A 121,015-nucleotide genomic window follows, 5' to 3' on the forward strand; every position below is an offset into this window, starting at 1 on the left:
GGTCTATAGAAGCAATACAAAGCAAACATGCTACAGTCCCAGTCCACTGGCCAGATCCAGGTCCCATGCCCCTGCCTTAACTGCTGGGAAAGTGTCTAGTCCTGTGGGCTCCTGTCATGACAAGCAGGTTCTAATAGTTCCAGGAAGGAAGGAAGAAAAAAGATGCCAAGCAAGCAAGAATAGTGTCTACAACATGCATGAATAAATCAACAAAGGACAGAACTTGTGAGTGATCCTTGAAACTGTCTTCTCTCTCCCTCCTTCATCGGCAATAGACTTCCAAAGGCTATTATTAATTTTGTCTCCTAAAGGGCTTTCAGATCTGTTCACTTTCCTCAACTGTTAGATCCTCACCCAGGCTACAATCTGCATCTATCACATCTAGCCCTTGCTGGGCTGCAAAGTACAGACACTGGTGTCCTGGCATCCAGCTCCTTTCTCCTCCATGCTGCTAACATGACCTCTCCAAAAATGATCATAACCCACCCACCTCCCCCCCCCCCCAGCTTCTAACTCTTCTGTTGTTTCTGTGGCCCCCAGGAAAATGTCCAAAGACTGGTGTGGTATGGGCCCAGCCCACTTCTGCGTCATCCCTCTCCACTGTTCTCCTTCAGATTCTGCCTCCTACCTGCACTGGCCTTCCAGTTCCTAAACACACTCTGCTTTGTCTCCCCATGGCACCTCTTCCTAGGCTGATCCCTTCTCCAACACCTCTCTGGGCTACTTGCCTCCCATCCGTGGCATGTGCCACCCTTCCCACCTGGGTCAGGTTTCTATGCTAAATTGCTTTATCAGCTAGGAATTTCATTCATCCCTAAGCAACAAAGACCCTCTCCCCCAAATAGTGGCTTAAACAAGATGGCTGGGGGGATCATCTTATGGGGAGCAGGGAATCTTTCCTCTCATGAAACAAGCAGCCCAGGACAGGCGGTGGGAGCACTACTATGTATGCTGGTGCAGAGCCCTGTTCCTCAGGTTTATTGTTTTTTTTTTAATGTTTGTTTATTTATGTATTTTTGAGAGAGAGTGCAAGCCAGTGGAGGGGCAGAGAGAGAAGGAGAGAGAGAATCTCAAGTAGGCTCCATGCCATTAGCACAGAGCCTGATGCGGGGCTCATACTCATGAGATCATGACCTGAGCCGAAACCAAGAGTCGGACGCTTAGCCTACCGAGCCACCCAGGTGCCCCTTTCCTCATGTTTATTAAAGGGCTTCCTGGAGCTCTGGCCATCACAACACCTACCCCCTTTAGAGAAAATTCCCAGAAGTCCTACCCAAGAACTTTTACTCTACCTTATTGCCCCCAAATTAATTAACAGCCACACCCGTCTTCAGGAGAGTCTAGGGAAAATAAAATTCCAGCCAGGCCTGCTATCCCCTCTAACTAAGGATTCAATGAGTAAAGAGAAGGGGAGGAGTACCTGGGTGGCTCAGTGGGTTAAGTGTCAGACCGGCTCAGGTCATGATCTCCCTGTGCTGTTCGTGAGCTCGAGCCCCGCATTGGCCTCTGTGCTAACATCTCAGACCCTGGAGCCTGCCTCGGATTCTGTGTCTCCCTCTTGTGCCTCTCCCCTGCTTCCACTATGCCTCTCTCTCTCTCTGTCTCTTTCTGTCTCTCTCTCTAAAATAAACATTTAAAAAGAGAGAGAGAGAGAGAGAGAGAAGGAGACTGGGTATTGAAGAGGCAATCAACAGCTGCTGCTACATAGGCTTTCACAGAACGGTCTCCTTTCCTTTCATACCACTTCGCTGAGTTGGAAGTTATACATTGGTTCGTTTGAGCCCGGGGGCCCCACAATGACAACTGAGACTCCTTCGCCATATTCCTTCCTTCTTTTCTCTGAAGATGTTTAAAAACAAAGAAACAAACAAACAAAGTAGAAGACAAAAGTGTCCATCTTCCCATGGGCAGTTCCCTTACAAATTTCAATTTTCATCCCCTTAAATTCTCTAATGAAGGATGTGGCTTGACCCAAATACAGCTACCTCTGAGGTTCTGGGCTTATTTAGCCAACTATCAATAAACAATGCAGTTTCTCCAGGCAGTCAGTGGCCACTGAATTCTAAGCAGTAATTCCATAGTTCCTGGTCTCAAGAAACTTAGATTCTAGGGGTGCCTGGGTGGCTCAGATGGTTAAGCATCCGACTTTGGCTCAGGTCATGATCTCACAGCTCATGAGTTCAAGCCCCAAATGGGCTCTGTCCTAATAGCTCAGAGCCTAGAGCCTGCTTCAGATTCTGTGTCTCTCTCTCTCTCTCTCTCTCTCTCTGTCCCTCCCCTGCTCACGCTCTGTCTCTATTTCTCAAAATAAATAAACATGAAAAAAAATTTTTTTGAAGAAACTTAGGTTCTATTACAGCTCACAGGATGTGTATCTGAAACAAATGACCGGCAGACGGAGGTGCTGACCTGACCTTTGTCCAGAGAGGGGAGCCCCTGCCTTCTTTGCCCTTCATGGTACCCTCACTTTCAAGCAGGAATCACTGGAGAACACTGTAGTCAGAATCCAATGATCAGTGTTTCCTGTTTTCAACTGAAATGCAAAGTTCAGGGTTTCTGACATAGTTCTTCCTTATTAATCTCATTATTGTTCAATAATTTTTTATAAGTCAGTATTTATTAACTGCCTACATAAATTAATTAATAGCACATACGTAATAATGGCCTGTGGAAGAACGTGTTGCAAATAACTCAATGAAGATTGCTATAATTATCATTTATTTGGTATGTACTATGTTCCGGGCACTTTGCATGCATTATCTTTAATCCTCACAACAAACATGCATGGAAAGTATTTAAAGAGGGAATCATTTGCCCAAAGGCACACAGCTTTTTAAGCAGTGGAGATAGGATCTAACTCAGTCCCGGCTGACTCCTAAGTCTTTGGTCTTCCACTACCATGCTGCCTTTCAACTTTGCAGAAATGCACTTGTCCATGTAAACGTAGGTCAGCCCTGTCCTTTCTACTCCAGAAGTCTACCGAAATGTGCAGTTTGCTTTTCGGTGCAGCTTATGGTCCCCTTTTCTGGGCCAGTAAACAAGCAACTATTTAGCTTGGGTGGGATGGGATGTGGAAGGGATTCCCCCTTCCGCAAATGAATAAGAAGCAGGCAGTGGGCATTCAGAATATTTTCACCAGAAAGGTATCCTGAGTAGTAGAACTGCTTAAAAGAAACAGACCTAGATAAAAGGGATTTCTCAACCCCTTTACAGATGATGCTCTGTTAGCACTCCCTAACACAGAGGACAGAGCCCAATCTTTCATGTGACAGATTGTTTAGACAATGCCTCGCCTCTCTGGTGGAAAGGGTCCTGGGGTTAAATTTCCTATAAGGATTCTCCCACCATTTTCTACCCCTTGCCTCACTGGAGCTCCCACAGATTGGTGCCAGTAGGGAATCAGGGATGCACAGAAGGGGAGGGAGGGTGGGAGATGGAGACAGGAGAGGTGCAAGATCCCACTCCAAACTTAATGCAGAGTTATCCATCAACTTCTGTCGTTTCTGAGTCCAGGTGGTTTACAAAACACTTCCCCCTAGTATACACTGGGCTGCCTTAAATAGCTCCTGCTTCTTTAAGAAGGGGGCATTGTTCTTGTTAACTTAATTTTTCCCCCAGTGAAGACACACCTAAAAACTGACCTGTGGGAAATGGGGTTGCTTCCCAGGTGAATTCAACACCCAAGAAGTATGGATGCTTTCTCTTAATATCCTTAAGGCATTCTTTCTCTTCCCCCCTACACTGTTTATGTGCATTTATCTACTATAAGCATGGGGTGGGGGGTGTGAGTGTCAAGCAACCTACTGGAATGAGTGCCACTGATTCAAAAAATAAAAGGGTGAAGAAGGTAGACAAGAACAGCAGATTCTGGCTAAAATGAACAACACAGGAAACAACAGGTGTTGGCAAGGATGCAGGGAATTGGGAACAGTTTTGCACTGTTGGTGGGGACACAGAATGGTGCAGCCACTCTGGAAAACAGTATGGAGGTTCCTCAAAAAATTAAAAATAGAACTACCCTAGGACCCAGCAATTACATTGCTAGGTATTTATCCAAAGGATACAAAAGTGCTGATTCAAAGGGGCACATGCACCCCAATGTTTATAGCCGTGCTATCAACAATAGCCAACTTATGGAAAGATCCCAAATGGATAAAGATGTGGTATGTATATGCATACACACACACACACACACACACACACACACTGGAATGTTACTCGGTGATCAAAAAGAATGAAATCTTGCCATTTGCAACGATGTGGATGGAACTGGAGTGTATTATGCTGAGCGAAATACATCAGTCACAGAAAGACAAATATCATATGACTTCACTCATATGTGGAATTTAAAAAACAAAACAGAAGAACATAGGGGAATGGAAGGAAAAATAAGATAAAAAGAGAGAGGGAGGCAAACTCAAGAGACTCTTAAATACAGAGAACAAACTGAGGGTTCCAGGAGGGGAAGTGGGTGGGGGGATGGGCTGGATGGGTGATGGCAATTAAGGAGGGCACTTGTTAGGATGAACATTGGTTGCTGTAAGTAAGTGACGAATCATCAACTTCTATTCCTGAAACCAAGTACACTGTATGTTAACTAACTTGGATTTAAATACGTTAAAAAAAAAAAAAAAAAAGAAAAGCAGATTGTAAGTCATTTCACAATGCTCTATATATCCCAGTAAAGCCTAGGACCAGTTAGGGAATTTCTTAGGGAAAAAATGTACTTCTCTTTTCCCCTGTACTCGTTCATGAGGGATGGAAGATGGAGAGGACCTGCATGGGTGGCAACTAAGACAGAGAGCCATGCAATGAAGCATAGGGGCCCCTCTTGTAAATTCTGCCTGCTCACGCCAAGGTTCCAAGTAACTGGTCAACCCTAAGTCAGAAGATGGGCATCTCACTTGATCTGAGGGTAAATACTCCCCTATGCCCTTAACAGAGGCCTCTCATCCATCCTTACCCCACTCCTTACAAAATAAATGTGTGCTTAGGGAATGCAAATCCATTTTAATATGACCTTAGAGAAAGTGGCTGAAGGTAGGTCCATTGCCTACCTCCACCTGGAAAAAGCCAAAACATGCATAAAAATTCTGAAGTTTTTAATATCCCTGTATCCCCTGATGAGGGACGTTAGTGCATCTCAACTGACTGGTGAACTTTGGGAAACTAGAGCATTTGGCATATGTATATTTCAAGGAATTGAGTTGTAAACCTTTTTGTGCAGTGTGACCTTGTCTCCCCTAGCCTCTCTTGGCTCTGGGTAGCCATGGGTGTGGGCAACTGAGAGTCGGTGGTGGAGGCCATGCTGGGTTCTCCTCCTGTGGGCCGGCTGGCCAGCTGAGCTCCTGCGGTGGGTGGGGAAGCCAGCCAGGCCTGAGGTTCAGTCAGACATCTTTCATGAATTTACTTTCCACAGGAGCTTGAGCTGGCAGAACCCAAAAAGCATTTTGTCCCCAGCATGTTCCCCCTTGATTTTCATACCTTTCTGGATTTCAAGGGCAACAGAATTCAAGGGTGTCTGATTTGTTGAAAATAGCTCAGCAAAGTCTGGTTTGTGAGAGCTGTTTGATAACTAAGATTTCTTTCTTTTCCTCTTGGTCTTCTGAGTCCATCTACCCCAAACCCCAACCCTGGCTGGAAGCTGGAGAGGCACAACCCAAATTATAGAGGGAACTGGAGCATGGTGCAGAAGTGGATTTAATCCTTCAAAGTACTCCATGACTCTCATCCCTAATTCACAGACAAGAACACGGAAACTCAGATAGGGATACGACTCCATGAGTCTCATCCCTAATTCACAGACAAGAACACGGAAACTCAAATAGGGATACGACAGTTTGTAAATAAGCAAAGAGAACTTTGAAAAGGACTGCCTGAGTCCAGAGACTTTCTTTTCCACTGTACCACACCATGTCCCTGGGGAGCAGACTACTCAGTCCCAAGAATGCCCACCAATAGTTTTTGCTTCGGTTGGCTTTGTCTCTGTTTCCTCATTCTGAAGCCCTCCACCAGCAGGAATCTAGAAGGGTCATCTAACAGTTCTCCAGCAAAATAGAGAACTATACTCCATTTATACTATACTATTTATATTATACTCATTTACACTATACTATTGACACTGAAAGCTTGCCACGTCCTTAGCCACTGATCCTGGTGGCTTGGGGAGGAAGTGCTATACATGCAGCGTACAACAGGACCACGAACATTTGATTGGGCCCAAGAAGGCTGGTTCTAATTCTGTGTCTGCCACTCAGGGGCCATGTCATGTCAGGCCTTAGGTTTCCCATCGGTCAACCAAGAAGATGGGACTGCTGATCTTCAAGACTCCTTCCTACTCTGACAATCTGCAAGGCTGAGTCAATACAAACATCTTGGTGCCGGAAGGCTACACTGCCCCTGAGGGCATCCAAAGACGCGACTGGAGCACAGGGGCTGTAACTGTAGCCACAGGGATTCAGATTAGAGAGAAGGGCTGCCTGACAGGCTGTGAAACACAGAAACACTTAGGAAGAGTTTACAGAATTCTTTCCCAGAAAATATAAACCCATCACCCTCGCTAGGGTTAGCGTCTCTAATAAGACAACAAAAAACTTGAGGACTTGTTCATTTGGAAAGGCACAGCTGAGAATAGACATAAGTCTAGTGAAGGGAGGCAGGGTAGATGCATACTTCTGGTTGGAGAAATCAAACCTGACCTGTCTCCTGCACAGAGTTGCCAGCATCAAAGCAAGATAGCATTCTGAAAGCATTTTTCTTGATGTTTATTTATTTTTGAGAGCAAGAGAGACAGAGCACAAGCAAGGGAGGGGCAGAGAGAGAGGAACACACAGAGTCTGAAGCAGGCTCCAGTCTCTGAGCTGTCAGCACAGAGCCTGATGTGGGGCTCGAACCCACGGACTGGGAGATCATGACCTGAGCCGAAGTCGGATGCTTAACCGACTGAGCCATCCAGGCACTCCATCTGAAAGCATTTTGTCTGCTGTTTGGTGCCAAAGCAAGGACAAGGGATTTGTATTTTGTACAGGAGCTAGGGGTTCTCTCTCGAGGCCCTCGAGGATAAACAAAGGCAGGACTGGAAGCCCCCACCTGACAAGAGTACAGGCTGAGAAGTATAATAGACTCCAAACAAAGCTGGAAGATAATTCATGAATATTGAAGGTTTGAAGTTAACATCAAGCATCCCACTGTGGCTTAACACAACCAAAAACTTATCATCACCGTCTCCATCATCATCTGTCACTCTCTCTATATGCATTTTGCACATTTGTCCTCCGATCCTCACTACACCTTACAGGAACAGTTCAGGGAGTTATTACCCCATTCTACAGATGACAACACTGAGATTCAAAGGGGTTCCATGAATGACCCAGGGTCATACAACCAACAAGCATCACAGCTCTTCTTCCAGCTCCAGGTGGAGGCCAATGTCCTTTCTATGAGTCTTAGGTTCTCTTCTGTGAGTACTTTCTTCCTTCATGAATTCATTCTTTCAGCAGATATTTAGTAAGCATCTTTGAAACACAGGAAGCAGTTAACTGGAGTGAATTTTTTTTTCCAATCTCACTGTGAGATTACAACATCATGCTCTAAAACCCTCTGCTCTAAAACCACCCACTGTCATCTCCCTGTCTTAAATACTTCTTCCCATGCCAACAAGGTCTTAAGGATTTGGCCCACCTCTCTGATCTCATCTCTTGCCTCTTTGCATCTCTCTCTCTCTGTGATCTAAGTACAATAATATTTCAAGTCCCTAATGACACCAACCAAGCTGATCCTGTCTCAGAGCCCTTGAACATGCCATTTCTCTGTACACACACATCTGTACTGTCCTCAGATTTCAGGCCTAAGCTTAAATGTCCTGTTCTCAGGGAGGATTTTCCTGACCAGCCTACCACATCGTCAATACACACAGGCCCTCTTATCACCAGACTCTATTTTCTTTATGGCACTATCAGGATCTACAATTTTCTTATTTATTTTTACTTTTTTTTGTTGTCTTTCTCCCCTCCACCCACCCTCAGGAATGCAAATTCCAGGAGTGGGGGCCTTCTCTGTCTTTTTCACCAAAGTAGCCTCCTATCCTATGTTTTACACATAGAAAGCACTCAGGAAATATTTATTGAATAAAGTCATGAATTACTGGTCCAAATATTTACTACATGGCAGTCAATTGCACTGTGTAGTCCATGCAGCTATAAGTGAAAAAGCAAAAACCGTCTTTAGGTTCCACTGAAGTCTAATCACCTGCAAGGAAAAAATTTCAACAGCAATAGTCAGATTCACACACAGCTGAAACCTAGATTAGAATACTTCATTCATCTTTTGTTTTGTTTGTTTGCATGCAGCCTCAGTTTATGAACACAGTGTCTTCAGCTTCCAGGCTTACCTTGGAGCCTCCAGTCTCTGAGAAATGCCGAATGTGAGAAAAGTATCAATAAACTGTGGGCAGTGGACAGCAACCTCTTCTGAGCAGCCATGAAATTAAAAAAAAAAAAATGCTGACAGGTCACAGAGGGGGCTGTGTGTCCAGCCTGAGCTCAGACTTCCACCCTAGACTCAGAACCAGACCTACAAGGAATAAATCTGGCAACTCTCAGCCTGAATTTCTTTCAGTAGGTTTCTTCTTCCCAGTTGGCACCTTTCCCTCATTACTCCCCACTCTTATTCCCCTCTTCTCCTCTCCCCTGCTCTTCTGAAAGGAGCTGAAAAACTCATTCACATTAAGGTATAAAGGACTGATAACCTCCTGCAGACTAAGAAAGAAGAAAGCCACACCAAGGAATAAAGCTACAGTGGAATTCAAAGCATCTACAACAGCTGGTCAGGAGTGTTCTCCTGGCTCCTTCTTGCTCCAACTCGGCTGTCTTAGAAGAAAGACCTCACAGTCCACCCAGTCATGCTGATAAACATGGAGATCCTGAATCTACAGGTAAAAGAGCCCTCTTGCGAGGTGAAGAACAGTAGATAGTCACATGGCCTGAAGATAAATCTGGCGGGAATCTCCAAAAAATGACTCGGCCTTGTTTACATCCACCATTGTGAGAAATTTCCATTGGCAGGTGTATCTTAAAGGCATTTGGCTGCAGCACTATTAACTCTTATCTTTTCCCAGTAATATGGGATGTAATCACAGAGATGAGTATGGGTTTAAGAAACTTTAAGAAATATAATTGCTCATTTACAATGCACTTCTTTATAGCTGCAGGCATGGGGATAGGACCAACACCAGCTTCCTTGCTAAGGTTTGAATTATGTAGTATTAATAGGACTCTGAGAACAGTGTAATAAATACAGCTTCCAGGGGTGCCTGGGTGGCTCAGTCAGTTAAGCGTCCAGCTTCAGCTCAGGTCATATTCTCATGGGTTTGTGCATTCAAGCCCCATGTTGGGCTCTGTGCTACCTCAGAGCCTGGAGCCTACTTTGGACTCTGTGTCTCCCCCTCTCTCTGTCCCTCCACCACTTGCACTCTGTCTTTCTTTCTCTCTCTTTCAAAAATAAACATTAAAAAAATTAAAAATAAAAAAGAAGTGAATGTGCAAACTAAGTTTTCAGTCATTTGCTTGAGTTTTCAGTCTTTTGGGTCAGGCTACATTATATTCATTTCTTCAAACAAATATATACTGAACAGATACTAAGTGGGTGACAATACTGTTGGAGGGGGCAGAGATACAGGAGCAAACAGCATGGCCCAACAGCCTTGTATTCAAAGAGGTTACATTCTAGCTGAGGAGAGGTGGAGAATAAACAAGTAAGGAAAGTGTAGACAATGTCAGATAGTGGAAAGTGCTGTGGAATAAAATAAAGCAGCAGGTAGAATGTGGAATGTAAGGTTGGGGGTTGTAATTTTAAGTAGTCTGCTCGGAGGAAGCCTCACAGAGAAGGGGTTTGAGTATGTGATGGAGGTTGAGATGGGGAGCAAAGCAGGTAAATATCTGGGGACAGCTCATTGCAGGCAACAAGGACAAAGGTTTGAAGGCGGGATGTGTCACTTTTCTCAGTTAATTACAAAAACAAATTAATTTTATGAAAAATATCAGTCTTATATGTTGTTTGGTATAGTAAATGCCGGAATAAGAGAAAAAACACTTTAATCTTTTGAGAGAGAATCAGTATAACCCTGGATAACAGTTTGTCCTGCTAGGTGCTGGAAATGCTTTCTATCTTGATCCAGATGGGATTCAAAGCTTAAAGTCACCTGCTATAAACTTAGATTTGTGCACTTCACTCTATGAAGTTATACCTCATTTTTAAAAAGTTAGTTTGTATTTATTTATTTATTTATCTAAAGTTTATTTATTTATTTTGAGAGAGACAGAGAAAGCATGAGCAGGGGAGGGACAGAGAGAGAGGGAGAGAGAGAGAATCCCAACTACTGTCCTCACAGAGCCTGACATAGTACTTGAACTTGTGAACTATGAGATCATAATCTGAGCCGAAACCAAGAGACGGCCACTCAACCAACTGAGTCACTCAGGTGCCCCTAAAAGTTTTTTGTTTTTTGTTTTTGTTTTTTTTTTTAAGAAGCCTTAGTTTTCACTTCTGGCCTCTGACGTTCCATATTTACAAGCTGTGTAATATCAAAATTTTTTGTACACATTTCTTGGTTCCTTCTTTGCCAGCTCTGCTCAAGTCCACAAGAGTCACTCAGAAAAACAAAAGCTTAAAAAGAACAGGGTTCAAGTCTTTGCCATATGACCTTGGGAGAGGTGATTATTTTCTCTGGGTCTGAGTTTTTAGGAGATGAAATAGGGCGGATAGTGATGGTATCCACCTTACAGAGTTACTGGAAGCCCAACAGAAGGTAAAGTGTGTGGAAGTTTTTGTTTTTAACAGGGTAGGAAAAAATATTGCCACCCCAAAACATGTATCTTTGGCATGTGGATTATTTTAGGTTAATTATTTTTAATAAACAGAAGACTCAGGAAGACACTTTGACCTTCCTTCCCCCTAACTTCCCCAAAAAATTCAGTTAGAGGACCTCCTCTAACTAAAGAGAAGGGAAGCTATCACCACAGAGAACTACAATATCTTATGATCTAGGTGTGGCAAACAAGAATTTAGCAAAGTCTATTTGTTAAAATTCCTCTATGGGTCCCATTGCTTCTGTAGGGTCCAGCGAACATTTGTTTACCAAACGGCCTTTTTCATCTTCTTATGAATTGTCTTCCTTCCCTTGTGAAGTCCCAGACTCCTACCTCCTTCTCCTTAGTTCTTGATGGCCTATAAGCCTTAACTGTCCGACTGCCTGTGAGCCCCAGACTCTTATGGAGCCCTAGTTTGTCTGTAATTAAATTTAATTTTCTCCTGTAATGTCTCGTGTCAATTTAATTCTTAGACCAGCCCAAAGAATCTCGAAGACAAGAGGACAACTTTTTCTTCCAAACAGCAGCAAGACCACAGAAATCTTACTTACCATTGTAATTACGCATGTAACCCATGCTTTAGTGGAGTGCCCACCAGGTCACTGCTGTGGTCAGTGATTACCTGGGCTATTTGCTCTTGTGCTTGTCACCCTCTGCTGGGCACTGAGTAGTGCATGGTACAACAGGTCCTCAGCCATGTGGCCTTCTACAGTGAGGGGGCAAAATGAGTCCTGTTACTTTGGGGTAAATACTCTGTTGAGAACTGATGGGGTTTTGAGGTGATGGTGGGGTTCAGAAAAAAGAATTATTGAAGACATCTTTTGCAAAACGGTAACTTTATTAAAGCACAGGCACAGGACCCGTGGGCATAAAAAGCAGCACTGGGGTTGTGCAGAGTGGCTGGTTATATACTATGAAGTAGAGGGAGGTAAAGTCAAGAGGACGTTTCTTAAAGGGATTTTCATACGCTAAAGACTCACAGATTACTGAAGTCCTAGCTATTGTCAAACTAAGGTTTTCCCCTCTAGCAAAGCATTGACATTAAGACAGTAGGGAGTGCCTGGAGAAAAGTTATACTCTGTTTTTGCCTCAAGTATTTGTCCATGGGCTGCAGGTTATAAGGAAATTTAATTTTACCTGCCATTTTCTTCTTGCCTTTGTTCCCCATATCTCTATGGAGGGGAAGGTGATGTTAGGGCTCCATGAAACTGAGTCTACAAGTTTCTGTATATTAGGCAATTGAGAAGATCACCTTTTTCTTGTAATTTACTCAGATATTTGTAAACTGATGGAGACTCATGTCCTGTATAACTGGGATCTCTATCAGTTAACCATTTGTTTCCTTTCTTTTCCTTTGTTCTTGGGCAGCCAGGAGTGCCTGAGGAATATCACACATATTCCACCTGGTGGGAAGAGGTGTGTGCTAGCTTGTACTTTGCCTTCAGCCTGCCTTATGCTCCCTCATCAGAAGGACCAAACTGACTTATTTAGGGTTTAATTAGTGGCCCTTCCTGTTATCACCACCTCAACCCTGCTGGACTCAGATATGAGTTCCTGGGGGCAGGGACATCAGTGTGAGAGCCGGTAAAGTTAATTCATATGTCTGGACTCACAAAATGGAGGCCACCCTAGGGGCCTGGCCCAGGTCACAAGCCTAAACCCAAGTCAGCCTGTCCTTTGGGGAAACACCTATCAAAGGGAATGGAACATACTCCAGTCACAACCCTTCAGCTCAACTTTAGCTAGCTCATCTTACCCTGGAAAATAGGACCTATTAGCTGATTCTGCCATTTCTGCCTATAGAACCTCTTCTCGGGTTCTATAAAACTCAGACTTGTCCCAGATGCCTCGGGAAGTGTCCCCTGTCTGTGAGGCACTATTACCTTCCACCCCAATCATGGAATATTTTCCCTTGCATAAAGGACATCAGACTCACCACTAAATTGATTTCGTTTTGTCATTAGGCAGAGGTGAAGGTCCTGCTGCACTGAGAAACGCACCTCCCCTCAGTGGGTAGGCCCTGCCACTAGATCACACTTGTTTCCCCTAATTCTGTTACTGTGAGTTTTCTGACAATGGACTGCTGACTAGGAAGCAATAATGGGGAGCATTTTCAGTAGAGAATTTAAAAACAGTAATGAAACTGAAGTCAGTCGACGTAACATGTGCCTGCAGTTCAAAAGAAAGTTATTGAGAAAATGCTCCCGGCCCCCACCAAACCTCATATTGGTCTCAGTTCTAATTAGTTGCTATGATTACTGCTGAGTTTATGCACACAGACACACACTTACATGATCCAAATTAACCCATTTTTAGTGAACACTGTATTCTATATGGCAGTTAATTTCCGAAACTCCCAGTTATACAATCCTGTTGCCCTGACCCACCCTACCCCTGAGGACTCAGCCACAGGACTGTTTCCAAGGGTATGTTTGCAAGGGCAGAATGGCTCAGAGTTGTTGGAACTCTCCTCCAGACACACGTCATATCTTTGCTCCATGTGGTATCATATCTTCTCACATTTAAACCATTTATTTGAAATAAACGGTGTGATACGTCTATATTTTGGTCTTTGTCCACAGTTGCTGGCTCAGCTCCCCAAACACTTGGAATTTCTGGAGCAGATAAGAGCAATGGGAGCATCTTTTGTTATAATATTTGGTCTTTTGTCCTCAGTTCCTGAAATCACTTCAGAGCCATAAAGGTGAAATGGGTGTCTTGTTATTCATAACAAGCACCTTTCCACTACAACTGGGTTTATGTTAATGAGGTAACTTTTGGAAACCCTCAAGGCTGGGGGCTGGTTGCCAGGGAAACCAACCAGGCTTTGAGGGTTGGAATTTTCCTTCCCACTGCTTCCTCCTATACCTCTGGGGAGTGAGGCTGGAGGTTGAAGCAATCACCAATGACCAAAGATTTAATCAATCATGCCTATGTAATAGCGCCTACACAAAAAACAAAAAAAGGAGAGTTTCAGAGGTTTTCCAAGCTGGTGAACCAGAATGCATCCATGAGCTGGGAGAATGGCACTTCCCAAACTCTACTGGCACAGAAGCTCCAGTGTTAAAGATCCTTCTGGACCTCACCCAGTATATTTCTTTATCCAGCTGTAGATTCATATCCTTTAACATCCCTGGCCATAAACCAGTATCTAGTAAGAAAACTGGTGTCCTGGGTTCTGTGCTCCTCTAGCAAATTAATCAAACCCAAGGAGGGGGGGTCGTAGGTACCTCTGTTTTATAGCCAGTTGGTTAGAAGCACAGGTATAATCTGAACCTGAGATTGGCATCCAAAGTGGGGTAAGTACTGTCAGGCTGAGTTCTTATTCATGGAACCTCTACTATCTCCAGACAGTGTTAGAATTGAGCTAAATTTGTGGGACACCCAGTCAGTGCCCACTGAGAACTGGAGAATTGCTTGATGGCACTGAATAAAACCCCACACACTGGAAAAAGTAACAGAGCAGTGAGTGTAGAGGCAGCAAGGATTTAGAATCTTATTTGTGTTTAAATTCTAAAACAGTGGAACACAGTGTGAACTGCGAGGTATAGTATTTTGGTAACAGTTCATTTCGGACCATGAACAAAGTAAGTTACTAAACAAAGTACTTTATTACTGTTTATCTTTTTAAAATTATTTTAAAACTGGAGAACTAATCAAGAAAATGAGTATTATGGGAAATAATTTTGAGGAATAGAGGGAGGGAGTGTACAAAAAATGATCTATTCCAGGGGCGCCTGGGTGGCACAGTCGGTTAAGCGTCCGACTTCAGCCAGGTCACGATCTCGCGGTCCGTGAGTTCGAGCCCCTCGTCAGGCTCTGGGCTGATGGCTCAGAGCCTGGAGCCTGTTTCCGATTCTGTGTCTCCCTCTCTCTCTGCCCCTCCCCCATTCATGCTCTGTCTCTCTCTGTCCCAAAAATAAATAAACGTTGAAAAAAAAAATGATCTATTCCAAATGTCAAATACACTAGGCACAGAGCACCTGGGTGGTTCAGTTGGTTGAGCGTCTGACTCTTGGTCTCAGCTTAGGTCATGATCTTAGAGTCATCAGTTTGAGCTCCACATTGGGCTCTGCACTGGGTGCAAAGCCAACTTAAAAAGAAAATACACCAAGCACACCAAATACTGAATTCTAATGGTGGACAAATTTGTTCTCAAGCTGTGTGCTTTCCTACATTATTGTTATTGTTACTGTTATTTGAAGATTTATTTTTAAGTAATCTCTACACCCAACATGGAGCTCAAACTCACAACTCCGACATCAAGAGTCCCATGCTCTACCAACTGAGTCAGCCAGGCGCCCTTCTCCTACATTATTATTGCTACCTTTCTAGGATAGTTTCAGATAGAACCTAGAATGCAAGAGAGTGATGTAGATGAACTACAAGATCTCTGTAGTTATTCATTCACTAAAAAAAAAAAAAAAAAAAAAACCACTTACTGGGCACCTTTATGGCATGCTTGGCATGCTCAGATCACTGCACTTGACCCTAAAGAAGGTTACAGAGCTGAGGAAACTAAGATTTCCCTTTTAATTCCAAAACTGACAAAAATAGCAACAGATCAAGGTTAAATATCTTAGTCTTTAAATGGCTACAATTATGGTATCATTTCAAAAATGCACCTATTAAAAAAGGCGATTTATAGGAGGAAAGCACACACTTATAAGATAGTAGTTGATAAACAGAAAGCCCGTTTATGTTATTATATATTTATAAGATGAGTCCTAACCTGCTGTTGAGAGACCAGTAATTGTAGAAAAACTCCCTCATAATGGTGAGCAACGCAAGCTCCAACACCATCCAGACATTTAGAGAGCCTCTTGACATGTCTCTGGAACATGTTGTAAAGTGCATTTTCCTGATTTATTTAATAAAAGCAATTCTTGCTCATTATTCCTCTTATTATCATTGGTAATAATAATAACAGGGTGTTTGAACATGTTACTTTAGCTCTGGGATTGGCCAGAAGGGAAGCTTATATCCTACTGTTTATTACTCATCTAATAGTGGGGACCTATAAACCAACAAGGGTGTGCACGGGATGGAGAGGAGACTCTGCCTTAGGGGATGGGGGAAGGGTGACTCGTGCCACAGGTGTATCTGCAGGGGGAAGAGCTCCTCATATCTGTGTCTTTCCCCCACAATACAATGTTCAGAAGATGCTGGTCCGGTCCCTCTCTCAGACCGTGCTTGAAGGATGTCAAACATCACAGGTGGAAATGCTCCAAAATTGATGTGGTCTTTGCTTTTGTACCCATCTCTGCCATTGTGAAGATGTGAGCCCACATTCTTTCTGTGACATGCAGGCACCATGGTGGCCTCCTTCATTAGACCTTTGAAGACACTGCTTAACAGAAACAGCCACAACATACAGGAAGACAGAGTCTCTCACTTTGGACACTGATCTAGAAAAGGCAAGGGTGACAAAAACCATCAGACCTTGAAGCCAACTGCCTCTGTAAGTGCATGGGTGGAAAGTTTCTCTCTGCTTTAAAAATAATAACTAGCAATTTCACACTGTGCCGGAGTCTACAAGAGGCTTAGCCTCATGTCATCTTACCTGTCACAGGCCTGACTTCCTGTAGAACATAGGTTCAATCCTCCTTGTCCTGGACACAAAGGAGCTGCAGGTCAACTGGGGACACCAGGAAAAGGAGGTTCCAGCATTGATCTGGGTCTGACGTTCTGCTCCTCCATTTACTGGAGGTGGGAACTGAAGTATTTGCTCAAATATTCTGAGCCCCATTTTCCTCATCTGTATGATATAAGCCGTAATATCAAACATACTAGCCTGTTACGAGGGTGAGGCAAAACCATATGTCCAACAGCTAGCACTCAATCAATGTCCTTCTCATTACGGTCCAGCCCAAGGTGGGCTGTGGCACTCAGCGGTCTTCCCCGTTGCTTAAAGGCTTGAGAGAGTCTCCTTTCCAAATTCTAGTAAAGGTCCGAATAAGGAAAGTGAATTGGATATTTTCATTTGTTTCCTCCCAAGGAACTTAAAGATAAATCTGATCAAGATATTACCTCACTGGTGTTTAAAGGCAAAGTATAGGGGCACCTGGGTGGCGCAGTCGGTTAAGCGTCCGACTTCAGCCAGGTCACGATCTCGCGGTCCGTGATTTCGAGCCCCGCGTCAGGCTCTGGGCTGATGGCTCAGAGCCTGGAGCCTGTTTCCGATTCTGTGTCTCCCTCTCTCTCTGCCCCTCCCCCGTTCATGCTCTGTCTCTCTCTGTCCCAAAAATAAATAAACGTTGAAAAAAAATTAAAAAAAATATATAAAGGCAAAGTATAATAACTTTCATGATTTAGATAGAGAAACTGAGGATTGGAGAAATTAGGGAATTGCTCACAAGTATGTAATAAGCTGGAATTTTTACTCTGAGAGTACCAGAGCTGGGTTTGTTTGTTTCTTTGTTTGTTTTCCCCCTAAGGGTCCTTCCACTATTATCAGGTTGGTGAACAAGGACATTCTTTCTACAGTGTGAGTAAAATGAATTAGAACCAATATTGGTAAACAGAACTCTTTACAGTTTACAAATCATTTTCAGAAAAATATCTCCCTAATTTTATAACCTAAAATTCCAAAAGTAATACTTTCAAGATAAGTATTACTATTATCATTTACAAATGAAACTGAAATTCTAAGATGTTCCTTGACCTGTCCTAAGTCATGGAGTTCAAATAAGTAGAGCCCAGATCAGTGTGACTCCAAACATGGTTCCACCATTATGGATTATACACTATTCTTGCACATGTAATGTGAAAATTGTGAGTATTCTGTTTAAAGTATAGTTCCCTGCCCTCACATTCCTCACCACCTGGCACCTTTATCTTTTCTCTTAGTCCAAGAGGCTTCCAACTTTCAAATTCTTGCTCCACTGTTCAGCTTGCCTTGATTCATACCTTCCTTTCAGATCTCAGGGTATCCTGATTCTTCACCTCTCCTGTGTGCTTTCCAAGAGCATGCTGCGAGGCATGAGCTTGTCAGTTCCTACTTTATCTTCTGACTTTAAAACTCAGTCCTCCATGAGAGATAATCCAGGGTTTGTGGGTCTTGAAGTTTATGCAATTTGCGGAGGGGGGGGGCCCTCTATAGACAAAAAAAAACAAAATTAGGTACAGAGCCTTGGAAGAAGCCCTTCTAGGTGAGGGGACCTAAAACCCATGCTTCCAAGATTCATAGTAGATTGGCTGACTCTGCCTCTCTCCCCATGTAAGATACAACTCTAGTTGGGCTACCCATTAAGTCTGCCTGGGGCCAGAGGCCAAGCTTGCAGGCTTACCCACTTAACTCCCACAGCACAGTCAAGAAGGTGTGATGGCTTCCATTTTATAATTCTATTCTTTTCTAATTTATTATTTTCCAGTCAAAGTTTGAGTTTCTTGAACTCAAGGAGCCTGCTTTCTATTTCTCGGTAGGACCCCTCACTGACCTCAGCATAATCTTGAGCTCAGAAATGTTTTTGGAATGAATGGATGTTTGAAAAGATGGGTGAATAGAGTAAATGTTCAATAAGTACTTTTTGAATTTATAGCAGAAAATGTAATGATTTTAATAATTACCACTTATTGAGTATCTATTATAATCCAGTTACTCTTCTTATGTTATCTCTCATCATAGCAATCCTGCAGGGTGGGAGTTATGATCTCTAATTTATAGCTGAAGAGACTGAGGTTCTTCATGATTAAGTCACTTGCCCAATCTTAGACAGTAAGTGGCAGAGCCAGAACCCATCACTCTAAAGCCCAAGTTCTTACCACCTCACTCAACACCTTTGAAGTCAGAACCAGTATACTTCGATCAGGTGAACAGAGTCCAGCCAGGCTGGGCACCTGCTCATCGTGTCTGCTTCACCTGTGAATGAGGAAGTGAAGGCAAGTCCCTTCCCGCTTTAGCAGGCTTTGTCTTCTGCTTCCCCTGTTCCCCCTGGACATTGGACATCTTCCCAGTAACATATTAGTCCCATGAATTTGAACAGTGGGCAAAAATTCTCTCAATGTGTCCTCAGTAGGAAGTAAAATTATAAACGTTAGCTTGGCGAACAAAATAACTATGCCAAGGAGACCAGAGTTCTGGGGACCACACTGGTGAACGTTGCCTGGGCCCCAGCAGAGGCGGGGAGGCAAGCGAGATAGTCTGGTGCTTTTGCCTTCTGCCCCAGACCGTTCTGCAGATAAACTAGCAGAAAGATGCCCTTTGTGGTAAGACTCTGTGATCATAGGGGAATTGTGAGGATGAATGCCAGATTCCCACCAAGTGCTGGTAATGAGGAGATCTCTCTTGGGCAATTTTTGTATGATGAAAATGTGGTGGTGCTTTTAAGAGGTTTCAAGAGCCTTAGGCAAAAGATGCTCTGATAACTTTGGAATGAGGTGCTCAAAGGCTTCCACCTCCATTATACCATTGAAGTCTCTATAGCCCTTTCAGGGTGAGGCTTGAGGCAGTCATAGTAATTCCCATTCTATAGAGGGGAAATTGGGAACCCAGGATCACAGAACCCAGGAGGTCACTGTATTCATTCTATATTTGGCATAGCATGTGATTGTTCCAAATACAAGAAGTTTCTAGAAGACAAGGTGAACTAGAATCTTCCTTTTGTATTCTACTCTAGTTCAATTTGGTATTCTAAGAATGCTGGTTGATGCTGGGTAAAGTGCATATGGGAAAATGGTGACGATGACCATCGTGACTGTGGCCTACAGCAGAGACCTGAATTCACATAGGTGTGACAGCATAAAGGACACGAGGTAACTCACCTGTCCCCAAGTCCTTGAGTACTGAGGCCCAAAGGACTTTGCAGAATCCTTCTAGCCCAGTGACACACCACTCATGATGCGACCCACAAAAAAGGAGGGGTGGGAGATTGGAATCAACATGCTCTTCAGTTTATAGCCCAGGTTTGTAGTCCATTTTTCCAGAATTCCAGGCCATTCCCTGAGCTAGCCAGACAATAACTGATTCCTGTAGGAATGTCTGGCTTTGTCTGGACTGCTGGCAAATGAGGACATGTACTGCTCAGCTCCTTTTTTAAGAAAGGACTTGAAGAGTGTGTCTACCTAATGGGTGCCAGATTTTAGCTTCCTCAGAATCCACTTCAACTTCCTTGGAGGAGCCAGGTGGGGACAGGTGGTCATATAAAGACCCAGTGATTTCACACCAACGTGGGACTCCTTGGTTAGGCAGTCCTTGCTCTGCAACTCCCCATCGAGCTGGCAGAGACTTTAGGTGTGCATCTTATGGGTCCCTCTGCCCAATTCTGCTGCTCCCCTTCTTTCACACATACTCCCCCGAAACCATTTGCACTCTTAACTCTACCTCAGTAGAGGGTTTCCTGGGGAACCCAACTAACATACCTCCCTTAACTTTCAAAAAATACTGGTACCTAGTGCTGGAATGAAAGTAGAGAAATGTTAAGATCTTGCACCCAATAGGAGGAAAAGAAAGAACCCAGCACACAGGTTCACCAGAGGAAGAATAGCCTAAGTGACCAGAGGCGTGCATGGCAGTGGTTGGCCCCAGAACTAAACATGGGCTATAGAGACCAGGTCATCAGGCTGCCTTGAAAACGCAGCTAACTGTACCCAGGGGGTAATGCCAAGGCACCAAGCTTTCACTCTACCATCTAAGGAGGGGGGGAATTGAAAAGTAAGGCTTTTTGCAGACTAAGTTACTTTGAGGCTTGAGTGAATTACTGCTCTAAGCTTCAGGTTCCCCACATGTAAAGTAGGACAAGTAACACATGTTGTTAAGGATTACCTTTCATTTGATCTAGGGATGATTCTCTTCTCAAGCTCCATGTCTGGATCAAGTGCATCAATCTTCTTGTCCTGAACTTTGTGCCTTGATGAAGAGAAGGACTCAAGTCCTTGTCCAGTGCCACATAGTCTTTCAGATAGCTGACCCATGTCTGAATACAAGCCTTCCACCCCATTTCACAACCCGAATTTACCTGAGTATAAGGGGAAAAATACATACCTGTACACAGGTCCATTTGGAGCCTTTCTGTGTATGATCCAGGGGAAATTTCTTACTGGGAAAGAGAGCAGCTCCAGTCTAGCTTGGTCCCAAAATGACTTGGTTACCCCCAGAGGTGAATTCCATCTGGGAGATGCAAAATCTCTAGCCTCCAGAAGTTCTGGGTTCCGTGTTTTCAGAACTGAGCAATTTTTATGGGTATCAGGGGTCAAGAAGTGAGTGTATTTTAAAAGTACACTGTTTTTTTTTATTAAAGTAGGACATATATTAAGAAAAGCACATAAATCAAAATGTTCAAGATAATTAGTATCAGGGAAATGCAAATGAAACCACAACGAGATACCACCACACACCCACTAGGATGGCTATAATCAAAAAGACAGATAACAACAAGTATTGGTGAGGGTGTGGAGCAATCAAAACCCTCATATGCTGCTCGTGGGAAAGTAAAATCATGCACCCCCTGTGGAAATTGTTTTCTGGCAGTTTCTCAAAAAGTTCAGCAAAGGGTTATCATATGACCCAACACTTCCACTCCTCGGTGCATACCCACGAGAAATGGAAACATTTCTACACAAACACTTGCACATTAATCTTATAGCCCATTATTCATAAGGGCCATAAGGTGGAAACAACCCAAATATCTACCAGCTGATGAATTGATAAATAAAAGTGGTATATCCACACAATGGAATAATATTGGGCCATAAAAAAAAAATAAGGTACTGATTTGTGCCACAGTACAGATGAACCTTGAAAATATTATGCTAAATGAAAAAAAGCCAGTTGCAAAAGACCACATATTATATGATACCATTTATACTAAATGTGAAGAATAGGAAAATTTACAGAGACAGAAAGTAGGTTAGTAATTGCTTAAGTCTGAGAAGGAGGGGGCTATAGGAAGGTGATAGCTAAAGGGTACAGTTTCTTTTAGTGGTGATAAAAAGGTTCTAAAATTGACTATAGTAAGTGATTGTATATATCTGTATATACTAAAAACTATTAAATTGTATAATTTAAATGGATGAATTCTATGATATGTGAATTGTATCTCAATAAAACTGTTATTTTAAAATGTTCAGCTCAAAAAAATGTCTAGCTCAATGAATTATTCAAAAAATGAATACCTTAGGGTTCCTTGGTGGCTCAGTCAGTTAAGCATCTGACTCTTGATTTCAGCTCAGGTAAGTTCGAGCCCCACATGGGGCTCTACACCGATAGCATGGAGCCTGCCTGGGATTTTCTCTCTCCCTCTATCTCTGTCCCTCCCCTGCTTTCTTTCTCTCTCTCTCTCTCTCTCTCTTCCTCATCCTCTTCCTCCTCCTCCTCCTCCTCCCATGCTGGTTCTCTCTCTCAAAAATAAATAAATAAATGTTAAAAAATGAATAACTCATGTAACCATCACCTAGGTCAAGAGATGGAACATTCTAGGGACACCTGGGTGACTCAGTCGGTTAACATTGGGCTCTTGGTTTCTGCTCAGGTCATGATCTCACAGTTTGTGGGTTTGGGCCCAAATCAGGCTCCTCGCTGTCAGTGCGGAGCCTGCTTCGAAATCTCTCTCTCTCTGTCCCACACCTCCTGTTGTTTCTTGCTCTCTCTCAAAATAAATAAACTTTAAAAAATATTTTAAAAAAGGAGTAGAATATTCTAGAACCCCAGAAGCCTCCCTACCTCCTGTGAGGAAATGTATTTTTTGTTTATTCATTGAGTCCCCTATCTCCAGAAATCTTACTGTTCATCTCTGGAGTAAGTCATTTAGTGTGCTTGGTATTAACTTCCAATGGGTCTGTAATAAAACATGGGGACTTCCCTGGTGATCTTTCTCATGAAGAACAGTGTTAAGTTCCAGGTTCCTATCTTAAGGAGGGCACTGACACATTTGGGCTCATCTCAAAGATATGGGCAGAGTAGGGAGAGGACCAGTTCAAGTGAACAACAGCTGAGGAGCCAGGTATATGTTAGCCTGGAGAAAAGACATCCTGGGGGGACCTAATTGTTGTCTTCCCCTATTAAGGTGTTGACACATGAAAGCGAGGACACCTATGCTGTGTCACCCCTACTGGATATCTGAGAGCAGGAGTCGGGCAATCCTACTATGTACAGTGTCCAGCACTACCTTTGGTACTCGACACACAGACATCATCAGAATCAGTTACCGAGGGCATGATATGTGTCAGGCATTTTCTCAAGTCTGCGCAAAGACCTTGCCAGATGGTTGTGATTATCCACATTTCACAAATGAAGAGTTAACTGGCTGGAGAAGAGTTCCTGGTGGGGATAGATGGCACAATGTGGTCCTCTCCAGCCCCAGCACCTTTATCCTGATTTGAATCTTACATGCTGGCTGTAGGTGTGGTCTTTAGAGCTACAAGGCCCCTTAGCCTGTCCTTGACCACTCCCACTTGACCAACCTCCCATAACCATGCCAAGAAACCCAAGCTGAAGGAAAAGGTATTCTTACTTTGACTCCAAAATCCATTCCCAGGGACCAAGGAACAACTCCCTCAAACACAAAGTCAGCAAGTCCGTTACATGGAACCAGAGAGACACAGGGAGACTGAGGACCTTCCAGGAAGGAAGGAGAAAGAGGGACGATACCAACATGCCATAAACGAGCTGTGGTCATCAGGATGATGCTGTCCCAGTGGGTAGTCCTGCCTCTTCCTTGGAAATTCACATTTCAGATTCTATTCATCCTGAAGGACTATTGCCATGTACTATGCGCTGAGCTGGATGCTTCCCTTCGTGAAAGCCTCCGTGGAACCCCATAGCATCCCTGTGAATACATGCAACATTATCCCTTTTAAAGATGATGAAACCAAGATTCTGACCAGCAGCTGCATGAACCTCTTCAGGAAACGTTGGTCTAAAAAGGCTATTTTGGGTTTATTCATGGCTTCTCATCTAACCTGCTGTGAGATGACCCACACATATCACCCCTCCCAGGCCTCAGTTTCCCAATCTGTAAGCATGGAGCATGGGACTAGGGCTGCACAGTAGCTTGAAGAAATGGTCTGAAAAGAACAAAGAAAGTGCTTTTCCAAATATGGGTCTTTGCAGGAGCACCATTTGAGTGCAGCCCCTGGTTTTGGCTTAAATTGTTCAGAGTTGACCATACAGAAAATTACTCATATGGCTGAGATTTGGGCAGATGGCATTAAGAGATCTGACAATGTTGTTCTAGATGTGAAAGCGAAGTCTCCATGCCCCAAAAGTTCTCAAACGTTTCTGTCTCTGAAGCTCTGGTCAAATCTGTGTGTCATAAATTTGCTTTCAGTTTCCTTTGACAGAGGTGGGGAGCTGATAGGTGGGGGAAACCTGCTTTTTTTCCTCAGATGCTGTAATGCATACTTAATAGATGTGCAATTATGATCACCCAGTGAGGGCTCTCACAGCTTCTCGACTTCTGAACACTAACCTGGCAACCCACGCCACATCCCTGCGGCCTGGCCCTGGTCCAGGCTTCTGAGTCTTATCTGTCAGACCCTTAATAAAAACAGGAACTGGATCCTTAATGACCCAGGGGCTACCTCTGGCTCCTTTCTTGCCTGGTCTACTCTGGGCTCTCAAATGGCCTCCAAGCTCTGAAGGAAAGGTTTTTCCCAGCTCAGCAAAGGGCCACACACATCTCCAGCTTCTATAGCTGTGGCTCAGAGTTTAGCCTCTTAGGGCTGGAAGAGATTTGTAAGTCCTTAGATTCATTCCACTGACACCAGGTCGGCCACATGTAGGGTTCCCAAACCTCACTGCCTTCTCTTTCTTTAGGTCCACATCTGTGCAGGCCTTGTGAATCTTTTAATCAGATCATCCAGTCGTGGCCAAAGATTCTCACCATCCCGTGCCAGCTAGATCCTTAGGCGGGCACAGATGGTGACTTGGTAGCTCCTATTTGCACCTGCTGTTTTAGAGGACTCAAGAAGTGGAAGTCCTCGTAGACTCAGCATGCGTCCTGTAGTAGCCCCTGACCTTGTCCTAGTGTGCTTGTGCTAATAGCACTGACTGTGTGTTCAGTTGTATCGACAGACTCTTGTAATTAAGTTCTCCTGGGCACATGGGCTATTTTCCCAAATACAATCTATTTGCCTTAAGGAAGGAAGAATGCATCTTACACTTTATCGCCCAGCATAGAGCCCAGCAGTGGTAGTAATAATAATAGTCACGAGTTATGAGAGCTCTGTGTCAGACACCATGAAAGGAATTATTCATACATTCATTTATTTTACTTTGATAAGAATAGCACAATTAAATGTTACCATTGTAAGACAAAGAAACAAGGATCAGGTTCGTTAAGGGATTTGTTCCAGGTCATACAGCCTATAAATGATAGAATCAGCATTCAAACCCAAGACAATCTGAGAACAAGTTGTATTAAGCTAAGCTAAACTATGCTGTGTAACAAGTAACTCTGAAATGTCAGTGGCCATATATACATATACAGGTAATGCAAGTCTATTTCTCACCCATCCAAAAGCTGCTACAGGTCTGAGCGTCTCTCCAGAGTTGTTGCCCTCCTTGACGCCATTCAGCAACCCTGTCTCTTTCCATCTGGTTTCCTCCACCCTGACGTGTGGCCTTTACGATCCGTCTATCCGAGGAAGAGGGGGCTGGAAGGTTGTGTGGAGCTTCCACGGCTAGACGTGAACATGACCGGACGGTGTCACTTCCACCCATATTCTGTGAACAGATCACTCACATGCCCCCACCTGACTCCTCTGTGTTCAGGAAAGAGGAAAATCAGAAATGAGGAAGCCCTAGCAATCTGCTACAGAAGCTTATGTGTATTCCACCATGCTAAGCTCCCTCTAAAACCTGAAATTAAAAAACAAAGTACTTTCTGACTGACATCACCACCAGGGCATCGCTGGGATACAAAAGATTATAAAGGAGGAGGTAGGGGGGCGCTTCACTCTTGAGAAAAAATGCAGGCTTTGATATGTTTAATCAGCCTCCAAATCCCCAACCTAATTATCACCCAGACAGAGGAGCTGGGCTGCCCTTGCTTCCCCTCATTCTGATTATTGATCTTCTGTGACTTCTCATTAAGGTGTCGCTAGTATCCGCTATACCCTAATCTTCATGCACACAAATGTGCGGATGGTGTGCACAGCAGAGGGGAACGTCAAAAGGCAGACACTGTTGGTGCAGCTTTGGGCACTGGACAGACACATGGCTTTCATATTCAGGTTCTTATTAACCCTCACAACAAACCTATTTAGTGTAGCGTTTGGTACTCTCACCCATCGTACGGAGCAGGAATCAGAGCCTCCGAGTGATTACACTACTTTCCCAAAGTTACACACTGGGATCTTCTCATTAGAAGCCCTCAGCTTTTCCACTACAATCACAATTTTCCCCACCCCCTTTTATTTCCTTAAGTAGATTTCAGTTGCACTGAACTGTACTAATCATAATACTTATTTCTTGATACACTCTTATCTTTGTTTCATGCACAACCCTACTTGGGTTTCTTTGCTGTTTTGTTTCATTTTTATTTTTAAAGACAAACTCCCAGAAACATACCACCCAGCATGCGGTTTTTCTTCATCCTATCCTCCCTGCCTCCTCCACCAATGTAATGTAACCAATATACTAAATTCCAGAGGCATCATTTCCTGCTTTCCTTTTTACATTATTTTATCCAGTTTATATGTATTCTTATATTTACTTTATTTTTTTTAATTTTGTAAAATGAGTATAATTGTCATAAATTATATTTTGCACTGAATATGATAGTAAGGTTGATCCACATTGTGTGTCACAATGGTTCATTCCTTTCGAACACTGTATAATATTATTGTATGAATTATTCATGTTACAGTCTATTCTCTTATCACTGCTATTGTGAGCAATATTGCCATGAAATGTCTTTTGGTGGGTGTGAAAAATTTGTCTATGTAACTAGGAGTGAAATTACTATGTGGTGGCATATGGGAAGATTTTTAAAGTAGTTGTAACAATTTACACACCCATAGGCAATGAAAGATGTGTGGACCTACATCCTCTCCAACATTGGGTCAAATTCTTAAAGTTTCCAAATGAATGGATGCACTTCTCTGATCACTAATGAGGTTGAGTTTGTTCATTAGCTTTATGTTTCCTCTTCTGTGAATGCCTGTCCATGTCTCTTGCCCATTTTTCTACTGGGCTGTTTATGCTTTTCTTATTGACTTATAGGAGTTCTTTGTATATTCTTTAAGCCAACCTGTTTGTAATTTGTCTTTTCAGTTTCTTTAATGAAGTTTCATTTGATGTTCTTTGTTTTAATATCTCTAAGATTAACACTTTCTGTATTTGTTTGACAAACTTTTCCCTGCCCCAAGGTCTAAAAGATACTCATTTATGTGTTCTTTTAAATCTAGAATTTGAAATCTAAAGTTAAAAGTTTTTTCAAACTTTTCTCTTTGACAGTTAAGTCAATCTGAAACTGTTTATTTTTATATGGTGTGAGATAGGGAATATATTTCCTCTTTTCCCATATGGATAATCATTTTTTTCAGCTTTGTTTGTCGAAGAGCTCCCCTTTTCCCCTCAATCAACCATGCCACCTCTGTCACTTTTCAAAGTTCTAAATCTGCACAGGTCTGTTTCTGCATTCTCCATTCTATCCCATGTGTCCATCCTGTGGCATTGCCAGAATGTCTTCATTACTCAAGCAGAGTGAGATTGGCCTCTCTCCTGGTTCTACTTCTTCCAGCATTGGAAATGACACCATTTCCCTCTAGAACCTTTCAGTCCTGATGAATTTCCTTTTCTCCATAACCTGCTCAATCACAATCCGAGACTCGCTTTACCCAAAGAGTCTCTATACACAGAAGGAAGTGACAGGTCAAGAACTTGATCTCACTGGGCACCATCCCTGAGTATTCTTGCCTGGCTCACCCTACAGTGATCAGGGCCCAGGATTGCACATTTGCTTGTCTACAGCCCCAAACACCTTTGTCTAGATAACCCAACAACCCTTGTCATCCATGGAAGCCCTTACAGTGCCCCAGATAGGCTGAGTCCCTATCTCCAGTTTTGCTAAAACCCAGAGGAACATGTGATGGGAAGAGAATTCCACAGCCTCTGGGATTGGCTCTGGTTTGTGGATGAGTAAGTCTTGCCTTCCCAAGATGTGATGTAGAGAGAAGATGTGATTAAAGATTAAAGATGTGATTCTTTAAAGAAGATGTAATTTCAGAGTTTCTCTTGTTCTTTGTGTACCGAACGGGGTTTAGGAATATCCCTTAAAGGGATTTTTAGATGTGCAAAGGGAGATCTCAGAGTTCAGCGGGATGCTGGAGGTTAAAAGTAAGACTGCTTTATGAGCTGCTAAACAGACATTTTGAAATTGCACAAGGTTGGGACCTTAAAAGAGAGTAGATGGTTGAAAGGGTCTTCAGAGAAAGGATCCTCAGCAACTAAGTGTGGGCATGACCAGTGAAAAATCTTCCCTATAAGAAAAGGGCCAACAAGTTTCTAGAAACAGTGATGTCTGACCTTCAGTATGTAGTTTTTTTCCTTCCTTGTGCCAACCAGCTAGCTATTTCTAGCCCTTGGGAAAGTCTGTTAAGCACAATAGCTGTGTGTTCATGTTGCTCTAGGGGAAGAAAAATCAGCTGTAGTCTGAACAGTAGACAAGACAAGGGTTTGGAAGAACAGCTGCCCTAGTGTGGGGGTAGGGAGCAAAATGTAAGTGAGAATCAAGAATTTCCTAAGTGCAAGAATTAGAAGGTAAATATGGCCATAAGAATATAAACTCACAAGCAGGATCATGGGAAATATTGGAGAGGACTCTGGGAAAGACTCTGGCTTCCCATGGTGCTGAAATGGATGCTCAACCCCTATTATTTAGATGTTAAGGCAAAGGTAAAACAGAAGACTGGAAAATGTGGATTCATTTAGAGATGCATGGATACAGGGGCTGTGAGGGATGTGATGGTCTTGAAAACTTATGGGGCTTCTTTAAGTCTGGTCTGAGACCCTCATTTCACAGTTGCTTTGTGAAAGGAGCAGAGATAGCAAGGGGGCAACTCCAGAAGGCGAAGGATTAACTTATCAAGGTTGAAAGACAAAAATCCATCCTTTAGGGGTCCCTGTATCCTAACCACAGACCCCTCTCCAATCAGGAGCCAGCCAGAGTCAGACAATGGGTGAGATCTTTCTTTCTCCCTTCTTCTTCCCTATTGTCTGCAGGTATTATGACCAGGGAACATTTGTCAAGTCATTTGGAGATAGTCTGTACCAGGCCAGCTTGGGCGGAGGAAGTGGTAGTACTGAGTGAGGGACACTCTAATCATTCACCGTTGATAACTTAGTCTCTCTCTCTCTCTCTCTCTCTCTCTCTCTCTGTGTGTGTCTCTTCCCTCACCCCCCCCCCCCCATATATTTTTCTATTATAGTAAAATATACTTTCTGGCCATTTTCAAGTGTACACCTCAGTGGCATTAAATAAATTCAAAATGCTGTGCAACCATTACCACTATTTCCACAATTTTTTTTATAACCCTAAACAGAAACTCTGTACTCATTAAATAATAAATTCCCATAAAATTAACAAATAAATAATAAATTCCCATAAAATTAACAAATGAATAAACAATGAATCTCCACACATCCACCCCATCCAGTGCTGGTAACCTCTATTCCACTTTCTGTTTATGTGACTTTGTCTATTCTAACTACCTCAGATAAGTGAAATCATATATTTGCCCTTTTGTTCTGGCTTATTTCACTTAGCAAAATGCCTTCAAGATTCATCTATGTTGTAGTGTATATCAGAATTTCATTACCTTTTATGGTCTATTATATGTATAAATGTCTGTTATATGTATACACCATACTTCGTTCATTCTCTGTTGATGCAGACTTGGGTTGTTTCCACCTTTCGGCTATTGTGAATACCGCTACTATGAATGTTGACATGTTAGTATCTGTTAGAGTCCCTGCTTTTGATTCCTTTCCATACATATCCAGGAGTGAAATCGCTGGATCGTATGGTAACTTTATGCTTAGCTCTTTGAAGGACCACCAAACTGCTTTCCATAGTAGCTAGACCATTTTACATGCCACCAAGCAATGCATAAGTGTTCCAATATCTCCACAACCTCTCTATCATTTATTTTCTGTTTTTATTTTGAAAATAGCTATTTTAATTGGTTATGAAATGGTATCTCATTGGGGTTTTTGATTTGCATTTCCTTAATGACTAGTGATGTTGAGCATCTTTTGATGTGCTTATTGGCCATTTGTATACATTCTATAGAGAAATGTCTAGTCAAGTTCTTTGACCATTTTTCAATTGGGTTATTTGATTTTTGTTGTTGAGTTTTAGGAGTTCTTTATATATTTTGGATATTAATCCCTTATCAGGTATGTGATTGGCATTTTTTCCCTCCCATTCTGTGGGTTGTCACTTCAGTCTCCTAATATCATTTGATACACAAAAGTTTTTAATTTTAATTGAGCTCAATTTATTTAGTTTTTCTTTTGTTGCCTGTGCTTTTGGTGTCATATTCAAGACATCATTGCCAAATCTTATGTCATGAAGGTTTCCCCTAAAAGAAGAAGGTTTTCTTCTAAAAGCTGTATAGCTTTATTCTATTCTTATTTTTTTTTAACACATTAGATTTTATTTTGCCTTCTTTTTTTTTTTAATTTTTTTTTTTACTGTTTATTTATTTTTGAGACAGAGAGAGAGCATGAATGGGGGAGGGTCAGAGAGAAGGAGACACAGAATCTGAAACAGGCTCCAGGCTCTGAGCTGTCAGCACAGAGCCTGACGCAGGGCTCGAACTCACAGACCGCGAGATCATGACCTGAGCCGAAGTCGGCCGCCCAACCGACGGAGCCACCCAGGCGCCCCTATTCTTATTTTTTAAGTGTTTATTTACTTTCGAGAGAGAGTGTGTGTGTGCAAGCAGGAGCAGGGGGGGACAGAGGATCCAAACCAGGCTCTGTGCTGACAGCAGAGAGCCCAAAGTGGCGCTCGAACTCATGAACCATGAGATCATGACCTAAGCCAAAGTCAGACACTTAACTGACTGAGCCAGCCAGACACCCCAAAGCTGTGTAGTTTTAGCTCTTTATTGTCTTTGATCCATTGGAGTTAATTTTTTAAATACAGTACAAAATAAGGTTCTAATTTCATTCTTTTGGATGTGGATATCCAGTCTTCCTAGCATCATCTGTGGAAAATTCTGTCCTTTCCATTGAATAATCTTTGTTCCCTTGTTAAAAATCATTTGACCATACATTTGAAAGCTTATTTATGGGCTCTTTATTCTGTTCCATTGGTCTATATGTCTGTCTTTATATCAATACCAGACTGTTTTAATTACTGTAGCTTTTGTAGTAAGTTTCGAAGTCAGGAAATTCAAGTCTTTCATCTTCTTCTTTTTCAAGATTGTTTTGGTTATTCAGGGTTGTTTGAGATTCCATATGAACTTTAGGATGGGTTTTTCTATTTTCACACACACACTATATTCCATATTATATATTTTATGTTATATGTTATATATTTTATATATCAATATCACTGGGATTCTGTCACAAATTATGTTGAATGTCTAGATCACTTTGGGTAGTATTGTTAGCTTAACAATATTATGTCTTCCAATCTGCAAACACAGTATGTCTCTCCATTTATTTATCTTTAATTTCTATCAGCTAAGTTTTGTAGTTTTTCATGTACAAGTCCTTTGCCCCCTTGATTAAATCTATTCCTAAGTATTTTATTCTTTTTGAGTCTATGGCAAATGGAATTGTTTCCTTAATTCCTTTTACAGATTGTTGAATATGTAGAAACAAAACCGATTTTTGTGTGTTGATTTTGTATCCTGCTACTTTACTAAATTTGTTTAACAGTTTTTGGTGGAATGTTTAGGGTTTTTTACATATAATATCATGTCACCTGTGAACATAGATCAGCTTACTGCTTGTTTTACTTTTTTTTTAAGTTTATTTATTTTGAGAGAGAGCGTGCACAAGTGAGTGGGGGAGGGGCAGAGAGAGAAAGGGGGAGAGACAGAGAATCCGAAGCAGGCTCCACACTCTCAGTGAGGAGCCCAACGTGGGGCTCAAACCCATGAATGGTGAAATCATGACCTGAGCCTAAATCAAGAGTCGGATCCTCAACTGACTGAGCCACCCAGGTACCCCTCACTGCTTGTTTTCCAATATGGGTATATTTTATTTCTTTTTCCTGCCTAATTGCTCTGGCTAAAGCTTCCAATACTATGTTAAACAGAAATGGTGAAAACATACATCTTTGTCTTGTTCCTGGTCTTAGGGGTGAATCTCTTTTTCTAAAAATGGGATCTTTTCACTTCACTGTCAGAAATGATGTTTTAAATGCATCTAAGAAGATATCTGGGGGCTAAATTCATGGTAACAAGTGAATAATTAATATCAAATTCTCTCTTTGGAACAATTCTTACAAACTTGGAGAATATTGAAGCTGAAGACCCAGAAGGGTAGAGTGACTTTCCTAAGTCAACACAGCAAATTGGATACTATTCTGGGACTAGAAGTCAGGACTTCTGACTCTTGTCAAATGCTACTGACATTAGAGCACATAGTAAAACACAAAAGAGAGGCACCTGCAACTCTAGAAGTGAAACAAGAATTTCAAGAGAAGCAGGAGGGGCACAGAAAGGGAGTGAAGCTCTGGGGAGCTAGATTGATTTTGAAGACAAATCCTCACTACTTCACAATTTGGCTAGAACGGACCTAGAAACAAATTAAGTTTTACAACCCCTACCTGTTGGGGCTTAGATTAATGAACTCATTTATTCATTTAAAAAATATACTGAGGCCTACTATGTGCCATGTACTAGGAAAACAGCATGGAACAAAAACTTAAGGTGTCTACTCCTCAGGGAGCTGACATTCTAGTGCTACTTGTTCCCAAACCCCTCTTTGATAACCTCCTTCTTTCTTCAAATTCTCCATAGCGTGAGCCATAGCATACAAAGTAGGAAGATTCAGCTGAGGTCAGAGATGCTATTAAAAGTTAGAATGTGAAAATAACAGCAATAGGGATAACAGCAGCTTTGAGGATTCTTTGGGGCTATGAAGGGTCTCTGGCGGTCCCTCTCTGTCCAAGGACAATGAAGAGGTGAAGGTCATCCCACTCCTGTTACTGAGCAACGTCTGATGCAGTGGCAGGAGTCCTACTCTATTCTTTTTTTTTTTTTTTTAATTTTTTAAATGTTTTATTTTGTTTTGAGAGAGAGAGAGACAGAGGGAGAAAGACAGAGTGGGGGAGGGGCAGAGAGAGAGGGAGACACAGAATCCGAAGCAGGCTCCAGGCTCTGAGCTGTCAGCACAGAGCCTGACATGGGACTTGAACTCACAGACCACGAGATCATGACCTGAGCTGAAGTTGGATGCTTAACCAACTGAGCCACCCAGGTACCCCTGTCCTATTCTATTCTTAGGAGAGAATTTTTGGAGCTCAGTCTCTGTCTCCAGGTGGAAGATCTCACACTAAACCCCAACTGTAGCTAAGAAAGGTGTGGCATGGATCCGAATGCCAGAAAACCCTGTCATAGAGTTCAGTCCTAAAAGCTACAGGGAAAACAGTCACAGAAGCCGTTGGTTGATGGCACCCTGGCCTATCATCAACATTCTTAGGGTCGTTCCTTGTCACAGCTAGGTCTCTCCACTCTGTCTGCCTCTGTCTTGCTGTCCCACCGTCTGCCCCAGTATCAACCCAGTATCAGGAAGAGCAGGGAATTAGGCAAAGTGAAAAAGCCTTGGGAGGACATGAGGGGAGACCCCACTGGGGTTGTCACTGGGGTTCAGTGACAAGAGTTGGAGGACCTGGATTCTAGTTCCATCTCACTGGCTGGTTCATGTGTCTAGAAAGATCACTTTACTGTTCTTGATCTCATCTTTCGCATCTGAAAAGTGGGGAAACATATTAGTGAAGATAATGCCCAGCTACTGTAGCAGCGACAGACCCAAATCTCAGTGGCTTAAGACAAGAGAAGTTTCTAATTCACTTAAAGTCCACTTGACAGTGGGGATGGGGAGCTACTCCACAATATCTTCCAAGGACCCAGGCTGGCAGAGCATCTGGCATTCAAGGATGCCTGGCTGTCAACAGGCAGTGCCAGACGGGAAGAGAAGAGTACAATAAGGATCTCACAGGAGGTGTCTGTGGACCAGGTCTGTAAATGGCACGTATCACTCTGCATGCATTCCGTGCAGACATCTCACCGCAGGGTAGACTGGGAAACAGATGAGCCGTGTTCTTAGGAGGCACGGGAAGCAGACAAAGACCCTGCACCGACGAGGCTCACTTTCTATGGCTTTGTGGCTTAAGGTGTGATCCATGGACCATGAGCAACAGCATTTCCTGGGAATGTATTAAAAATGCAGAATCTCAGGGGCACCTGGATGGCTCAGTGGGTTGAGCATCTGGCTCTTGGTTTCGAGCATCTTGGTTTCGGCTCAGGTCATAATCTCACAGTTCGTGAGTTCAAGCCTCATGTCAGGCTCCACACTGAGAGTACGGAAGTTGCTTGGGATTCTCTCTCTCCCCTTCTCTCTCTGCCCCTTCCCCTGCTCATGTGCATGCATACACACACATACACACACACACACACACTCAAAATAAATAAACCTAAAAAAAAAGAAATGCAGAATATCAGACCCTACCCCAGATGCACTAAGTCTGAACCTGAATTTTAATAAGAGCCATAGGTAGTGTGGGTCCACTTTTCAGGGTTGAGAGGAATGTCCTAGTGAGGGGAAATGAACATGCTGGTCTAGTATCCTGGTTACTTCATTAACAAGGGCTGTGGAGTCTGATGAACCTGACGGAATCCTGTGTCTTCCACTTGTTAGCTGCATAATCTTGGGCAAGTTACTTCGTCAAGTTTTAGTTCCTCCAATGGTAGTAATAATGGTACTTACCTTACAGGGTCATTGGGATTATGAAATGAGACAGTCCATACAAACTCATCATCACACTGCCTGCCATAGAATTTGTGCTCAACAGATGTTCACTGGTATTAACCTCATTGCTATTACTTCTCCCACAGAGTTGGTGTCCCTTTAACTTCCCTAAATCAACCCCAGCACAAGGATAGCAAATACATGGCATGCATCTCACTAGTTTATTCTCCAGTGTCCAAGATAGACTCGCTAGTCATTCAAGACACTCTTTCTCCCAGAGCCCAGACTTGCCTGAGAGTCTGTCTTACACAAGTCTTCAGGTAGCTGTTACTACTTAACTGAAGTAGGTATGTAAGAAAAACGATTTGCCATCTCTGGTTGACTTGGGCACTGGCAGTGACCAAACTTCCCCTTTACTCTCAACTGTATCGGTATTCTTATTAGGGGACAAGGAAAGAGAAGAGGGCGAAGACCAGTAGAAAGTGTCCAGCCTGGGAGACTATGAGGATGGTGGAGTCCTTGCAAATGAGGGGTCGGGAGATGAAGTGGCTCTGAGGAAGGGGCTCAACTAGAGGCACGTTAAATTTGAAGTCTTTAAGACATCTAAATGGAAATATTAGAACATATGAAGACACAGGACTGGATTTAGGAGAAACCTCTGGGTTGGAGACAAAGATCAGGTCACATCTGTGGCAGACACTGATTATCCAACCACCATTTCCCCTTTCTGCTTAGTTAACTGTACCCCACTTTTGTTCACATGTAGAGTAGTCTTCTTTCCAGAGGAGATTAGACCCTAATCCAGCCTCAGACCCTAGTGCTGTGGGTGAATCTTGATTAGCCCAACATCTTGATTAGTCACAGATAATTCCATTCCCCTTACCGGTTTTTAAGTTTGGGAATGTAATACAGTTCTGGGCAATAAAGTATGTCTGTGAAGAAGATTCTAAACATTTCTAGGATTCCTCTCTTTTTTTGAAAAAAGATGGAAAGAGAAGCTTCTTATTGTCTGCCTCTAGATGTGGCTCTATGAGATGGACTGACTAAAGCTTCCACAGCCATTTTGGGACCATGAGGGGACAAGGCTGAGGGCAAAACCCAGCATGCTAAGGACGGACGAAGAGAAAGATGGAAAGAAATGGTCTCTGATGATATCATCAATCTATCAGATTAGTCCAACCCCAGAAAAGACCTCAGGAGTCCTTGTTACGTGATAATAAATGTTTTCCCTAATTTCTTTTAAGTTACTCATTTATTTTGAGAGAGAGAGAGCGAGTATGCACAGGGGAGGGGCAGAGAGGGAGAGAGAGAATCCCACACAGGCTCTGCACTGTCAGCACAGAGCCAGATGCAGGGCTCGAACTCACAAACTGTGAGATCATGACCTGAGCCAAAGAGTCAGATGCTTAACCGACTGAGCCACCCAGGTGTCCCATATTCTTCTTATTTAAGCCAGCTGAGTCACAGTCTGTGTTGTTTGTTGCCAAAAGAATTTCAGCCAATATACCACCTCTGCAGAGAAATTTCTATATGACAGAAGTGACCACTAAAACCATGAGAGCGTTTGTAAAACTCAATGGAGTGTGCAGGGAGGAGGAAAACCATGGGGAAGGTCATTGGTGTGGTGATCGAAGGAAAGGAAAGAGCAAAGGAGACAGAGAAAGAGCACCATCAAGGGTAGGAGGATGATTAGAACAACCTGTGGCGTACAGGTTCATGGAATGAGAGGCTCAAGAAAAAAAATATATAAGTGGTTCTGTAACAAAAGAGTGGCACAGAGCCTAGGTAGCTCTGTCAGTTAAGCCTCTCTGACTCTTGGTTTTGGCTCAGGTCATGATCTTGCATTTTGGGAGTTCGAGCCCCACATGAGGCTCTACACTGACACCACGGAGCCTACTTGGCATTCTCTCTCTCTGCCCTCCCCTCTCTCTCAAAATAAATAAATAAACATTAAAAAAAAAAAGTGGTGCAGAAACCAGTGGAAAGGGAGTGAAGATAATTATTTGTTGGTTGACTGATTACCTGTCTGTTTGATTGCTTGTTCAATGGCTCTGCTCCCTGCTCACCAGCTACTTCCTGGTGGCCCAGATGACCCCAGGGGCCAGGACTTGGGAAACTTTGGCCCTGTGGGTGACAAAGCAGCATCCCTCTGCAGATATGAAAGCCACATGCGTGGGGCTTCCGGGACGGTGGGGTTTACAGAATGCTACCCATTGTCAGCTGAGGAGTCCTGACACCTGGTCCTGACCCTATCTTCTGTAGACAGAACATGAAACAGAGTTTTGTTTATCAGCTGTAACTTGAGGGAAGTCACTTTGTTGCATTCTTGTTGCCAGTACAGGGAACAGCCCTAGCTTCCTGCTGCTCTCCTCCTCCTTCTTCCTTCCTCCTTGCTCCTTTAGTATACTTCACGCTTCCTGCCTTTCATCACAGGGTTCCCTCTGCCATGAATGTCCTTCCTCCTCATCCCATCTCTACTTGTTAAAGTCTCTTCCTGTCCTTCAGGACTGACACCTCCTCCGTGAAGCCCTCCCCATTCCTCCCAACTGGAAAATATCTCTGGCACTTAAGTGATCCCATTCCACTTGGCTTCAACCTCTGTTTTCCTAAGCACTGGGGGTGGGGGGGGGGCAGTACTGGAGACATTTGTGGTTTCCTAGGAGACAAGAAAGACACAGAAGGAAATTCACCTATACAAATAAGGCAAGGCCTGCACAAACTCTGTCCAGTGTATGAAGAGGGTGGGCACAGGGGAAATAGAGAAGTGACTGGATCCTCTCCTCCCACCTGCAAACTAGCCCTTCCTCTCTTCCTTTCTCAGATGAGCTCTGGGGCAGAACAACCTTGGCAGGGTGGGCTGCATGAGTCCGCAGTCATCAGCTAGGAGCAGTGCTCCCAGGTCAGCCTGTGCACAGCTGGCCTTCCCCACCATTGGAGGGTAAGTGACCTCACAGGCCCCCAGATAAACGCCTACTTCCTTTTGGGCCAGCCTCACTCCATGGGCCTCCCCTCTGCTTGGCCCTTCTCCACCTCTGCAGCCTTTTCTCCTGGGCTCCAAGCCTGATGTCTAGCCACTCTCTTTCTCCTTATCTCTCTCCTTCTTTATCTGGCATTGTTTCTTTCTCTGTCTGCCCATCTCTCCCAGACGATGTCCTTGTCCTTCCTTACCCCTCTTCCTCACTCTCTCATCCTCCCGACTGAAATAAAGATCCTGCAAAGAAAACAGATAGGCTTCTTGCATATCAGCACACGTTGATTGGGGGAACTACGAAACAGATGCAGAGAAGGTGATGCTTTGGAGTGTCTGGTACCCGGCGGCAGAGAAACTTACATGTGTTCTTCAGACTTGATTGGACCTAGGGGTAAGATCATGGGTCAGGGTCCAGAAAGCCCGAGTTAGAAATGTAACCTGTCCCTTTTCTTTTTCTTTTTTAAAAATGTGTTTTTTTAAACATTTATTTATTATTGAGAGACAGAGAGAGACAGAGCATGAGCATGGGAGGGGCAGAGAGAGGGGGAGACACAGAATCTGAAGCGGGCTCCAGGCTCTAAGCTGTCAGCACAGAGCCCTACGTGGGGCTCGAACTCACAAACCGAGAGATCATGACCTGAGCTGAAGTCCGCCGCCTAACCGATTGAGCCACCCAGGCGCACCTGTCCCTTTTCTAGTGTCCTAAACTGGCAGCCTAAATTTGCTTGATTGTAAGCCCGTATCATTTTTTAAAAATTGAGTGGTATCTTCAATATATGCACATCTAACTATTTATTTATTTTATTTTATTTTCTTAGAGAGAGTGTGGGCATGGGCAGGGAAGGGCAGAGAGAGAGGGAGAGAGAGAATCCCAAGCAGGCTCCACACTGTCAGCACAGAGCCCCATATGGGGCTCGAATCCACGAACCATGAGATCATGACCTGAGCCAAAGTTGGATGCTTAACCGACTGAGCCACCCAGGCGCCCCACATCTATTTCTAAGTCATAAGTGAAATAAAATCGTCACTTGTGGCAAAGAATGCTACTTGCTTCCCATTATCCTTTTTCCTTTCTTCTACAATATTAAAACCCCTAAATTTTAGACATACAGCCATCCAAAATGAAGACTACATTTTTCATGCCCAAGCAGCTAGACATACCTGTTTGGATTAAGTTCTGGCCAAGGGGGTTTCAGGGGAAGCGATGTATAAATTCTGGAACCTGCCCCCTCTCGCTCACTTCCCCCATGCTGCCTGCTGGAGTGTGGATTTGGTAGCTAAGCCATCTTGAACTCTATGGAGTAGGATCAGATCTAGTAATGGTGAGGAGACAGGAGAGAAGGAGCCTAGGTCTCTGGGAAAAGCCTGATGGAGAAGATACTTCACCCAGGAGATGGGAGGTACTGGCTTCCAGATACTTCTATGTAGTTGAGTCCTGCTTTCATGCGGCTGAACCTATGTTTTAACTACATTGTACTTCTATGGAAACATTGTGTACATCATAAAACATATGTACAATATGACTATGAAAAGGATATTTTTAAATACATTTTTTTATATGAGAAAAAGTTTAGATTAATGGAGAATTTGTAAAGGTGGCTCAGAGAGTTTGCATATACCCCATACCCAGTTTCCCCTATTATTAAATCTTAATTTAGTGTGGTAGATTTGTCCCAATTAATGAACCAATGCTGATACAGTATTACTGAAAACTTTTGCTTTCCAATGGTGGTTTTTAAATAAATAGAAGTTTCCCATTTTTCTTCCCATCACCATATATCTTGTGCACCCCCATAAATGTGAACCCCAGGGGAGTACCATTGTCCTAGTTAATGGGGCTGTCAGTCCCCTTGCTAGTCACATAGCACAGAATGGGACACTGAGAGGCAACACCAGGTAAAGGGAGGCCAAAGAGTGTGAGTACTGAGTGGTATCACCAAGGATCAGTCCAGAAAGCTTCTTGGAAGTTGGGTTTTGCCAGGAGATACAGGGATGGACAGAAGGGTCTGGAGCTTCCAAGGTGATGACTAGCCCATGTGCAGACCCCAAGAGCGGGAAGGAACAAAGGCAAACAGAGAGTCAGTGAGGTAGAATCTGGTTTGCATTAGGAATGCGGCCTGGGAGGCAGCAAACAGCAAGACAGAGTCAGGGAGGCTGGGTGGTAGACTTCTGCCCTGGGTCTTGGGTACTTTCCTTGTTACAGAGCCTGTCTGTTTTTTTTTTTTTTTTTTTTTTTTTTTTGAGTCCAAGGCACTGTCTGTTCTGCTGGGGTCTGTGTGTCCTGGCCCCTCATTAAAGCAATGGGATTTTCCTTGACCCTTGGGAGTCCATGTATCTGGAAGGCAGCCATAATCTTTGAGAAAAGTCACAGCAAGACTCCCCTTTTCAGGCCAGGCAAGGGGATAAGAGCTATAGGGGGAATCAAGGCCTTTTCCGGCATGTGCATGGAATGCATCCACTTGTATGCTGCACACTCCTTCCTGACAGCTTCTGTTCAAATTCCGATTCCCAGCGAGGAGCAAGAACCAGGTTCCTTGTGTCTGTGCAGGGAAGATGCCTGTGGACCAAAGGAGTTCAGGAAACAGGGTGCCTGGGGTCATCTGCATTTTCTCTCACTTGGAGGCAAGAAAGCCCACGGAGTCGCGCCTGGTGGCGCAGCAACCTGGCCATCATCTAGGTCTGGTTTGTAGAAACAGAGGTACAGAATAAGGGGTCACAGACAGCGAGGGTGGAAGGAATAGAAGCACATTTATAACACTGTATTGAAACAATCTTGGGGCGCCTGGGTATCTTAGTCAGCTAAGCGTCCGATTCTTGGTTTTGGCTCAGGTCATGATCTCACGATTCATGGTTCGGGCCCTGCGTCTGGCTCCACACTGGCAGTGTGGAGTCTGCTTTGGATTCTCTCTCTCCCTCTCTGCCCATCCCCTGCTCAATCTCTCTAAACAAACAAACAAACAAACAAACATAAAAAAAAACAACCAATTTATCTGTCTAGATGTGAGCAGTCCGAGGATGGGGACTGGGTCCTGTTCCTTTTGGATTTCCATGTCTAGTCCAGTGCCTGGCATGCGATATGTGCTCAGTACTTGTGTGTTGAATGAATTGCCCATCTAAACATACTTACCGGGACACCTGGGTGGCTCAGTCGGTTAAGCATCTGACTCTTGATCTAAGCTCAGGTCATGATCTCACAGTTGGTGAGTTCTAGTCCCACGTTGGGCTCAGCGCTGATGGTGCAGAGCTTGTTTGGGATTCTCTTTCTCTGCCCTCTCTCTCCGTGTCTCTCTCTCTCTCTCTCTCTCAAAATAAATAAATTAATTAAATAAATAAATAAACAAACAAACAAACAAACAAACATACTTACCTCATTCGTGGCAGAACCGGCAGGAGCCTGGGTATCCTGAGCCTTGGGTTCTACTGTTCTTTTCACTACACTGAATTACTGAGTTGCTTCTGGACCTCAGTCTGGCTTAGCAGAAGTTCAAGGTACCTTTTGGTTCTGCCAGCCATCTTGCTCCTCCACTCCAAGTGTATCCATGCCTGCTTCTCAACAGGGCTCTTTAGAGCATGGAGCTAATGAAGACAGTTGTAGTCACAAGATCATTACTCACCTGAGCTAGTTAACTTTGACCAGGCTGAGTTCCTGGCTCTAGGCAGTTGTCTTGTAGATCGGAAGGTATGAACAAGTGCTGACAGTTGTGTTCAAACCCATGACACTCAAATGGGTCCATAGGGCCTAGAAAATAAAATCCAAAATCTATATGGTGAAACTAGGGTCTTCTATACTTTGGCTGGAGCCCCCTATATCTCCATCAACTCTCATCTGCATGCTGGCTCTAATCACCCACTTGCCCCAAACATCTGCGGTTTGGTCAAACATAACACGTACCTTCCTTACACACAGTATTTCCTGCTCCCAATGTCTTTGCTCAAATATTCCTACCACTAGCAGTGCCAACCCCCATCTCTCCCTACCAAAATCTTATTCTCTGAATTCTGAATCAAATTCCCTTCCAAGCTTTCCTGATTCCTCTGGCCATTTATTGGATGGTGTGAAATCCCTGCCCACCCCGCATTGTCTATATTTTAAGAGCCACCTTTACTCCCCAGTATTATTGCTACTTTTACATCTGTGTCTGGCAAGAGACTATGAGCTATGGGGAGCATGGATGCTTGCCACTTTTTCTGTTCCCCTCACCCCCATCTCCAGTACTGAACCCAGAAGAGACTCTTGGCACCTCTTACACTGCAGGTAGAGGAGAGTGGTCAGTAGCATTTTCTTTATGTTAGAAAATTAGAGCTTTCTTATTTGCCCATACTCTGAATCAGAACATCCCAAATGGATTGTCTTTCCCTTAAGCTAGGTGAAGCCACCACTGTGTGAGGGTGTGATATTGGATCTCGGGAACCATGAGATTAAGCAGGGATCATATGAATTAGCCTGTCCAATGGAAGGAGCATCTGGCCTCAGGAGGAGGAGTCTGGGCTGGGAGAAACTGGCTGGCCCAGTCCTTGGGAAAGGTCACCTAGCTCCCCAAATGGGCAAGAGGACTGAGTTATGGAATCCCAGGAGGCTCAGTAGACCCAAAAGAGGAGAGGGAGCAAGTCCAGACATGGCTGTGAACCCACCCAGGCCCTCTTCCTGCTCCCTCGTCCTCCATAGCCCATTGCTCTGCTTTCCCTGCCCAGAGGAAGAAGAGACAGAGGCAGGAGTGAGAGCAGAAGTGGGAAGATCATGAACATGCACATGTTCCCTTTTTGGAATCTTCTTCATTACCCTTGTAAAGATGGGCTCCAAGTTTACCACCCACAATTTTTATTTTAGTTTATTTCAGTTTTTAGGTTTTTATTAGTTTATTTTGAGAGGAGGGGGAGAGGTAGAGAAAGAGGGCAACAGAATCCCAAGTAGGCTCCATACTGTCAACGCAGAGCCCCACGGCAGGCTCAACCCCAGGAACCGTGAGATCATAACCTGAGCCAAAATCAAAAGCCAGACACTTAACTGACTGAGCCAGCCAGGCGCCCTCCAAATTTTACAGCACAAAACACATAAAGTTAGTTGTAAGCCATCTGTACCTGGCACAAACAAATCTGTTACACTAATGTTTAAAACTATTTCCTCTGTAGGAAGGTCTCCCGCAGCCGGCCATGAGGACTCTTGTGGCATCGACCATCTATTAGGCGGTGTTCAGGGGCACAGTCCATGGTCACCACCTCCCACCTGCCTCCCTCTTCCCCACTCAGAAGTCACTGCTCCCAGAGCTTCAGCAAAGCTTGCTCTTATCAGCAGCCTTTTCCCAGCATCCCCCATGCCACCCCTTCCCCCATTCTTTCTGGGCCTTTCCCCCCCCAAGTGCTGCTGGGATCCTCGAATGGAAGGCACTTGGCAGCTCCATGGGTTTCCCAGGCAGCTGCTACTCCCCTAGACTCTGAGCACTGGTAACCTTCGCCCCAGTGCAGCCTTGGTTGGGCTTGGAACCAAAACCATTACATTCATCTCCCTCTTACTCTCCAAAGGGGGTGGGGTGGGCTGGCTTCTGGGAAGTGACTAGACTCCCCACCACCACCCTGTGCAATATTCTGGCCTTCTGACTCTGGGCAAGAGCAAGAAAAGAGCCTCGGATTCAGCTCTCCATGCTTCCTTGAGAAGGGCCCACTCACCTGCTGGAGACACACCTGACTTTCCCTCTATCATCGGTCAGATTACCCACAACTCCTAGATAAAAGTGGTGGATTATCCACACTACCATAAGAACGAACTGGCCCGGATAATGCAAAATCACGAAGAACCTGAAACCAGTTCTGTTCGTCTCTGGAGAACTTTATGATTTTTTTCCCCCTCTTCCTGCAGCTGATTTTCCTGACTATTGAATATGAAAACCCATACAGTCCCTGGGCAGGGATGGAGGAAAGCTGATTCCTGATGAGATCTGGCCACAGACAAGTCTCAAAACAGACAGCTACATGGAAATGTCTGAGAGGCTGTTCTCTGAGAAGTTTTTAAAAAGTCACAGGAATTGCAGAGACTCTAAGTGCTGCCTGTATCTGTTTAATATTTCCTCTGCTTTGAAAACAAAACCAGAGTCATAAGGTATCAATGCTGGAAGGGGACTCTGAGACCATTAAATCCAACCCCCACTTTATGCAGATGAAGAAAAGGGGACCCACATGGTAGGCAGGCTGCAGCTTAACACAACAGCGTATCTCTTCCTCTTCATCAGAATTTTGAGTCATGTTCCCCTTTACCCAGAAATCATCTACCTTCTCAGCTCCCTTCACACAACAGCTCCTCGACACAGAAACTTCTGCCCAATTCCTATTTTATGCACCTGCCGGGCGTGTCCTTTTTGTGTGTGTCATTGTGTACATTTTAATGACTTACTTCCCCTATTAACCTATAAGCTAGAAAAAAAAATAAGTCCTATGGGTTTCTTCTTGTAAACCCCATGCTAATGACTCATTACCTAATGACTTCTCACTAACTGCTTCCTGGCAACCATCTCAGGTCTTGTCCAGCAACTACCCAGGGTTCAAGTCCTGACTCTTCCTGTCCACCCATGTGATCTTGGGCAAATGACTTAACTTCCCCTCTAGAAATGGCACCAAAGAGTGGCTGAGTGACACCAAGGGAGAGCTTTAGTCTGTGATAGCCGCTCCCCAAACACACAGTGTAAAGTAAAAAACAATGCATAGAGAAACCCAGCTTCAGAACAAATCCCCTGGTACCACCACAACCCGATTATAACCTTCCTCCCTCTCAATTTCCTCAACTGGAAAAGGCAGGGGGGAAATGATATCTTATAGAGTTATAGGAAAGTTAAATAAGAAAGCCCATGTAGGGGTGCCTGGGTGGCTCAGTCAGTTAAGCGTCCGACTCTTGATTTCGGCTCAGGGCAAGATCTACAATTTGTGAGTTCAAGCCCTGCATTAGGCACTGTGCTGACAGCACGGAGCCTGCTTGGGTTCTGTCTCCCTCTGTCTCTACCCCTCCTCCTGCTCGCTATCTCTTTTCTCTCAAAAATAAATAAAGATTAAGAAAAAAAAAAGATAGTCTGTGTAAAGTACTTAGCATCTCGAAAAACTGTTCAATTCATGTTAGCCCGGGCACTGTGCCTGGGATAAGGGAATCCATAACAAATAAAACCTGGTCCCTACCCTGAAGTGCTCACTGGTCCCTAGAGGAGGCAGACACATCATTCAATGGCAACCTCATAATAGGACAGACTAACAGCAGGATGAAAAGACAGTGTTAACCAGAGGAAGGAACAACTTTCAGGAGGTCTGGGAAGATTTCACAAAGGATGAAATGCTTGAGCAAGAGTCTGGAACCTGAATAGGAGTTTCCTGGGCAGACATGTAAGTATCACACTAGCCAGAAGGAACACCCTGTAAAAAACAAAACAGAACAAAAACCCAGAGGCTTTAAATGTCACAGATCCCTCAAGGTGCAGGAATAATTAGGTAAAGGGAAGTGAGAAGTGGTAGGAATGAGGCAGGAGAAGGAGACCGTGTGGGCGGAAGGAAAAGGCACAAGCTTTGGAGCAGGTTCCCACGAGCGAATTCCTTTGCTCATCTGTAAAAAAGGCAGGAAAACAACAGCTAGTACCAGTAATAAACACTGGTGATTTAGTAGACTGCATCTAAATGCTAGCCTGTGACAGGTCTCCTGGGCTTCATTGACAAGGCTGTGGGGTTTCAGGGTGGGGGAGCGTCAGTGTCAGAAGAACCAATAGGGGGAAGGTGGCAGCAGCAGAGAGGGGCACCTTCAGGCAGATGCAATATTCCAGGAAAGCAGGGCTCAGGAGACTCGGGGGGCTTGGAGGCCGTGCTGGCAGTACAAGCGTTTCGGTAAAACTTGAATGAAGTGACTGATACAGAAAAGGAATTGAGAGTGAAGCCTTTACCAACGAAAATTGTACACTTTTTTGGTGAAGATTAGAAGACAAAAAATGAAGGATGTATGGTATCCTATATATTATATGGTATCATATATATGTATATTTATTTATTTAAAGTTTATTTATTTATTTATTTATTTTTAACGTTTATTTATTTTTGGGACAGAGAGAGACAGAGCATGAACGGGGGAGGGGCAGAGAGAGAGGGAGACACAGAATCGGAAACAGGCTCCAGGCTCTGAGCCATCAGCCCAGAGCCCAACGTGGGGCTCGAACTCACGGACCGTGAGATCGTGACCTGAGCCGAAGTCGGACGCCGAACCGACTGAGCCACCCAGGCCCCCCTAAAGTTTATTTATTTTGAGAGTGAGCAAGTGAGCAGAGGAGGGGCAGAGAGAGAGGGAGAGAGAGGGAGAGAAAGAATCTCAAGCAGGCTCCCCACTGTCAGCGCAGGGTCTGACATGGGGTCAATCTCATGAACCGTGAGATCATGACCTGAGTCGAAGTCAAGGGTTGAACACTTAAACCGACCGAGCCACTCAGATGCCTCTGCATCCTATATATTATAACTATAATAATGTTAACATAATTCCTCCTGTTATTACTGAGTTGTCCTTCTGGAGGGAAACCTGGCCCACTCCCCCTCCTTTCCAGGATGAAAAAGCTGAGGCCCAGAGAGGCTGAATCACTCTCCCAAGACCAGCAGTGGGGGTAGGGGGAGGAGTGGGGGAGGGAATGAAGTCCTGGGGACTCCTTGGGCCAGTGACACCAGTGACATTGGTTCAACTTCCACGTGTAGAAATAACTGTACCTTTTAGTTTTTAAAACCATGTTATGTGCTTTTTTTTTTTTAATTTTTTTTTTCAACGTTTTTATTTTATTTTTGGGACAGAGAGAGACAGAGCATGAACGGGGGAGGGGCAGAGAGAGAGGGAGACACAGAATTGGAAACAGGCTCCAGGCTCCGAGCCATCAGCCCAGAGCCTGACTCGGGGCTCGAACTCACGGACCGCAAGATCGTGACCTGGCTGAAGTCGGACGCTTAACCGACTGCACCACCCAGGCGCCCCTGTTATGTGCTTTTTAAATGGGTCTTAAAATGTCGTGTCCTGCAGAAAGGGTCATGGACTCTTTTACGAGAGGCCAGTTCATGTCAGGGGCCAGCCTATAAAAACTGATAGCGGGTGTCTTGCAGGACAGCACTGTGTCCCGAGGGCTGACCCCGAAATCCCAGAGCACCGAGTGACAGCAGTCACACCTCAGGCAGACTTTTCCGTCGACCCCGTGTCACTGGCTGCGCACTGTGAGCCATCTTGCTCTGCCGGGTGGCCAGGCAATGGGGAGGACGGAGAGCGAACGGACATGCACAAGTGCCCACAGGAGCAAACGGGAAAGTACTCTCTGTTTGGGTGTCCTCCTGAAGGTGGGACTGTGTGTGTGTGTGTGAAGTGGGGGGCAGAATGTGTGCTGGGGAAGGAGAGTGAGAGTCAGGGGGTTGGGATACAGAGGGTCTTTGTACATCAAGAGCAGCAGGTGAGCCCCTGGGCTTTCATATGATTCGAGCAGAGCAGGAAACCTCCTCCTGTAAAGGCCAGGCAGGGACTGGCAGGCCGGACTCAGTCCTCCTGGTTTCAATGGGCAATGCACACCACCGTATGCCCTGCCGGCTGGCCCCAGACCTCTCCAGCATCCCACACACAGGCTCCCCATCCTCACCCTGCCCCCGCTCAGAGCCCCCAGGCTTTGCCTACGCCGCGGGCAGGCAGCGGTCCGGCCTAGCACAGGCTGGCAGGAGAAGGGCTCCCGCGCCCTCCAGCCCTCTACCCTCCAGCTGTCACTCCACTGGTTGCCCACCATTTGGCAGAGTGCAGCCCCCACCCCCATCCCAGTCTGGTCCAGCAGGCACAGCTTAAGTTTCCACAGAAACTCTGATTTTCCTGGGGTTTGGAGCAGGCCCGGCCAGCCGCAGTTCCAACTACTGCTGGCTTCTGGAGCCCTCTCCTCCCACGGCTCCCAGCAGGGCATGGCCACTGCCACTACAGAGGCTTGGCAAATTCGGGCAGAAGGGGTGGGGTGGCCTGCCTTGGGTTCCTATTTCTCCTCTCGCTGAAATCCTGAATAACAACAGTCACTTAAATGTCACTTTCAACCTTTCAAAGAACTTCCCGAATTTTATTTCCCTTGATCCTCATGACTTCCCAAGCAGGATAATTCAAACGTAACCCCTTTGGGCCAAAGGAGAAACAGAGACAAGAGGGAATAACTTGTCCAAGGTCCCATGGCTCAACTGGAACCAGGGGAATCTTCCACGTTCCACATCGCCACCACCATGGCTTCGCCAGGTGGCACAGACTACTCCCTGAGATGGCTGCAAAAAGGTCTGTGCTCTTTTCAGAGCCTGCCTTTGCATAAAAGAACCTGGAGGTGTCCCATTTAGGGTGCACTGGAGCAGCGGAGGGAAGGCAGCTGACTCTTGGGACTGGGCAGCCTCACCACGTCTGGGCCCAGGAACCTGCCCTCCTTCTCCCCCCAAGAATGAAACCCCTCCCAAGTTTGCTAGAAACATGTGATTTATGATTAACTTTGTGTCCTGGGGGAAGTCTTTTTCTTCATCAACATGAAAATCCCAGAAGGAGAGATGCATTGTCTGGGTTTTTCCCTAGGGGTAATGGGAAGCTTCAAAGAATATGGGAAATTAGAAAAGATGGGGAAGAACGATGGCAGAAGAGGAAAAGGGGTGTACGCGTATGGCTAGAGATGGGAGTTTGGGGGCTTTGCCCCATAGGTGCCTCCTGAGTTTCTTGTATGGGCTTACTGATTTCACACCATGCCAGCTTGGGAAGACAATGCCCCTCACGGCAACCCATGACTACTCTTTCCTGAATCCACAGGACCAAAACCGTGGAGTCCATGCCCCTGCCTCTGTGCCGGCCCATCCCTAAATACCCCCAAATGTTGAGCCTGGACCCAGTGTCAAAGACTGCCAGAGAAGGAGATACCTTAATGGTCTATACCTGAGTCTCTAGGCTCAGGTGGCTTTGATGTTCTTTGGTCTAGCCTAAATCTTTCCGGCTGAATTTTTAAAAGACCTCTTCAGATCTCTGTGAGGAGAGCAGGCACAGAGCCAACAGGCAGGAAATGAAATCATGATGCTGGTCATTTTCCTCTTTTCTTTCCTCTCCTCTCCTCCCTCCTCCTTCCCATCACCCTGCTGCCCCCACCCTTGGGACTGCTTGTCAGATGTTTTCACTGTGATGAGCAATGCCTGTGTATACAGTGCCTTTATGTGTTATAGATTTTTGCTGTGAGCCTCCAGGCTTCTCCTTGCAGCCCCAACAAGGGAAATCCCATAATGAAGGATTTCACGGAGCTCCACAGGCCGGGAGAGGCTTTTCTTTCCATCTGTCATTTTACTTCAAGCCTTGACCTTTCTGTTCCCATGTAAAGCAGTACCAGGAAGAAACGTGGGCTGGGGAGCGAACGTCTGAGCTGGGACCACGGACTGGGCTGTGAGCAAGCATCCTAGGGTGTGGATAGTATTAAAATGCGGAATTGAGGAAGACACTTCAGAGGGCATAGATGGGATGTGGGGATGGGGTAACAAGAAGAGTTTAAAGATGGAAGAGCCCCTCAGTTTAGGATAAAGCCCTAAATACATGTAGGAGGACATCAGAACAGTCTAAGGAGACCCCAGTCACCCCTGGCCAGACACCTCAGGGATGCCATTTTGGGCAAAGAAAGCAGAGGCTTTGGAGTCCCAAAAATCTGGGTTTAAAAACTGACCCTGCCCCTTGCTTGTAATGATCTTGGGCCAAGTGCTTAACATCCTCAAGCCTCAGAGTCCTCATTTGAAAGTTAGGGGTGATACATATAGACTTCATAGGACTGCTTTATAGATGGAATAGGATAATATCCAGTGCTCAGCGCAGCACCTGCTGACAGGTAGCTCATAATCAAGAGTGGCTACTCTTGATTAAGTGTTCTTGATCTCCAGTACAGGTCTGCCTCAACTTATGATGGGGTAGTGTCCCAGTTACCCCATCATAAGATGAAAATACAGTAAGTTGAAAATGCATTTAATACACCTAACCTCCCAAACATCACAGGTTAGCCTAGCCTACCTTGAACGCGCTCAGAACCCTGACATTTAGCCTACAGTTGGGCAAGATCATCTAACACAAATCCCCCTTTAAAAATAAAGTGTTGAATAGCTCATGTAATTGATTGAATACTGTCGTGAAAGTGACAATCAGAATTGCTGTCTGGGTACAGAATGGTTGTTGACCTGTGATAGCGTGGGTGACCCGGAGCTCCTGCTCACTGCTGCCCCCGAGCATTGTGAGAGAGCATCACGCTGCGTATCTGTAGCCCAGGAAAAGATCGCAATTCAAAATCCAAAGTATGGTTTCTACTGAATGGGTATGGCTTTCATACCATCATAAAGTTGGAAAACTGTAGGTTGAACCATAGTAAGTCGGGGACGGTCTGTACCCTCAGATGAGGATACAGCCTCAACAGCACCGGGAAGGTAATAGAAGCCAGAAAGCTCTGCCTTGCTCCCCTTGCTGACCAAACTCCCCGAAACTCTCCAGAGGGGCCTCACTCTGAGACAATCAGCCAATGGGAAAGCAAGCGTGGGGCTTTGAGGCCGGTGAAGGGCCATCTTCTGACCGACTTTCCCATGTCAGGTCGATGGGGAGACTGGAAAAAAAAAAATCCCAGTCTACAAGACTCCACAACCAAATACCCACCCAGCACTGCTTTGAAAGGGCAAAGCTTTAGAGATGCACAAGGATTGTGATTGTTTGAAATGTTGGTAACATTTCATCTTCCCAGAGACCTTGTTCATTTATCAGGGTTCTTAAAACCCTTTTGTTCATAAGCTTGTGGTGAGCACAGAAAACATTCTATCTAATATCAGAGCACAGCTGTTCCGCGACAGAGAGACTTAGGGAGAAAGCCCTTAAAAAAAGGAAGGGGAGAAAATCCCACCAGGGATACAAACATGGGAAAAGCAACCGGGGGCAGAAAGACAGCCTTGGGAGCAGCAGCTGCCTAACAAGAGTATGCTGTTTGGGGAAGTGTGAGAAAAAAAGAATCGCCACACTGACAGCGGGCCTCTGGAACTCTCAGTAAACACTGTGACCAAGGCAAGGCCCAACGCTGGGCTCCTCCTCTCTGGAGGGTTCCTGGCAATCGTGCACGAGGCCCCAGCCAGGGCCCCTAAAAATGTTTGAAGTAGGTGTGGAGCCTTGAGTAACATCTTCTTAAGGGCCAGTGTGGCTGGAAAAAAAAAAAAAAGCCTAGTGGAAAACTCTGTCCACCCAAGGCCACAGAAGCCCAGGAAATATTTTCTAAAAAGGGCTTTGATTGCTCCTGAAAGCACAAGACAGACTAAGCCCAGCCAGGCCAAGGCGGGGACTGTGTGTCGCTAGCCATTGGCTGTGTGGGGTTGGGGCAGACAGGTCCAAAGCCTAGGATTTATTTTCAGCTCTTAATTATTTAGCGGGGAGTCATGTAGAACTTCAGATAAAGGAAAATCACATCCACGTTTATGCAATGTCTGAAAAGTACACATTGTTTTTAACAGAATTTGAGTCCATAATCAAAGCCAAATTCTGAAAGGGAAAACAGATAAAGTCAATAGGTAACTTTCAACACTGATGATTACAGCTGCCTTGCAATGCAATACTGGTATATAACAGGAGTTACAAGCTTGAGGTCAGGAATCAGAAAGATCTGGGTTTAAATGCTGGTGCTGGGTGACCTTGAGAAATTGTTTCAGCCCCTCTGTGCCTGGGATTCTTCATCTGTGGAATGAGAATAAAGGCACTTACTTCCTAGGTTGCTGTAAAAGTTAATGAGCTTCTATGGTTATAATGTTATTTTGTTGCAGTCAGAAGAGCCGAGGCAGGAAATTTGGGTGGTCTCAGTTGACCTTTAATTAGGTCCCGTAAAACCCCCCAGGCCTCAGTTTCCTCTCTCTGAGGCAAATGATACCTGTGTACCTTATCTGACGCAAATTCCATGGCTCAAGTAGCTTATGAAGTGTAAAGGCATACATAAATGTGATCCATGATTATTATCAAGTATTCTTAGTATGCAATTTATTTCCCCTAGTTTCCAAACATTCTAATGAAAGAACTTTGGATGGTCAGCTGATCATTCCACCTGCTACCTGAAATCTGATTTCCAACTTTGTTTGGAGCCTGATTCTAACAAATCAATTGCAAAAGAGAAGGAGAGACACACATATGCAGACAGAGAGGTGAACCGACAATTGTGGAATTTTGATGCTATTAGGGAATTATTGTTAATTTTTGTTGTGATAATTGTATTGTAGATACAGATATAGGTATTTGTATGAGAGGGTTCTTACACAGTTGCACATGGAGTATTTATAGATGAGATTATGTGATTGTTCAGATTTGCTTTAAAATCATCTGTGCAGGAAGGGAAGCTGGGGAAAGGTACAGATAAAAGAAGATTGGTCATATGTTAATAATTGTAGAAGCTGAGTGAGGGGCACATGGGAGTTATTTATATTATATTCTCTATTTTATGTTTGAAATTTTTCAATAACAAATGGGAAAAAATACAAAAGAGGAATCAGGGAATGATTAAGCATCTATGACAGCAGCTGAGGACCAAACAGAGGATCCTAAACAGGGACTAACAGATATGTTGGATACAAGGAAGATGCACAGTAATGGAGAAAAACTTGAAATTGGACAGCCTGTCACAGACAAAGCCTTTCGATGTGACCACGCCATATAATTTTTTCCAGGCTGCTGTTTCCTCATCTTTGAAGCGAGGAAGAGAGACACAAATGCCCCTTTTGGCTTTAACATGGTAAGATTTTTAAGGATTTCAAAATTGAGGACACTTCACCAGATTTTCTGGATAGAATATATAAATCTCACTTGTAAGTGAGTGAAAGCATTTAAAATGTACCAGAAGTGCTCTCAATTTAAAGAAGTACCACGAGGGGTGCCTGGTAGCTCAGTGGATTAAGCATCCGGCTTTGGCTGAGTTCATGACCTCATGGTTTGTGAGTTCAAGCTCCACATCAGGCTCTGTGCTGATGGCTCAGAGCCTGGAGCCTGCTTCGGATTCTGTGTCTCCCTCTCTCTCTGCCCCTCCCCTAGTCACACTCTGTCTCTCTGGCTCTCTCTCTCTCAAAAATAAACATTAAAAAACAATTAAAAAGAAACAAAGAAGTACCATGATAAAGTGTCTAGATAAGCAACGAATCTTGTGGTGAAGAGTATACCTTCTTCCTCAATTTATTTGTGGCTTCCGATTTGCTCGTTACAGTAACAGGTCAATTGACCAAAGCATACAGAGTTTGGAGAAGTTCTTCAAACATCATTTTTATGAGCTAGATGTGAACTTCACCAAAAAAAAACCCTTTTTATGTTTCAATTCTTCTTACAAAAAAAAGTCTCACAACCAAGAGGCTACTTTCCTATCTTAGCAAGAGAAATGAATGCAACCTTCATGGTGATCTCAGGGGCTTCTTCTTCTTCTTCTTTTTAATTTTTTAAAATGTTTATTTACTTTTGAGAGAGAGAGAGAGAGAGAGAGAGAGAGAGAGACAAAGCGTGAACAGGGAGGGGCAGAAAGAGAGGGAGACACAGAATTCGAAGCAGGCTCCAGGCTCTGAGCTGTCAGCACAGAGTCCAACTTCGGGATCAAACTTATGAACCGTGATATCATGACCTGAGTCAAAGTCGGACACTTAACCGACTGAGCCACGCTGGTGCCCCAGAGACTTCTTCTGACTTGATGTCACCACTGGGCACTAGATCTTAACTGTCCAGGACTGGAGATGTAGACAGACTGGGCAGAGATCAAGTCAAGTCTACACTGATGCCTTGGCATTTTCTGGAAAGTGCATTTTCTTTCTTTCTTTCTTTCTTTCTTTCTTTCTTTCTTTCATCTTTCTTTTTAATGTTTATTTTATTTATTTTGAGAGAGAGAGAGTGTGTGTGTGTGCGAGTTGGAGGGGAAGAAAGAGAAGGAGATGGAGAATCCCAAGCAGGCTCCCTGCCATCAGTTCAGAGCCCAACTCGAGGCTTGAACTCATGACCATGAGATCATGACCTGCGCCGAAATCAGGAGTTGGACACTTAACCGACTGAGCCACCCAGACACCCCTGGAAGGTGCATTTTTAACATCAATCCTGGTATGAGCCAGTTTTCTCCTAAAAGTGGCAGACAGAGAGGGAAGGGCAGTTAATAAAATGGTTTTGATGGGCTGAGTCAATTAATCAAGGTTATGCTGATATGGGGTCATCTCCCTGTACCCCTCATTCTCAACTGTTTTTCCCCTTTCTGTTTGTTTCTATGAACTGTGTTTACTCACAACCCTTCTGGCACAAAATGTGGGGGCTTTTCCCCAAAACCAACAAATTCTCCCACTGACTGGGTGCCCTAGGATTCATTCAGTTCTGATGCTAACTCCCCAGAGTTAGCACAGACCCCATGGTTTAAGGGCTCAGCCCCGCAGGACTGCCCTATGTCCAACGCCAGTCACAAGTTCCAGGTTGCCAACTACACTACTGACTGACCAGCTATAAATTCAGGGGTTCCCATAAGACCTTTCCCCGGGCTTGATCATTTGCTAGAATGGCTCACAGAACTCAAGAACAGTTGACTTACTATTACCAGTTGATTATAAAGGGTACTATAAAGGACACAAATAAACAGCCAGATGATGAGGTACATAGGGTGAGGTCTGGAAGAATCCAGAGCACGGGAGCTTGTGTCTCCAGGGAGTCGGGGTGTTCCCCACTCCTAGGCATGACTGATTAAATCACTGGCCGTTGGTGGCTGACTGAATCTCCAGCCCCTCTCCCTTCTCAGGAGGCTGGGGGAAGGAGCTCAAAGTTCCAACATTCTAATCATGCCTGCGTCTTTTTGGTGACAGGCTTCCATCCTGAAGCTATGTAGGGGCCACCAAGAGTGGTCTTCCTGGAACAAAGAATGCTCCAATCACTCCCCTCACCGAGGAAATTCCAAGGGAGTTAGGAACTCTGTGTCAGGATCCAGGGACAAAAACCAAATATCAATTTTATATTATATCACAGCTCCTATAATGACTTCGAACACAATTTTCTAGGACACTGCCTACAAATCTCTCACTTCTTCAAGAAGTACCTGAGTTTGTCTAGCAAGGATTCGACACTCTCTTGCCCTCTCAAAAGCACTTTCACTCACCGAACATGGAAAAAGCAGATGATAAATGTCTTTGCACAGTCAATAAGCTAACACTTATGGAACAACTGCTATGCAAAGACACTTGCTAGGAGAGATACAAAGAAGGTCTCTGACTTCTTTTTACTGAGGACAAGTCAGAAACAAATCCCAGATGTTGATGCCCAAGGTTTTGACGTTGTGTTTGGGCCAGGGCTTGCTCCTTAGTTGCTGAGGATTTGGGTGTCTATCTCCTTCTCTGTGACTTGCTGTGATCATAACATCAACTCCCAGGGTTGTTGGGAGGGTTAAATGAGATAACCCCTGGAAAGCCATTACAATAGTGCTCAGCATATGGTACGTGCTCAATAAGTGTGGCAGGAGCACCTGAGAAATGCACATATGTATGCAAGAAGCTGCTAACACCAGGAGACACCATCCCAGAGAGGTGACAGGCATCCAACGTCCAAGTCCAAATGAACAGCAGAGAGGGCATATTTGCCGTGAGAATGGGCTTATTGGGAGAAGAGGTCCCAGGACTGACTGGGCTGGATTCCAGAGTGTCTGAGGCATCAGTCACCTGAATGACTGATCCCAGCCCACTGGGGAGGGACCCCTGCTCTGAATGAACGTGGACTAGCCTAGACCTCAGAATACTTAGCCTTTCTGTCCCCTGAATGAAACTGAGTTCTACAAGTGTGTGGGGAGTGGTCAGGGTGGGCTGTGTGGAGGAAATGACAGTGGAGTCAAAACTCCAAAAATGGATAGGGTTTCAGAAGGTTAGGGGCAGAGATAATGAAGAGATTAGCTTCAGGGTGGACCATCTCCTCTCTCTTATAAGCCCCTCCTCTGGGCACAGGCTCCGTGGCCCGTTGGGGATGTATCCTGCTTTCTTCCCGAAACGTCTTCACTGTCGTCTAAACAGAAACCTACTTCTTCTCGCCTGGCTCTTGGGAGGGCTGCTACCTACATCCCCTATCCCACAGGGCAGCCCTTCTCAGATCTGAATGCTGAGGTCACGCCAGCCCTTCCCTTGGGTTCTCTCCTCTCCCAAAGACCATGTTCTGCTGGCCTTCTAGAAGCCACGACTCGTCCCTGTGCACCACCCAGCACAGGGGTGCCAGCCCACCAGTGGGCTTTGTGGCCTTTCCTGGCAGGGCCCCCAGCTTGTGGCTGCTGTCTCTGCCGCCCCCATCCCGGGGCTGCAGCGTCACTGGCACCCTCTTCCAGTCCAGCCTGGAGACTCTGTTCTCAGCACCTTGGCTTCCCCGTCCAAGCTATCACCAGAGACTTCAAGTGGAAAGCCAAACAAAAACCAGGGGATGTCTTCCTATTGTATCACAGAATATAAGCAGTCAAATAGAATGCCAGCCAGCTCTGCCACTTCTAGGCTGGGTGAGGGTAGGCAAATTTCTGTGCCCAGTTTCCCCATTTATTGGACAGAGATGATAGTGGTCCCTGTCACAGTGATGTGAGGGCTGAATGAGTTACCACGAGGCAAGTACTTGAAACGGTGACTTGTACGGTGTGAGGGCACGACTCATCGTCAGCACATCGTCATCAAGGTTAAGGGTGCAGGGCATGGAATCGGGCAGGCATTGGAGATATCACTTAACCTCTCTGAGGGTCAGTTTCTTCATCATTTGAAAATGGGAATAATGACAGTACCTACTTCATTCTACTGTTACAGGACCAAACGAGACGCTGCCTACGGAGGGTTTAATGTGAATGATTTAGCTCCAGTACTTGGCATACATAATGCCAGAAAAAGGTTTACACCATAAAGGGAAAAAAATCTTTAAAGAAAGAAAGAAAACAGGGCGTCTGGGTGGCTCAGTTGGCTAAGCATCTGACTTCAGCTCAAGTCAGGATCTCACAGTTTGTGAGTTTGAGCCCCAAATTGGGCTCTCTGCTGTTAGCACAGAGCCCCTGTCTCCCTCTCTCTGCCCCTCCCTGGTTCGTGCTTTCCCATTTTTATTTCAAAAACAAATAAAAACATCAAAAAAATTAAGAAAACAAAAAAAAGAAGGAAAACAAATGAAGACAGACCCAGGCCAGAAAAGTAATGAGCAAACTTGCTGGAGACGGAAGAATCTCGCAAGTTGGCCTTGCAAATCCGGGAGCCGGCCACACTGTCTGCAGTCTGCAGCCCCTCCTGAGAGCTGCCATATCCAGGTGCACCCGGCACGCCCTCACCCCCTCCCCCTGCTCCCACCGTGCCTCCCCTGGCGACTCGAACAGCTCGGCACTGAAATAAAGCAGTGCAGAGTGAACGACACCCTTAAACGTGCCTGCTGGACCCCCAGGAGACCAGGAGTGTAAAAAGAATCCCTCTTAGAATTTGTCTTGCTTGCCCAATGCTCAGAGCTCCGCCATCTGGGAGGGCAGCTGCTGTGGGTGGTGCAGATGCCACGCACTGGCCACGTGGCTGTGAGCGCAGCGGTCAGAAGCCCAGGCCTTGGCTTTTGAAAGACTGTGGTTCGAGTGGCGCCTCTGCCAGAGACTGACTGTGGGATTTGGGTAAATTTTTAATCCTTCTTAGCCTCAGTTCCCTCCTTCATAAAACGGGAGTTGTGAAAATCATCTCACTCCGGAGTTGTGAGTTAATTAAATGGGTTACCTGCCAGATGCCTTAACACCATGCCTGATAGATGTTAAGGGCTTACTAGATTTGGGCTATTGGTATCAACCCTGGATTTCTGAACCCCAGAAGACAGGAGGGCATTCTGTTCAGGAAGTCGTTTGGGGGAAAATCTGTGCCTTCTTCATTTTTCTGGGTGCAAGTCCAGAATAAGGAGGGCGTGTGACCATGGCCTGAGCCTCTGGAATGCATCTGCCCAGTGGGGCCGGCGTCCCCAACATGTGCCCACCCTGTTTCGGGGTCCTCGTCTTCCTCTGGCTGCAGTCATTATTGCCAGTTCTCCTTCTGCATTGATGTGAACACTCTGGCATTGTTTCTTCCAGCCAATGGCTTCTCTCTGGCCTGTGATTGGTACCCCTGAGATGCCATCGCAACCCAGGCATCTCAGCTATGTCAGCGTGACTCACGTTGTGTGTGTCTGACATCCACACGGCCCCGTAGAAGGCCGGCTCCAGCAAAAGGTTATTTGGAATGCTGCTGAATGTTTGAGGGCTGTCCAGTTATCTTTTTGGGGTGAGGCCATTAACGTTGCATCTGATGTTTTATGGAACGAATGAGATAAACCGCGTGTTGAAATCCATGGGGAGTGGAGGGGATTTTTATGGATGTGGACACAGTGGCAGCTGAAAGTAGGTAGGTTTTTTTCTTTTCTAGAAGTTTGCAGTTTTTCTTCCACATAGCTATTTCATTTAAATTCAGAGCAGAAACAACCCCCCAAAAGTGAAGCATAGTCATAGTAACAGACTCAGTAAAACCTGGAGCTGCAGGGCTACTTTTAATGACAGCGATCCGTCTCTCTGGCTCCTATCATCCCGATCAGAGAGCTGTCTCCTCTGTCCTGAAATTCTCTATCCAACCTTCATCCCACACCCTGAAGAAAAATTTCTTCCAGGCAAACCTAAGTTCTTCCTGGGTGCTTTTTTTAAAAATAATTTTTTTTAATGTTTATATTTATTTTTGAGACAGTGAGAGACAGAACATGTGCAGGGGAGGGGCAGAGGGACAGAGAGGGAGACACAGAATCTGAAGCAGGCTCCAGGAACTGAGCTATCAGCATAGAGCCTGATGCGGGGCTTGAACTCACAGACCATAAGATCATGACCTGAGCCAAAGTCTGATGCTCAGCTGACTGAGCCACCCAGGCGCCCCTTTCCCAGCTGCTTTTTAGTCCATGCCCTTGATAACTCCCAACTTCTGTCCAGCCCCTCACTCCCCTGAGGCAATCGAAACTCTAGGTGCTCCAGCCACGGCAGCCTGTTCTTTGCCCTCTGAGCACACCATGCATGTTCCCACTTTTGTTCCTGAGCTTTGTCTCCTTTCTCCAGAGCACCTTTCCCTTCCATCTCTGTCACTGTTCATCCAACCAGATGGTCGAACAAAGAGTCCAGACAAATAACAGGCACATTGCCAGGCGATGATAGGAAGACAAGCAAGCCAAACCTCAGAACCTTCTTATCCTCCAAACCCAGACTTCAGGGCCACCTCCTCCATGCCGCCTTGTCATTCATCCACCTGACCAAACCTTTTACTTTCTGTTTTCCTGCACTCCCATAACATTGAGGTGACCCCATCTCCCTCTCCCTTATATTAATGTGAAAATTATGTATGCATGTGTCTGGTCCCCTATAGACTATGAGGTTGCTGAAGATAGGAACCTCAAGATGTTCATTTTCTTTTTTTTTTTTAATGTTTATTTATTTATTTATTTTGACAGAGAGAGAGAGTGACAGAGAGCCCAAGAGAGGGAGGGGCAGGGAGAGAGAGGGAGAGGAGAGAATCCCAAGTAGGCTCAGAGCTCTCAGCAGAGAGTCAGATGGGGATCGATCTCAGGAACATGAGAACATGACCTAAGCCAAAATCAAGAGTTGGGTGCTGAACCAATGGAGCCACCCAGTTACCCCAAGATGTTCATTTTCTATCTCAGACCACTTAATTTATAACATCAAGACCCCAAGATTTTTCTCCTCCCATGGATACCTGAACGAATAAAGAAGCAAAGTACAATGATGCTGGATGGAACATTTTTTATAAAAGCAAAAAATTGGTGAGGGAGTTCTCAAATGCTTATTAATTGTAAGAAGTGGTTATATTCTGATACATTCTTGCTATTGAAAACCATTTATAATGAATGAAGTACATCTGTATGTACTGGCATAGAAAGACTCCTGAGATTATTGTTAATTACAAAAAAAAAATCAAGTTACAAAATAGTATGTTTGGCATGGTCCTATTTAGATTTTTAAACTCTTATTCAAAAGAAAAATATACCCAAAAGTAAAGATCTCTGATGTGATTGAGCAGGTGATGGGTTATCTGAAAATGTTGGAAGAAATTATTTTTAAAAAATGAATCATATGTACCTTGGATATTTCTTTGAAGTTAATGTGCATTTATTTATCCATCTCTTGATATCAGTCCCAAGTTCATGTTTTTTTTAAATATTTTTTACATTTATTTATTTTTGAGAGAGAGAGAGAGAGAGAGAGAGAGAGAGAGAGAGAGCCGCGAGCACAAGTGGGGGAGGGGCAGAGAGAGGAGACACAGAATCCAAAGCAGGCTCCAGGCTCTGAGCTGTCAGCACAGAGTCCGACACAGGGCTCAAACTCACAAACAGTAAGATCATGACCTGAGCCAAAGTCGGATGCTTAACTGACTGAGCCACCCAGGCACCCTAAGCTCATGTTTTTTTGAAGTAGGCTCCACACCCAGCAGGCGGCTTGAACTCCCGACCTTGAGATCAAGAGTTGCATGCTCTACTGACTGAGCCAGCCAGGTGCCCCAGTCGTAAGCATTTTTCAGCGTGCATCTGACACAGAGCTCTACATCATTTTTCACGTGTAAGCCACACCCATTATGTAGTGTCTCTGATTTCCAGTTTTGTTTTCTGTGAGGTGGAATGGGAACTTAAAGACGTGGATACAGTCATTTGAATGCAGGATCCCAAATGATGATATGTAGAAAATGTGTGAACTACATGCTTAAATAACCTCGCCAAGCATCAGTAAAAGCAGCCATGGGTGACTGAGAGGAAAAAAGATCATTCTGTGTATATAATGCCGAGAGTGTAGTAAGATTAGCTTTAGCTAATCTATGAAGGATTTTACTTTCTTATTATTATGGTGCAGTAAGAAGATGAAGAAGCAACAGGGAATCATTCTGCTGGGGACTCTGGCCACTGTCTCTTTCTGCCTCATAGATGCTCAAAGTCCAGAAATACCAGGGGGAGCAAATATCATGGCATAAATCCTAAGTGAATGAGAACCTGTGATGTGACAGCACCATGCCCAGTGGCACGGCAACATGGTGCTTAGTAAGTTAGTTTCTGTTCCAAATGACATTATAATCTCATGACAAAGGGTTGAATACACATGGGAAGGTAATAATAATAATATGATCAATTAAGATATTTTTAGTTGCAAATGATTTTTTAAAGAAACTAATAAAGTATCTTGAATACTAAATTTTTTAATGTTTATTTTATTTTTGAGAAAGAGAGAGGACAAGCAGGGGAGGGGCAGAGAGAGGGGGAGACACAGAATCCGAAGCAGGCTCCAGGCTCTGAGCTGTCAGCACAGAACTTGATGTGGGGCTCAAACCCACAAAGGGCGAGATCATGATCTGAACCAAAGTCGGACACTCAACCGACTGAGCCACCTAGGCGCCCCTGAATAGTAACTTTTTTAATTGCCTGGAGCAATGGAAAATTCAAGAGGTTGAGGCACCTCAGGAGATCAGAACTGTGGTTCCAGTTCTCTTTGGCTTTCTTAGCTCTGCCGTATTATAGGTGTCAGCTTTGTTCTTGGGCTGGCTTCCTGCTAGCAGAAAAAAAAATGGCTCCAGCTGTTCTGCTCTCAATTTTGAGACCACATCATCAAACTACAGTCCTGAAAGTTCCTCTGGACCAGTCAAGTTCATGTACCCATCCCTAACTCAATCACTTTGGCAAGACAGATGGGATTCTGTTGATCAGCTTAAGCCAATGAGGGTTCATCCCCAGATCTGGAGATGGAATCAATTTATTGGGTACTTCTCTCCTGGGTTAGGCACCACTCTACTTGTTTTTACACATATATCCTCACAAAAACCCTATGAGGTATGTGCTATTAGCATCTCCAGTTTGCAGTTGAGGAAACTGAGGCCCAGAGAGATTAAGTCATTTTCCCAAGGTTTTACAGCTAATAAGTAGTAGCGCTGAGATTCATCCTTTGGCTCACTGACTCCAGACCCCACATTCATAACCACTAGACCATAGAGGCTCCCAAGGCAGAAGTCCCAAGGCGGCACCTGCTGTGTGGGTAGTGCAGACAACACATGCAGGGTAAATTGAGAAGGCCAGAGTGAGGTGATGATAGAAAAGACAGGGCTTGAGGTAGGTCTTAAACAAGTGTGAAAAACTTAGAACAAGTAGACTTTTAGAGACAGGAATCAGAAATAACAAAGGCAATGATGTCAGCAGCTGCCAAGTCAGCGACTTTGATATAAGTTGAGTGACCTTTTCCAAGTTGACTTCTCTGAGCCCTCAGGTGAAGTAAGAAGTCATCAGAGTGAAACAAAGGCCTATGAGGAGAATCTAAAGAGAGAAAAGGGCAGAGAATACAACCCTGGAAACGCTGAAATGGGCCAGTAAGAGTAACGTCAATTCCTACAGAAAATGGAAAGCCCTTTGGGAAGGTAGAGGGTGAGAAGCCACAGCCCACGGACTCACTATAGTGATATGTCTGGAGCAATTATTCAACAGCAAGCTCACACTGCCAGCTAAGAAATAGGAACGAGGGAAATAAGGTGGAGCCTCAGGAACTATAAGAATATCCTAATAAAGATAGCCCCTCACAATCACTCAATTCTGGAACTGGATGAGTCAGTGGGCAACATGTAATACATCCTGTTTATTTTATAGACAAGAAAGGAGACACATTTGAACACAAATATAGAGGCTTGTGGGTAAAGTTTCTAACACAGTGCCTGGTAAACAGTAGTTACTGAATAGATAAGAATTTTTTTTAATGTTTATTTATTTATTTTTGAGAGAGAGGGAGAAAAAGCCTGTGTGCCAGCAGGGTAGGGGTAGAGAGGGAGGGAGAGAGAGAATCTCAAGCAGGATTGGGGCTGTGTCAGTGTAGAGTCTGACAGGGAGCTTGATCCCACCAACAGTGAGATCATGACCTGAGCTGAAATCAAGAGTCAGATGACCAACGGACTGAGCCACCCAGGCACCCAGATAATAATCCTTATTACTTTTGAAGTGACTTAACCAAGATCTCAGAAGTTGGTTAGTGACCAAAAAAACATGAGCACCTATGTTTCTTAGTGCTCAGTGTAGTTCCTTCCATTACTTTTAGCTTTTTTTCTTCTATGGCAAATTTGAGATGAAGGATGCCAAATTCTACTGAAGAAAGTGGGAGAAAGAAAAGTTATAAAGTTGCTCACTCATCCAAAGCCAGAAACCCTTCTTAGTACCCAAAGTGGGGAAAAGGATCATACAAGGAAAATGTTACAACAAGCATTAGAAGAGAGTTTGGAAGTCTAGATTATGGATGTTGGTCTGCCATTAATCAGTTCAATTGGATCTAACCAGCTTGGGCTCCCATTTACTCATCTATAAAATTAGAGGTTTGTGAAAAAAATAATTTTAGTTTCCTTCCAACTCTGCAAGTCTATGAAAGTAGGTTCCACTCTTAACACTGCAGTAACTTTCTTTATTATAGAACATAAGCAAATTGGAAGGAAAGAAAGAAAGAAAGAAAGAAAGAAAGAAAGAAAGAAAGAAAGAAAGAAAGAAAGAAAGAAAGAAAAGGAAGGAAGGAAGGAAGAAAGGATGAGGGTCATATTAAAAAAATTAAGTGAGAAAAGACATGAGAGTTGTCTTCAAATATCTGAACAGCTCTCAAGTCACATAGGGATTAGATCTACTTGGTGTGAGGCTCTAGATGGCAGAAATAAGACCAACAAGTAAAAGCAATGGGGGTAGGTTTTGCTCAATACAAAACAGATTTTTTTCCTATGAATTTTGCGTGCTCTTATACTGGGTGCATATATGTTTATAACTGTTAGGTCACAGCGCTCAAACTCAAGAGCTGTGAGATCTTGACCTGAGCTGAAGTCAGACACTTAACCAACTGAGCCACCCAGACACTTCTCCTTTTTATTAAAAAAAATTTTTTTGGGGGGTGCCTGGGTGGCTCAGTCGGTTGAGCATCCAACTTCGGTTCAGGTCACTATCTCGCGGTCCGTGAGTTCGAGCCCCGCGTCAGGCTCTGGGCTGATGGCTCAGAGCCTGGAGCCTGCTTGCGATTCTGTGTCTCCCTCTCTCTCTGCCCCTCCCCCGTTCATGCACTGTCTCTCTCTGTCTCAAAAATAAATAAATAAATGTTAAAAAAAAATTAAAAAAATTTTTTTTATGTTTATTTTTTTGAGAGAGACAGAGAGAGCATGAGTGGGGGAGGGGCAGAGAGAGAGGGAGAATCCCAAGCAGGCTCCATGCTGTCAGTGCAGAGCCCGATGTGGGGTTTGAACATATGAAACTGTGAGATCATGACCTGAGCTGAAATCAAGAGTTGGACGCTCAACCAATTGAGCCACCCAGGTGCCCCTCATTTCCTTTTTAAAAAAAATTCTTTTCTTAGTGGGTGTCTTGGGGATTACAATTAACATTTTACCTTAAAACAATATGGTTTTGGGGCGCCTGGGTGGCGCAGTCGGTTAAGCATCCGACTTCAGCCAGGTCACGATCTCGCGGTCCGTGTGTTCGAGTCCCGCGTCAGGCTCTGGGCTGATGGCTCAGAGCCTGGAGCCTGTTCTGATTCTGTGTCTCCCTCTCTCTCTGCCCCTTCCCCGTTCATGCTCTGTCTCTCTCTGTCCCAAAAATAAATAAACGTTGAAAAAAAAATTAAAAAAAAAATATGGTTTTGATTAATATCAACTAAATGTCAATAGTACACAAAATTTTAGTACTGTTGTTTTTCACTTCTTTTTGCTATTATTGTCATACAAATTACATCTTTATACATTATAAACCTATTAGCACAGTTTTATAATTATTGGTTTATGCAATTGGTTTTTCAATTAGGTAGAAGAAAATTATTATCAAAAAGAAAAAAAGTGACATCTATATTATCTCTGTATTTACCTTTGTGTTTACATTTACCAGTGTTTTTTATTTATTTGGGTGGATTTGAGTTACTATCTAGTGTCCTTTCATTTAAACCACAAGAACTCCTTTTAGGGGTGCCTCTTGGCTCAGTTGGTTGAGTGTCCAACTGTTGATTTTTGCTCAGGTTATGGTCCAAGGTTTGTGGGATCGAGTCCCATATGGAGCTCCACACTGAGTGCAGAGCCTGCTTATGATTCTCTCTCTCTCTCTCTCTCTCTCTCCCTTTACTCCACTCCCCTGCTCATTCTCTCTATAAATACATACATACATAAAATAAACCATAGGAACTCCCTTTAGTATTTTTTTAAGTTTATTTATTTTCAGAGAGAGAGAGAGAGAGAATGAGAGACCACAGCAGGGAAGGGGCAGAGTGAGAGGGAGAGAGAGAATCCCCAGCAGGCTCTGTACCGTCAGCATGGAGCCCCACAGGGTTTTTGAGGACTCACAGACCGTGAGATCATGACCTGAGCCAAAACCAAGAGTCAAATGCTTAATACCCAGGTGCCCCTTTAGTATTTCTTGCAAAGAAGGTCTGCTAGCAGCAAACTCTCTAAGTTTTTGTTTATCTGAAAATGTTATCCCACTGCTTCTGGCCTTCATGGTTTCTGATAAGTAGTCAACTGTTAAATTTATTGAGGATCCTTTGTATAGAATGAGTTACTTTTTTCTTGCTGTTTTCAAAATTCCTTCTTTGTCTTTTGAAAACTTGACGACGAAGTGTGTAGGTGTGACTGCCCTTAAGTTTAGTCTATTTAGAGTTTTTTGAGCTTCTTGAATGCATAGGTTAATGTTTTAAAATAAATTTGGGAAGTGTTCAGCTATTATTTCTTCAAATATTTTTTCTGCCCCTTTTTCTCTTCTCTTTCTGGAACTCCCACTATGTGTATGTGTGTATACTTAGTGATACCCCACAGGTCTTTGAGATGCTCATTTTTCTTCATCCCTCTTTCTGTTTCTCAGCCTGGGTAATCTCAATTGACTTATCTTCAAGTTAGCTGACTCTTTCTTCTGTTAGTTCAAATATGTTGTTGAAGCCACTTAGTTAATTTTTCATTTAGTTATAGTTTTCAACTTCAGAATTCATATTTGGATATTTTTAATAATTTTTATCTTTTTTGATATTTTCTATTTTTATACTCTAATTCTTTAGAGATAGTTTAGCGCTTTGAACCTATTTATACTTTAAATAACTGATTTAATATCTTTGTCTAATAAATGCAATACCCGGGATGTCTTGGGAATGGCTTCTATGGATTGTTTTTTATCCTGTGTATTGGTCGTATTGTCCTGTTTTTCTGTGTGTCTTATAACTTTTTATTGAAAACTAGACATCTGAAATAATATAAGGTAGCAACTCTGCAAATCAGATCTTCCCACCACCACTCACATACACATGGTACCAGGTTTATTGCTTTTGTTGCTGTTTGTTTGCCTAGTGACTTTCCTGACTAATTCTGTAAAATCTGTATTCTTGGTCATGCCCAACCATGGAAGTCTGTTTAGCTTGCTTCATGGTCAAATAATGATTGGACGGAGACTTCCTTAAATGCCTTGAACCAATATGTCTCTTAGCCTTTGCCAAGGGACTCTAGTGTATGTGTGGGCATACCTTCAACAATCTGGTAGGCAGTTTAACACTCTACCTTAGCTATCACTTTCTGTTTGCACAGATGCTCAAGATCAGCTGGTGGCAAGTAATTAGGGCTTTCTCAGGTCTTTCCTGGGCACATGCAAAGCCATGCACATGAATGTAGCCTTTTAGATTCCCAAGAACATATCAGAGCTTTTCAAAGCCCCTGTGGACAGCACATGTTCCAGTGTTCCTTAATTTTTTTCAGCCAGCCTCTTATTAAACCCAATGGGTATTGCCACCTCAGGTGGTTGGAATGTTAAACGACTGCAATTGATTGTTTTGGACGAACGTGCTGGCGATAAGGCTGTTCACAGAAAGCAAGCTCTGACTCAGGTCAGATAATGACAAACCCTGAGATTGCAGCTTTTCCAGAGAACTGCCAAATAAGTCAAATAATGACATTTCCCTGCCTTTAAAAAGGCAGAGAAGTTTGGACGGGTGACAGGACAAAAGGAAAACCTACTTGGACAGGCAAAAGTCACAGGCAGTTATGATCTGGTAAAAAGCCAGGTACCCAGTGCAAAACTTCAAAGTCGGGAAAATCATTAAAATTAAAATGAGCAATAAGTATCTAAGGCCATTCAGAGAACAGAATACGTTTGTGAAACACAATAAAATACTGACAGAAGAAACAAGAATAGGGAAATTGTAACGATATAGTTTAAATGAAAAGATCCATGCAAAGTATTAACTTTAGTTTTATTTACTTTTTTAATGTTTATTTTTTTTGAGAGAGAGAGAGAGAGAAAGAGAGAGAGAGAGAGACAGAGAGAGAGAGTGATCCAGGGAGGGGAAGAGAGAGAGGGGAAGAGAAATCCCAAGCAGGCTCCATGCTGTCAGCACAGAGACTGACATGGGGCTCAAACTCATGAACTGTGAGATCACGACCTGAACTGAAACAAAGGGTCTGACACTTGACAGACTAGGCCACCCAGGCACCCCTTAACCTCTTTAGTTTTTAAAGTGAAAGGTGCTACTTTAATCCCAGCACTGTCACTAACATGCCACATGATTGTGGGTGTAAGTGAGATGCTATCCCTTAGTTTTCCATGGAAGAACGGGAGTTTGGAGTTTGTCTCCCAAACTTTATTTGCATACAACCTTCCTGATTTTAAACTCCCCATATCTATATCCCACTTTGTCAATTTAATTTTTATTTATAGTTTTTTTTTTAATGTTTATTCATTGTTGAGAGAGTGTGAGAGCAGGGCAGGGGCAGAGAGAGAGGGGGGCAGAGGATATGAAGCAGGCTCTATGCTGACAGCAGCGAGCCTGATGCAGGGCTTGAACTCACAAACCATGAGATTGTGACCTGAGCTGAAGTCAGACACTCAACTGACTGAGCCACCCAGGGGCCCCTGTAAGTTTAACTGTTAAAAAAATTGATTTCGGGGCACCTGGGTGACTCAGTTGGTTAAGCTTCTGACTTCAGCTCAGGTCATGATCTCACCATTCATGAATTTGAGCCCGGTGTGGGGTTCTACTCTGACAGCTGAGAGCCTGGAGCCTGCTTCAGATTCGATGTCTCCCTCTCTCTCTCTCTGCCCCTCCCCCACTTGCATTCTCTCTCTCTCTCTCTCTCTCTCTCTCAAAAGTAAACATTAAAACTATAAATACATAAATAGATAAATAAATAATAAAAAAACTGATTCCTTTTCTCAACACTAATATAGTATTTGCCAAATCATCAGTTTGATATGTTACATTTTCTTCTAATACTCATTAAAATAAATATCAAACCATTAAAATACACAATGGTCCTCCATGTACCAACTACTTCACTTTGGTTTTTTTATACATATTAAATATAATTTATTGTCAAATTGGTTTCCATACAACACCCAGTGCTCATCCCAACAGGTGCCCTCCTCAATGGCCATCACCCACTTTCTCCTCTCCCCCACCCCCCATCAACCCTCAGTTTGTTCTCAGTATTTAAGAGTCTCTTATGGTTTGCCTCCCTCCCTCTCTTGTAACTTTTTTTCCCCTTCCCCTCCCCCATGGTCTTCTGTTAAGTTTCTCAGGTTCCACATATGAGTGAAAATATACAGTATCTGTCTTTCTCTGCCTGACTTATTTCACTTAGCATAATACCCTCCAGTTCCATCCACGTTGCTACAAATGGCCAGATTTCATTCTTTCTCATTGGCAAGTAGTATTCCATTGTACATATAAACCACATCTTTAAAAAAAATTTTTTTTAATGTTTATTTATTTTTGAGACAGAGAGAGAGAGACAGAACATTAGTGGGGGAGGAGCAGAGAGAGAGAGGGAGATACAGAATCTGAAGCGGGCTCCAGGCTCCGAGCTGTCAGCACAGAGCCCAATGCAGGGCTCGAACCCACAAACCGTGAGGTCATGACCGGAGCCGAAGTCGGACGGTTAACCGACTGAGCCACCCAGGCCCCCGAAACCACATCTTCTTTATCCATTCATCTCAACTACCTCACTTTAATAAACACTGGGTTTGATGTGTAAGGTTCTGTCCACATCTATGATTGTGTGGATGGGTTTTCCCCTATCCTTCCTATTCACTTTGGAAGGTTACCTCTCAGTATGTGTCTCTCTGAGGACAAGGTAATTTGGAGTCTACTATGGACTACATGTGACTACATGATTACATGTGTGACCAAGCCATGTTGGCAGCAGCCACTGAGTCACTGACCCATGGTGGTGGTAAAAAGTGGGTGGAGATACCCCAGAGCTGACATCTGGGACAGAAAGGTTCATGATTTCATAGAGTAGATGAAAGACATTAATAATACCATCTACCAGAGCTGAACTGATCCTAAAAGAACATGACGCAGTAGAGTTTGACTTAGCTTGATCTCAGCACTTACTGTATGCCAGGGCACTGTGCTAAGCACACAACCTTTACTCTTTACAATCAGTCTCCTCAGTAGATGTTATTATCCCCATCTTACAGATGAGAAAACCCAAGCTCAGAGCAAATAAATGACTCATCAATCCTCTTGTAACACTCTAATGAGTTCCTATAGGTCCTTTAATTAATCCTGGGAGGTAACCCTTGCTGTGTTGGAATGTATTGTAGGGAAAGCTCATTATACGAGCAGAAATATTCCTCCTTTTGATGTTTTATCAGAGACACTAGTTTTGTTCCCTGGGGCCACAAAACATAAGATCATCTGTAGTTTAATTCACCCAATTTATAGATGAGAAAATGGAGTGCAATTGTGGGTTTCATTACAAAACCAGCCTCCAGAAGATGAGATAAGCATTTTCTATTTCCTGTCTAGACTAGTATGCCTCAATAGTACTGGGGATGCCAGAAAAGTGGTACCAGAAAAGTGGGTGAGGGAAGGCAAATGTGGCTCATGGCCCTAGTGTGTTTCATCGTAACCACTCTAATGGTCTGCTGGTTTCTGGACTTGCTACACTTTGCTCTTCTCATTAGTCACATGCTAAGAAATATACCATACTGTAAGATGGATATCAGTGACCTAGTCAGGATCCAGAGGAGGACAGCCTGCTAACAAGGGACTAGCATCCGACTGAAGAGCTGAAGGGAAAGAGTAACCTAGCCCAGGGGAGAATGGATGAAGGGATGGCATTTTCAAGTATCTGACCAACTGTTAGCATAAATGAGGAAGATGGCCAATCTGCCTTGTGTCAGAGGTCAAAGACACCATTTGTGGGCAGAAATTGCCAGGAAGCAGAAAATTCTGGGCACCTGACTAGCTTTGTGATCTTCAACAAGTCATTTAACCTGTTATCCTTTGGGATCATAATGGCACATGGTTCTTGGGAAGATCCTATAAGGCAAAGAACCTAGTTCAAGACCCACTGATAGTAAGTAGACACCAATGCTACTGAGTCTAGCCTCTGAAGTGTCTTGTCCAACCTATTAAGCACTGTATAAACATAGAATAGACAATGAAGATACCTTAGAGGACATGAGGTTTTCATCAGCAGAAATGTTTGAGCAAAGGCATCATCTTTACCTTTCAGGGACACTCTAAGGAGGTTCCTCTATGACAGATAGGGTATGGACTGGGAGACCCATGGAGGTCTCTTCCAACCCTAAAATGTTGTCATCCCATATAAGTCTTGCCCTAATTTACATAGTTTGTGGCACAATGGGGACAGAACCCACCCCTTCCATCTCCAAGCCCGGTGCTCTCTTCACCGGCCCACATATCACACATTAAAAAAATTATATAGAACACTGTCTAGAAACTATTCCAAGTGTATCTGTTTATTCATTACAAGTTTCTCTTTCTCAGTAGCCACATTTTAAGAAGGAAACATGTCTACAAACACATAATTTTATAAAGCAGATAATTTAAATCATTTTATTAACCAATATTTTAATGTTTATTTATTTTTGAGAGACAGAGACAGAGTGCAAGCTGAGTAGGGGCAGAGAGAGAGACACACACACTCAAAAGCAGGCTCCAGGCTCTGAGCTGTCAGGACAGAGCCCGACGCAGGGCTCAAACTCACGAACTGTGAGATCATGACCTGAACCAAAGTCAGATGCTTAACTGACTGAGCTACCCAAGCGCCCCGATAGTTTAAATCTAAGTAGATTTCACTGGAGTACAAATAATCCCAAAGAATGAAGTTTCTCACATGTTCAAAGCTTTGAAAAGTGAGGAAGAAAAGTAGGACCCAGCAGAAAGCCTTATTTGCTCATTCTTAGTTATCAGGACATTCCAGAAAGCAGGGATGGATATCTTGTGTAAAGATGGCAACTCTTGAAATTTGCTGTACTCCTTTTCCACCAAAGAAGCCACCTGATGCACATGAGATCTGATGCATAGCTCAGAATAAATCTCATTTAAAGTTTCCCATAAGGCTCTGAGCCATCTCTTAGTTACCTGAAGAAGGACCTGCAAGTTAGGGTCCATTCAAAACTATATGTTTATATGTGCTCTAATGGGGACTGTGTTTGAGTTGTAGGAATAAAGCATTTGGTTAGTTTAACCCATGTGCTAGGATTTCCTTAAGCACTCTGGAACAGATATATGTTTCATGTATTTTTACATCCTCTATATATTTTTACATTCCATATATTTTTTGAAGACTGCCATCCTATTCTATTAATTTAGGATTAGGAAAATGGTATTCTCTATTAGCTGACAACATGCATCAAAGTGCCTGCCTATAGGGGGAACTGAATTTTAAAGGTTCCAATCTGTGATGAGTTAACATCTCACGAATACTTAGGGAGGGAGACTATGCCTAAATTCACAATTTAAGAATTGTTATGTAAAACATAAAATATATAAAAGATGCTATAAGATATAATTCCTATTTTGATGATGATGATGATGATGATGACGACGATGGTGATGATAAAGCCATGGGAACATAACAAAAACTTTAAGCTGAAAGGGATCTTAATGATCATTTACTATAGCTAGGTAAGTTTGTAGATGGGGAGCTGTGAAAATAGAAATATTTAAGGTACCTGAACGTCACAGTACTGCTTGGTAGCAAAGTAGGAACCAGAATGCAAATATTCTGAATTCTAGCCTAGTGCCATTTCACCAATGTGATGCCATGAGGACACTATTTTATGCATCAATTTTAGGAGACATCCAGGCTACTAATTAGAGGTCTATATTTTGCTCTATCAACGTCTGGGTGACTAGGGACAAGTAAATGAGCTACTCTGACCTCAACTTCTCAACCAAAGGAGTGAAACACTAATCAATACCCTGTCGGATTCAACGAGGATTCATTCAGACGAGAAACAGATGCTCTGGGAAATACAGCTACTCAAAGAAAGGAATGTTCTCAGAATGATGGACCAAGAAAGCAGTTCTATCTTTGGCAACTTTAAAAGGACTAACCAGACCCCAAACATGTAACCCAGACATCAAATCAACTAGCTCCAGTAGAGTATAGACAAATTAAGAACATAATTTAAGAATAATTTAAGAACACTGTAAAAAACACTATGTAATTCAAGTAATAACTACTTGATTAGACCGAGTTTTAAAGGGAAGATAAATTTCCATGTCCCTGGCTTAAGGTGGGTTGTGTAAGATGGGTAAAACACAGCATCTTATTCTATGTCTTTTGCTCTATAATTTATTATTTTTAAAGCACTCATTTCTCATGCTTACCCAATAGAAAATGTACTTTTCAGAGTTAGGGACTGTATTCTTCAACTCTTTTTTCTCTCCTGCCTGCCTTCCAAAACATTCACTGAGTGTCTAACTGTATGCCCAGTACGTTCCCAATGCCTAGCACACTGTTTGGCACGTGGTAAGGACTCAGTTTTTATTTAAAGATATGAATGAATAAGTCACAAAAGCTAAAGACATTCTCCAAAGCACAGAAACTTCTGCATGTTTGACTCCTCCATTTAAACCATTAAAATTCTACCTCACAAATCTGAAGCATGCCCCCGACATGCTCTGATATATCTGTGCACAGACCTGTGATGTTATCAGTTTAACACATATGTGATTGCTCAGCATGAATACAATATAGAATTTCAACTGCAGGCTCCTAGACACAGAGGCATATTCTGTGACTGGACAAAATGTCATGAGGTCCTACAGTACATTCCCGTTTCTAAGCAAGACTGCATCTAACCTACAGTAGAGAACAAGGCTTTCCTCAATCTGAAAGATTTCCATTCAGTGAAACATACAGGCAGCCTAGGTAGAGTCTTAAGTGTCTAAATAGAAGGTGAGATTTTGATTTCTTGGGGTAAGTATGATTTTCATCCCAAGCGTAGCCAATTTCACCAGAGTTCCATTACTGACTGACTTAACATCATCTGCTAGATGACAAAAAATTGCTGGCAATTACACTACAAAGAGTATTTATATGAACTTTTCTTGTACAAAGGCAAGTAAATTTGAGCCTTCTTCAGTACTTTGTTAGGGAAATTTTTAATTAGATACACCACTTTATTTAAAAAGAGAAGCACTAGAAAAACATATTCAGAAATGGGGGGGGGGCAGAAAAACTTACGATTAGCCCAGTTTATTGGAATCACACAGTAGCGATCTTGTGCACTGTTACTTGATACAGCTAAATTTCCTGAGTTTAAGTGATTTCAGGAAGATCCCCACACAGAATGGCCTGTACAGGTCTAGACTCCCTTCTCTCAAAATATTTTTTTAAAATAATGTTTCATGATCCTGAAATAATTGGTGGCCAGATGTTAAGACATTTCATCTGAAATCTTATGTAAATTAACCTAAACCATTTTCTTCAGGACATCTTCCTTGACACCAGGAAAAAGTTTTGGTCCTGGGTCTGCATTTGCCTGACGGACTGGCTGGCTGCTCTCAAAAATGGAAACATATGTGGGCACGATGAAGGAAAGGATTTGGAAGTTAGGCAAAGGAATTTTCTTGCTCCTTTTTAATCTTGTATGTTTTTCTCTCTCCCTAAGCAATAGGTCTACTAAATTTTGGTGACTTTTTATTTTCAAAAGTGCAAAACTGAATGCTTTTGGTGTTATTTCCCAGGACAAAAACTTCACTTAGTATTCATAACTTTTTTCTTACAATTTGATGACAATTTTTAGAGAAAAATAATGTGAAGGCTCACACATACACTCATTGAAAGAAGGAGACAGGGGAATTCTTATCATCATCAACATCATCATCACTAAATAGAGCTTGAAGGAACTCACCTCTGTACATCACAAAGAAAGAAGTATTTGGTTTATACTTAAAGGGACCACAATGAAAGTGTGATATGAGATGGCTAACAGCAGAAATAAATTAGGACTTTTTGCTCTAATTTCACCTTCCACATAAACCCCTCTGCTTTGGATTTGTGCTTTCCTAAATTGTTTACACAATGCACAGGCACAGATTTTGTTTCAAGTTCATGTAAGAGCAGATGCCCTTACTTAAGGCTGAGCAAAGAGGAAGTGCATTCCTCCTAAGAGCCTAAATCCAACCTCGCTTGGATTGTCAAGCACACTTATACAAACTGCTTGCTTTCAGGTCAGTACTAAAATAGAAAGAATATATCTCTCCAGAGGTGCACATTTTGAAAATTATAAACATTTTAAAACAACCTGTTTTCACATTTCAAAACTCATTCCTTTTAATGCCACCAAAAGACCACCAAGAAAATAATTTTAGAAAAATTTTTAATCTGCCCCCTGAAATTTGCCACCAGCAAAAAACAAACAAACAAATAAATCTCAAAAGCCTCAACAAGAAAACTATTTCTCCGGTTTTTATTAATTAGTTTTTAAAAATTTGGAGAATATGAATTCAGCATGTTGTAGAATTATGTTATACACTGTACTAGCAGATGCTGGCAATCCTTGTGTTTAATGATTGCCAAATAAAATATGAAATAAGGAATATTTATTAGAAATATTTTATATTGCTCCAAATTGGTTGTAACCAATGCACAGCTGAATAAAACCATGAAATCAAAAGAATATTCAATCACATTCAGAAAGTGGATATTTTAAAGGGGAATGAATGAACTTGGACAAAACTGAAGTATTTAGAAAACAAATAAAAATCACTATTGTTCGAAAAAAATTTCTGGTAGGGGTAGTCTTGACATTTCACCAAGAATTTAGATCTACAAAGTGCTTAACTTGACCTTCCACAACTTAGGTGTCTGAAATTAAGCAGGAGCAAAATTTAAAGGGCAGTTATCTCTTAAGTTTTTTAAGGACTTCCTTTGGGTCTTTCCTTTTTTTTTTTTTCCCAATAATTTATTCTATTTTTTTACCTTTGTATAAACAAACCAAGTGTCCATAAAATCAGGCACCCAGAAGCAAGCCCTCTCACATACAGTTCACTCAGACTGAACTTCAACAGCAAGTATTGATATTATCCCTAATTTTAACTCTTCTCTTTTTTTCAAAAGAAACAAAACAAAGTGTCTTGGGTCAGATCAGCAACCATTAAACGAAAAAGAAATAAATAATAAGTTAAAAATAGAGGGAATGTATTAAAACGAATGAAGAAAGTAATACTCACAACCAAACTCTGTCATCTTAAAAAAGAAACACTTCCACACTTCATATCTGATTGGGACAGAAAGCTTTTCCTTTACATTTGAGACAAATAATTGCACCTCAAATCCACATTTTCAAAGAAGCCCCCAGCTTTCTGCATCTGGCTCCTTCAACAGTCTCTACCTCATTGAGGTAAAAGCAAGTTCACATTTACTATTTCCGCCCCCCCCCCCCCCAAAACACATCCCACTACAGTTCCTTGTAAATTTCAGCATAAAATCAGGATTATCACTGTGGGTTTAGAAAATGACATATTTTAGATCTCACCCCCCCTCCCCGGACTCAAAGATTAAAAAGGCTTTGCCCAAATTTAGGGGAAATTGAAGGTGCTTGGGCTCTGCCTGCAGTTGGAGTTTCCAGCCCCTGCAGTCTAGAAGGTTCTTCATGAGTACGGACACCACATGGGTACCCAGAGAGTGGGAGGGGAGTCGCCCTGCACTTTTGCCGGTCTATTTGTGGAACTCTTTGACAAACATATTTCTGGACGGATTCGCTCCTCGTGCAGTAAAATTCATCTAATATCGCTCATGTCCATTTTCGGGAGGCAGAGCATCGACCAACCCAGCTGGTGTTTAAATGGTGAAGGGGGCGGGGGGCAGGAACGAATATGCCCTGCGTGAAAAACTCCTGGCGTAAAAGCAAACGCAGAACTCATGCCCCGAAGAACAGAAAAACACTGTCCCGTCTCCCTCACAGGAGAGAGGGTAGAAAATAGCCGAGTGGCGGGGCGTCGCGACTTAGGAGTCGTGATATTCAGTCTGGTGTCGATACGGAGCGGAACCGGACCACGACCCAAAGCAATGAGTTTTTCTGCAGCCAAGAGCTGCCCCCGACCTCCAAGTGCAAAAATAAAGTCGGAGGGGGTGGCAGGCGGCGGCGGGGAGGGGAGGGTGCGGAAGGAGGGTCGCCGCCCCGGCTCGCGGGCAGGCCCGCACCGCCTCTCCCACCCCGGCGGCCGGCCGGGGGCCGCGGACCTGCCCCGCCGCTCGTGCGCCCACCGCGCTGTGCCGGACACGCCGCAGCCACCCCGCGCCGCTCCCCTGCCGGCGGGCCCCCTCCCCCGCCGCTTCCTCTAGCTCTCCCAGCCCCTTCCCCCCACGTGTGGGTGACGTCAAAATTCCGCGAAAAAGCCGCGTGGTGGCTCCCCGAGCGGAGGCGCGATTCCGCCGCCCAGCGGCCCCCTCCCGGGCGCGCCGGGGAGGGGAGGGGGGAGGAGAGCGAAGCACCGAGACGGCCGGTTCCTTTTCCTCCGGGGAGGCAGGGCGCCGCCGACGCCGTGAGCCAGGCGCCCCCCGCCCCAAATCTTATTGGAAAATTCACTTTTATAAAGCTAATGCATTTCCAGATCTATTTTCGGCCTCTCGAGGCGTGTCTTGCGGCTGAATCAGACAGGAAGAGGGGGAAGTTCGGGTCTTTTTATTTTTTATTTTTTTTCCAAGGGAGGGGAGTGAGATGCTAGGTGGGTGAACAGACGGCAGGCGCGAGCCGTCGGGACCCACGCCTATCGCATCTGCTGCATCAGGCACACAGCCCCGGTCCGAGCTGAAACACCGAAAGGGCAGTCTGAACACACTGGCCGGGCCCGACGCTGCCCCCATCCCCCCCCCCCCCCCCCGCTGGACCCCGGGCGCCCCAGAGAGGAGACCGGCGGGGCGGGGGGCAGGGGGCTTGGGGGCTGCGGCAGCAGGGTCCCGGAAGCGTATTCACACCTGGAGTCCCAGGGCCCAGGTTGGGAAGCCCTCCTCTGGCTCGTCCCCTCCCACCTTCCTCGCTCTGCGCCCTCCAGTTCCCGACCTGTCCTTTTCCTTTCACACGTTTTTTCAGTTTGCTTTCACTCTTTTCCTGTGACCGCCCCCCTCCCCAATTCCTCTTTCTCTCCCTTCTCTAGCTCTTTCCTGTGTCCCGGGAGCCGGGAACTGAGACTAGGTCACTTGCCACCTACTTTGAAGTAACCGTCGGGTTTTTGGTTTTCATTGTCTAACCATCCTTCAATGGAGAAACACAGACACAGCCCTGCTCTTTCAGGGACTTCGGGGGAGGGCGATGGTACCCATTCCGGAGCCTGAACTCACTCCCCTCCCCCCACCCGGCTAGATCGCCCCTGCGACGCAGCAGCGGGGCTCGAACTAGCGCGCGGCTCGGAAGCTGTGAGCCGACGGCGTGATCACCTGGCCTGCGGGCATCTGCCAGGTGAGCTTGGGAGTGTGTGTGCTTAGTGTTTGCAGGTTCCTGCAGAAATGTGCCTATAAACACCCAACACCCTGCTGCACCCTACACCTACAGGGTTTTGTACACTTTCCAACCGAAACTACAAAACGCGAGGAACAGGGGGTGGGGAGCCTGCACGGGAGGGAATAAAAGTCCAATAAAACTTATGTTCACCAGAGTTTATCACTGATCCTATGAAGGACAGGATTTTTTCTTCCTTGAGGGTGAAAAGGGGATAAGGAAGAACCAACATTATTCCCCTCCCCCCTTTTTCCACAGGGACCAGTTTTGACTTAAAAGGCAGAGCATAGGCGCTTGGGTCCCCCCCCACCCCAAACCCGAGTCTATACTCAAAGAAAATTCGCACATTTGCCCAGAAGGCAACGTGCCTTTTCCCGCGTGCTAGGTGCTGTGCTTCTTAACAAGCAAAATTAGGTTTTAACACATGGTCGGAGTGGCGACCGAAAGGGAAAACTCAGTTTCCAGTCCAAGCCTCCCGGAGACATTCCTGCCAACCTCCGCACCCTCTCACGCCCCACCCCGTGCGTTGGAGACTGAAACCCAACTGGGGGACGGATTCGAAGCGAGGTTAATGTTCGGGAACAGTCCGTAATAGGAAGTGGAAGTGAATGGGGGAACTCGAAGAAGCAAGCCTGCCACGCGGGAAGCGTCCGCCCGCGTGGGGCTGAGTGAATGCAAAGGCCGGCGGGAGAGGGGGCATCCGCCCGCGCCCCTCTGCGCCCCTCCCCTCTCAGCCGCCGCTCCCCCAGCCCCGCGCCCCGCCGGAATTTCTCCGAGAAGACAGACAGGGGTAGGGGTAGGGGTACGGGGGGGAGGGAAGGGGCTAGAGGGGCCCTCGGCTTGCTTTTGAGACTCGAGACGTCGCCACCCAGGCTCTCCCCCCTCCCCTCAGGGTGGGCTAGGCCGGGAGGACGACCACCCGCCTCTTCCCCTCCCCCCTCCTCCCCATTTCAGGAGCCCCAGGGCTGGGGATGCTTTCCCTGCAGGGAGGTGGAGAGAAGACCGTGCTTGGTTAGTTATCAAGTGATGTCAAGAGGCTGGAAGCCTTCGCCGACTTCTGTCCTTGCCTGTCGGGCTAGATTTATACTTTAAAAATACCTCTCTCACCCCCACTGCCCCCCCCCACCTCCCCAGCAGCTTTCTTTGAACCGCTCATTGGTGGCTGAGGTGAAGTTTGAGTAATTCCTTTATGGGGTCTTAAAATGTAAGTTAATATATTTATCCGGAGTGACTCAAGCTGGAGTCGGGAAGTCCAAGTTGACTAAAATCAATAGGTAATTGTTAGGGACCGACTCTATTCCGAGGAACACTGTACTTAGCCGGAGTGTCATCCGCTGTGCAGGGCTGTTTCATTTTGAGTTGCAACTTGGGTTTCTCATTGAGCTTTTTTCTTCCCGAAAGCTAATGGCTTCCACAGCAATTAGACATTTTCCTCGCCCGCCCCCTTCCCTCCCCTTTCTTTACCTAAGGTAGATTGGATACTAATTCCCGCGGCTATTGATAAGGTCGGAGGCACCGCGGCCTCTCCCCAGCCCTCGCCCGCCCCAGTCCCCGCTTTCCCTCCGCCCTCCCTTGGCTTCCTTTTGATGTAGCGGGGAACGCGTCCTACTAGAAAAAAAAAAAAAAAAAAAAAAAAAAAAAGAAAGAAAAAAAAAAAAAAGAAAAAAAAAGAAAAAAGTAATCTGCCCGGTAACAATCAGCGCGCAGTAGCAGGAGCCCCAGAGCTATTGGCTATGCAAATAGAGGGAGGGGAGACGGCGCCCCAAACTCTTACTCACACTTTAAAGAGATATGCCCCCCCTTCGTCCCCCCCCCACCCCTTCCGCCCCACCCTCGTTTAAAGGGGCTCGCTTCAGGGCCTGAGCAAATCGCTTGCACCTCTGGTTTATTCACTCCCGGCCTTCTCTATTCCACTTCGGCCCCTTCTTTCAGGGAATCTAGTGAACAGCTCACCCAGCTCGCCCCCCCCCCCTCCCGCCCCGCTAACTCTCCACGTCCCGGTTTGGGCCCCCTTTCTCGGTGAAGGAGGTGCACAGCTGACCATGGTGTTTCCAGGGCCCTGACCCACGCCATGCTCGCTGCACGTGCCAGTTCGGCCAACTTGCTGGGGGCTCTGGGCTCCCTCCCCATCCCCCCAAAGTATAATAACACTGAAAGTCGTGGGGGCGGGGGTGGTGGGAGGAAGGAGGTGAGGAAACGCCACTATATCCCCTGTAAAAGCAGCGTTGACCCCGGGATGCATTTGAGCACATGTCTGAGCCGACTAGGCTGGCAGCATCTCCACCACAATCCTGCTCCGGGGGAGAAAGCCCTGGCTGGCGGGTGAGGCGTGAACCCCGAGGGGTCGGCGAGGATGCAAGCGAAGGACCCTGGGTGGAAGTCTTGGGCCTCCGACGAAAGGAAGGGGTGGTGTTGTTTGCGCAGGGGGAGAGAGGGGGAGCCAGACCTAATCCCTCCCTTGCCCCCCTCCCCTCCCCTCCCCCTCCCGGGCTATTTCCTAGAAAGCTGTATCAGTGTGGCCACGCTCGGCGCAGACACCTCGGGCAGCTTGTCAGCAGATGCAGGGGCGAGGAAGCGGGTTTTTCCTGCGTGGCCGCCGGCCGCGGAGGAACCAATGGTAGCCCTGCAAACCGGCCCCCCCGCCCCCCGCCGGCCTGCGGCAGCCCTGGGCGTCTCTCCGCTGCTCCCCAAGGCGCCTGTAGCGCCCCCAAGAATGGGCTGGTTTCTGCTCTAGGGTCACATTCTATCACGTCGAAGAAGCTGCCCCCTCCCTCCTAACACCCACCCCTTCCTCTTCTTCCTCTCCACACACAAATGCGGGCGTGGGGGTTGGGGGGGGGGACGTTGTTCTGGTCCCTTTAATCGGACTTTTGAAACAGCCTTGCAGTGATCAGGAACTTAAACGTCCGGGATATAACCTTTATCTCTGGATATCCGAGCTTGCTATTTTCTAAAATCGCTCTCCTTATTTTTCACTTAAGGGACCTGTTTCAAAATTGCACGAGCCTACCCCATCTTCCAGTAATCTACCCGTCATTCTCGGATCTTACATACAGGGGCAGGAGTGTAAGGATCGATTTTGAAAAAGCCCAAGTTGGTCGTATTTTGGCATGATACAACTTACAGAATGTGCGAAATTAGAGGGACTAAAGAGGAATCGGTGTGGGTTTTTTTGTGGGTTCCCCTATCGGGGCCCCTGGCATGCCGGGCTGGATGGAGGGAGAGGGCCTCGGAGAGCTAAGGAGACGGGTGGGGGGGGCGGGGGACCGCGTTTGAAGTTAGGTCGGGCCAGCTGCTGTTCTCCTTAATAACAAGAGGGGAAAGGAGGGAGGGAGGGAGAGATTGAAAGGAGGAGGGGAGGGACGGGAGGGGAGGGAAGGGGAGGAGGAACCGGAGAGGGGAGCGAGGCGAGAGGGAGGAGAACTAACTGCCCAGCCAGTTTGCGTCACTGCCTCTCAGAGCAGAGAAGAGCGAGCAGGGGAGAGCGAGACAAGTTTGAAGGGGAGGGAAGGCAGAGTCAGCAGCCCCCGAGGCTCTCCTCTCCCACCGCCCATCCCTTTCCTCTCTTCTCCCTCAGCCTCTCTCTCTCTCTGCCCCATAACTTTTCTCCCGAAAACCCCCTACCTAGCCAAAGGAAGGAGGTAAGGGGAACCCTCTCCCCTCCCCCCTCCAAAAACCCCCAATTTTCCAGTCCGGAGAAAGCAGGGAGCGAGCGGGCACCCGGCTGGCCATGGAGCTGCTGTGCTGCGAGGTGGACCCGGTCCGCAGGGCCGTGCCGGACGCCAACCTGCTCTACGATGACCGCGTTTTGCAGAACTTGCTCACCATCGAGGAGCGCTACCTTCCCCAGTGCTCCTACTTCAAATGCGTGCAGAAGGACATCCAGCCCTACATGCGCAGGATGGTGGCCACCTGGATGCTGGAGGTAGGTCTGCAGATAGGATACTCACTCCCCCCCCCCACTCCACCCCCAGCGCAGGGAACCTAAAACTTGGAGAGGGCAGGCTCCGCGCTCGCCTCCCCGCTCCTGTGCGCGAGGTTACCCCGAGCCCTTTGGCGAGACGCGTGGCTTCATTTCTGTTCCTTGCAGGATGCAAGGCTAACTGGGGGAGGGGGAAGGGGATAGGGAAGGGAGGAGGAAAATCTGGGATAAACGAGGCTGTCCTGGAGCGGGGGTGGGGGAGCATCCCGCGCGCGTGTGCCTGCATGTGGCTGCCTCTTCTTCCCACCCCCAGCCCGACCTGTCTTTTGCGAGGCCGCCACTGCTTTCGGTGCAGTGGAGAAGGGAGTAGGAGCGTGAAATCGGGACCCAAACGTAAAAAAAGCCAAAAAGCAGCCCCCCAGAAGCCAGAGAAAATTCGACCTAGCCTCAGGTCCCCGCATGTGGTCGCGACTCCGCGTTGGCACTTAAGGGGGGGGGGGAGAAAGGGGGAGGGGGAGGAGGGAGGAGGAGAGAACCGGAGAATTCAGGAGCCCCGGAAGTCGCATTGAAGAAACATGTGTTTTAGGGGAACCCAAAAGAACCACTTCTTTACCCTTGCTCCAAATCTTTGCCGAGCAAGCCGTGTGCCCACGTATGCACAGCTCTGGACCTGCCGTGGTTTCGCCATGTTGCTTTGCAAACTCCGGTTGGAAAGGCTGGAAAACGTCGCCCGCTCCCTCCGCGCACCCCATTATTCCGGCCACCCCACTTGTAATAGTGCCCTCTTCCCCAACCCCCACCTCAGGAAGGTTACTTACAGTTTGGCTTTCCAGTTTCCTCGCTGCGGAGATTTGGGTGGGGTAGGAAGGGGGGGGAGGAGGTGTGTGTGGGGGGAGATGTCGGGGCACCCCTAAAGGAGAGGTCAGAGTCCCCCGTGCCTCTCTCTGGAGGCTCCCCGTTCTTCGGCTTTCCCCCAGCTCGTCACCACGATCCCCAGTTTCTGCCCTTGTGGGCCGCAGCCGGACACTCTTGCCGCGGCGCTCACCCCTCCAAGTTTCCCCTCGGGATCCAAAGCCCCAGGGGTCGAGATACAGACCTTTCCGGCACCCGAAACCTCCGTTTCGGGAAGCCTGGATCCTCTTTGGGGTTTTCACGCCAAAAGGGCTTTTCTAGGATATTTCCTCGATTTTTCATTATTTTTTGAAACCGTCTCCCCATGCTCCCGAGTCCAGCCGCCGAGGCTGCGGCTCTTCCTCCTCTCCTCCCTCCCCCTCTCTTCCCCACCTCTCCCCACCCACCCCCCCAATAGCGGCGCCTGGGCCGCAGGGACCCCCCCGGACATTTTTTCCAATTGTCGGGAATGATAGAGCAGGGTCCGGGGATCCGAATGAGACCAAGAAGAAGACCCCCGGAGCCTCCAGAATATTTTTATTGATTTTTTGAAAAGATGACGAAATCCAAAAAAGAGAGTGTGAGCGAGTTAGTGAGCAAAGAAGTCAGTAGCCAAAGGGAGCGTCGCCGAGCCGGGCGGCTACTGCGCATTTGTTTGCCTCCTGGCTTCGGATCTTCAATTCACCTCTTTTTTTTTACCTTCTTGGGGAATACCCCAGCACGGATGGACTATTTAGATTTACCCCGTTTTCCTCCTCTTTATTCTTATCACATAGCCTACTCCCCTCCCCCTCCCCACTCAAAAATTAAATATTTTTGCTTGTTTCCATAGGTTGTGCCTTTCATTTTTTTTTTTTTTTTGTCTTTTCCTGACACTATTCCCTCAACCCCCCAACCCTTCCCCACTCCCATTGTAGGTCTGTGAGGAACAGAAGTGTGAAGAAGAGGTCTTCCCTTTGGCCATGAATTACCTGGACCGCTTCTTGGCTGGGGTCCCAACTCCTAAGACCCATCTGCAGCTCCTGGGTGCTGTCTGCATGTTCCTGGCCTCCAAGCTCAAAGAGACCATCCCTCTGACAGCAGAGAAGTTGTGCATTTACACCGACAACTCCATCAAGCCTCAGGAGCTGCTGGTAATGCCTACCTCCTTTCTTTTCTCCCTTTCTGCTCTTCCTTCCTTCTTTGCTCTCTCCTGTCCTGATAAGCTTCTGCCCACTGCTCCCCAAAGGAATCCTTAGGATCCCAAATTACCACATCGTTGGAATTTTCACACTTTAGGAGATACCGCTTTTAATATGAATTTTTTTGTGTTCCTACTGCGTGCCAGCCACCATGCTAAGCCCTGAGGCTACATCCACAAATAAGATCCCCGCGACATTTGTGTTGGGGGAATTCATTTGCACTTGTGTGTGCGCGTGTGTGTGCATGCATGGGTGTGTGTAGGGGAGACTTGGAACACGGTGATCACATTTTAATTAAATTCCAAATTTTCAACCACTGAATTTTGAGAAAATAGCTCAACTTCCCACATGGTAGGCATGTGTTCCCGTGGTAAAAGGGTGTTGTGGTGCGTCTCCTAAGAATCCAGAGTTCAAAGGTAATGTCGTATCTATCTATAAATTTTCAAGATACCTGCACATAGTAGCTGTTCACTAAATACCAGCTCACTGACGTTTGAGCCAAGTCAGAATTTGTCCTTTAATTGGAGGAATCTGAGGCCTGGTTCTTGGGGAGGCGGGCTATGACCTCTGTATGGTGACAGGGGTCCTGTCTTGACTCAGGTTTTCTAACAGCAAACCTTTTCCCCACCCAGTCTAACTCATTTTCCCCACAGCTTCACACTCAAGGCGTCCATGTGGCAGCAGTGTGGAATGGTAGAGTGGTTCCCAAGCCCACCTTCCGTGGTCTGCACACCTTTTCTCCGCACTGTTTGGAAGAGCCCCCTCCCCCACCTCCGTCTGATCGCCCCTCCCCCTTCCTACTGGGAAGGCCTGCACAAAGTCCACAGGGCTAGGACTGGCTCCTAGAACTGAGCTCTTTGTGAAAAGGCCTTCCTTTCTGGGGCTGTGCTGCCATCTAGTGGCAGACATGTGCAAGGATGGGGGAGGAATTGCGGGGAATGTAGAGAGGGGCATGAATGACTTCACCTTTGAACCGCTGCCAGATTTCAGCTGCTTCTGGTTTGGTCCGGGAGGCCCAGAAAGGTGCTTTCTTCTGGGAGATCTGCTTCCTTTAATAATAGTACAAGACGAGTGGTTTATTTCACACTCCCCTGTGAGAAGAAAGGGCTGGAATTTCAAGCCATCTTAGAAGACACTGGTTGTGTAGTAATTTTACCAGTTTTTTTTTTTCCTCTTTTTAAACCCCAATCCTCTGTAAAAAGCCAAGGGGGACTTTAAAGCATGTAAAAGAAAAGTCGTTAGAGTTCATCACCAGTTTGTTTTTCTCAACGGGAAACCAGGAAAATGAATCTTCCATTTGGCTCATTTGTTTCAACGTGATGGTGGGTCGTGGTGTTCTTTGGGACACCCCAGTTTTTCCAGGACCGGCCAAGCCAATTCATGTTGCTTCACAAGCACTCTGCCTTGTCCCCCTTTCCCTGTCTCTTGATCCCAGAAGGTGGGAGGTACAGGAATCCTCCTATTTACTTATGAGAAATCCGAGGCTCTGGGAGGGGAAGGGAGTCACCTCAGATCACACAGCCACCTAGTGCTACAGGAGGGGACTGGGGCTCTGGTTGCTGGTGTAGCAAATGGAAGAGAGCCGGGGTTCTTAGGGTGAATGGGGGAATAGCGTGCACTGGCACGGTGGTCTCTTCCTGTCTCTTCTGAAGATGATTAATGGATAGGCCTGTTTTCCCTCTGATCGCACGTAGTTTTAAAGTTTCCTTTCTGGCCTGTTGGACTCTGAACACAATTCCCCAAATGTATCTCAGTAAGGGAGAAAAAAGGATTTTCACTAGGTGGACCAATGGTGAGAAGTCTGTGAGAGAGGGGGTCATATTGTCCCCCCTCAGCATTTGGACTGAGGGGTTCCATGACTTTGCCCAGGCACCTTCACTTTGCCCTGTTCAACCTCCAGCTGCAGCATGGGGTTGCTAATGACCATCCTGGTGGGTCCTCCAGTCTCGGTGACAGAGGCCTATGAAACATGTAGGAGAAAGGGCACTCTCCTGGCCAAATGTCATTTCCCCAAGACTTCTGCATTATGTGTTGAGGGGAAAGTTTTAAAGCTGAGAAAAGTGGCACTTATTGGCACCAATTACAAGTAAATTGGTTGCCAAGGAGTTGAGCCAAGGAACCTTATTTTTAGCTTATCTGTGTGCATCATTTTTCCCTGAGGATTAAAAAGACCATTAATCCAGCGATAGAGACCTGTACAATAAATTATTACCTAAGGGCCACAATGACCTTGGCAGTGTCTTGTAAGTTCAGCTTTCTGGGCGGGGGCAACAGGACTGCATGGAGGTCCATGTTGGCTGAGGGGGTGGGGGGAGCCGAAGAGGAAAAGAACTAGGAGAAAGTAGAATCTTGGCAACAGCTACCTGGGCTCTCATTATTTTTGGTGGAGCCTCACATTTGAGGCAGAAGAAGAGATGCCAGCGACTTCCAGGCTTTGGGGGGCAGGTGGGGGGTGGGGGGGTTTGGACAAATGGGCCCACCTTAGGATCCAGCAGCATCCTCCTGAACATCATTAGAACTGGTCCGGACCCCAGCTCCTGGTCCCTGACACCAGGTCAGCCTTTGGGTTTTATACTCTTGTCTCCCTCCCTCCCTCCCTCATCAGGAGTGGGAGCTGGTGGTGTTGGGGAAGTTGAAGTGGAACCTGGCGGCTGTCACTCCTCACGACTTCATCGAGCACATCCTTCGCAAGCTGCCCCAGCCCAGCGAGAAGTTGTCTCTGATCCGCAAGCATGCGCAGACCTTCATTGCTCTGTGTGCTACCGGTAGGAGCAGGCTGGAGCCGGAGGGGGCGGGGCGGGGACACAGGCTGAAGAGCCCTTTGTGGGGGGGGGGGGGGGGGGTGGTCAGGGAGAGACTGATGGGGGTACTAACTGGCATGGGCTTAGGGTTTCAGGAGAGGGGTGGTCCCAAGTAATCTAGAGTACAAGGTTTTCATGCCCAGGCTGTGTGTTCTTTATTTTATCTGAGCTGGTGTATTCTTTTTTTCTACTAAACTCATAAATGGTTTATGAGGACAGGTGTGGTAAGCGGAAAAAAAAGTGCCTGTTAAAATATTCTTTATGATGTCTAAAGTGCTCTTTGAAGATTATATATACTGCTCTCTGGTTGTGTTTAAATCTTTAATCTTTTGAGGAAAAGGATGCTTGGAGATAAGGCCAAGAGGAAATTTGGGGGGGGGGGGGTGGGGGCAAATATAGGTTAAAGGAACACTGTCTTGATAAATACGCTGCCTGCCCTGATAAGCAGTAAGGGAGGTCGAAGGAGTTCTCTTTACTGTAGGGCACTTACTGCTGGGTAACTGGTGGATGGGGGAGTGAACCTGGCTGGCTCTCATCAAGGACTCACCTTCTGAGCACTAAGTTCTGATGCCCTCCCTTTAAGTGCTGCTGTTTTGAATTGGTTGCAGCCTTTACCAGCAAGCGCAAGTGGCTTTTTCATATTAAAAGCTTTCCACCCACCACGTTGATCCCACAATTGATACATAGTTCTTACTGGCCCATTTGCTTTGCATTTCCCTAATAAACTAAAGGCAGTGGTTTGACAACTGTCTCATTAAACTGAGCCTTGGCCAGTTTCTACTATTTTTGTTCCTTGGTAGTGGCCATGGGAGAGACCCTGAAACCTTAATCATAGGTAAAGACATCATAGGTAAAGAACTGACTGGGCAGGTCTTTTGTTTTGTGGTGGAGGGGGGGGTTGGGGGGGAGTTGGGGGGGGGGCGGAGAATCCAGAGGGTTCAGCCCAAGTTCGCTAAGAGTTGTTGAATTTTAGAGATGGGACTCCTGGGTTACCTTTTTCCAATGTTTTGTTACATGCTATTTGTAAGTATGTACAAATGGATCACACAATATGCAATAGTGTATATGCTCTGTGTTCTCAGTCAAAAGTTCAGGCTTTGCTACTTATCACTGGATGACCTTGGACGGCTGCTTAACCTCTCTGAACTTGAGCTTCTTCATCTGCAAAACACACCTGTTGACACATGATCTTAACAGCCTTTTCAGGGTGGTTAGGAAAACAAAAATCAGAAAGAGACCATGTGCAAAGAGGTACTTTATGAACCAAGGAACGTGTAGACCATGTGTTGTGGTACTAATTGTGAAAATGCCACCATCTCCGTGTTTAACTGTTGCAACTGCCTTAATCCAATTCAACAGGACCCCTTACTCTCTGCCTTCCCTGGCGTGAATGTAGGGTTCCCAGCCACCCACATTTGATTCTAGGGCTTAGATTTTTTCTCACCGGTTTGCTGTAGTCCTGCCCTTCTAGATCCAGACTGGGCCCATGGCCATGTTAATGTGTCCTGTGCCCCTTTATGAGAGAGTAAGCTGTCCTTCCTGCAGCCCTGAGGGGGCCATTCTTCAGAGCCCCCGTGGATACCTTGCTGACTTTTAGACAGTAGCCATTCTTTTGCTTCCTCGCTTCTCTTGCTGTCTGGCCTGGGGCCCTAGAGGTCAGTCCCTCATTGACTTGTCATTTTGTCTCCCAGGCCCTGCTGTCCCTTCGTCTCCATTGTCATGATTCACTGTGGGGGAGGGGTCAACCAGTCCTTTTTTCTCTAGCCCTAGGACCCCCGACCCTCTGACCCGAAGCTCCCCCATTGCCCAGCTGTTAGCCAGAATTCTGCTTTGACCTTGTCTCTTGACTGACAGATCTTTTGGGGTCTGTCCACCCATTCCCCCATTCTGATCTCTGATTGGGGTAGGGATGGTAGGTGGAATTATCCAGGCATGGGCAGATCCCCAGCTTCTGTAAAGGCCCATTCTCTAAAATTGGGGGTCCCATCCCCCCACTTCTGGCCTTCTTGCCCAGATCCTTGGGGTGGCTGCCAACTTTCGGGCCAGAATAAGGAGCTGGAACTCAGGCACTGAGGACAGAGGTCCAAGGAGTGGCACAGGAAGTCACGAAGACTGCCTTTGGGGAGCCATGAGCTAGCTCTGGGCAAGGGCTAAGAAAGGATACAGGGAATAACTCCAACCAAATGAAGACCACCAGCCATGTACTAAGCCTTAGGTGTGGACTGGTCAGAGCAGAGGGGGCTCCTCAGAAGTTTCCTGAGTCTAGGAAGGATGGCTCTGTCTCCCAAGGCTTTTCTTTCTTGATCTGTGCTTGAGTCTGTATGAATGACCAAGTTACATAGAATCCTCACTTTGTGGAGTTTTATACCAGAAGGCCTGATGGTATAAAAGCCCAGATCTACTTTTCTTGGAGGAAACACCTTCCAGTTAGATGAAATGCCTCCTTTTGGGGCCAGGGTGTGACAAATGTTTGAGTGCCTAGGACTGTCTGGCAAGCGGCAGGCACAAGGTAACTGAGAACCAAAGGTAGGTGATACCGAGAAGGTCCAGTCTGCTCCTTGCACCTCGCGTCTCTGTCCTTGTCCCCCAGTCCTGAATATTCTGCCCTGAAGCCCAAGAGGCACCTGTAGCCGGGGTCTTGCAGACTCACAGTGGGTCTGGAGGAGATGGTAGCCAATCCTCTAGGCTGTGTGGCTAGTTTATGGGATAAGTTGGTTGTGAAAGAGCTGGCAGTAGTCCCTCAGTGTGTGCGGGGAGTGCATGTGTGTGTGTGAAAGGGGAAGAGAGAGCAGGAGAGCAGAGAGGGGCCATGAGAAGGGGAGCGAGGCTGCAGTTTTCCTTAGGGGCTAGAGGGTAAGATGGTGGCAAGGCAGAGAGATGCCCTCCCCCCCCCCCCCCCCCCCCCCGACTCATCTCAAAACGGCTTCTGGCAGGAGAGACTGCCTCCACCTGCCTTGTGTCCCTCTCTGGGCCAGTCATGGTTAGTGAAGGCACTGGAGGGAGAGGGAGACCTTCATAACTGACAGCCCCTGGCATTCCCTTTCCTGGAGCTTTTGATCCTGGGGAAGCAGGACTGAGCCTTAGTGTCCCCCTGTTCGTAGGTGTGATGGTAGAGTCCCCCAGGTCTGCAAATGGGGAAAGAAGTACCGTTTAATATGACTCAAGATCGCACTCTGGCACTGGAGGATTCTTGATGCGGGATCTCACGCTCAACAGATGATTCCAGTTAGTCTAGAAACGCCAATGATACTGAGTTTGAACTTGGTGTGGGGGTGGGGTGGAGGTGCTTAACCTCCCTACCTATGCGTGGTATCCCACATCTCCCTCTTTTTGCCTGGGGCCCCACCTCAGGGTGTTTTGCTTATTAGCTCTTTGCAGCATGCACTTGAGTAGCCCCGCCCAACAAGGCTCCCCACCCTGAGGCCTGAGCCCTGGAACCCCAATGAAGCCCCAGTGAAGCCCCAGTGATGATAACTGCTGTATTTCCAGCCTTCCTGGCTTTACCCAAAGGCGTTTCATAACCTTCTATCATAAGATAGAATTATAGCCGGGGCCCAGAGAGGGTAGGTGGGTTGTCCCCTTACCCCAAAAAGGTTTGCCCTGGCGGCTGCCAGGTGGGAAGAATTTAAGCCACCTTCCTGTCTCTGTGCTGCCCCCACAGCTGACAGGGTGCGGAGCTGAGGGGAAGTGGCGTGGGCAGCCGACGGTGTCAGTTCTGCAAGCGCACCCCGTGGGGACCAGCAGTGTGGCAGGGCTATCTCACTTCCCTTCTGGCCGGACAATGAATGAGGAGTAGGCTGCTTGCTGTTTGTTTCCCTCCCCTCCTCCTGTCACCTAGGCCTTTGGAGTTATATTAGTGTTCCATGTCACCGTGGTCCTTCCCCACAAGGACAGGGTGTGCTGAACCTATTCCAGGGGTGGTAGGTGAGGTGTGTGCTGCGGCCATCACCTGCTGGCCAATGAGCATCTGGGATTCTGGCCTTTTAACCTTCCACCTTGCTGCAGGTGGGAGGAGGGGGAGAGATGGGGGAAATGGGAAACGGGGGCTTCCCTGTTGGTCTTAAGCCTCAGACCGAGTATCTCCCGCCCCCTAGTGGTGGTCAGAAGCAAGGCCATCACTCTTCTACTTCAAGGCCTCCACATCGTAGCCAAAACAATCTGCACTAAACTTACATGCAGGGCCATCTAATCTGTGGTTTTAGACCTGCTTAGCTCAGAACTCTTTCTTCAGCGAAATTTTACCAAGACCTGCAGATAGCGAGTTGATGAATATGGAGCCCTCTCTGCCCTTGCCCAGATTAAGAAGCCCAGTGGGGCCCCCAGAGCGCCTCTGGTGGTCTTGGGAGGTTAAGTGGGTTGTACAGGCCACACAGATCACTGGTGCCACGGCTAGGACCTATCTCTCTCACTCCTGAGCTAGGGCTTGCTTTTGGGGGCTTTTCTCCCACTTTGATAAGAAAATCAACCTGTGTTCCTTAGTGGGATGTGGGAGGTGGCCTTGAGGAGCTGTTCACATTCCGGTAAGTTATAAAGAGCACTGGGTCTACAGTCCAGAAGTCCCGACCTTAACCCCAGGCCCAGCACTGGACATTGGACAAGTCACCTAACCTCTCAAGAATTCATTGATTCACTTGTGAAAGGAAGTGTTTTGAAACAGATGAGTTTTACGGTTTATTAATACCTCACCACTACTGCTACATGGATGAGTAAGCAACCAGTAGAGCTGGGGTTCCCCCAAGGTGTGCCCCTTGCCTCCACCACCTCCCCAGGAGGGGGGAACATCGTGTCAGAGGCTTCCGGTATGTGGGCATTGCTCCTTGGCTCTGGGCAAACTGCAGCTGAGTGGATATGGGGCACATCGGGGAGACCATTGCCAACTTCTGTATTCCATTCATCGTATGGGGGCCTCAGTTTCTCCCACTCCTGACAAACCAGCATGAGGCTTCGGGGACTCAGTGAGGTCATTTCTGGGACCCACAACACAAGTGACAGTGAAAGATTCTCCAGGTGGCACAGAGCCTTTCTTCTTGGAGGTCTTGGTGCCCTTGGCCTGCTGTCAGCATCTGCCTGTTGCCCAGGGATGCTGGGCACCTTCCTCCTCTCCCCTGCCGATGCTAAACAGAATCTCCAACAGTCAGAATTCCCCTTCACGGTTCCATTGGAGGTTCCCGTCGTCAGAATAGTGATGATGATGACACTTGATAGCTTACCATGAGCCAAGCACAGTGCTTTTACATGGATCATTTTAGTTGAGTCCTCAGAACAACCCTACCAGGTAGGTCTAATTTGCTGGTGAGAAAATGGAAGCTCATAGGGTTCAGGTAACTTGTCCATCTTCACACGGCTGGTAGGTGGTGGGTCATCGGCCTCCACATTCTCCATCTTCCAGTTCTTGCAGCTGCTTGGCCCAAATCCTTCTCATGTCCTCGGAGAGTGTCCTCCTAAGTATCTTCATGCTCCTGTCCCCTTGACCACCCCCTTTCTTTGAGAAGTTTTTTTATAAGCTACCCATGTAGTATGTACTTAGCCATTTAGAAGGCACCGTGCTGTATTATGTTACTATGCTTTTCAACTGGGGCGGCAGATTAATCCAAGCTGCCTGGAACGGGGAGGAACCCTTTGTGCTTTGTCAGAATGGATCACTGGTCAATTCATTGCCTCTCACTCTGCTGCAGAGGAAGGAGGGTGCTCAGGATGTCACCTCTTACCTTTTCAGGTGGGCAACTGAGGCTAGAGAGAGACCCTTGCCCCTGAATATGCCTCTGCACCAAGATACAACCTGTTGGTATTTTTGACCAAGACATGTAGAGATTTCTAAGAGATTTTTACTTGGTATTTTCTTTTTGCTGAAATAGAATAATATTAAGAGAAAGTATTATAAAATTGCTTACCATTTCTTCCATCTAACTGCGGGAAAGTTTAAAATGTTTTCTGTGAATCCTCCTGCTTCAACCACATGCATGTGCATGTATGTACTTTTATTTAGATGTTTCTGGGAGGTTGTATTCTTGGTCATAGCGTGCATGCCGTCTGATTTTTCTGTCAAGCCCCCCTGCCCAAGTGGATATGGTGAACACTTTTCAAGCCAAAGTTTATGGTTTCCAGGAGTGGCTGAATGGGCTGGGTGAAACCTTCCATGGGTGAGCGTGGAGGTTAGCTAACTAGAGCTAGTACGAGGACACGACCCTTCAGATGTTTTATTCTGGTGTTTTCTTCCTCTGCTGTTTCCCCCACCAGCAGAGAGGGGTTGTCCCTGAGCCTAGTCCTGGGGCAGCCCCTGATGCCGTGAGGAACTAGCACTGCTCTCTGTGGAGAGAGATGCCTCGTGACTTTGTTGGCTGACGGAAGCTATGCTCTGTTCGGTGATTCTTGCTCGTCCTTTTCTCGGGGGTGGCTCTTCTAGATCCTTAAGGAAGAGCAAAGTAGAGCTGGAAGGCACCTGGGAGATGAGCCAGCCTGCTGTCTCCCAACTTTTTGACCTAAGCCTTGAAGAAAGAAAATACATTTTATAACATAACTCAGGATGTACATAAATGTACATCAGACTGATACAAAAGTTTTTCAAGAGGATATTTACTCCTACTACATGATTACTTCCTGATACTTTCTATCTTGTTCTGTTCCGTTAAACAGCAACAAAAACAACCCACAAATGGGTTTCATGACCCAACAATGAGCTGCAACACTGGAAGTCAGAAAAACACCGATCCAACCCCACCCTTTATTAGACAGATGGAGTGTCAGGGACTGGAGGAGGAAGTGACTCACCCAAGGTCCCACAATGTGGATCTGGTTTTCAGTTCTAATGTCACCTCCTTTGGATTTACCCAGAGGAGAGCCTGGCAGGTGCTCAGGAATCTAGTAGGAGACCCTGGTTTGCCACTGTGGTGGGTGGCAGAGGAGCAGAGCAGTGACTGGCCCAGCTGCCGGCAGCTCTTCCCTTGCTGCGGGAGCACTCCCCAGTCTGAGCTGCCAAGAGGCAGCTGTGTTCTTGTCCATGGTGCTCCCCAATTCCAGGAGGCAGGGGACCGTATCCCTAGGAGGATGCCCTTCAGCATTTTCCTAGCAAAACCAGAAGGGACGTAGAGTCCTTACGGCAACCTTGGCACCTGCTGCACCCCAGGACCACCCTGTAAATATCCCCTGGCTTCTAGAAGTTAATTAGTTTGCTAAAATTGGAAGTGAGTTTTGCGTGCAGCAGCGTGACAAAAGACAGGCATGTATGAAGTGTGCTTCCCGGTCTGAGGCTTGGGACAGAGGAAAGGGAGGGCCAGGGATATCCTCCTGTCCTTCCCTGCCAGATGCTCCCACCCAGGGCCTTTGTGGGCTCAAGGCCATGGGCTGGCTGCCTCCTCTGCATTATGAATGTCACAGGGGGAAGCTAACGAGGTTATTGGGCAGAGAAACACTCCTGTGAGCCCATGTGGAAGAGACCTACAGCAGAGCAGGAGGCAGGGAGGCCGACTTTGGCACCATCCATGGGGCTAGAGAAGGAACTGAAGGGGTTAGTGGACAGCAGGCTTTGGCCAGAACACTGTAGTATACATCCCTCAAGAAGTAGAAATAGTGAGCGAGCGAAGGAAAGAAAGCCAAGGATAGAGACAGACTGACAGGCGGCCAGGCTCGCTCTGTTCACGGGATTCGGCCAACATGGGAGGTATGTGCGTGGTTCAGTGCTCCAGCAGTGTTTCTGACAACACCACCAACATGACGCTGGACAATGGGGTCACCTGTAAAAGTGCTTTTATGGAATATGCTGTTGTAATAGGGCATTTACAGTAAAAGGGGAAATGTTAGGTTGAACTTTATGTTTCGACCTAACGTTTATGCTGTAATTTGAAGTGTGACCCATGCCCTCCCTCTGTCCCTCCCTCCCACCCCCCTCCTTGCACTGCTCTGTACAGTAAACTCTCTGGAGTGATGCTAGAACCAGAGGTAGCACACTGGAGGATTTACCCCGCTCCAGGACTGACTACAGTGAGTGATGGAAGGAACCTCTTTAACCTATCAACATAAGGCACTGGTAAAGACAGTTTAAGTTCTCAGAAGTCTGCCCTTTTTTATCCGCAACGTTAGGGCATTCGTGCCCACCTTATGTGGTGGATGTGTGGATTAACTGGGACATAGCCCGGAAGGGACTGTACACGTGTGGGTAGTTAGCAGTTAGTAGCAGCAGCAACGGGAGTAAGGTGTGGGTGTCCTTGTCTCCTCCTTGATGGCTGGGCAGTGGCTGATCTCGATCCCCCAGCCTGAGAGCTTGTGGGAGTGCTCAGAGGAAACTGAGGCGTTTGGTCTCCCATGCTGAGGCCTCACAGGAGCCTCCCCTCTCTTTGCTTGTGGAGAACTGGAAGTGGATGAGGGTTTGAGCTCCTCCGATCGATCTTGGTGTACGTCTCATTAGCAAACCGCTCTTTTTCTCCAGCAAGAAAATGCGATCTTAGGGCCCAAGAACCATAAAATCTAAACCAAGTCATCCGTGTGATGTGGTGGTTAATACTGGGTGCCTGCTTTCTCTGCTAATATTCTGAGGGCCCTTGGCACTGGGTTAGAAGTTGAGGATTGTGCAAAACTTGGCCCTCAGCACTGTCTCCTGCATTACTGCTTTTCTCACTTCCCTTTTTTCTTTTTTTAATGAAATCATCTGTTGTTTTGTTATGGGCCATATCAGTCCCTGTTGACTTGCCACAGAATATGGCAAGATCACATCAGGATTATTGTTTATAAAATTTTACCAACTTACACTTTTCCTGCCTTCCACCGTCTAGATCCCCTGGTCTGTCTCACTTCTGTGGCACACAGGTTACCTTGTCTGGACTCGTCTCAGACCTCCCTCCTCTATTCCTGCCATGGAATAGGCAGAGGAGACTATGTTTCTTGCCCCTTGCACATGCTAACCCCTCACAGGATTGTGGACTGAGGGATTGGGGGACCTGAATCCTCTGAGAATTCACTGTGCACTCAGATAGGCTTTCTACCTTCCCTGCCTCAGTCTTCCCATTTTAGCTCTGGACCTGCCACAGGGATGGCAAATAAATAAATAAAGGGCATCTTGTAAAGGAAGACTGAAAAGAGAACGTGTCTGTGGGTTAAGGGGTTACCTGTGCAGCTGACCTATCACCACCCTATATCTGAGTATCTTCAAGCTGGGGAGCTCCCAGATCCAGATTCTTCCTGTGCCTTGACCTTCTGCCTCTTGTCCTCACAGACTTTAAGTTCGCCATGTACCCGCCATCGATGATTGCAACTGGAAGTGTGGGAGCTGCCATCTGTGGGCTCCAGCAGGATGAGGACGTGAGCTCGCTCACTGGTGATGCCCTGGTAGATCTGCTGGCCAAGATCACCAACACGGATGTGGTAGGTGGATGCCATCTTCTTGGTTAAAACCAGATGTCTCTTTTCTCCGCCCAGGGAGGGAGACAGTTGGCCTGACGATGATGTGTTGGAGATACTTTTCTTTGTTGGTGGTTTCTGTTTTCCAAGATCAACATCCAAGGTAGTACAAAATCCAACAGATGAGGCTTCCTCTTAAGGGTTTGAAAGCCTGTGTGCCATTAAATAGAGAAAAGAGCCTAGCAGGCAGATAACAAGGTGGGAGGAGGGCTGTTTACTAATTTTCCTTCATGGTGTGGGCTTCCCCATGGGTCTGAATCGTTGCTTCATTTCCATTTATGTACATGTCCTCAGGCTGCCTCTCCCCCACAGTGTGCTGCTCTGCTTACAGCCACTAAGGCAGAGACACAGCGTGGAGAGGGGACTAGAGCCTGGCTCTGCTGCACTGGGGGCGGTGGGGATCTAAGAGGTGCCCCGCCACGAGAATGGTGTCTGGCCTTGACACACCTCTCAACCCTACCCGCCTCTCACTTCCCTTTTGTTTAATGTGGTAATGGATTAAAAAGTACTTCTAAAAGAATAGAGAGCCATAGTAATTCAAAGAACTATTATTAGCTATAGATTTTTCCATTCTTGTGCCCCGTGGACTGCCCAGAGGCTGCAGTTCTGCTTGCCAGAATTTGAAGCTCTTTAGAAGAAAGGTCTTGAGAGACCAGGGTCAAGTGAGGCTCTGATTCAGCTGGTAGGAAATTACAGTCCTTAGAAGGTCCGAACCGGGGGGGTTCTGAGAGGTCAGCGAGGCAGTCCCTGCGTCTTCCAGTGGAGGGTTTTTCCATGCGGAGGGCTGAGGGAAGCAGCTGGGGGTGGGGTGGGGTGGGGTGGGGGCACTAGCAGAGCTGGGACTGGACCCAGGAAGCTCAGACTCCTCGCCTGGGAACTCTGCGCTCCACCCTTGTGGTTGCTCCCAAAGCTTTTTGTTTGGGGAAGGGCCTCTGCTCCAAACCAACTCCCGAGAGGTGTGTCAGCTCAGAGGCCCTGGAGAGTCCACACGAAGATGCCCCCTCTGGATGTTCCAGGGAGATTCCGAATGCCCTGCCGTGGGAGTATATTGAGTTAAGAGAGAATGTGGTTTGCGGGCCTGTGGCTGATGCCCCACAGGGATGCTGAGCAGAAGGCTGAAGCTCAGAGAGTGTGAGGCTGCAGCTTCCTGGCTTTCTCACCTACGTATCTGTATTTTGCCTTGGCCTTTATCACCATCTCAAGGAAGTAGTGCAGGGAGGTGTTAAAGGGCCTCATGGAACCTAGGGGCCTGCTGTGAAGCAGTTCTTAGGCTTTTAAAATTCTAGGTCCAAAACATAGGCTTTAAAAACATGGTTTCCAAAATAGAGATTGAAAAGACCCCTCCAGGCAGCTTCACGTGCAGAATGCTTTTCTAATCCTCCAGAGACAAATCGTGGACAGGACCTAACATTTATAGAAATGAGAAGCTTCCTTCCTTTTCTGAATATCTCCTATTAAGGCTGCCTTACAAAAAAGAGTCCCGAGCAGCAACCAGCTTAAGACCAGCTCTTCCTTGACCCCCCGAGACAAGAATGTCAGTGACAACAGTTTGACCCCAGGCACTGTAACCTCTTTAAGATATTTATAGATCTGCTCCAATTGGCCGGTTGCCCCATGGGTCTCCTGCCTTCTCCACATGTCCTTTTATCACCCCTTACTGGTTTCAGAGTGACAGAGGTCACTCCTGAGGTGCCACTTGGGGTGCTTTTCAAGAGTCTCTTGGGAGTCTCTTGGGAGTCTCTTGGGGTGCTTTTCAAGACTGCAAACCAGTTTCTCATGGCAAACTGGAGAAAGTGCTTGCCCCTTTCAGATACTATGTAGCCAGTCCATCCAAGTTAGCTGTCAGACTGAGTTAAATGGATGCAAACCCGCTCAGAGGGCTCTTAGAAATCCCAGCTGTTGCACTAGACTTGCATGCACATGTCCCATGCTTACCGGTGGGCCCTCAGTTACATATCTTAATATTTAAAAACCAAGCATGAGGGGCACCTGGGTGGCTCGGTTGGTCAAGCTTCTGACTTTGGCTCAGGTCATGATCTCACAGCTTGTGGGTTTGAGCCCCGCATCAGACTCTTTGCTTTCAGCGCAAAGCCTGCTTTGGATCCTCTGCCCACCATGCCCCCCCCACCCCCATACCTCACCCACTAGCACTGTCTCTCTGTCTCTCTCTTTCTCAAAAATAAAATAAAAATTAAAAGCAAAAAAAGCCCCCAAAAAACAAAAACCAAGCATGAGCAGAGGAGAATGTAAAATCCATAGCACTTTTTCAGGTAACCACTTGAGCCCTCCGTGAGTTCTGCTGGGTCTCCTCCCATCTGTCTGCCTGTGCTCTCTGAAGTGCTGAGGCTCAGAGTGAAGGAAAATAAAAGGAGTGGCTTTAGAAAGCATTAGCATTTGGAGGGAGGCAAGTTTTGCTTCCTGAGCTCATTTACTATTTCATGAGTCGAGAGGTGGGGTGTTTGAAGCACTTGACTGTCCATTCATTCCTGGGAGTGTTGACTAACGGCTCACTAGCCGCAGACTTGCATTATGAGGAAGGCCTGGATGGCTTGGAGGTAGAAGTGGAGGCAGGTGGGTAGTGCATGGAAGATGAGACCTGATGTTCCTGGCCTGAAGGAACTTAGCGATCCTAAGACAAATCGAGAGTGAAATGTGCAAAATCCTAGCAAATTAAGATCATAAGGAAATGAATGCTAGAGTGTTATATACTCTAAATGCAGAGGAAGGAGCTTACTAGGCCTACTGTAAAATGCAGGCCTCCTGGCAGAGTCCACTTGATGATAGAAAGTGTCCTTGGAATGGAGAAACAAAATGTGGTATGTATTCTCCTTAGATGTGTTCTCCTTAGTGAGTGCAATGGAATATTAGTCAACCTTACAAAGGAAGTGTAATGCGAACACAGGCTACAACATTGAAAACATGCTAAGTGAAATAAACCAGACCCAAAAAGACAAAAATACATGATTCCACTTCTGTGCCATACCTAGAGTAGTCAAGTTCACAGAGACAGAAAGTAAAATAGAGGTTACCGGGGCCCCGGCGGTGGGGGGAAGAGGAAGTCATTTAATGGGTATGGAGTTTCACTTTGGGATGATGAGAAAGTTCTGGAAATGGAGAGTGGAGGTGGTTGCACAGCAAAGTAAATGCACTAAATGCCATTGTACACCTAAAAAATGATTCAGATGGTAAATGTTACGTTCAACTTATTTTGCCACAATTAAAACACACACACACACACACACACACACACACACACACAGTGCTCTCAGACCCACACTGTGAAATGCCCACAGGTTTGTGTTGAGCTCTCCCATGGAGAAGTCAAGTACACAGCACCACGTTTTGCACATGGGCTCTGGTGAGATAGGACAGACAGGAGTCAGAAAGAGCTGACGTGTCACGCTGGAGTCCCCACAGTGGTGCACTCGCCAGTGCACCTTGTTATTTGTGATGTGTTTTCTGTCTGTGCATTGTCGGGGGTCAAACTGCTGAGAGCACATCCCCCCCACAACCCCGATTCCTCTGAGACAGCCAGTCCCCCGATTCCTCTGGCTCACTGGCTGGAGGCAGATAGCTTTGACAGGAGGGACCCATGCAGCTCTGAGAAGGTTGGTCTTTGTTGCTCCCTCTGGTTGCCAAAATAAACCGGAACGCTTCATTCCAAAGAGAAAGCTGAGTGAGAAGCCTGACAGTTTTACAGGGAATAAAAGTCTCAGAGGGTGGTATATTTTAAGTACTTTTTCCTTCCAGTCATAAGTGTTGCTAAAAACAGACGCCAGCCAGCGAGGCAGTGCTGGCTTTGGGGGAAACTTCTACCGGGCCTTCCGTTGCCAGGGGTGAGTTTGAGAGGAGGGACCGAGCGTCCCGGTTCCCCAGTGGACCTTTCCCGGCTTCGCCAGGCAGACTTGGGGCTCCTCTTCCGTCCCCTCCGCGCTCGGCTCCTGCTTTGTGCCAGCGTTTATCTCTCTGTTCGCTTGTCTATAGAGCCTCTTGAACAGGACCCAACTTTTACTGCGCTCTTTATCCAGAGCCCCTGGCAGAGCCTTGGGAATGATGCTGAAGAGAGGGAGGGAAGCAGGAAGGAAGGAACGGCAGACAAAGGCCAGGCAGATGGGCTTCGAGTGGGTTTCTAATTCTTTGGTCTCCCCCAGGTCTTTTGGAAAGCCTGAGATTTCTTAGCACTAATTACATGTCAGGGTCTTGAGCAAATCACATCACCTTCACGTGACACGGTTTTACAAGTCGCCTAATAAAAAGCAGAACTTGGGCTCCCGGGCCATGACGATGCTGTGAAGCTACCCAGAGATCTTTAACAGAAGAAGATCTAGACGCTAGTCACCTGATCGTTAAGGTCATCCTTTTCTGCCTGGGTTACAGCCAAACTCTGTCGCATTCTTAAATATCACCCAGAGAAGATTCTAGAACATCCCTTCCTTAGGGTCATCCTGGCATACTAGAATCTTGGTTGTCCGAGAGCTATTAAAAACCCATCAGCTCTGCTGTGGAAGAAGTCTCGATTTTGGCTACATGCTCTTCACAGGGTCCCCAGCATCATGTCTTTGTCCTGCTTAGTGAGAGGCACTGACACCTTCACAGCACCTTCTCCTAAAGACCCCTGTAGGACTGGGGCTCTGCAGACTCCACAGGGCCTGTGGTCAGGAACCCTGTGAAGAGTGGCTGGAAGGGAGGCTGGGGGTGGGGAGGGGGACGGGTTAGAAGTGGAGGCTGATGCTTCCCTCTCCTGCCTTATTTTTTCTGTGGGCCTCATTTGGTATGCAAGGAAATAGCCAAACAGCCTGTGAAGAAAGGAAGAATGAGATAGTTTCCTAAGTTGTCTCTGCCTGAGTTGGCCGCGGGTCTGGGGTTCATTCAGCCCTTTGTCCCCCTGTTGAGTGCAGTGCGTGTGTGGTGACAATGGAGTGATGCAGTTACACTGAGGGCTAATGGTAGGAGTTCCGTCAGCCCATTCATGGAGGCCGAGGAGGGTGCAGGGCGCGGAGCCCGAGCCAGCAAGCAGAGGAAGTCGGAGGCCCGTGTAACGAGCTGGAGATCACAAACACTGCTGTCAGGGCTCCGGGGCTGGGGGGGGAGGGGGGCATGCAGGGCCAAGGGAGGGGGCCTATCATCATCGAAGTTGGAGGTTTGCCCGACCTCCAGCACTGTGGAGTGCCACCTGTCCGGGCTGACAGACGAGCATTATGGCTTTCCTTTTAATCAGCTTAATTTGGGGCATCTTAACACAATGACTGGTGCTTTCGGAGGCTGCCGGAAAGCAGAGGTCCCGGAGCCGCTGCACTTTGCATGCACGTAGCATCTTTTCACTGGAAGCTCTGTTGGTTCCCCCCCACTCGTGCCCCCCTCTGCCTCAGCCACTTGGGCTATGACTCCCTCTCTTGGAGATTCTCTGCCCTATATGTCTTTACTTAGAGCTGGGAGGAAGCACAGGGTGTCAGGGGAAGCAGTTCTGAAGCTGGAGGCTTGCCCATTTAAAGCCAGGCTTAGCTTTTAACTAGATGTAACTGGGGGACAAGCAGGCTTTAGTTCTGTTCTCTAGCCGCAAGATGAGGGCATGTGGCTGTCTGAGCTCCAAAAGCCCTTCACACCCCCAAATTCCCTGATTCTGTAGTCGCCTGTGTGTGTTGTCCCACAGTTCTGCCCTTTGGAAATGACCTTAGTTCTGCTCCTCTCCGGCTCTGCCTCCTTTTTCTTCCCAGGCCCCGCTGGATTTGTGGCAGGGTACCCCCTCCCTTCAGGTCACCACTTCCCCCACCCCAGGCCCATGCACTGTCCTGTCCTTCTGCTCGGGAGAGCAGGGGCTCCTTGGGCAGGAATGTGTGAAGTAGGCATGTCTGGCGCAGGTAGTGGTGCCACCACACATTTTCCTCTTCATCAGCTCACAGGAAGTCCTCATGCTCTTTGCAGGCCCAAGAAGGGCTCCTAACAATATGCTAAAGGCAAGCATTAAAAATACAGAGAGTGAGTTCTGTGTCTGGGCAGGAGGGTGCTGATTTCTCTGTTCCCACCATCACAGACTGTTCGACACTGTTCCTATGAGAGGCTCTTGCCCTGAAGTTTTTCATCTAGATAAGGGTGGTAGTATCCGCAGTTAACAGTCAAGCTGGTAACAGCCAAGTTGTGAAGAAGGGGAACCTGGAGCAGGGTTAGGCAGAGGCCCCAGAAAGCTTTCCAGGAACGGGGACATGAGTGGCCCCAGAGAGATTTAACTTCCTGCTCTGTCCCGGGTGCATCTAGAAGAGAACAGGGAATGGGGTTCAGGGTCCCTCATTTCTGGGATAACTGCTGTAGTCATTACTTAACTCTTCAAGTAAGAGATATCAAAGGTCAAGAGCTGGCCATCATCAGTAACAGTATAGATTAAAATTAAAACAGGGTTGAAGAAGTGTTTTATACGAAAACTTCCTTCAGTTTATTCGGGAAAGCCTATACACGTGTTTTTGGCTGGAACTTCTATAAATGTGACACTTCATATCTTGAAGTCCCTTGGCTCTGTTGTCCAGTAGAAGTGACTGCCAAATGTCCCAGCCTTCCCTGTAGGATTTTTCCAGAACTTTCTTTCCGGTTTCAGGCCGCTGGAGGGGAAGACTAAATACCAGAAACAGTAGAAACATTGGTGACCCACAAGGGAAGACTCTGTACAGCCTGAAATCAGGTTCTTTAGCTTTCCTGAGCTCTGTCTCATTTGGAGGACGATCTTTCTCAGGGATGCTTGGTGTGGCCAATGCAGTGATGATCATGGAATCCTGAGATGGTTGTATCTTGGGGGTGGAAGGTGTGCTGACCCTGATTACCTCCCCATGGCACCCAAATACAGCTTCTGAGGAAGGAATGCTGGACAGGATTGGCCAGGGGGCATGAGGTTTCCTGGGGAGGGGAAGAGGGGGTAGTGGTGTGGGCAAGGTTTTCTACACAAACTTGACATCAGGAAATCTTCAGCAAATGGCTGTGCCATGGGAAGCCCTCTTTTTAAAGAGGCCTCATTCCTGACACCTGACAGGCATTTCTTTTTTAATTTAATGGCTCAGAGCTATTGTCTGCCCCTTCCCCCTTCTCAATCAGCTGAGAATCCTGCCATCCTCCTTAGATAACAAAAGCTCTTCACTTGATCTTAGCCGAAAGGCTGAGAAGTGAGGATAACAAAAGCTGTTTTACACTATACCTGCAACTAATATGACACGGTATGTTAATTATACTTCAGATTAAAAAAAAAAAAAAAGCTCTTTATGACATATGCTTTGGATGGAATTTGTCTTCCATGGAGGCAAACATATGGTTACCATCCTTATGGTGTGGAGGGGTTCTGACTCATTCTCCCTGCCTCCTAGAAAAAAACTTGTTTATTTTTTTTTTATTTAGAGAGAGAGAAAGAGCATGAGTGGAGGAGAGGGTCAGGGGGAGAGAGAACCCCAAGCAGGCTCCATGCTCAGTGTGGAGCCCGATGTAGGTCTTGATCCCATGGCCCTGGGATCATGACCTGAGCCGAAATCAAAAGTTGGACATTCAGCCAACTGAGCCACCCAGAAAAGAAACTTTTGTACATAACCTTCAACAGCTCCTGAAGGACCTCTGTAGTGGAGGGGCGTCCCATAAGAACTGGCTAGATTCAACTTCTTATTCTCTGCAAGGAAAAAGAAAGAGGAAATTAATATTCATTTAAATTCTGCCGCCCCGCATTTCTGAATGAGGAGGGGGCTGAAGGAGCGGGAGATGTGAGACGGGGTGTGTGAAGATGGTGTTATGCCAACACGGCCTTTAAGAACAAGTCGTCTCCCTCAGATGGTGCTCAAATGGAGAACAGAGCAACCTAATTCCAACTTCGGAAGGAAGACTGGCAGAGTGGGCCCTGCTCTCCATCTCTGACACAGAACCTTCCCAAGGGACAGTCGACCATGGTTTGCTGATGGTCACTTGTTTGCCGTGTTTATCCCCACACTAGCTTTGACTTTATTTATGATCAGTTTTCTTTAGATTGTGTGCCTTTACAGTGTTCAGAAACCCTCACTGAAACATAAGTGCCCTTAGAAACATTATGCCTTTAGGGGCACCTGGGTGGCTCGGTCGGTTAAGCATCTGACTTTGGCTCAGGTCATGATCTCACAGTTCGTGTGTTAGAGCCCCCTCATTGGGCTCTGTGCTGACAGCTCAGAGCCAGGAGCCTGCTTCGGATTCTGTATCTCCCTCTCCCTCTGCCCTTCCTCCACTCACGCTCTGTCTCTGTCTCTGTCTCTGTCTCTGTCTCTCTCTCTCTTTTTCTCTCTCACAAAAATAAATAAACATTAAAAAAAATTAAGAAACATTATGCCTTTGGCCTTCACCCCCAAGCATGTTGGACAAGTGGTAGGTGACCTGGGAGCACAGTCCCTGGAGGCTGGGTCTTGGAGGAGGAACAAAGGGAAGGTAGAGAGGGTCAGACAGAGTGGGGGATGTGACCATGCCACAGAAGTTTGAGAAAGGTTGCTGGGCGCTTGGTTGCCAGTCCCTGAGTCCTCAGCTTGTTTGGGGTGGCACGCAGACACCTGCGGCCAGGTTCTGTGTGTCTTGTGGCACGGTCCACCTCCTGTGGCAGACGCATGGTGCTCCCTTTACCAGTCTGAAGCACATGCTTCTCTGTACCACATCTTAAAGAAATCTAAAGAATTCTTCCCGACTCCAGGCCTGGAATTATCTTCATTCCATAATAAATTGTCATCATTTACTGAATTTAACAACTTATATATGTGATCTCAGTTGACCTTTACCCTGTGAGCATTTTTGATCCTTACTTTACAAGCGGACAAAACGTAGCCGCTGCCTACAAGTGCGGTGTGTGGTCGCAAATATTACCGTCCCTCTTTTCATTTTTATTACATTCTGGGTGATAGCTGTTGTTCCTAACCTTCATTTTCGTAAAAAGCTGTAGTTTGAAATGTGGGGTGGACAAGATACGAATGGAAAATTTGGGGGGTATGGAAACCGTGTCCCTGAGTAGTTAGTTCCAACTCTATTTTAGATCTTCGGAAAATAAAGATAATGCTTTTGTGCTTGGCAAACAGTAACTTCTGGGCAGTGAAACTTGCTCAGTGAAACAAACAGAAGGGAAGCATAGATTAAGCTGTGGAAAGACCCAAGCAGAATCCAGTTAACGTATTTTCCATATGTATATGCTGCTTGAGTGCAGAAAAGCAGCCTTGCAAAGGAAGGGGGGGAAGATGTCTGGTAAGAATGATTTCTTTAGCTCACACCCACCCCACTTGCTGGAGGAACCAGCCCCTCCCTAGTGACAGCCAGGAGTCGCCTTGGCCTTCCAAGGCACCCGGCTAACAGAAGCATCTGCCTGGGGCAAACCCACTCTGAGTTTTCCCTACCAAATATAGACTATAATATCAAACAATGCTGCAAATTCTTACTTATTTCCAAATTGGACGGTTCAAGTGTCCGGAGTTTTGTAAACATTCTTTCTGTGTTGCATTTTTATGAGAATTGAGGGTGGTAAGTAAGCAGAAAAATGTTTTTTTTAAGAACTTAGACCTGGTTTGTGTGAGTACAGTTCAATCCATTCTCTTTGTATCCATTCTTCCAGTGCTACCCTTGCCTAGTTCTGTAGCTGTCTGTGGTGGTGGCCTTTCCTCTCTCTCCGTCACCTCCCAGTGTCCGCAAGCAGAAAGCATCCAGTTGGCACCTTGATTACCAGGTGCTGCGTGTCCATAAGTGGCTCGTCACCTTAGCCAGGTTCTCATGTGCATTCAACTCTCCTGGCCTTCTGCTAAAATATGGATTCTGTTATAGGTTGATCAGGAGTGGGCTGCGATTCTGCATTTGCAACAAGCTCCCAGGTGGTACTGACGTGGCCGGCTGGGGATGCCCCATGAGTCAGTGTGGTCCCAGGGCACCACGGGGACACATCTCCTTTACTTCAAGTTTCTTACCACTGGGAAACTAGCATGCAATATGCAAGGCTTACATTGTGTACATTTTCTTCAGAAACGCTCTGCACGTTGTTGATCTTGCTAACAGCTCTGGTCTGACCCGTTCTCCTTTTAGGACTGCCTCAAAGCCTGCCAGGAGCAGATTGAGGTGGTGCTGCTCAACAGCCTGCAGCAGTTCCGTCAGGACCAGGGGGATGGGTCCAAGTCGGAGGATGAACTGGACCAGGCCAGCACCCCTACAGACGTGCGGGATATTGACCTGTGAGGATGCAGTCGGGCCGAATGGGAGAGACGCGTTCACATCTGCTCTCTCCTTCTCTCTGGTTGTGTTTTGTTCTTTATGTTTTAGGATGAAACTTAAAAAAAAAAAAAAAAATTCTGCCCCCACCTAGATCATATTGAAAGATCTTTTAGAAGTGAGAGAAAAAGGTCCTATATAAATGGAATAACTAAAAGCATTTGGTGCCTATTTGAAGTACAACAGAAGGGAATCCCTTGTATATGCGAACAGTTATTGTTTGATTATGTTAAAAGTAATAGTAAAATGCTTACAGGAGACCCTGCAGAGTAGCTAGAGAAAAATGTACGCCTGCAAATATGGGAACAAATTAGAGGAGGCTTTTTTTTTTTTCATGTTATGAACTAGCACGTACACACCCCTTTTAGGATAATTTCAAGGAACTGCGTGTGCCATTTATGGCATCATTAGATTGCGAAGCAATGAACTCAAGAAGGAATTAGAAATAAGGGACATGATGGAGGGAGGGAGGACAAAACAATCTGTTAACGCGGTCGAACCATTTTGGACGTGGAAGCACCTTTGCTCTCGACCACCTGTTTGTCACTAAGTCAGGAGCATAGCTGAATCTCTAGTTGCGAACTCTTGCTGTCTACAGTAGCTGCTACCTAAAAGAGAGGTTTTATTTTGCCAGTCGGACGCAGGTGATGGGGTCCTGGGTTTCATGTGTCTTTTTGACATCATGCTTCTTCTTCCAAACATGGTTCGTGGCAGACACCACCGTGTTTTTATCAAAAGGGGCAATTTCGCTTTGGGCCATAACCAAAACTCCTATGAAATGGAGGCAGATGGAGACCGAGGGTGGGATCTGGAATGGAATCTTTTCTCTTAATGTATTGAAGAGGGTAATGTGACCTTGGCATCCTTTATTAAAAAAAAAACAACTGATTTTTGGTGCTGATTGGCATGTCTGGTCCACAGTTTAGCATTGTTATAAACCATTCCATTCGAAAAGCACTTTGAAAAATTGTTCCTGAGGAATAGATGGGATGGTTTATGCAAATCATGCTGGATAGACTCCTCCCTTGTCCTGTGCCCCTCCCCCTCCAGCCCTTAGTCAGGTGACTATTCACTTCTGGTATCTGACATTCTTTGGTACACAGTTCTGGTATCCCTACCAGGACTCAAGAGACACCCCTTTCCACCAACATCCCTGTCACAACATTCCTCCATAAAGCCTACAAACAAAAAGCTGTTACATTTTGATGGCACAGAAGGATCTGAATTCCCACCTATATACTTCTCCTTTGGACATGGAAAGAAAAGTTATTGCTGGTGCAGATAGACAGCTGAATATGAATATCAGAGTGTGGCATTGTGTTCCCTTTTCCGTTTTTTGTTAATTTCATTGCAAAGTTGTATTCAGCGTACTTGAATTTTTTTTTCCTCTCCACTTCTTGGAGGCATTCAGTTAGCAAAGAGGTTGGAGCAACAACTTTTTTTTTTTTTTTTTGCACAATTATAATTGACAGGTAATGAAGCTATTAAAATATTTGCCTTTTTGAGTAAAAAAGAAAAATCAGAACAGGGCTGCTTTGAAGAATTATTTTATACACAGATTCTGCCTTGTTTCGTAGTATGAGGGTTGAAGATGGAGAAAAATCTAAGGGTCTCTTATTTTTCATTTTATTGTGTTCAGTTTTTTATTATTATTTTTTTTTTTTGCGCTGCTAAGAAGCTAAGATCATTCATCCTTATTCACATTAACAGTACCTAGCTGTAATGTTTCACAGAGTGTGCTGCTATTTTATAAACATTTTTATAATATATTATTTTACTGCTTAAATCCCAAGTCCTGAAGTAGATGGTTGAGATAGGAGTTCTTCGTACTGGAAAAGCCCTTCCATAGTTTATTTTCTTCTGGTAGCGTATTCATGGTTGGTTTTTTTTGTTGTTGTTGGTTTGTTTTTTTTTTTTTCCATTTGGGTTTTTTTTTTTTTTTTCCCTCTCTCTCTCTCTGATCACATTCTTCAAAGACAGAACATTCTTTACCTCAGGTTTACTGGACAAAATCAATAGCTACAAAAGAAAATGATTCACATTTTTGTTTTCATAATACCTCACAGCCGCATAGTTTCTGCTTGGGAGCCATTAGTGTGGGGAAAGAAGTCGGAGAGGAGGCTTCAAGCCCCTCTCAGTGGAGGGTAGGGTGGTTTTGGGTCCTGGGTCTCACACCCAGGGACCTTTTCAGTCATGAAGGTCATCAGGCTTCCATTTTGACTCCGGTATCCTCATCATGATGGAAAAAATACAATTGAACCAAGGGATTTCCCTTTCCCCTTCCCCCCCCAAGGCAGACATTCAGCAAAACCTTTATGCAGTGAACTAGGAAGTCATAATTTGCACTTAGGTACCAGGTATCTGGAGACAGATTGAAAAGAATTCCAGCAGGCTATTTGGAGACCCTCATCTTGTGGCCCTTTCATAAAGCAGGGCTTTCATCTGCTTAGGGTCCTTTCATCTTGAAAGCTTCCCCTCTAGCTTTCCCCTTCCCTGACATGGGCATCCCCAGTGTAGGATAATCTCAGAGGCTCTTCTAGATCTGAATCTGTGGGCATGTGAATCTGCAGCATGTGGTATTGTGGGGGTTCCTTCTCCCCTGCCTGTCTGACTGCAGCAGGCTGGCACTATGCACAGCCAGCCCCTCTGCTGAGTGGCACTACATGGACTTCAGGTTTTAAATTGCATTGAGTTGGCAAGATTGGGAAAATAGGTCAGATAAGTATTGGATTGGTAGTGGAAGGGAGGTGGAGAGGCTGTGTCTCTACAGAGATGCCATTCCAGAGGAGTCAGTCTCTCTTGAAGTATGTTTGGAAGGGTTCAGGATTTGGTGAGTTAGCATGACCCTAAAATTCTAGGGAGTTTCTGGTAGGGCGGTGGGTTGTGAATTCTGAAGTTTTGGGAGAGGAAAGCTGAGCAGCCAGTGTTTTGTCAAGAACTCACTTTGCACAGGATACTCTTTGGGGCCGTGAGGAGTAACACGGGATGGAAGGATACGTGGTCCCTAAAGTCCTTGGGAGTATTGGAGCCTAAAGAAAGCGAGGTATGAAGTCACTTAACAGTGACTGTCCCTGGCTCAAACAGAAGCAGCAAATGAGGGAACCTGATGAATAAGGAAGGGAACAGGCCTGCAGACTCTCCCTGCAGTCTGTAACTTCCTGGGTGCCACTGGGGTGATCTTTTTCTCCTTCTTGCCCTCGGGGCCTGGTGTGATGGGAGGTGTGGTGTGGCTGATGGGGAAGGTGCTAGTTTGTTTGGCTTTTCTGCCTGCTCCCCCCTTAAATAAAAGAAGGAAGCCTGGATTTGTTAAAGTAGCTGATGCCCTCTCCTTAGATCTTGGTTTCCTTGGTAGGAGTTTTTATGTGACGGAGTTCAGCTCTCCCCCACAGATTTTTTTTTTCCTCTTTCTCACCTCCCACAAATGGGGTTCCAAACCTATTGGTCTTTTTCTACTTTGTTGTCTTTCTATCTGTTCTTCCTCCTCTCTGTTTCAGTTTTCGGGTTTTTTTTGTTGTTTTTTTTTTGTTTTTTTGGTTTTTTTTGGTCATTGCTATTACTGTTTTTCTCCATCAGTGGGGGCTAAGTTGTTCCCCTAGCCTGCCAAATTTTATTCCCTCCCCTAGTTTGGCCAAATCCCGGGGGCGGGGGAGAAATCCTAGTATGCCAAAAATATATGCTAAGCATAATTCAATTCCATGCAGGTTTGTAACAGCCAAGAAGCCCTGCAGGGTGGAAGCTGGGGACAGGTCCCTCAGTAGAATGTCTTCCCGTGTTGAGAGGAGGGCTCCTCAGAGCAAGGAGCTTATCTTAGGGGAGGCTTTATTCTGGAACTGCCCCAGGACCCCACTGAAGAGTTCACCATGTCTTAAAGCCAGATCCCCTTTGGTCTATGTGCTCTGTACAAGAGGTGGGTCAGGTAAAGCAACCCTCATGCTGTCGTCCCTTCGCCAGCAGGATGGGCTCCTCTTCATGGGGAACTGTCGCTTTCCTGCGGTCTGGCACCCTTGGGGCCTTCTACACTACCCCAGGGGCTCTGGGGATGAGGTTAAAGAGCATTAGGCAGGATTGGATGACTTTCTCAAAGAAGGTGGGGGGAATTTTCTCTCCATGGGCCATAGGGGGCAGGGCTGGGAGAAGAAATAGACTTGCACCTTATATCATGTAAATAATGATTTTCTAGTTCAAGAAGATAATATTGGTAGTGTGGGAATGGGAGGGAGGAATGGGGAGGAAGTCTGAGTAAGCCAGTTGGCTTCTAAGCCAAAAGGATTCCTCTTTGTTTATCTTTGAGACAGTCCAACCCTGAGTATAGCTTTAAAAGGGAAATTAGTGCTGAGACGGTAAAGTCCCCTTAAGCCAACAAACTGTAGCTATAGAACGAGTGAGCGCAGGCTTCTAGTGGTGTGGGCTCGGAGCAGTTTTTAAGAGCTACTCGTGCTGTCGTCCGTTTGTACAAAATAGGGCAGGAAGATTCAGGAGGAGGTTTATGACTTTCTCATACCACGTGGCTTTTCATGGTTCTGGATTCTAAACAGCCCAGAACAGTCCTTTCAGCCAGACATTTGTGTGTCTCTGCTTTTAGACTTGGCTGGACTATCAGACCCGATTCTTGGCTCAGGTTTCAAGAAGCCATCAGCAACTGTATCCGTGCACACTGTAGCTGCAGCATGCCTTCCTCTGCCTGCAGCCTACTTTGGGGAAAAAAGTGCCTTACTGACTGTAGACATTACAGCATCCAATGTATTTTGACAGGTGCCTGTCCTTTAAAAAAAAAAAAAGTTTTGTTTTGTTTTGTTTTTGTTTCTTTTAATTGGGTTTTGTTCTTACCGTTGGCCAACTCTTAAATCCCCAGCAAATCACTGGGCCATTGGATTTTTTCCATTATGTTCATTACCCTTGTACCATGTACCTCAGATCTCTTTCTCTCTCAGTTACAGTTTCTCGTCTTGGACTTCTTTTATTATTATTATAATTTTTTTTTTTTTGCTTTAAAATGAGTGTGATGCCATATCGAGTCAATGTTATTCTCTCACAATGTACTCTATAAGAGGTGTGGGTGCTTATTTGGTCAGGATGCTAGCAAGTGCTAAAGTAGCATGATCAGTATAAACAAAAGGTTTTTTAGGAAGTGTGGCAAAAGTGTTTTCTTGGTTATGATGGTGACATGGTATAGTCAGCTGCCTTTTAAGAGGTCCTGTCTGTTCAGTGTTAAGTGATTTTTAAAAATAATGGCCTGTTATTTTGACTAGCTTAAAGATGGATTTGCAAATGGTTTTGGATGCAATTAGGTTATGCTATTTGGACAATAAACTCACCTTGACCTAAATTCTCTGGCCACTTCGACTTATTTCTAGACCAGCAGTCCTCGGAATAGAACTTATCTTTTCTCATGTCAGAACTCTGTTGGCAACAATTGGTAGTGGCATAAAACACAAATCTACATGTGTCTGTGTTATCACAAGACAAGTAATCTTTTTTTCCCTTTTGGAGCCCCCGTGTAAGCCATCTTACGCACTAGAAGCCTCAGCCCACCTTTCTCTCCTAAGGTGGGTAGGTCCCTGCTATCACAACTGGGCTTATCCCTGACTTCTGTCAGCTGTTCACTCCTGTTGTGAGTGAGCATCCCTGCCTTGGGAGGCACCAGAGGCCCTGAGTGCCATCTCCAGATTCTATTCTAGGGGGGATGTGAAGAACTCCACCTCTGTAGCTTTCTTGACTCCATTCTGCTACTCTTCGTGGCGCCCCACTGATAACTCTCCCAGGAGGATTGGGCCATAGCTACCCTTTGGGGGGGGGGGCGGTGGTATGGCAGAGCCTAGGAAGGGGGTGAGAGAGTCCACACTTTGATGAATTGCCAGGCTCTGTTCCTAGCTGCTCCTGGACCACAGCTCCTCAGACCAGCTTCTGAGGGTAATGCAAAAGGCAATGGCTTCATGGCCATTTTGATGTTGCTATAAACACTCATGCTCTCTATAGATCCCTGTCTCTTTCAAAGTGACTAGAGGCTGTTTTCCGTTTAATTCTGACCTGAGTTGCAACTGGTCATTGGGAAAGTCCAGATTAAGATTGCCAGTTATTCTCCACCAGCTCCACTTAACAGGATTTCTAGTCTTACAAGGACCCTAGAAAATTCCCTTTGTCTCCATTCCCCCACTGATACCCACCATTCTTGGAGACAAGCAGGGATAACTTTGTTCTTGGGTTTCTGCCTAGTGGAGTCCGTAAGGCCTCTTGGGAGTTTCCAAGGACCCCAGTTGCCACTCCTAACCATCCTTGGAATTCTCTTCTGCAAGACCCGTTGTACAGCCAGGTCCCTCCCTCCCACCCCTTCCCCATCTGTTTGTCCTGCAGTGTCGCGGTGCCTGTCTGTTACAGGACAACACCACTCCTTCCAAATGCCTTCCAGTAACCCCGAGGGCTTCTTCCATTCAGAACTGTGGATGTCTAAGTGTGGGAAGAAGACAAGGCAAGTGCTACATTCCACACAGCTGGCTATTGATAACTCTAAGGTCCCCTTTACAGGTTCTTTCAGAGCCATTTCATCCTACACTTGAAAAATCTCTAACCTGAGACACAAGTGCCCTTTGTGAAAGTGGGAGTTTGTGATGGAGTGAAGAACCAGAAATCCCAGGTCTTTTGTGCTCTGGTGACTACTGTTGTATTTCTTATGACTTTCCAAAGATGTGGAAGTTTTATGCAGGACACAGAGGTAACACCAGAATAAAATGTTCCAGTTGGCTTAGTAATCTTCTCAACACACTGTCATGAAGCGAGTATTCAAAACTGAATATTGCACCAGACTGTTTCTCCCCTGCCCTTACAGCAGTAACGACAGCAAAACAACTGGTGACCATGAATGTGAAGGTCCAGCCTATCCGTAGCCAACATGTGTGCAGGGCCTATGTTGAGCCTTTAAGGAAGAGCAGAGAAAAAACCTGTGCCCTGCGGCTAAGGAGCTTTCAATGGGGAAACAAAACACATAGCCGATAAGACTGCGTGGAGCTCTAACAGCAAAGGCCAGGGCGCCCCAAGTGTGGGAGGGGACACTTTCTGAGATGGGACAGGTTTCCTCAAACAAATGAGGTTTAGGAAAACAGTTTTGGTAAGACGCAGCATAGTTTGGAAAAAAGTAGAAACAACAGTTTGGCCTTTTCCAAAAAATAAGGGGATGGGAAGAGAATGGGTAACGCACATTAAAATATGAAGAGAAAATATTCAAAAAGCTTAAGAACACATATAATGAATTTGAAATGCCGTAAACAGACGTTGTCCTCACGAAACAGGATGAACATGGCAACAGACACTCATTTTTGAGTCCTACCTACCCAATTTCTCCTAGGCTTAAAGAACTAAGGCTGGCACTTTGAAGATGATGGACTGGAGGGTTTCATGCTCTGGGCTCTGAGGGCCTCCCCAACACGGAGGAGGGGCAGAGTCTATCAGCTCTGACCCAAGGCTCAGTCCAGCAGAACTAAGTTGCCTGAAAAAACAGCAAGACAGAATTCCGCTGGCCCCTCTGGCCCCACCTCAGTATTCCCACTAGAGCCTTGAGTTTCTGCGTATCCAAAACATGGCTTCCGTTTCATGTGTGGTGATTTGCTTTGGCTCTGGCTTCAACTGGTCACCCCCATCCCTGACTACCCTCCGGCCTCTGTAGGAGTCAACATACAGGTCTAAACATGCGGTGCTTCCTGGGAAATCCACAAGGTGGCACTAATACCACAGACAGGAACAACTTAGAAAAAAATGTTTGTGTGAACAGGTGTAGGATGACTGCCCAGAAGGAACCCCTCTTTCCGGCCACCAGAGGGACCAGCAATTCCCTCACCTGCTTCTCTCTGTTACTACTACATTCTGACTCCATCTGGCAGGGGCTGGTGTGATTCATGACTTCTGACTCTCTTCAGTGATTGGCAAACTGGCAGCCTGCAGACACATTTAGTTTGACTCTCACCATGATTTAAATTGCCTTGGACTTACTTGCCAATGTAAGATGAGAGCTTCCACATAAAAGTCGGGATTTTAACTACTCTTGCTAAATACACATCCTGGCAACGACAGGCCCAAGGGACAATAAGGGCTGCAGCTGATGATGGTCTGACCCGTTTTCTGCCCCCTAGCATCCACTGAGCCTGACTCACTCATTGATGTCACCCGCCTGTCCCCTACTGTGTTTGCCACTCTGCAGCCTAAAATATGTCAGTCTTAACCTCTCTGCTATGATGTAGGACCCCTGTAAGTCCCAGGTGGAACAGGCCTGGGATCCTTAGTCCACTTTTCTGCCCCAAATAAAGACCTCTACTCCCCATGAGCCTTCAGAATTGCTTTTCTCTCTTTATGGGTTTTTAGATCAGATAACCAGGGGCTGGGCCAGATTTTGAAATTCCTTTGAGACCCCTGTGCTCAGTCCACACTGAGGTCTGCAGGTGGGCCAGGTGGACAGGGTTCAAGATCAGCTTTTTCTCTGTTTGTTTTGTAGGCTCTTTTCATTCTCGTGGTACCTCAATGACCCCATGAGAAGATGCACCTGTAAGATTTTTCAATCCGTTGAAATAGTACAGGGGCTCAGAGGAGCATGCGACTCTTGATCTTAGGGTCATAAGTTTGAGCCCCACGTTGGGTGTGGGGCATAAATAAATTTACTTGAATAAATTAATTTTTTACAAAAAGGAAAAGCACAAATACCATGGCTGTTTCAGTATCCTGTCCCTTAAAATGATGACTTTTTATCCCCTCCTTTCACATGTGGGGCTCCTGGACACTGCTCATTCCTCCAACAGACTGCACGGGGCTGGTTAGATGCCAGGCATTCTGCACCAAACACTTCATTCAACAGATGTTTCTTCAGTACCTGCTTTTCCAGGAACGACGTCCCTGCACTGCTTGGTCTTGGTGGTTAATGGCAGAAACAGAGAAGTCATACAACGGCTGCTGCTTGAGCGTGGTGGCAAAGAAGAGGGTGATCTCATGGGCTGCCTGCTCTGGAATCCCCATTGGTCTACGCACTAGCTTTGTAGCCTTGGGCATGTCACTTTTCCCCTCAGTGAGTCTGTTCCCTCATCTGTGAAATGGGGTGAAATAATAACAGTACCTCGTGAGTTAACTCATTGTAGCACTTCCTCCTGCCTGGCACATACCCAGAGCTTGATGAACGGTAGCAGTCCCCAGGCTAAAGTGGCACATGAGACAGGCACCTAATTCGGTCTTTTGAAAAATTAATGTCACAGGTACCAATTGTTTAGCTACTCAACACGGCCAACATAGGCACTGAGATGCGGGAGACTTTTAGATAACTAGCAGCTAAGTGCTTTTTGTGAGATTTTAAAAGAGCTTTTCATGAGCATCCTATGTAATCCTCACAACCTGCTATGCATCTGATACTTCATTTTGTAGCTAAGTGACTTGAGGGTCACACAGCTCACAATAAGGAATCAGAGTAGGACCAGAACCTGGATGTGGCTCACTTAGATACCACGTATCTCCTGCCACGCCGGGCTGCTTGACTTATTTGTATTTTGCTTACTGAGGATTGAGCTGAGAGAGTGAGACTTTCAGCCAAGGTGGGGTGGATTGGATGATACTGCTTGTTGAAATCGCCAGGTGGAATGTCACCTTCAGTGAAGACAAGGTCCAAAAAGAAAGAAAAGGGCCTTACGGTCTAAGGAGAAGTTTTGGTGGATTTATATCCTGGAAGTAGCATTTTCTTTCCCAGCATTTTGCCTTGCTTCTTGGTTATTCTTCACAGTGATTCTGTTCAGGTTCCTCTCAGTACATGTGGTTTATACAAGTGTAGCCACTGTGATTGTTAACCAGAGCTCACAAGAGCAGGAGTGCAATAGTTTTCCCCTAAAACTAGTTTTGACCGGAAGACTCTGCCTCTCGGGCCATTCTTAGTGTGCTTTTTGTCTTCCCAGGTTTGCATTCTTGTTTGGGTTTGCCTAGCCCCAGCACTCAGGGTGGGGTGGAGGGGTGGGGTGGAAGTGATCCTGAGGCCTCCAGTTCAAGCCTGCAGAGCCCCTTCGGGATCAATGACTGCATACAGACGTAAGTAGATTCTCAAAGTCTTGGTTGATATTTGTAGCCATTAAACAATTTTAAGTGTGTGAGTATTGGCCACTCCCTTGCAACCTTGCTATCCACTTACAAGCAAACCTTGGACTAAATTTTGCAGCACATCCATGCAGACATTTAGCAGACACACAGAAGGCCCTAAATGCTTCACACCGTCTGTCCTCCAGTGCTGTAACAGCACAGGGCTCTGTCTCTACCACTACCTTGCATGAAGGTTTCATTCCTCTAGGTAAACGTTCCAAAGGTAGGATTATCTGACCTTTAGAGTCAGCAAAAGGAACCAGAAGGCCTCCTGATCCTATGGCTGGACAGAGGGCTGTTTAACGTATGAGGTTCCATGACACCCTGAGGGTTTAGGCCAGTTCCCCTAGATTCCTCATTCTGTTTATTCAGAGGTGAGGAGTGTCTAATATACCTATTTGAATTTCAGTGAGGCCCATAACTAACTCGCACTGTTAGAGTTGACAGGCTGCTATTTTCACCAATACAACCTCATTTCTGAAATTCAGGATATTAATTAAAGTATCCATTATAAATCAAGACTCAGATAACTGAAGTTCTTGTGGACTATGATTCTTCTGATTAGGATACCTGTGGATCAGGGGCATCTGGTTGGCTCGGTCGGTTAAGTGTCTGCCTCTTGATTTTGGCTCAAGTCATGATCTCATGGTTTGTGGGTTTGAGCCACACATGGGGCTCTGCACTGACAGCCTGGAGCCTGCTTGGGACTCTCTGTCTCCTTCTCTGTCTGCCCCTCCTCTGCTCTTTTTGAAAAATAAATAAATGAATATTAAACAAAAAAAAAGGATAGCTGTGGACCACCCCTAGATTGTACATCCTTGATTAGGATGTGTTATGAACTAAATGTTTGTGTCCCCCTCACCCCCAAATTCATGTGTTGACTCTTTATCACCAGTGTAATGGTATTGCAGGTGAGGCCTTTGGGAGGTGATTGGATCACGGATGGGATTAGGGCCCTTGAAAGAAGAAGCCAGAGGGCTAGCTAGCTCTCTCTCCACCTTGTGAGGATACAAAGAGAAGCAGGTGGTCTGCAGCCCAGAAGAGGGCTCTCTCCAGAACCTGACTGTACTAGTACCCAGCCCGGGATGTCCAGCCTCCAGAATGGTGAGAGATCAACAACATCTGCTGTTTAAGCCACCCTGTCAGTGGTGTTCTGGTACAGCAGCTGGAGCCAACCAAGACAGAATGCTTGTGGTATCTGGGTTATAGCTTACCTGAATCACCCATACAGGCCATATATTCTATAATGTTTAAAGAAAACTGCAGACATTGCAAATGGGCCTTTCTTGGTGACGTTTTGCTGCTCTTGGATGTAAAAGAAATACTCTGCTCTTCTCACATGATGCTGGGGCTTGGAACTAAAAGATTATTGTGGGCTCTGTCCAGGGCACTGCACAGCTACCGCTTCTCTGGGGGTCTCTCCCCCTGACCCAGGGAGCTCTTCCTGGGAAAGGAGCATGGGATCTTTTCCCCCCAAGCCCGAAAACTTATGTCATTTACAAATCACATCACCATGGAGTGCCTGGGTGGCTCAGTCAGTTAAGTGTCTGACTTTGACTCAGGTCATGATCCCACGGCTCTTGAGTTTGAGCCCTGCATCGGGCTTGTTGACATGAATGCAGAGGCTGCTTCGGGTCTTCTGTCCCCCCCCTCCCCGCCCCTCGCTGCCTCCCTCATTCCTCCCTTGCTCTCTCTCTTAAAAATAAAAATTAATGAATTAAAAAAATCACGTCACTAGTTTGTCCCTATTTCTCAGGGACCCACCAATATGGAGAATCCTAGTTCATTCAGGGAAGGGAGCCTTCTCATCACCTTTGTGTAAGCCTTTGTTTCTGTCAAGATTATTTCATTATCCTTGGGGGAGAGATTCTTTTCCTAGGCTCTTTATTGTCACTTTCCCTTTCCTGAAAAAGGGGACACAGGATAAAGTACCAAAAAATGCAGGGGACAAATACTGGAGGAAAAACACTGAGTACTGTTTCAAAAAATACCATCCTACCAGGGATGCAGGAGCTGGGGACCCTCATGAGTCCATGACACTCTTAGGTTAGGGTTGCCCAGCAGGGGAGGCATTGAAGTGGTCCAAGAACTCAGGCTTCTGCAACTTTATATTCATGGCTCAGTTCAATGAGCCTCTGGGCATTTTGGTCAATACTTTCCTGGAAGGCCTTGATGCCTTAGATATTGTATAAGCAATCATTCAGGGGCACCTGGCTTGTTCAGCTGGAAGAGTGTGTGACTCTTGATCTTGGGGTCATGAGTTTGAGCCCCATGTTGGGCATGGAGATTACTAAAAAAAAATAATAATAATAATAAAGGAAAAGAAAAAGCAATCATAACTTACATTTTCCATATGTCTCAATGAAGACACTATGGAAAATTTGCTTTGCTATGGCATTTTCTACTGCCTTACTTGCTTCACACTCTACATCTTTCTAGATGCTAGGACCAAGAGACCAAGATTTTAGGGTCCTAAGTCTTCTCTTTTTCTTAGCATTTTGTCCAGGCTGTGGCAAAAGCAAGAGCCTTGACCTTCCCACTCGCCACCTCCCTAGTACTTCCTATTTGCCTGGAGTACTACTGACTGTACCATACATTTGTATGTTTCATACAGACTGCCATGTGTATTGTGATGGGGAGAGTCAGGGTGCCATAGTGGAAAGAGTCTCACTTAAGCAAGAAGATCTGCCTTTGAATCCCAAGGCTGCCACTGTATGAGCTCTGAGACTGTTCTTTTATAAAACAGGAGACCTCGCTGGATTAAGAGGATTAAGTGAGGCAGTCTATGTAAAGTGTACTACACAGCAAGAACAAGAATGGGCCAGTCTGATACATGCAAACACATCAATACTGTGTGAATTGTTTTTAAAGGTGTTATATATGCATATGTTAATTTTCCAAAAGGCCAGCGGTGGAGGGGGGAATGTTGTTTTTCTGTGGATCCTGCTAGAGGAGAGTACTCTTGATACCATAACAGTGAAACTGTAAGCATTTATAACCATTGTATCCCCTCCGTGCTGCTGCCATTCTTCCAAATAGCAATGAACTTGGGCTTGGGGAGAGTTCTTTTCCCCACTAAGTGACAGGCTCAAAGGCAAGGCATGAAAAGGGATTAGTGGATACATGTATTCAAATAAAGGGGAGTTCCCCAGAAGCACGTCAGGCTGAGAAGGCATCCTTCGACTGTCCATCAGTAGAAAAGCTATTTGACTGACAGATATGATTTTTTGGAACGAGCGATAATGGAGAACTATGGGTGACAGATGTCAGATGCTGGCAGAGCGGCTGCCAAAACAAATCTCCCTCCACCTTCAGACATCAAGCTGATGGAGGACTGGGCACAGTTGGACTGGCAGCCCCTTCTCACTCGGATCATCGGTCACATTATTATTTCTCAGTCACTGGACAAAGCAGATGGTTTACCATGTATTTGTGATTTTGTGTTGGCCTAGAAATTCTGTGTTTCCATCAGGGTACAGCATGTAATCAATTATGACAGTGGGTGGTGCAAGAAAATCCCTGCCAGTAAAAGTCGAAGACTTTCTCTTTTATTAAATTTGCATAAACCACTATAATTTCCAACTTGAAAGCAATAGTGGGACAAAGCAAAGTAGTGTTGTTAGAAATAACTTGGGTAATTGCAAAACCACAATTCTCAGTTGGTCCTGGAGTCTCTCGGTTTGTACTGATATCTGATGTCAGTTTTGTCTGTCCAGTTTTAGTCTTAAAATTTTCTTGTCTCTATTCTAGTCTTAAAGAACTTGATCTTAGAATCATAAAGTGACATAATCAGAGCCAAAGTCTGTAAAAATAAACAGAATAAATCAAGAACACACATAACCATCAACTCAGATTTCTTTTTGAATATTCAGCTCTACTCTATTAAATGGTAATAATACTAAGTTGGCTTGCCTTAGCATGTGAGTGGCTACATACAAAGAACAATATATACATTCTCTCTCATCCGCCCTCTGAATAATTTTCTTTGTGAAAGACCTCTCACATATATTTATGGAAAAAATCCTTTAGTAATAAAAGAGCACAAGAGTTTTTAACATTATAAATATTGCCTAGAGAAATCTTTGACACAAATAACATGTTTCTTCTTGTCTTTTTTTAAGTGCCTGAATTTTTTCTTATAAAATCAGTCTCACAGTGAATAGTTTTCTATCTTACCCTTCCCGCCACCGCCCCCACCTCCCATTTATTCACCTATCAGGGGAATGTTACCATATTATTAGATATTCTTTAGGAACATGATTTCCAATGATGGCAAATATTGATTGAGTTTGTAAATTGTGTCTGGCACTGTTCTAGGCACTGAAGACATGAAAAAGAACATGATAGTCCCTAGCCTCAAGGAATTTATATTCTAGCAGAGACAGGTGATAAACCTGTAAAAACAGTGAATAAGTGATATAGTTCCAGATAAAATAGGATGATAGATGGTGACTGGCAGGCTACTTTGCTTGAGGGAAGCCCTCTTGATGAGGTGACTTGAGTTAGGATTGGGAAGCTGAGAAGGAGAAAAGCACTCAATGTCTTGGGAAAGAACTTTGTAAGCAGAAGTAACAAAAAATGCAAGGACCCTGAGACATGAGTGAGCATGTCAGGGTCTAGGAGCAGAGAGAAGCATTATAGCTGGAGCTTGGTGGGGAGGGGGAGTGAATAGGGAAATGAGTTTAGAGATCTAGAGGGGATCCAAGTCACCTTGGCCTTGTGGGAGGTTGGATAAGGAGGTGGGACTTTATTCTAGTGGCGATAAGACTCCATTAGAGAATTTTCCAGCAAGGGGCTGGCACGATGTGATTATAAAGACATCACTTTGGCAGCTGAGTAGGAGATGGTGTATGGTATACAAGAGCACAGGCAGCAGAGCTTGTGTTAACAAGCTCTCACAATCATCCAGGCAAGAGACAACGAAGCTCAGGACAGGATGTAGTAAGGTCACAAGGAAGAGGGAAGAGTGATGGACTCAACACATAACTTGGTGATAAACCACATAGAAATTTTTTTTAAGTTTTAGATTTATGTATTGACTTATTTAGATTTGAACAACACAATAAATAAACT

At 45.7% G+C, this 121,015-nt stretch overlaps 1 protein-coding gene and 1 long non-coding RNA gene across 2 annotated transcripts; one reads left to right on the forward strand and one right to left on the reverse strand.

The window, feature by feature from the left end:
* Window positions 1–22,415: 22,415 nt before the first annotated feature.
* On the reverse strand, window positions 22,416–82,809 carry LOC122472690. The gene is made up of 4 exons (XR_006294504.1): window positions 82,463–82,809; window positions 41,323–41,447; window positions 25,314–25,484; window positions 22,416–23,629 (listed from the first exon to the last, which is right to left on the reverse strand). It is a non-coding gene; the product is annotated as an uncharacterized LOC122472690 (long non-coding RNA).
* On the forward strand, window positions 80,833–111,176 carry CCND2 (cyclin D2). The gene is made up of 5 exons (XM_043562468.1): window positions 80,833–81,369; window positions 83,175–83,390; window positions 86,044–86,203; window positions 95,445–95,593; window positions 105,668–111,176. Exons 1-5 carry the CDS (start codon window positions 81,175–81,177, stop codon window positions 105,815–105,817), a joined length of 870 nt encoding a protein of 289 aa, XP_043418403.1. The 5' UTR covers window positions 80,833–81,174; the 3' UTR covers window positions 105,818–111,176.
* Window positions 111,177–121,015: the final 9,839 nt, after the last annotated feature.

This window comes from Prionailurus bengalensis, chromosome B4 (genome assembly GCF_016509475.1).
Source record: "Prionailurus bengalensis isolate Pbe53 chromosome B4, Fcat_Pben_1.1_paternal_pri, whole genome shotgun sequence".
NCBI classification, from domain to species: Eukaryota; Metazoa; Chordata; class Mammalia; order Carnivora; family Felidae; genus Prionailurus; species Prionailurus bengalensis.

Excerpts from the sequence above, each read along its gene's own strand:
- CCND2 (XM_043562468.1), top strand. The coding sequence starts at position 81,175 with ATGGAGCTGCTGTGCTGCGAGGTGGACCCGGTCCGCAGGGCCGTGCCG. Across the intron at positions 81,370-83,174 it reads TGGCCACCTGGATGCTGGAG|GTCTGTGAGGAACAGAAGTG; the intron begins GTAGGTCTGCAG and ends CTCCCATTGTAG. Across the intron at positions 83,391-86,043 it reads TCAAGCCTCAGGAGCTGCTG|GAGTGGGAGCTGGTGGTGTT; the intron begins GTAATGCCTACC and ends CTCCCTCATCAG.